The following is a 144179-nucleotide window of genomic DNA, read 5'->3' as shown; positions in this document are numbered from 1 at the left end:
AAATTACATGAACACGAAAGTATAAATGGAATAGATTTCATAAATATAAAATATTATACTTTGGTTGTTTTTTTTCCTAGAAGTATTAATATTTTTTTGTTGTTATAGCTACAAATAATCTATGTACCTTAACCATAAATTAGAGTCAATATTATTTCCTTCGGTGTTTTTATTTTTAACCTATCTATTAACCTAAATCAAAGACATACATAAATGGAAATATATGTATTCTAAATGAAGATTGCAAATAACCGAGGTACTGATTCTATCGATAAAAATGATATAACAAATTACAAGATTTAAATCTATGACTAAATTTGATGTGTTGATCAGATACAAATTCATAGCGAGACATAAGGTTTATTCATTCAATGATTGATGGGATAGTGAGTGAATAATATTGAGTTTCATTGAGATCATGAACTGATTAGTGTTAGACTACCGTTATAAACCTGAAAGAACTAGATGACCGTTTCATCCTAGTATGGGACTCCTCAGCAATATGCATCCAAGATCCTGCACTTGAGACTCTAACCCAGGATTTTTGGTCTCGTGTGAACACTTAACTTCTTAACCAGTGAATTGGCATCCAACGGTGTTAATGTTTAACTTAAACCAATCCACAATATTGCGTGATCACCTTCCGTTGTCTTTGATGTGTAACTGCCTCGTATTCTAAATGCTTCAACTCCACTGGTTACGGCTTCTCACTAGAACCCCGAAATTTATTTATCGAAGCTAGTCATTAGTAGGCACATAATAATTTTTAGTTTGGATTTATGAACATATTTAAATTTTATTGAAATCATGAACCAATCAATATTAGGTCACTACTGAAGAGTTCCATACTAGGTCAAAACGGCCGTCCAGTGCTTACAGGTTTTCAATAGCGGTCTAACATTGATTAGATCATGATTACAATGAAATTCAATAATCTTCATAACCCTAAAATGAAATTATTGTGGAGTTCTTTATAAAGGTGAAGGAACTGTTCACTGTTTCCCGGTTTTCAATAATAACATAGGTGATATCAATCTGAAAAGAAATGACAACTTCAAATTCAACTGATCTCTCGAAAAAACCTTCAAATATGACCAACTCTTTTGTCCAGATAGGATGTCAAGGTTTTACGTTGTATATAAACAGTTCAATAATTACTGATCTATCATACTTCTCTTGTTATACTGTAACTTTATAACAAACAAATAACTACTCAGAAGTGAATTTCTATCGTTTCTTTTGAAAGGAGACATATATTTTAGAAATGATCAAAAATATCTCGTTTTGTTTTGTTATCCTTAGTCCTGATTTCTTTAGACAGAAAATTATTCATTCCTTCTTAATTAATTAATAAGCTGATTTACATCTTATAACCAATAAAAATACTAATAATTAGGTGTTTTTCGTTATTATTGAGATACTAAAGTCTATTGTTTATTTCATTAACTAAATATTAGCAATACTGTTGATTAGGCGTAGAATGGAACTTTCTAGTAGGTAATTGTTAACAGACTAGACAATTTTAAAGTTTGTTCTATTTTATTATTGACTTCGATTAGCCTAATGATGTGGTTTATTTTTTAAATTCCAAAAATCTCATATTAGAATGAGGTATATGTTCGGTTCTCTTTTTAATTTTTAGAAAGTTTTGCTGCTTGCTATCAAAATATACATGTCACCGATCCTCGTGTATAATCATCGACTTAAATCGTGTTGGTGAATAATGGAATTAAATAAGTTAAATACGAAAATGGATTTTTGAATATGTATATTTAGTACAATCGTTGATCGGAAAGCGAAGCAAAACAAAAATGATGCGCAATGGAATGGAGAAGGCGAGTGAGTCAATTCGATTTAGTCAAGCGTGAATCGTTATTTATGGTCAGATAAAAGATAAGTCACAGACAAAATAATGAGTAAGGTAAGTAATTAGCGCATATACGATCAAATAAAAAGCAGTCAGGATTAGTAAGCGGGTAAGTGACAACGTAAAAATGTAGCTTGATAAGAATGAACAGACTGATTAGTCCAGAGGCTAGAATAATCTATGCGGGCTTGACATAGTACCATCCCCTACTGGTTGGATTTATTTGCAATCTTGTTAATAACTAAACAGATATATGAAGACACCAGTTATTGCATAACTGTTTAATTTCAAACTGCATATAAATCTGTAGTGGACTACTTTTATCAAGAGAACGCGATTGGTCTAATGGAAACAATTATTATTATAACCAATTGTACCAGTGATTGTTTTACTGTACTTGTTTGTTTAACTGTACTAAAGACATTCTTTCTTCCGTTGATTGTGACCTTGCACGAATTCGGTTACGCTCAGTAACAACACCTGTAACCTGGCACGATCTCGATATACATTCGATACCACGAGATCGCCAACAAATACATCTCGACTACAGCCATCAACTGCCTTCTGATATTTGGCCTACGGGGGATCTTATCGGTTAACTGGCACGTAGTCTTCCTGTACTGGTGATCAAAGTCAAACCTGACTCGACGCTACACTACAAATCTTTAATGAAACAATAAAATACCTTTTGCGCTTTCAATTTCTGTGATTATTGCTATATTGAATTCAATTAAGCCAGTTGGACAGTATCTTCCTGACTTTTTTGTGGAAATCTGTATGCATTGTTATTGACTCTAAGTAATAAAGGCTCAATTTTTAATAAGTCATTCCAAGACACAACAGTGTGAACCACATCTAATATAATAGATTCAAGAATTACAATAAACATGTTACCTTTAAATAACGGCGGCCTGCTTAAGCATCTGGACTACCTGTTCCTGCCATCCAGATATTTCAACAAGTTATCTATTTTTATTTGTTTTAATATGTCATTATGTTTATTAATCGCACAACCTATTCTGCTGCGTTTCTGAAAAGTGTACAACCTTTCGTTGTCAAAGTTACAAAAAACTCAATTAGAGCCAATGTGGTTGCTGGCAATATACAGCGAAAAGAATGCACATTATTCAGATGTTCATTTAGTGAACTGCTAACATCTAACTGGAGATCACTCAATATTTATCGCCAGGACCGACGAAGAAGAAAGAAACGGAAACTTGTTGAAATACTTTACGCTGAGAATTCTATATTGTACCAAAAATATAATATTGAATAAAGCTGATAATAATAATAATAATAATAATAATAATAATAATACTTACTTGGGATACCTTGGTTCACAGTTTTAGATCTAACCAATTGATATTCAGCTTCCAAGTATCACTCAATTGACAATTTTCCTACGACTATTGGTCACAGAATAGTAACCAATGTCATTTTTATCTATTTCTTATTATTAGTCAAATTTTGTAGACTTAGTTGTAATGTAAACACCAATCTACGTGACTAGATATCGTGTGAAGTATATTTTGATCGATTGGTAGAGGGCAGTAAAAAAAAAACGTGGATCTAGATTTCTTGCTACTTGGTTCATTTCACCAAAGTGTGCCTGGAATCTTATGAGAACGCATGCTTTATATTGTATTCGAAACTACCCTTTGAAGTTACGACTGAGATATTCAGTCCATGATCTAAGACAGAATTAGAAAACTAGTAATGAATGAACGACAGTAACCGTAGTTGCGGTTCGATAATCAACCAGTTTAAGTAAATCTATTCAACCGAAGTTCAATGGTAACGTTCTCGTAACACGATGCAATATGAATTAGAATCTCACTGGGACTATCACTCCAATCATTAGTGGAGATATAGCTTATTGAGAATGCCAACTAGCATGAAACCTTAGTCTAAAGTTTGCTGTTTCAGAATGCCTCTAACAACTTTATAACAACTTTTCTCATTTTATTTTAAACGGAAATTGAATGCTATGGAAAATGACACAATGTTAGATGTTGTTAATTTATTCATTGACTAAATACTTTAATTTTATTATAAAGAATTGACTAACTTAATAACTGACAATGAATATCGAAATTCAGTACACTTTCTATGCTGTCTATATCAGGTCAATTATCGATTTTCTGCAATTTAAAGACAGCAACGTTTGTATTATTATTATTATTATTATTATTATTATTATTATTATTATTATTATTATTATTATAGCCAGTTTACATGTATTCTTCACACTGATAGATTATAAACACAATAGTAATAGTAATGCCAGTAATATTAAGAAGAGAGTACGACCTATTAGAATATGAATGAATGAATAATTAGTACATTACCAGATTATCACAAACTTATACCATTATTTTCTCTATTTCCTTATTCCTCACAACCACACGCACATATACACAAACACTATATCCTTATATAAAGTAAAATAATGTGCTCAGTTTGTTATGTTCTTTTCTAAGAACATGTACGTTGAAGGTCAAATTGAGGACAAGGTTAAAATACAGATTTTTCTCCATCATTTTCTAATGCTAATATTTATTCTTGTATTAATAAAAATGGAGAACTATATCAATGAATGTCTAATATTTTATGTATGTATAAAGAGTTAACTATCTTGCCCTTATTTTACTATAGACGACTATAACTCTAAGTAATAATTTTCAATAACGTTAAGTTAATCTAACTAGAAGAAAGACATATTAATGACTATCAACAAGTAAGAGAGAAAAATTGATTAGTTATCATAAAAATAACTCCAAAATACATATTCAATCATTGGAAGTCATTAATGTTTGCTTTCAGTGGAATAGTAATGGATAAAAGTAAATTATGGAACACTGATAGAGTAAATACAATTTCCCTGAATTCCAATTTTGATAATAATTATGTGCTCACTGATGACTAGCTTCAAGATGGATTTCCTGGAGTTCTAGTAAGAAGCCATGACCAGTGGAGTTCAATCCGTGTCGGGTGGAGACAGTTATCCACTTCAGACAATGGACGAAGGTTTGTGCAAGATCATAGATCGACTGAAGTTAGACATAGACACCGTTGGATCTAGAAGTTAGGCGTTCGCGCTCGAAACCGAAGATCCTTGGTTAGAGTTTCAGGTGCGGGATCGTGGATGCTCATTGCTGAGGAATCCCACACTAGGACGAAACGGCCATCCAGTGCTTCCAGTTATGTATTAGAATTTTGGATATTGTTCTGAGTTAGGGTTTTCCTCATTAACTGACATCAACTACAATACAACAATGCTTTATAACCCTTTTGTTTAAACTTAAATAGTTAGTGTTAACCTTTAGGGTCAGGAGTGAAGTGCGAGATTACTGTCAAGCTATAGAAACACCCTGGTTCTTGCACCGGATCACATCAGGTACTTTGACACAGTCTGCATTAGTGGCAGGTACTTCTTATAATTTAAGTTGAGCACGATATCATACTCACTGTTTGGTTACATAATATATATCTTCATCAATTTTTAGCCTTTTAGAATCTAAATATCGCCAATCTTCACTTAGATGTTAGTAACATACAAAGTATCTTGCACTGTGCTTTCAGTTTTACACCAAAATCCACAGACGCTATTTTAACTGATTAGTGCAGTTAAGGCGGTCAGTATAGCATACTTTTATCATTTCGACTTGTTATTACAAATTCTGGAAGCCTAATACTAGTTCTGGAGATTAAATAGAATCTGATTTTCAGTAACGATTGATATGGAATATATGTATATAAGATTTCAAAAAACCAACTTCCTAATTGATTAACAATAATACACATTTTTTTAAAATTTCAATCATAAACTCTACTTCTGCCTCCTTACTTGTTAGAAAATGTAAATGTTTCGGTCACTGAAAAAAGTTATATCTAACATATACAACATAATCAGGTCATCGGATGACGGAATTTTTTTTATTACAATGACTGGGGAGTACCGTAAAAAGACACAGAAGTTATCCAACTCATATTCATTAGCTCAGTTTAGAGCCCTTCTAGGATTAACGGCGGTCCGAAGCCCTGGCAAAGGACGGTTGGGGTTAGCAAAGATTAGAAAAGAAACCCTGGAAACCGCTCAGTACCGTATAATTTTTTTCAAAGGGCATTGTTTAAACAGTAATGAAGTGTGGAAGTTGATTTCCTCAGAACAAGGATCAGTTCTATCACGGTTAAGGAGAAGCTATCTTGGTTATTAATATGTGCTTCCTATATTGAGCTTAAGAGGATTGAATGATACAATTTACTTCACTGTTATGTTTCACTATGCCTAAAGACAACCTTGAATCAGTAGCTGCTATGAGAGTGAAACTCAATTCAACCTCTATAACAAATAATTGTATTTCTAGTCCCAGGGGAGGTTTGTCGAGAGATTGACGTTGAATTTTATTTCTGCTAGTGCTAACAAAAATCTATCAAGAATATTCAGTATCACTACAGTTTTGGCGTGATAAATACGGTATAAGTAGTAATGTGTCATGTATACGTTGATGTAGTGGATAACTTAAGGCGAATAATTACTTTTGTCCTTCCCCTCAATGCTCGCTGAGCTAAGTGGAATCAAATTAAGTGAACATTAATGCCAGACTTATCATTTGATCTATGCGGTGCGAAAAAGTACTTTTTTATTAATCTAAAGTGTCTCCTAGTTGAAATATTTCCCACCAGGGGCAAAGTCACGTCCAGACAGTGAAAAAAAGACATCATTAAGCCTATCTTTAGCGCCAGTAACTACTGTTTCGTGATATTTAAATGAGGAAACTATTTTACGTGTTTGCTATATAATATCTTGTTTTTGATTGGCTAGCTAGTTAACCAGTCAGAGGTCAATAAGGGTTCGTTTTGTATTTTCATATCTCACCCACTCATTTTACAAAGACACGTCGTATAGCAAAACGATCAAGTGAGAAAATTTGAAGGACATGTTTAAGGGCATAGACTAAGATAGATAGACAACAAACAATAATCCAGACAATAGCCACGCGTGTTCTCTTAACCAGCCCACGTTTCGTTTTGGTGTGTGTGACCTTGTTATGTTCATACCTCACACCCCTCCCATGGCCCGTCTGTGATCCGTGTTTTTAATTGTAGACAGGTATCTGTCAGAAGCGTTTTTTTAAATAATAGGATTTGGGGACGTCTGGTCATTTTGCTTCGAAATGTTTTGGGAGGAAGCATTTGGGTTAATTCCATTTATACTTGTCAGTTCAAACTGTTGAACGTTGCTATATGATATTACATTATTTTTTGGACGTACGTTATGGCGTTCCCTCTTCCCAATAATCCATACTTCTCAACATCACCTCTGGCAGATGTGGCTGAATTCAGACAGAATCTAGTTTCACGAATTTTCGGAAGACCTCAGGACTATGATCTTTCACTCGCACCATCGCAATCACCTGAACTACTTCGTAGATCTGATCTTGTAAATCCCCAAAAAACTCTATGTACACCTAACAATTTATTAAATTCTCCAGGTTGGTTTCAGCATGCTCTTGCATCCAGTCTTCAAATGGGTCTTTTGTCTCTACCACGGTACATGCTCAAGGACATTTACTTACCACCTTTACCTTCCCAACCTCTTAATATGAGGTTGCCCCGAGCTACGAACATACATGCACCTTTTGAACCATCAGTACCCGAAGTAAAACCAAAGATCACTAGTAAATGTACATCTCGACCAGAACATTCTCGTTCCTCTTCATTTAATGATTGTGAGAATTTCTTTGCTTGTCGTCAACCTACAGTTCGGCCTACATTAAAAAGACAATCAGAGAGACCAAAGACAAATTGGGGTTCAAACAGTACATCTAATCCTCTTGCGTCAGTTGAATCCCAAGATACTGGTACTTTAGTTCCCAGTCTGATTGACGGTGAAGTCATAATGGGATTTAATGTTTGGGGCGAAAAACGATTATGTTTACCACATTTATTTCGTTTTGTGCTACACGATGTGGATTTGCAGATCATAGATAAGGCATGTACAAAGCTTCAAATAGCATGCACAACGTGTACTCCAGCTCAATTAAGTCTGTTACATTCACGCCAAATACTTCCTCGTACTGTCGGTAGTTGTGGTCTAATTCGTAAAAGTGACGCAGAAAGGTTGACCAAGTATATTCGTCATCAAAATATGTGTCTGGAGGGATCTAATTGTGAAGAGAGTTCAACATGTAAATCTCCAATTAATCCCTGTATTGGTGAAGATTCTGAAATGAAAACTACTACTGGTATGGGCTTTATTAAGGACCATCGACAACTGAGCCCTGTCTCAACTGACACTTCTAAATCAACTAAATCAGTAGATAATGCACAGTCAGCAGACCGCTTAGATTCTGGTCATGATGAAAACCAGCCTGAGAATAATTGTAAAAATGCTGTGGAATCTAGTGTTATTCCAGTAATACATGAATGTTTTGGACGACAGTTGGGATTAATATATCCGAATATGTATAAGGAACCTTATTCAAAATGTATCAAGTGTGTCACATGTTGTCGATATTTTTCCCCTGAGCAGTTTGTTGGACATACACATACCGTCACTGAAGTTGATAATTTAAACCATTGGGGTTTTGATTCTACCAACTGGCGGTGTTATCTTCGTTTGTACACGGGTCGTCGGTTAAATGTGAATGTTAATTCTATTCTTTCCAATATTAATACTGTGCGTGGTCATGAAGTTGTTGGGAAATCTAATACCAAAGAACCTGTGGTTGCTGTAGACGCTCATCGTCGCCTGGAAGAATTCAAAATTAAGTTTGCACAGGTCAGTTTATTTTTCTGTTCATTTGCCACATCACTGTCTAATTAGTATATCATATTAAACGTCCAATCACGTAAAACATTCTCGATCATTTTTGCATGAATATCTTCTCTAAGTATCCCTTGTTCATTATACCCTCATTTTCTGCATACGAAAATTTTCTTTTCAGCTTACATTGAAAACAAATTCCTTTGTTTTCTGCAATTTCATTTTCTAGGCATTAAGGTTTTCCTTTAATGTATGCCGTCTTTAAAATATTATAAATGGTTATGGCGATTTAGAACGGTATTTTGCTATTATTTTCGAGTTGATTCCTAATTAATGTTTATTTTATCTCCGTATTTCACCCCCCTGTTTCCTTATCCATTACTTCGGATTGATTCACAATTTAGTTTCGCCCATCACATTTCCCACTATTTACTACGGTCTGTGTTACTTTCATATATTTAGTTGAACATTATTTATCATTGCATTGATCCGTTTTTCCATAAATTAATGAAATCAACCTGAATATTTGTGACAATGTTGGTTTAATTCTCTCAATAACAGTCGTTGAATCACTTGTATTATTCTTACTGGGTACCTTATTCGGATATGATTCCAATCAATTTAGAATATGTTAATTAAAATAACCCATAATGTCATTGAATAAAAAAAAGTGAATTCAGCAAAGGGTATTTTCTTTTCGACGAAATTATTTACTTAAGCTGTACATTCGTATATATAGTTGTATGGGAAGCTATTACGTAATTTCATTTGATATTTAGTCTCGAATCAATTTATGATGCAATCTTTTCTATCCTCCTATAGAAATATATTTACCACAAATTTAATGGTCAAAACCGAACACTATGAATGTACAGCTTAAGTAAATGATTTCGTTGAAAAGAAAATTTTCCCCACTGAATTCTCTTTTTCTTAGAATAAGTTCTGTTTTGACCATTAATTTCGTGCAGCATTTTCGATCCTCGAAATTATTAGTTTTCATTGTCACAAAACGTTATATCAAATGGTTGTTCTTTATGGCAATCAGACGAGTTTCAAAGTGTTCAGTTGTGATTTTCACTTTATTTTGTCTTTAAAGTCTCTTCACAATGTACATACATTAAAAGAAAACACTTATCTAACGAAGGAGGATATTTATCCCCCTCCCAGCAAGTACATTATTTTGTGAGACTACATAAATTACTCAACATTTATGATGCATTAGCTATATATTCCAGATGAAACATATATTTCAAAAATTATTTCATAAACGATAAGTACGTCAATTTCAGTTGTCATTTTTTTTTTTGCATTAGTCCCAACCACATCTTTCGCTCGAATAATTCACAGTCTTATTATTATCCTTGACTTAATAATACCATCTAGTTAGAGAACTGACAAAATTGTTTAAGTTTTCAAATTTTATTTTGTATTTTTGTTCTTATATAACTAGTAGGTCTTTATTTATTCTTTCTCGAGTATTGTTAGACTTCAACTTCTTACTTCGTTTATTATTTGAATAAATTTTCAGTGATTGGGTTACGAGCTGAATTAGTAATATCGTGAATTGATTGAAGTCAAACATAAGTATCGTTAAATGCCGACTCAGTAGTCTAGGGATTGTGTTTGCACGCGAGGCCCTGGGTTCGATTCCTGCATGCGGGAAAAAATGTACACCTTTGAGGATTCTCATGCTGGGGCGAAATGACTATCCAGTTCTTTCAGGTTTTCAATGGTGATCTAACTTAGACCAATTCATGATTTCACTGAAATTGTAATTTTATTCAATTCAATCTTGGTTAGTATCATGTTAACATCTCGTTTTTTGCTGTTAACCAGCATAGAAACATGACACAATGTACTTTAAATTAATTTTACAATATCCATTGTGTTGTTATCACGTCATATTACGTGTAATGTAGATCTCTGATTATTATCATAGGAACTACTCAAAAACTGAGTCCATTCTCTCTTTCAGGATGACTAATATTTCCTGATAAATAGTTTAAAGTTTAAGATTACCGATATCTTTTTAAGGTTTCAATATTTGCTTATATATAACAGATGTTAAATATAGGGAAATATCTTTCTCATTGATTGTAGCAATATGGAGTAATTTTGAGATAATTAAATTATTGCCATTAAGTAAATAAAATATACACTTCATGAACTCATAATTGACCATTCGTTTTGAAGTGTGGTAAACTTTTATAAAATGCTAATTTGTAACTTTTGTCATCATTATTTGGGATTTTCAAGTGTTTTCAGTTATAAAATTCTGCTAACTTGTCCGGATTATTTGGATATCATCTACAAGCGCTTTTTTGTTGTTGATTAGTAAGCTAATATGAGTAAATGCTCGGATAGACTCTATGAAATATTCGGTTTATAAAATTCCCATTTCGAATGTTTTAACATGTTTAATTATTAGTTTGGAATGTTTTTTTTATGGTTATTTTTAAAAATATTTACCATTTGGATATGTGAATATTTTAGGCTAGCGAAAAAATCTAACTATGTACACGAATCTACACTAATATAATGATCCACTTTATTTTTCTGTTATTTATGCAACAGCCTATTAAACTACCCCCATCCTTAGGTGCAGCTTTACGAAGTGTGGGATTATGTGCATCTGTGGCTCCATTTCCTGCTGGTACAACTAACTCACAGCATTCTCAAACTTCTGAAGCTGCCATATGTGAACAAATTTCAGCCCTGATACGAAAAACTAGCCAGTCGAAAACTCATCAGTTCCTCCCTCTACGGCCAAATAAAGCACTTGATCAGACAATAATCAGTACTTCAGCTAATTCAGCCCCAAATCAATCCTCCCCTTCCAATATGATGCTGCCCCAGCTAACACTGCGTCGTCTATGGGCACCAAACGATGGTCGAATTAAACTTCCACCCCCACCTAGGTTACTGACAAGCTGGTAAGTTCATAAATCCATCATATAGTGATACATGTTGAATAATTATTTTCCTATTCTCTATTTATAATCGATTCACATGGAAGGCAGATGTTCTAAATTTTTATTTTTCTAAGAGAATCATATAATTCATGTCATTTTTCTATGTTCAGAGATAACTTGTCTGATGATATATGTATATGGGTTTTATATTTCTGTAGATGTGAATTCAGACTCTATATCTTCTTTGTTAGTTTGGACGCTCCTAACTTTGACCTTATTTTTAGGATTGTCTTTGTTAGATGTCACTTTATTTACACCACTGTTACCTTTGCATCAACAAATGAGGACAAGTCCTATCATTTGTTCAACTTAGTTTTAAACTAATTGTTTGTTAGCTGATTTCTATTCCCATTGTCTAGTTGTATGAATGTACTTTTCAATAATTTCCAACGCTTGGTAGTATGACCTTGTAATTTTCTCTACCAATATATATATATATATATATATATATATATATATATATATATATATATATATATATATATATATATAGACCATTTTCCTTCCTGTTTTGCTTTTGCAATAAACTGCCAATATATGATTATGTTGGATGAGAGTTTTTAGAGACGTGGTCTACCAAATGTCGACTTGAAAATGTTAAATGTGATAACTTACATGACACTTACTAGAAGTAGTTTGAATAACATTCTCTGAACGACACTTAAGTTTAAGTTAAATCTGTTCCTTTTAACTTTCTGTTTAAAATAAACATCTTTATGCATCAAATTAGTTTATTTCATGTGTTTATTTAGTGAGCCAAAATATTGAGAAATATAAATGTATGTAATACTGATGTAAATTCATCACATCATCATATTAATACGACAGAAAATGTCTTAACTACGAAGATATCAAGTTCTAAAAATACACTATCCCATCAAAACAACATCAATTGTTGTTTTGATTGCATCGTTTAAATTTTATAAACGAACAGAATTAATAGAGAAATTCTGTGTCGAACTTTTATGAGTCCTAATTTATTAATCGGTAATCAATTTTACTAATAACCTCAGGAAAACAGCTACTTAAAACCATAATTTCAGTTTCTTCCTCTCCTTGTTAGGCACAAATCCCTAAAAAAAAGTATCTCTTTGTTGGAGACTTAGTAACATGATATGGAAAGTACTTATGTTGTATTTTGTCCCCCTGAATGCCCTGGTACGGCCGAGAGTGGGGAGAGTCCGCTCTCCCTCTCAAAATACTCTCACACGGCCACGCGTATACAGCCTCTGCCAGGAAGTCCTACTCATTGCCTTCTCGTGGCGGGGGTGTTGTTTACGAAAATGAGAGGACGAAAAGCGAATGTCCGGCGCTTTAACCGGATTCCAAATCAATGGTGCACATGGGCACCAGTATCCTGTGGGAACAAATGGCGTATGAACCAATTTTCGGTCACCGGCTACCATGGGACTGCATCTCCTTACGATGCTCCACTGCCTTGTGGGTTAGACCTTTAGGTCAAAGGCTCGGGGAGTGGCCCCCTAAGATAACCACCTGCTTCGGTTTGGGCACCCGGGCAGTATCACAGCCCACACACAAATTGATGAACTCTTTATGCCTATGGAAATTACCTTTCTCGCTTTGAAAAACAAACAATTGATTCAGATTATTATCATTACAATTATTGTCATTATTAATACTATTATTATTATTACTACTATTATTGTCATTATTATTATTATTATTATTATTATTATTATTATTATTATTATTATTATTATCCACATTATTCACCCTCTTTTATACTTATACAGCGGCTCGTCTTTGGTGGAAATTCGACTGTATCTAAATGTTCTCGAGTCACTGTCCGGTTGAAAATTGTATGTTACCACCGAATACGAGGACTGAAGCAGTTTTTCTGAAACCACGTGCACCATTCAAACTGGCTGCCTTCAACGTTCGCACATTTATGCAGGTCGGACAACAGATAGGGCTGGCTATGTCTTTGGAAAGTCTTAATATTGATGTTTGTTGTCTATCCGAGACCCGTATTCAAGACTCTGGCGTAGTACTACAAATTCGATCTCCATCTGTCGCTTCGAAAAGCTTGTTTTACGTGCGCTTATCCGGGGACCCTGTGGCATCTTCGTCTGGTCTTGCTGGCGTTGGTGTCGCACTAAGCGCTAGAGCTGAGGCAGCACTAGTCGATTGGATCCCCATTAACAGTCGGTTATGTGCTGTTAGATTAGAAAGTTCCATCAAAGTGAGAAGAAATCGGCGTGAGAAACGATGTCTTTTCGTCATCTCCGCCTATGCCCCGACAGATTGCAGCCCGGATGCAATCAAGGATGAGTTTTACCACCAGTTATCAGTTCTTCTCCAGAAAGTGCGTTCGACAGATATTGTAGTACTAGCCGGAGACTTGAATGCCCAGGTCGGGCGTCTAGGCACAGAAGAGAGTCGTTTAGGTGGCCGATGGGGACTCGTTGGTCGCAGGTCAGATGACGGGGACCGTCTACTGCAACTGTGCACAGACCACAACCTGTTTCTGGCTAGCACTAACTTTCGGCACAGTCATCGCCGATGTGCCACCTGGCGTCCTCCCTCTGCATCTCAAGCCTGGACTCAGATTGATCACATCGCGATCAGCTACCTACCACTCCACCGAAAAGTATAGATGAGCATTGGTTGCAATTGCATGACGCCATGAAAATGGCGGGAACAGTCAGTTGTGGGTTTGCGAAACGTCCCGCTTTTAAGCACTGGGTTTCTCCAGGTTCCTTACAACTCATTGAAGCCCGTCGGTCTACTCCGGGTGACCGTGAGTTTGACCATAAACGAAGGATGTTACGTAAGGAAATTGGGCAAAGCTTGCGTAAGGACCGAGAAGCCTGGTGGTCGATGCGTGCTAATGAGCTGGAAGCAGCAGCTGCATCTGGTAACTACCGGAAGCTCTTCCAGCTCATCCGAGCCACTGGCAGCAAGAAGTCTGGTGTGAGTGAAACAATCTGCGAGGATGATGGGATGCCAATCACTAACATCCATCGACGTCTTGGACGATGGGCAGAATTTTTCGAAGGGGAGTTCAACTGGCCTGCTGCTCCGGCAACATCGGTCAGACTGTCCTGCCCTCCATGGCCGGTGACGACTGATCCACCAAATGAGGAGGAAGTCCGCAAGGAACTCCAACTCTTGAAGCGTTACAAATCACCTGGCCCAGATGACTTACCTCCGGCTCTTTTTAAAGATGGTGGTGACTTTCTGACTAAGGAATTGACGACGTTGTTTACAAAGGTTTGGGAACTAGAGAGTGTACCAACGTCATGGAATGAGTCGATAGTTGTCCCTATCTTTAAAAAGGGTTCACGTCGTTCTTGTAACAACTATCGGGGGATAAGTTTACTTCCGATTGCGTCCAAGCTATTGGCTTAGCAGGCAATCCGCACTTAATCAGTTGGCAATCAGTGTCCATAGGTATGGTATGTGCTTTGCACCTTCGAAGTGTAAAGTACTTTTACAAGACTGGCAGGATTCTAATCCTGTACTCACCCTGGACGGTGAGCAGATAGACGTAGTTGAGAAGTTCGTGTATCTGGGTAGCTGCATAAGTGCTGGTGGGGGTGTGAGTGATGAGATCAATGCACGAATAGTGAAAGCCAGAGCGTCTTATGCCAATCTGGGCCACCTTTGGCGCCTTCGTGATGTTAGTCTGGCTGTAAAAGGCCGGATCTACAACGCGTCGGTGAGAGCAGTCTTGCTCTATGCTTGTGAAACCTGGTCTCTCCGAGTTGAGGATGTTAGACGACTCTCTGTGTTCGATCATCGCTGTCTCCGAAGGATTGCTGACATTCAGTGGCAACACCATGTCAGTAATGCAGAGGTTCGGCATCGTGTGTTCGGGCACAGAGATGATAATTCAATTGGTTGTCACCATCTTGAAACACCGACTTCGGTGGCTTGGACATGTTCTCCGAATGTCGTCCCAGAGAATTCCACGTCGTGCATTATTTGCCGACTCTGGGACTGGTTGGAAGAAGCGGAGAGGTGGTCAGTGCATGACATGGTGTCGTGGCATGAAAGAAAGCTGCAAAGGACTGGCTTCTGTTGGTCCTTCACGACTCCCTGGTTGGGGTCTGAGAGATGGTGCTACACAGTGGCTAGAGACGTTATCAGATATGGCTCAGAATAGAAGCCAGTGGCGATCCTGCTGTAACCTTCTTTTACTTTCTTCATAAAAAGTGGTTGTGTCTCCTTTACCTGAAAGATTTCTTCTGATTGTACCTTTTCGTTCCGTCGTTACTACCACACTACCTTACTCCAATCTCTTCGTCATTGTTCTCTTTTTCTTTTGCGCTCCTTAGTTTTTTTTTCTACTTCTCTTCGAATTCTCATTGTTTTGTGTGGCGCATATATATTGACGCTCTTGTACCAATATTCATGTGTTCAAATAATAATAATAATAATAATAATAATAATAATAATAATAATAGCAATAATAATAATAATTTTGTCCCCCAGCTATCAGTTCTTTAATGATCTGAAAATAAGTCGGCCTGTCGCTTTCCATATTTTAAGTGAATTCATTATATTAACGAAACAAAACTTTTATTTTATAGATTTATATATGTCATCCAACTTCAGGACCCGATATAATAAAATCTTTGTATATTAATGTCCAATTTTTTAGTTATGGCATCATTTAATGAAACTATACTAGTTATGAGGTTAAAGGCAAGTGTTCACGTGATTTACAATTCAAGATAGGAAATATAATATGATCAAATTGTCACCCGATGTTTGTAATCGATTTTAAACATAATGGTCTGACACATACTGTGGTGTGTGTTACTGATGTCGACAGATATAAGTAGTATGTATCATTAATAGAAAGTGAATTGCCTGGTGGCAGAAGGTTAAGAAGGAGAACAGAGAATGATTACTATGGAAGTGAGGAAACAATGAAGTCTGAGACGATTGACATTTTGCAAATGAAGTATTTACTATATGGTTCTCAGATTTTACTAAGACGTTCTATAATTTTTGTGTTCAAATACATTCGATTGTCCCTACTTGTGTTCTTATTCACTACAATACTACTAGTCAAAATGAGTAGTTGACCACTTAGACTAAATAGAGGGTCCATACAAATGGAGGTAGTTTAAGTAAATAACAGTTGTTTCATTTCTTTTGAAGTTGAGCCTATGAGTTGTGCCTCTGCACAAATTTTCCTGACATAATTAGACTTATCAGATTAATTAGATTATAAGTAGTTACATGAACAAACAATTAATAAGTAGGCAAATCCATTATAGCTTACTGATATGCGTTGTGTTTAATTTAAGCTGAAACATGGAGAAATATTCGGCTTGAATTATTTCTAAGAAGGGAAAATTAATTAAATATGGTTTTCTACCCCAAAGTTTATAACTACTTCCTATTGCCTAATCACAAATTTGTCATACAAAGTAATGGTTACTATTTTCATTAGAATGTTTCGATTTGATGTTACGTGATAAATAAATCAAATTACTGTTCTGTTTGTTACGAAATATGGTTTCTACCTGCCGAGTATAAGTTAGAATGAGTATATAATTACCAGCTCATCTAGTTCGATTTTAAAAATATAAGTTTGTTCACTCTAGATTGAATACACATTAGCAGATCTCAGTTAGGTTCTTGTTTTCGGATGAATCATAGTTGGAAATAAAACTTAAAAATTGTTATCCTGTGGTACTGTCACTAAATGGTATGAATTGATTGCCGATATTATTCACTAATCATTTGAAAATGTATTAAATAAATAAAAAAACATTCAGCTTTTAAACAAGAAAATATTGGTTTCTGTACAGTGAACATGATACTCATTATCAAATCCACTGTTTTAATACCAATGTAATTACCGAACTATTATTTTAATGTTGTATCGATTAACACGATAGTTTCTAAAGAAATAAAACTTGTTTCCTCCAAGTTGTGCTATACACTTAGTTTTATTGCTGACAATTTTTACTTTAATGATCTGGCCATTTAGTAGGCATTAATTAAATTAAGTGTTCAGACTAAATTATTTCTTCTTTTAAACCATATGGTATTGTGTTTGTTGCTGACTGTATTTGAAACTGAAATTTCTACTTTTTAGGTAGAATCATGTTAACTGGGTGCATTAAATATGATATAGTACAGAACACTATTCCATTTAAATTCATTTTTGAAATAATCTTAGCATTAGTATTATAAGTAGTGGATATTTCTTAAATTTCACTCATTGACCTTAGCACTACATTTGAATTACTATGACGTTACATGTACTGAGATAGTTTCAAGATTTTGATTTTGTTTACATTTCCAATAGCCTGGTAGTAGTTGAATTGCATAGTTATTTACTTTGTAACTGAGACGTATACTGATTTTTTTTATTACCACATACTATGTTGCGTTTCAAAATATTTAGAGATTGTGTCTGAATCCGTGGTTTACTGATGTATAAAGCTTAGACAGACAACTAGTAATTATTTAGATTTTTCGCTTACATAAATCATTGTTTTATACGAATGTTTTTAAAATATATTCAATAGTTCCTCTATTGTTAGTGAAAAGTCGTACTTATTTATTCTTGTCAGTGTTTCACTAGACAAGAGCCAACTATAAACCAGAAAGTGTGAAGCTTTGGTCACAGTAGTTCAATGATTAAGGGGTTCGAATTTTCATCACTAAGTTCCGGGTCTGAGCCTAGCTCCACCCACTTCAGTTTAGGCAACAAGGTAGTATCGTTAGCCCTCACACGTCAATTGTGGCTCATATATAAGTACCTGGAGAATGAATTAAATCCAAATACTTAAATTTACATAAACTGAACAAATATTGAATCCAGAGTGTAGTGCGAAACTCTTAAGCAGTTTACTCCCATGAAGTCGTTAAAAGTCGAACCCACAAATTTCAGGTTATTTGTTTCAGATCACTGAATTACCATTTAATAGCTTAAATTTTCGGCTTGTTATCTCCAAGTTATAGATTTAGTAAGAAAGTAGATGATAAAAGCTTAAATTGATTGAAAATGATAGGTAACTAGAATCAACATGTACAATATTCTTAGAATTACTTTATTCCTCGTGTAATGGTTTAGCTCCTGGGATTTATAGTATCTTGAGTTATTGATCACTATTCGATGCTGTACGCATTTTCTTTACAAACCACCTTGATGCTGTATTAAACATGCTAATAATTTATTTGGGTTATTTATATTGATATGCTTATTGATTCACAGGGTCCTTTGATTTTCACTGAAGTTATTCATTAATTATCCCCCCTTTATAGAATTGATCATTTAAGTGAAGGGAAATGTTGTGTTATTTATTATTCAAATTAATATGTTTTTACATTTCCTTTACTATCTGAATAAATGATTGTTTACTTCTTTTCTAGTGAGATAAAATCTCTTCCAGAAAAGTTTCGTACTGGACCTCCATTATTATTACATTCTCATCGAGTTGTTACTCAAGATGCTGCACATCATTATGATCGTGATTTTATACCAAATGTTTGTCTGAAACCGTTCAATGGGACTGATAGTAAAAACATTGCTAGATCATCATCAAGTCGGAGACGTCGGCATAGGCGTTCACTACGCAAGCAAAGTGAAGGAGATTCTATTCAGGACTCCAGATCCCGTTCTTGCAGTGAATATAGCTCAGGTTCAAGAAGTAGTCGTACTCGAAGTTCTAGTACTAGCAGTACTAGTAGCAGTCGGTGTAGTTGCAATAAAATTACTGGGAATTTAGATATTCCAGATTTTCGGTGGAATCACAATAAGCCATCTTGCAATTGTAACCATAATTCTACGTCTCCTAAACACAATGCTCACAAAACTACTGATGGGCTAAAGTCATGTGATTCTATGTGTGTCAAGAAGAATCCTTCCAATTCATGTTCACCTAGATTATCTAGGGCACGTTCACTCAGCGGAAGTGTCAACAAATTTAAAAGACTCCGAAGGACATCTTCTTGTCCAGTGTTTTACTCCATCCGACAAACAAGCACGCTAAATAACATTGAGTGTTCCGATGATAAGCATAATAGAAAAAAGTTGACGAACTCAACATCAACTTTTAAAGCATATCAAAAGAAATCCGCCCCACCTCATATGGATAAGAGTGGAATTAAACAACGATGTAAAGCAATGGCTGCCGCACGTGCTGCACAAGGCGCAGCTAGTCGAACTGGCCCAGGTTTATGGGCACGACATTTTAGTAAGTGTATTATTCCGTTTTTACTTGATGCTAGCTGTTCACTGATTGATGATGACTTCTTGAGATCGATTATAATATATGATCTTGTACGTTTTCGAACTACAAGCTACCTGTTTTAAGAACTATATAAGGGTTTATGTGATATATATTTGTTTAGTTAAATGTAATTATATGTAGATGCTTGAAGAAAGCTAGAATTTGTATTACTTTTTTACGGGATTGCTATTGTTAAACTGGACCAGTCGGGTTTAAATTCCAGTTAACTTAATTGGACAAAATGTAATATTCTATGGATTTTAAAGTTATTGTTCTTGGAACTAGTGTTCGACTTCAGTAACATTATATTGCAAACCATTAACTGCTATTAATATTGCTATCTAACAATTAAACCTGAATATAACACGGTCATAATTATTGATCAGTCTTCTGTTTAAAGGACACAACTCATAAACGATTGTTGTCTCACTGGTTTAAAGTTTTATTTTATTTTCGGCATTCTCCGGCAAGTGTTAATTCATCACTAAAATATTTCGGTCTGTAAAGCTGAATAGTAAAGTTAATTGTTATAGAGTAGTTGTAGCCCATAGGCACTTTGATGAACTGATTAGATACTCATATGGATTACTCTAACAGTTATGAATTCGAAAATTGATTTAAACCGTGGAAATAAAGTCACTACAGTCAATAGTGTATACGTTGGTTTTTACTGTACAGTAAAGTTGTAGATACTAATCTTTTTCAAAAACACACTTTAAGTAAATGTTAAATCAATACTTTATGTTTTTTTTTATTAAAAAAAATACTACTTTGTCGTACTTGAGAATATGAATATTGATTTTATTTAAGCACATGGCAATCATTGATAAATAAAATGCTTAAAATAGTCTGCAGTAATTGTGACAACTAGAAAGAGACAAACTGGTCTATCTCGTCTGTCTCCCTGTTTATTTCTCAGCCAGAGAAAAATTATGTTTCTAAAGGATAGTTGTTAGTAATGATGAATTTTAAACTTAATGATTCTTATTGTGTCTTAATTTGTTTCCTGTTATTGTCTTGTGTTCCAATATGGAGTTGTAGTATATTAGTTAAAACGCTTATATTTAACTCTAGATCGTGGGTTCAAATCCTACTAATCATAATTAAATGAAAGATATTTGAAAAGACTAAATTAAAAAAATCGGATATTCACGACTTATGTACAAATGAACTCCTATTGTTTCGTCCCTATAGTGGTACATTTTCTGGCTTTCTCAGCCAGTCTCTGGCTACGGCTTTCCAGTATTTTAATGACTCTGTTTTGCAAATATACAGTTCTGCAATGAATTGAAGCTAAAGTTATAAATTGATTTGATCTATTTAAGGGTTCCTGTTAATTCTCGTCCCAATCAACATCGTTATTGAAAAAAATTCTGACTAGACACAAGTAACATACATCACAACCATCCTAATTCACATAAGTTTATCGACTTGGAATCATTTTGTTCAGGATAAATGTACGCAATGACTCAGTAATATCGTTTATTCATTACCTGTAAGCTCCTCATCTTAATCATTGCTCTTCTGATTTGGTTCGTGATGGGGAAAGTGATGTTGTGGAAGTTATGCTAATACTATTAAAACATAATTACTTTCATGAGATGCTCTTAGAGATTTCCAATAAATTGATATTTCACTAACCTCTTATAATCAGTTCATTGAAATTGCTTAATTATATGCGAAGTCGGTCATAAAAGTAACTTGGGAAAAATAACCAGTACATTTCTTACCTACTGACAACCAAATAAAGTTGAGTAATTGCTGACATGTGTTCGGTAATCTATCACTTCATCAATGATGAGCATTCTAGGAAGATGTGTTCAGTAAACCATACTGCACTAGTCATTTTTCCTGTGTGACTTAAAACTTCTTAGAAAAGGTCTTATACAACGCTAAACCATCATTTTTAAATTAGTTATCTTGATAGCAAAGAATTGTAGAATTTTGTTTCTATAAATACTCTTTGGTATCATATTTTTCAAAAAATCTCTAGATTTCTGTTTGTCGGTTAGTGTCATTTTGTATTATAATAAACGAAGATAACTAAATTTTGAAATATTCATAACGTTTCACAGTTTAACTGTTATTTGTTGTTGTAGTTAATGTACAGAATTCTAATGGAGATTCTATGAAATTACCAAATGCTAGACGATCTGTCCCTCATACAGTCGATACCCATAATCCTTATTCAAATCCAGTGAATAATACTCCAGTATTAGTGACAAATCCAATGAAAAATAGTCTACCTGCTGCGGTTTTAGCTTTAGAAGCGATTTGGGCAGATTTAGTTCGACTTATCAATGAATATACAATTGCAATTGAATCAAGGTCTGGTGTAGACGCAGCACGTCAAAGGCTGTTTGAGCAATTCATATCTATGCAAACTTGTTATGCTACACATATAGCATCATTGATGGATGAAAATCAGAAACTCCATGAGGTAATATTTTGATATTGCTTACTACTGTTTTCTTTTAATCATTACTCTATATCTGCTCATTAGTAACAATGCGTGTATTCAACCCGTTTTACTTTATATCGTATTGAAAAAATAAACAATGTATTCCTGTCAGTAATATCGTGGGAAAGACAAATTTATTGTTTAATACAAAATTACAGTGTGCTCGTAGGATATGAAAATCATACATTAAATACGTCATTTGCACATCTTCCATCAGTTGTCTTTTACAAACTTCGTTCCTTCATTCCTGTTGTTATTTTGACTTCTTTTAGTTTTCTGCTCTCCTCTTCATTTCAATGCTCTCAATCTTCTGCTCGCAGGCATTCAACTTCCGATTGGTGCTATATACTACTTATATCTGTCGACATAAGCAGCATACACCACAATATTAATTTCATCCCTTGTCGGAAATCTGTTATTTTTTGTCCTCATCAGTGTAACAATTCATATATTAACAAACAGACAGTGTTTGTCTTAGTCACCTAGGTTGATGAATTATTATAATTTCATCAACTGCATTGTTGTCTCTTTAGTATTTTATATCTTTTCTCAACACCTGTATTCTTCAGTGCTTTCGCTATATGCTAACAATACAAAAGCACTCTCGATATTAAAATACTGGAGCTTTACAGCTCAGGTGGATACTTTATTGGTGTTGTGTTCTCGGAGTTATAATTAATATGACATTCAGATAAAAAAAATAGTTTGATTACTTTTTTGCTTTGATCTGGTCTTTGATTTTGCAGCCGATTATTATTTTTCTCATTGGTTAGTAGATTGAATTCTGTTGATTGTTATATCTCATTGAGTACATTGCACTGGAAGAATTCATCCTAGTAAAAAATATCAGGCTAAAATATTAGCATAAACTCATTTTTCTACAAGATTACTGTGGGACGTCGCTGGTTTAGAATGATCTAAAATCACATAAATGAAGAGCTACAACACAATGCCATTCAAAGTGATCTATATATATTGTTACTGTGGTTACAAAGTATGTTATATTGTTAGATTCATATGATCATCATGCGAAAGCATACTCTTACTGCGTAAAATTCACATTCAATGCGTTATCATGGGGAAAACTTCTAACCTGTAAAAGTTATAATTTTCCAAGAAAACGTAGATCTGTTTATATTTTGATCTAAATAAATTTGCTTTTTGGCATTTATAATAAGTGACTGCCTTTAAAAAATTAAAAACACTAGTTTAATTTATTATTATAAACGATTGTTGTATCTGAAATCCAGTCCATTAAGACCTGACTAGAAGAAAATTTTCTCTGACCATTATTCAATCTAGACAAGCTTAAAGTAATCAGTCTATCTTGTTGTATGTGTTTAAAATTTCTAACACATGTTATAATTGTACACATAGACACGAAAAATAATGCATTTGTAAACATGTATTCTTATTTCTTTTTTTTGTTGACATTAGAAGCGAGTTAAGTTGTTAGTTCGTTGCAAATTGCTTGTCTTTGTTACTCTGTACCTAATTGATATCTTATCCATGAAAAAAGACACTACCCAAGGGTTTTTCTAATTGTTATATATTCACATTCATTTAGTAATTATATGTTTATTGGTTCATGCTGTATGGATGTAGCTTAGTTGGTTGTTTTATATAATGGGCGGTGGTGCTTTAGGTGGCAGTTTTTTTCCCTACTTACAGCTGTTGTTTGTGGTTGTCTTTTATTCTAGATTTTAGAGATTGATATCTGCAATAACAATAATAAAAACTGTGACATCCTCTTTTTCCTTCCTGTCTTATGTTTTTGTCTTTTCTGTCCATCAATTAGAACTGCATCCATTTCATACATTCTCATTTTATATCTAGGCTTTTGCTGAATGACATACATTTTTTTATAGATTCACACTTATTGGTGAATATATATTCAAGCCAACCATTTTTTCGTTCGAAACTACATTTGAACGATAACAAGCGTGTATATTTTCCTTATTTCTTTCCCAGCTTTGTATAAGTTTCTTTCTTTTAGACTAGCATTGTTCATGTTAAAATACATTGAACGATCGGTTTCTTTGACTTGCATGTTAGAACATCGATCAGTAACTGTGGGCTTGATAACTCTTATCTTGTCAATACTCAAGTTTCCCGTTGTCAGTCGTTATTCTAGACATGCTAACCAAGGGTATTTCAAGCTTGGTTTAACTGAGATATTTGGTGACTAGTTAATATAATGAGGAAGAAGTTGTTTCGTATTTCATTTCCAAGACAAAGAAACTGAATATTCGTGAACTGAGGTGAAACAGTTTTATTAGTACAGTGATTACTAGTTTTCTTATTATCTAGTTCAACCGAATAAGATAGCAGAACGCATGTCAAATGTAGACTGACCTAATAGCGGTTTAAAATTTTTAATATCCAATGATTTAATTATTTGTAGTTTTACACCACAGACTCACCTTAGTTTCACAATTAATGCAAACCAGAAAGTATTTGACAACTGTTCTCTTCTTGTAATAAGACTCAGCAGTCAGTTATCGTTATCGTAAGACCATTATCCATTCATTGATTGGTATTTATCTCATAGTCAATATAATTGGACTTCACTGGTTGTATTATAATTTCAGTGTTTTACGATGATAAAAAAAATATGAATATTAGATTATAAACTAAAATAGGAAAAAAAAGATAGGGGTTGAGAAGAATTTTCCTCTATTGTTTACAATAGGTGATTTATTCTTCCTTTTTTTTAAATATCTATAGTTTTAAAAAATAAACTTTTGAAGTGTTGTTTCAGTTGGTAACATCAATTGCCTTTGAATAATCGCTGTACTAAACGATCTAATGGACTATTTCTTTTCAATTTAATTTACTTAAACATCATATGATTCAGAAGTTGATATATTAAACAGAAAAAGTATTATGAAGTATTTCATGTGAGCGGATTATAATCATAAAACATAAATAATCGTTTTCTCTATCTCTCTACAATATTTTGTTATTTAACCTTTAAAATACATTAGAATGCGCCCAACCGAATATTTTTGTCCAGATAAACATAAATAACTCAGTAAATTACCATATATTTATTATGGCTTTAAGTTCTATTTGTATAGTTCAATTCAAAAGGCTTAATATAAATGATACACATAGATTTTAACAATAAAAGAAAGTCTTTTTAACATACTTGATTGATTAACACTTGAAATGAAATATCATTGTTTTCTTATATTCACTTTGTTATATTATACTTTGTTACTTGTCAATGATTTGTTGTTATAAAGTGTTTCTTGATATAAGATCATATTTTCCAGGGTAATGTTTTAAATAATTGACAGGTTAATATTACTTGTCAATATGTGAAGGGCTTCTATGCAACTTCAAAACGATCTGTACATGGAACTTATTCTTAATTCAATTAAATCAAATAGTTATAATTGTTAATTACAATGCATACAGTCTTGTTGTATAAATTTATATTTAAAGAATTTATTAGGTTGTATTTTAATCTTGTTAAACTCTTTGAAGCAAATGTAGTTGTATTATAAATTTGTAAATATTTTATAAAAAGTAAAGAAATACGATTCAAACTCATTGTCAAATGGAATCCAAACTGATCATAATGTTGCGTATGATTGTATTATGTTCTCTATCAAATTGTTCAAGTCCTATTACACATTTTTCAATGTTTCCTTCCCTGGAATTTGTTGCTTTTCCAACTGGTATCAATATTCTCTTTGGTCAGTGTTTATTCTCTGTGCTTTCAGTAGTTCAAGCTTTCTAAACTGATTAATTACTGGGTAGAATTCTAATTTACACAAATTGATTGGTTGTTGATTCATTATTTTCTGTTGGTTGACTCTTTCTTTTTAATGAATATTTTACAAATTGCTTCGATAACAAAACATTCTTATTTGATCCTTGGAATGTTTAAAGTCTGTTATAATAATAAGAATTTTATTCTTAACAAATACAATTTGAAAGATTTATAAAGTATACAAAAAGTCAAAAATGTTTGCCGTCCGATGTCAACGATCTATGTATTGTATTGAGAGAAATATTAAGTACTGTAAACTTATGATTAATGTACATGAGAAATTAGTTTGTGATTAAGTTAACAAGAAATGACGATAAACTCAATTTTAGCGTATAATTATTTTGTTTCCTGTTTCTTTTATATTGCAGAAGCTTACACAAACTCAAGCTCAACTACTACATTGTCAGCCTCAATTACAAGGCTTTGTTACTACTACTAATAATAATACATCAATGCCACTTATGTCGAATAACGCGCCACTTGCATCATCTCAACCACCACTTCTATCTACGATAACAACTTCATCCACATCCACAACCTCTGCTGGAAATCTGAACCAATTTCACGCTTTTGATACAGAATTAGATAATAAGTCTGGGTCCAACAACCGATCAGATGATATGTTGATTCACTCTGTTATCCAAAATAATAATCATGTCAATAATTATGACGGTAACAACAATAACTTGTCTCGTTTATCACGAAATGATTTTTCACCGTTGATTATTGATCCAACACGAATTATCTCTGTGAGTTTCAATTTTATTTCTTATTCAATGTTTCGGTGGATTTGTATTTACTTAGCAGTTTCTGCTGACAAATGATTGACAGGCTTTTTTAAAGTTGACAGGACAACTACTTATTACTCGGTATGTATTTGAATGCATCGGAAATCATAATATACTGGTCCACTGAAGTATAAGAGAATCTATTGATAATGTCCCCATCACAAAGGCAGAGCACTTTTATTTTGATCACATTAGAGAGCAATTTAGACGGGTAACTTGAAGTCAGAAATTATGCGGAAAGTTTTTCAGTACTTTCTACTGTCAACAGATTCTTCAACTGGCTTTTACTAAGTAAATTATCGGATCATATAAAACAGAAATTTAGTAAGAAACTCATTATCGGACTACATATACATACATGAACGTGTTTCATACTGTTCGGTTTGACATTTAGGTAGATCTAGAAATTTACCATCCTTGTTTTGACTAGAAGTTTGTATATCCGTGTTTATTGTAGGCATTTTATGCCTGTTGTGTTGTGTGCATGCGTGTTTATTATTGGTGTAAAGATATACACACTTAAAAGATTAAATAGTAAATACTCTATAAACATAAAAATGTACAAACATGAGTTAATTTTTTATGCCATGAATGCTTTATTTCTGTCCATAATTTGTTTCAGTTGTACATACTCACCGATAGATAGATAATCTTTTACTAAATTTACCTGTCTTAATTGATGATTGAAATGTGGGCGCAGTTAGTGGTGTATTTGTACTAATGACTTCGATAAGGCTGAACTATACCACCAAGCCAAAGGCGAACATGCAAATCACTAAAAAGTTACGGCGCATTTATCAAACAGCAAGTCGCTAACTAATGATGAAATAAGTGGTCTCACCGTGAGGTTGTTGCTCGTTTACTTTTATTTCTGGCCTCCTGAATTACTAAAATAGGTTAGGATTCAAGGTCATTCAACGGTATAGATCAGCTTCACCATGATTTGTAGATTCTCATCTTAGGTTCGTACTAGCTGAGCTGCACAATTTAATGTAATGTCCTGAGATATCTGACCCAATTTCTTTGTAATCAATTTTTCTTTGATCTTTTTCCGTTCTTATGTCGCTTCATTCCTTAACATGGGATCATTGTGAAGTGATTATGAGATGGTCATACTTGGCATTACGCTGTAGTACCATGAAAATGTGGATTGAATGAATGACATCAAGCCATAAAATTCATGTTGAAATAACTTTTTGTAAATTAACCTAGAATAATTAAAGTTGACATTACTATCACAATATGTTTTCAGTGTTTCATGGCTTTATTTAATCTTTTCACGTGTATCACAACTTCATAAACCTTACATTTTTATATACTTAAAAAATTTTAGTTTCGTAATATACATTTTCTAGAAATTTAATCCAAACAGATTTGGTAGGATATAACTTTAACTGCTGAAATATTTAACGCCGGATATGTAAGCTAAAGGTCACTTGTTGGAGATCACGTGAAACTGTCTTTAGTTATTTGTTACTGAAACAAAATATTAAACTGGTTAACTAAAATGGTCCAATATAGAGGTCATGCGCCTTAATAACATTCATTTGCATCAATTATAAGTCATGTGACTGAATATTACTGTGAAATTTTGTTATTACCGATATGGGTGTGTCTACAATAGTTTTAGTAATGTAGTATCTCGAATAGATCTCTCGGTAAATTTATGTTTCTTACAGAAGTATACGTCGTAGCAGTTAAGAGTAGTAAACATATATGAAAATTATATTCTCGATTATTAATTTAGGCAAAAATCAACTGGATTTTGTGAATAAATTCGCTTCACTGCGATTGTCTTTCATTTATGAAGATGGTGTTTGCCCGTTTCAATAAAGTTATTTAAGACAGTTTTAAGGCTAAAAAGAATTTTATAATTTAGCTTGAGTACAATTTATTTAGATATTGCACAACATGTCTTCACTGGGGTGACTGGTGGAATAATATATTAGATTAATGTAATTCTAAAAGTCTACAGATTTCTTCCCACTTATTTAATAAAGAAAAACAGTGGAATTAGTTTACTCTGTTTACTTCATCATATAAAATAAACAGATTCCCCAATTCGTGGTAAAATAGAACTGATTAGGTATCAGATGAAAGAATTATCAACCAAATCGACTAAATACATATTTAATAATTGAAATGATCATTTGTCTATAGAGATATTCAATTAATATATTATACCAGATACTTGACTAATAATGAGTAGAAATCGATTTCCTTAAGCCACTAAATAACTTTTTTCTTTCCATCATTTCACTTCTCTCGTAAAGTTGCACGAAATATAGTTGACGAGTTAAAGTTGGAAAAGTTTAACGTTCTTTAAGAGAACTGCAGCTCTTCTTTTCTTTCATATATTTCATTCTCTCTCGAGATGATTTATCATCACATAAATCACGTGAAGTATAGAATGATCCCTATAAATTATTTGTTCGTTTTCAGGATGATTATAATTATAATTCATAATTCCTCCATCCCCTCCACCCATGGCCTGATAGTAATTAAAAGAGTTGATTTGTTTTTGAGAGACAGTAGCTGACTGTTTATTTAGTTCTAATAATCAAGTTCCTTATACATATCAGCATGGGGTTGTAGATATTGTTGAGTTTCAATTGAGATCAATGACAGACCACCATAGAAAACCTGGGAGCACTGGACAGCCGTTTCGTCCTAGTATGGGACTTCTCAGCTGTGCGCATTCACGATTCTGCACGCAGAAATCGAACCCAGGAACTTCGGTGTCGCGCAGACTCTTAACCTTTAGATCACTAAGCCGTGATCCAACAGTTTTAATGTCTAATTCCAATCAATCCACGATATCGCGCGACCATCTCCCTCATACATATATTACATAAGGTTAATCATATATCTCAACAACTGTAACTAAGGCAACTAGGCGTAGGTCCAATTTTCTACCTTAACCAAACTTCTAACACTCGATTTTTCAAATGATATTTTTGACATGAGAAGATTTGGAGTCACTAAAATTAAATTCATAATATCATCAGTCATTGATTCTTTGCTAAATTGAGTTTATGACTTAATACTCTGACAATAATGCGAGAATGAGACATAGGATTTAATTAACACATTAGCTCTGTTTCTAATGTATTAGCAAATCATAATTCAGACTCATTGAACTGGTTTTTTTATTGTGGGGATAATACTTGTTGAACACTGAGGGAATCATACGTTAGTTAATTAAATGGCACGAATATGGCCTATCACTCTACTTAGTAAAGTAACCGAATTAGACAATGCTAACACTATAAAATTATGTATATTAGGTTTGTGCCTCAATTCAAATGAGAAAAATATTGAATAGAGATGGAGTTATACTTAGTTGGTTTTTTTCTTTATAAAAGTTAACACCACTTCTGATCCAGGTTAGTTATTATCCTCAGGAAAACAATTCCGGTTGATAATTACGTTTTTAAGGTTTCTTGTCGTTAGTCGAATAACAATTATCTTACTGATTTGTTCAGAATGAAATAGACTGAATAAAATTGAAGGCAGTTTCATGTTTCAGTATTTGCAATTTTTCTTATAATATTACTTTAACTAAAATGACAATTGAATTTTCGGTTAATAGTCTTGAATAATTCAATTCGTACCCAATAAATCACGTACTCAATTCATTACGGTTTGACCAATCAGCTCATACATTTTTAGCTTATTCAACAGGCACTATGCATAACTGGTATCATATTGACGTGAATGTGTTAACTGCTCTGCGTTATATTTATATACTGCCTCTACCTAATATACATCTATGAATAGCTTTCATCATTTGTTTTTTCTCTCTTTAGTCAATCAATAAACTCAAATCAATGAATTCTGGCGATGAGACACATTTGAGAATTGCTTCTGCTATGAATACAACTGCTTCTATTACTTCTAATCCACATCATAAACATCATTTCACTTCTAATAATTCTATGACTGATCCAGGTAATTCATCATCTAGATACTTAACTATGGCATCATCTATGCTATCTTCAAATTTAAAGCGTAAAATTGATTCGTCAAATAATTTGGATTTTGATATTCATCGTTCAATGTCATCATCTTCATTGCCTAGTGTACAGGATCGTTTAGATTCTAACGTTTGTCCTGAAACTCTGCAATCATCCAGTAATCCAAGTCCTTTAGAAGGTGGACGCAGTCACAGTTCATCTACACCAACTGCTTCCGAAACAGATAGTCTCACAAGGGATCCTGTTGATGATCCAAGTGAAGAAATAAATCATTTAGAATTTCAAAATCCAAATCCTCGTATAAATATTGAAGGTGATACAAATGAGTCAAATGTATGGACAAAAACTTTGCCAACGTTAGATAAATCTTCAATGTTATGGGATCAACATCAGAATCCTGTCAGAAATCTTAGCGATTTAACTGCTAATTGTATGAGTAAACATCGTGACACATCGCTAATAGATACAACACCGCCTAATCAAACTATTTATTCACATCAACCAAAAAAGCGGCGTACATTAAATAGTCATATATTTGCCGCCACAAACAGCAATATTATTAGTGGTAATAATAATAAATGTAACAAATAAACTGCTCACGCACACTTTTTTCCTCTATCATTAAAACAACTTTGTATCTTCCTCGTTTATACACGCACATGCACTATTATGTGGCTGAATTTTTGTTATAACACATATGTGCGTAGAATTTCACAAAAGATGACCATTTATCATGACACTAACAAAATACTTTCGACTGAGATATTTCCTGCCACCCCTTCTAATTGATCACACGTACACAGATGCACTCAAATTTATACGTGTTTGACTGAAATTATTTGGTTTCTTTTTGATATCTCCTCATCGTGAAACAAAGCTGCCATATTTATTATTGTGTACGAAAAAAGCTACTCTTGATCCATTCATTTTCTGCTCGTGTGTGTGAGAGGAAGAAATATGAATTCGATGTAAAATTCTTAGAAAAGACTATCTCCATTTTTACTACTTGTTTCCTCCTTTTACACTGTGATTCTACCTTCGTGATGGTTTAAATAATGAAATAAAAGAGCGAGGAATAAGTTCTGACCTCACCTAACATTTTTTCCTCAATAAAAGAATAAATGTAAAGAATAAGTAAGCAGGATAATGAAAATGGTTGTACACATGGTTCTTCAACATTTTAATAATGTAAATTTGTGTGCAAAAATGCAGGCTGATCGCTTCTCAAATTCTTCAATGATATATTACTAACTGGTACCATTAACATTACAACTACTGCTACCAAGAATTAGAACCTTGTTTTCTGTTTGAATATTTTATTTACATACGTTCTGCCAGTGTGCGTATGTGTATAGCTGTTTTATCTTTTATTTCTAATATTCACCTTTGTGTTTTCCCCCTTTCTCGTCATTTCTTGTCCTTTATTATCTCAGATTCACATTCTTAACTATTGTAACTGGTTTATCTTCTGTACACACACACACACGCTTTTTGATTTAAACTTACTTTAGGTGGTTATTAACTCTCCTAGTTATCATTTTTATTGTATTGTCATTATTTTCTCAAGGAAATGTTTTTTGTCCTAAAAGACAAGCTCAGATGGATTATATTGTTATATTAATACTATTGTTATTATTATTATTATGCATTTCGTTGAAGTTTTTGAGTTCCTTTTTTATCCTCTTAGTGTTTGTACCCTTCTACTCTGCGCCACTTCATTACATAAATTTTATTTTAAATTTCTATAGTTTTCTTCAAATTTCCTCACTATCAAATATTCCTGTTTTTTATACTTATTTTAATTGTTATTCAATAAGTAAGTAATTTGATATTATTTCATACTGTTATCATTACTAAATGAACTGTACATCTCAATAGTCACTTATATTTGTGTATATATACATATATGTGTGTTATTTATGTTTGTTAGATTATTATTATTATTATTTCATAACCTTTTCGGGATTACATTATGAGAATCACCTTTTTAGCATGTGTTTTCCTTTAGTCCCACTTCATATCCCTATTTCCGCGTAAACATAACTAGAGTTACTACTACTATTACTACTACTTCGAGTACTACTATTGCAACTACTCAGAATTTCACAACACATGAATCTTTATTACCGCATCAGTTTTATTCTATAGTGGTTCAAATGTAAGTACTTGTTATTATCATCTCTCTCTTTGTATTCATTCCTGCAGTTTGTCTTACTGATTTTTCTGAATTCTACCGTCAACTTATTCTGTTGTTCTCTGGTCTACACACTCCTAGATTCTACTATTAAACAAATGTAACAGATATAATACGCCAATATATAACCATATTTGTTTCCTTTTAGAGGGCTCGGATTTCTCATTGTCTACCCGTTTTATTTATTAAAGATTGTGTGTGCGCCTACAAACAGTCGTTATTTATCATTATCATTAACACCAGTGTAGATGTTATTTTCAAATATTATTACTTATCAATTCAGACTTTTAGTTTGTGTATTCTTTTATTCACTGAGTAATATCAGAGGATTGACTGTTTTGTTTTCCCTTCTTGGTGGTATTAATGTTTGTATCCTGTTTCTTATTTTCATTTGTTTTATTCCTTGAACCAACACTCAACACTGCTGTCCTCTCTCTATTATTATCATTATTATCAGTTATAGACATTTTTCAAATTGAACAAGAGGTGTACATGTATAAATATACATCATGTCCACTATTATCTAATTTTCTCTTTTGTTACTTCGTTGAGCAAATATGAGTTCTCGTTTTTTGTGTGTTGTTCTGTTCCATTCACTCTTGTGTTCTGATTGGTTAACAACTGCTCTGTTACACTTATTTCCTAGTAGTAGTAATATGAATGGTAGTAGAGGTTGGAACCCTCACTACTCCTGTACTCCCACCATTGTGATTATTATTGTTGCCACCCACGAGTTTGTTAGCTATCAATAAGTTTCATTTTCGTTATTATTAACATAATTATTTCCTTGTTGTCATTTTGATATAAAATAACAAAAAGACCATTGGTGAATGGCATATCCTGTTTAGATTTTATTCAATGAATGTTTTAAATTAACTTGTCCTGTAACTATCACATATACACAACCAACTTATATACAATTTTCTGTCTGTTCCCACTTTTAAAAGTAGAATTCCTCCTTGGTTTATTTGTTTGTTTGATTCATTCGATTAATCGATGAGTCAATTGATTTATTGGTTTGTATACTAGACATTCATCATGATGATCTATCTATACAAACACCAGTTTGTAAAATTCTTCTTGTGTGTTACTTGTTTTATTTGTTTTTTTTTGAGGGGTCCCCTCCGTTTTTTTTGTTCTTTTGAGATTTGATTTAGTAAACTTACCTAATATCCTCGTTCTGTAAATGACTTTTTTAATTATATTCGAAGGTTAGATTAAGAGATGTTACTGAATGTTAATTAGTGATATTGGGTGTAAAGTTAAGAACCAACATGGTAATCCACAACCATTCCCTACTGTATGCATATCTCTAATAAGGTTATTTGGACATTTGGTTTACATGTCGTTATATAGCGGTCGAAAATCCAGTTTAAATATAGATTACATACCGTATCAATATTTTTTTTGTACAATTACGCCAAAAAGTTAGCTTACAAAACTTTAATATATTTTAATACTCAGAGAAACATGTAAGCAAAAAATTTTTTCTGAGTAATTTATATACACAAACAACTACAGTCAAGTGTGCCTATCGTCTACAAACTTACATTTTACTTCAATTATCTTGACAGAAAAGTGAATTGGGATTCCTGAATCCGAAAAAGTGAGTTGTGTTGACACTTCTTGATTTGAGACAAAGACTTCCTAAACTGTACCCATAAAACGCCCAAATAAGTCTCAATTTTTATTTCCCTTTCAATATCAATCAATTTGGAGTTTACAAGTAAACACTTTAGGTCCCTGGTAATTTGACAAAACAGCATTTCCGTCGTAGGTTAGAACTCTACCTCCTAATTAATTACTTCGTAACGTTCATTTTCATCTTTAATTATCAAAATATATTGACTGACAGATAACTCGTAGCCATAATTATTTAGTTGAAATACTTATTACATAAACACTACCTTTAATTCCCTGATACTGACATAATTAATCAACCAGCTAGTGGCCCTTTGTCTTATAGTTTGTCTTGTTAAGATTTGAGCATCGGTAGTACAAGATTTCATCCAGTCAGTTAAGTCGTAATAATCATACAATGTTAGGAGAGTGGAGAAGCACTGGCTGTTTACTGGTTTTGTGTACATCATTGATTGTTTGCAGTTTGATAAACGGTTCTTACTTTTGGAAAATCGTGTATATTGTGCTCCCGATCGAAGCTGCTACCTTGACGCGGTGGTCGGGCTTGCCTATCGTGATGACCCAACCGAGCTATATTGGCTGGAACATATGTCCCTGCAGGTTCTACCATGCCAGGCAGGTCGATTGGTGAACGGTAAGACTAAAAGCAGCAACTCAAGGTCTGAGGGCGAAGTCGTACTGCTGACTGTAGAGAGGTGTGACAGCAGTAAGGTGTTTCCCTCGGACAACCAGCATGACAGCGATGCTGCCTTCCCACAAGGAGGGGTGGGGTTAGAAAAGGTCGACCCTAAAAATGTCACACCTCACCTTACCTCACGAATTTCCGTCTCCGGCGGTAAGGCCCTTTGAAGAACGGAGCTAACACGTCAAAAACCTTCCACAAAAAGGCCGTGCGCGACCGGCCTCAAGCAGTTGTCCCTTGGGCACTGCCGTCACGCTCCTAGGTCGTCAAGACCAACACTAATCCAATTTCTTTTTCAGGTTCCTCAAGAAATACCCTTCCACGGTGTGGGCAGCCGGGAAGTGACATCGGCCCTCATACCCGGAACAGCACACGAGACCAAGTTGGTCACATTCAAATCCTTCCTACACCTAGTGCGAGCGCGTATTTGCTTGCGTCTTACTGGACGTAGGAAAGACGCTGCAAGCAAACCTCTTAGGGGCCTACTTAATGATAGTCAAGCTAAAAGTATATTTCAGGAACAACTAGGCAAACAGTTAGGCAGCCATGTATGTGATGCCCACCCCGATGCAGCATGGAATGATATCCGAAAAGCTGTGGAAACAGCAGTGATATCTGATAGTAAGGTAAACCAGAAGGTTAGGGAGCAACACTGGATCTCAACAGCATCTATCTCACTGATAGATGCTCGGAAACTCATTCCACCTGGCTCTGAACATAATGAAGAGCGGAGTCAGCTTAAGCGCAAGCTGACAAGAAGTCTACGCAATGATCGCGAACAGTGGTGGGTAGCGAAAGCAAGAGAGATGGAAAAGGCAGCGGCAATAGGTAATAGCAGACAATTGTTCAGACTCGTTAAGGAAACCGGAATTAGGAACCCGACCATTAGCGAAACAATCTCAGAGAAAGATGGACATATTATACATTCTCAATCCAAGAGATTGGATCGATGGGCAGAACACTTTAGGGATCAGTTCAACTGGCCTTCAGCCACACTTCGGTTTCCCACGATCTCTAGTCAACCTGAATGGCAAGTTAATGTAGGTCCTCCGTCCCTTTACGAAGTTGAAAAAGCCATAGGAAATCTGAAACGAGGGAGAGCAGCAGGCCCTGACAGGTTTACTCCTGAGATTTTTAAGGATGGTGGTCCCGTATTAGCAATGAGATTAACCGAGGTCTTAGGTAGAATTTGGGAACTGAACGTAATCCCATCTGACTGGTCTCAATCACTGATTGTGCCAGTCTATAAGAAAGGACAAAAGTCCTCTTGTGACAGTCACAGAGGAATCAGTTTGACCAATATAGTGTCTAAAATATTAGCTTCAATAATACTTCGACGCCTAATCAAAGCTCGTGAAGAGCAGATTAGAGAAAACCAGGCCGGTTTTCGACCTGGACGTGGTTGTATAGATCAGATATTCACACTACGTCAGGTTCTAGAACACAGACACACATTCAGACGCCTCACAATGGTAGTATTTCTCGACCTTAAGGCGGCATTCGACTCTGTTGATCGTGAGGTTCTATGGCAGTGTTTGTCACTGAAAGGAGTACCAAAGAAGTACATTAACCTTATAAAGGCTCTCTACTCGAACACAACTGGTAGAGTAAGAGCTTATGGCGAACTGTCATCAGAATTGATTACCTCAAGTGGTGTTCGTCAGGGCTGTCCACTCTCCCCATTCTTGTTCAACTTTGTGGTCGACGTACTTTTAGAGATAACACTCTCCTCATCTAAATTTCCAGGGGTTGAACTTGTACCGGGAGGTTCACTTGTTGACTTAGAATATGCAGATGACATAGTTTTATTTGGTGAAGACGCTGACAAAATGCAGAGTCTTCTGACCACTCTAAGCAACAATGCAAGCATGTTCGGGATGCGATTCTCCCCCTCGAAATGCAAAATGTTGCTTCAGGATTGGGTTACACCGACACCCGAACTAGTGATAGGGAGTGAAGTAGTTGAGTGTGTCGACCGCTTCACTTATCTTGGAAGTCTCAACAGCCCTTGTGGTTTAGTGTGTGACGAAATCTCAGCACGGATACAGAAGGCTCGACTAGCTTTTGCCAACTTGCGTCATTTATGGCGTAGGCGAGATACCCGTCTATCAACCAAAGGACGTGTTTACTGCGCAGCAGTTCGTTCCGTCCTACTTTATGGCAGTGAAACATGGCCGGTAAGAGTAGAGGATATCCGTAGGCTACTAGTATTTGATCATAGGTGTCTTCGAAACATTCCTCATATATCCTTGGACCATCGAGTAAGTAACGAAGTTGTTAGGAAACGTGTACTAGGTAAGGATGGCAAATCAATTGATGAAGTAGTGAAACTTCATCAGTTGAGATGGCTGGAACACGTGTTACGTATGCCCAACGACCGACTGCCTCGATGTGCTATGTTCAGTGGTATAGGAGTAGGTTGGAAGAAAGCTAGGGGCGGCCAAACCAAAACATGGCACAAGTCCATGAAGTCACTGACAAGTGAACTGAGTCATGTTGGTAGGTGTAGACTACCTGGTTGGGGACCGCGAGATGATAGCAACCGATGGTTAGAGACCCTGAATGACATGGCTCAATATCGTTTGCAATGGCGCAGGTGCATCCACTCTCTGTGTTCTCCCAAATTCTAATCTTCTGAATTCTTCATGTGCCTTTTTTCCTCTTTCCAAATTTATTTCACTGGATTATACTCCTTGAATAACATCTTCAAACCCTAATGTTTCTGATTACTGCTTATACTCTTATTACCTCTACCACTACGGGATTTGAATCGACAACTGCATCTCTGTGCTAATGTGGTGTGGCAACTCGAACTGATGTACGTACGTACGAAGTTCTACGTTGTTACTGACTGACTGACTGACTGTATATTGTGCCACGATACAAATATGAACATAAAACCGAAGTAAACAAATATCGGCTTATAAATATTACTTCAGTTATTTCTGGGATAATAGGAAAACTTATTAGTGATAAAGTTTCCAACTGTATACTGAAGGGAAAGCTCATCGCCAATTCCCAACTTAAAACTAGATCTTGTTACCTGGCACTTTGACTTCTTTAATTTGGTCTTTACTCAACGCAGCTGAGGACAACTAGTTTCAATTCTGTACTTTGACATTTTTCTAAGCTATCGACATGGTTAACCACCAGCTTCATATAAGCAAACATCTTACGGGATAAGAAACCCTTGCTTGCTTGGTTTAATTCTTTACTCAGTGATCGACACCAAACAGTCAGAATAAACTTCTTAAACTAAATTTAATCTTTCTCAAGATACTTAGTAAACTGTCTTTTATATTCACGAATGGAATTAAATATTCAGAAACGTCTAGTTATAACATCCATAACGCCTTATCTTTAGTAGAGAGATCTTATCCTAAATCTCTATATTAGTTACTTGATCAGTAAATTTTCGAGATCGGGATGACTTGCCGTAATCTGTCTGCGAAATAAAATCACTCGCATTCTTTGTAGTATCTATGTTTACTTCACTGAGAATCCCTTAAATGTACTTACACCTTTTAGTATATCGTATTCCACAATATTTAATTATTATTACTGAGTATATCTGTTGAACTTTCTTTCCTGCAGATATTTTACACATACACTGTCCCTGGTAAGCTTAACTAATTTAAATAATGTCTGACCCGAACAATATATTATAAAACAAATTGAGACATATGATAATGGTAAACCCATCATACTACATGATGCTATTGCTGTTCTATGCTTTCTACTTCCGATTTATCTTTTCTTGTTGTGGATGGTTGTAATTATTCTAATAAGGCACTGGAAATAACCTTATATACAATTTTCATACATCGAAAGGACATCCACTACTAAGGAATTGATGTTTCTCGACTAATGCTCCACATGTTATAATTCATATGAAAAATGCGTTACCCAAACAATTTTTTAACTGTGGCACCTCAAACAATATGAAACCATATATCAGTCCTTTACATTTTACGTTGATATATTTATCAAATTGATCATGCATGTAGTCAGTCAATCAGCTAAAACGTAGGACCAGACACATATATGCATCGGTCCAAGTTGCCATACCTCATTAGCACAAGATGAACACCGAATTCATAGTAGTTAATTCAATGGTGGTAATGTATAGAAGAAAGATTGTATATAAGAATATAGTATATGAGGAAAGAATTAGTTGGTAGAAATAAAGATATAAAGCAGTTTTAATCTCATACTTTAATGGAAGACTGATCATGCCTGTAAACCAGTATGAATTCTGTAATTAATTCCAGAATATATATATAGTCATGCTATCTGCATTGAATACTTTTTACATAAATGATATGGTTAATTAGTTGACGACAAATAGTGTATTCTGATAGATACTTAATTTAGATTCTTTCCAATCACGTACTCATTACCAATGTCCTCACTTTTTAATTGTAACTTCACAATGAGCTTTTTGAAACATACGATAGATTACCGTAAAAAGTTAAGAAATCTCAGTTCTAATTTGAATAAATTTTGAGATTAATGGCATGTATGAATGTTTACCAGTAATATTAAACTGTAGGGGCTTAGCTTCGTTTATCAATTCAGAAGGCGATAAGAAGCGGAGACTAAAGTTTACTAGCGGATAGCATAGACAACAACGTTACAAGCATATAGAGAAAATTGGAACAGAGATACGAAAGTGTATGGGTGAACGATTATACAGTTAAATTTATAGTCAAATCGAATCAAGGTGCAGAGAGGCAAGGCAAAAGCTATTAATAGGATTCGAGCAAACATGTATATATGGGCAAGAGAAAAATTCATCGAGTGATATTTAAAGTATTAACATATTTAAGATAGAGTGAGTAATATATGCGTAGGCTGTCACACGTGATCAAGTACACATGTTTATACAGACATGATAGTGATCATAATAATATAAAAGAGGTAGACAAATTTGTTACTGTTCGAATAACACTGTCTGTTAGATAAGTTAATAATAGGACTCGACAAAATTAATCATAAACGAATTTAATCGTAGGAGTGTTGCTATAACATAAACAAATATCTCTATCAGAAGTACATCATGATACTACAATCAATTCGGTCATAAAATCACTTCACATAAAGTAAACATTAAATATGTGAATTCGGTTAAATACAATTGCTATCTACCGTTCAATGATATATGTTACTACTTTTATTTTGCTAAACATGAAAGAGGTATATATATAAACATATATGGTTTTTCTAGATGATTTTGTGTATATCTGAAGAAATGAATTGGTAATAGCATTTTATGTAAGTAGAAACTCTGTTACCTTATCAAACAGTTTCAAGATTTTTTGACTTTGGAATAAGTCTATAAAGTGTATTCATCATTTCCTAAAGAATATGCTAACTAAGAGTGAATTTGAAGAAGTAGAATTTGAACTAATGACCTGATCGTTAAAAAAAGAATTCTAAACCACCACAGTGCCTTGGGATTGATATATATGTACCCTACAGGAATGTAATATATTTTTTCTTAGCTTTGAAGGGGAGCTAGACATTGTTAAAACTTTTTACAAATTGCATCTTGTATAACCTACTGAAAAGAATCTCTAGGATATGCATGATAACTGTTTCATCTTGGTATGGAACTTCACAAAGTGTACACCATAGTTCGTAGCAGTGATTAACCTCAAGAATTTCACATTTCGAGGCTAGTGCTTTATCATTAGATCAAAATGTTAGCGGCCAACGTCAACAGCTTTGATCAATTAATCAAATAAAGTATTCCTAATACAATTGGTGACTACTATTTCACTCCCAACATGTTTTAGATCCCCCAGTCACAATTTATTATCAAAACTCCATGAACACACCCTGTGGTAAACCATTAGTGAGTACAAAAACATAGTTTTGTTTAAAATTTCATGTAGAGATTAACTTGATTTTTAGTCACTACTTTAAATGAGTTGATATCAGTAACAGTACCATTGAGTTACAATTTATTTATCGATTTGACATACTTTTTAACTGCAAATATAATTCCCGACTATTTGTAAAGACCGATGAAAAGCTGATACGTCAATAAATCAAACTTTAATTTTAAACTTACTGAACACCGATAAAGTAAACAGTTAACTCATTGAATGCATATAATATTAGCAAAATCAAAACTATTATTTTATACACAATAAGGTTTGGCATTAAACATGATTTCAAAATATATATTATTAAAAAAACACAACTAGTAACTGAACATCCTAATAATTATAGTAACTTCAAAGATCAATGTATTTGAGAATTAAATTTATGAAGTGAGTGTGTGAGTATTGTATTAGATCACTGGATGAAATGAAAGAATAATTCAATAACTGTGATAAGTTTTGCACAGTTTATCTAGTTATATATTATCAAGAAATCTCGGTCTATAACAGAATAATGACTTCAATATTCATCTTACTAAAAACATTGAACCATGCTCTTCATAACTTGCTTGATCTTTGACATTTTAACAAATAATAAAACATTTACACTAGAGTGTACACAGACTAATCACTGAGTGGCAAACAATTCAATTTTGTCTAGCTCTTCGTGCTGATTGATCATGAAGCACTGTCATCATTGATCTAAGTGAATCAACACTACGTGCACTAAGTTCTTATGTTAGCTGATTGAAGGTGATCGACAGAAATCATTAATATAGTGAAAATTCCCATTTTGACATTTGGTAAATAAAGAAGGAACGAATCGAGCCAAGAAATGTCTTTTCAATTAGTTTTTTATCATGGCTCTACACTAATATATATATATATATATATAGGATTTACGATGATGAAATAATACGTAATAATTACATAATGAGATATCGATTATAAATTAACATTGAGTAATTAAAAGAAAGAGGATTAATAATAACCAAAGTAATTATTCGAAAATCAAGAAGTTGCTACATTGCATAATATATGAAAAAGAGAAGGAACGGAATATCTAAATGAATGGTCAGTGGAATAGTAGTTATGTAAGAATCAAGAGACCAATGTTGAGAATATGTAAAATACAAAGTTCAAAAAACAAAAACAAAATGGAAGAAGTACGAAAATAGATTATCAACGTTCTGCTACGAACGCCCCTATACCGATGACCAAGGTAGCGAAAGTGGTTGTACAAACTTCTTTCGGATGCAAAGGTTTTGTTTGTGAACATGGATTGCAATGGCTTCAGCAGTGTGTAAAAGACGCACTCGTAAACCATTTGGCAAATTTGATGGAATATGGTAGATAACCTTAAAAGCTTTATTCAATTCAACTTGATGACCTGCTTCAACAAAGTGAGCGAGAATATAACTCTTAATCACTCTTACCTGTCCTTTGCTCAACCACGACGGATGGTGTTCTGTTATACGATAACGAACTTGCTGAATTGTACGCTCTATATAATTGGTTCCACAGAAGCAGTTGAATCGGTAAATACACATGGATTTGGCGAATTAAGGCAATCTGTCTTTATTGGCCGTTCTTATAGTGGAGTGGTTGTAGAAGATAGCACTTAGTCTGGCTGCATTAAATGTTTTCGCACCGCTCTTCTTGGTCTCTGAGTTAAAATTCCTTCAGTAGTGTCATTTAGGAATTTTAATTTTAGGAACAATACGTTCTTAGGAACAGTAGGTATCTTTATCCTTCTTTTCATCTCCTTCATGTGTTTGTCGATGAATTTCATTGGGTACTCATTCTTGCTAAGTTACGAATATTAACCAATTCATCTACAATAGTGTCATACGATGAGTCAGGATCTTTATCAAGTTACTTTTGTATCTGATTGGTACTGCACTATAGAAATGAATGTATTGTCCTGCTGCAGACTTTCTGTGTAAACCTCTTTTTAAAGTTCCATTTGCTAGCCTAGTTAGTTGGACATCTAGAAACGATATGCTATTGTTCTGTTCTTCCTCTAGTGTAAAATTAATTGATGGATGAACGTTATTAAATATATTAAGTAAATTGTCCTTTTCATGTTCTTTTTCTAACACTATGAAAGTATCATCTGTGTAGCTATAATAAGATGTTAAATGGTTAATTGTATTTTTATTTGGTCCATTTTCCAATTTTGCAAGGAAAATGTCCGCCAGTAGAGGGCCAAACGGTGACCCCATGGCTACCCCATTTAGTTGTCTATAGTATTCGTTGTTAAATCGGAACTGAACATTCATCGTGCATCTGAGAATTAACTGTTTTATTGCGGATGCGAGAATCGCGATTTCTATGCGCCTCTCTGCAAGTTCATTGCAAATAAAATCCATTGTTTTATGTAGTGGAATGTTAGTGAATAGGGACGATACATCTAATGATATCATGAAGTTATTCTTGACCGATAGATTTTTTATATTCTCAACAAATTCAAAGGAATCCTTGACACTATGCTTAACAAGTTCTTTGTGTAATGTTTTGAGAATTCGCACCAACCATTTTGCAATAGTATGATAGGCTAAGTTATTCATATCTAAAACGGGTCGAAGGGACAAGTCACTTTTATGTATTTTTGGCAGGCCATATCCTTGGTGTAATCGTTCCTGTAGGTTTCAACATTTCGAACAATTTTTCTGAAATAAAACCTTGTTGTTTAATTTGTTCCAATGAATTTATAAGTTGCTTTTCAATCTTGTCTGCCACGTCATTCTTCACAACCAGTTTCTGAAATTTACTTTTATCATTAAACCTAGGTTTCATTACTATTGGTAATCTTTACCAAGATGTGCTTAAAATTTTGATCGCTTTGGTATATCTTTTGGGATTTAAATCCACTTTATCCATTTAATTTTATATACACTTTGTTGACTAGTATCAATTAGTATGGAACCTGTGTCCACGGTATTTTACCAACCCCCCACCAACCAACCAACACATCGAGATGTGTATGTGCATAAATATACAGAATATATAACATCAAGACTAATTATTTAGTTGTTATCGAGTTACTCTATTTCTTTTCTCATCAAATAAAATTCTTATTTTCAATTAAACCTATTTAGCCATTTACTATTGCACTTCATCTACTCTCTTTTACCGTGCACTCTTTAACGCATACAAAATAATTTAATCTTTAGATGATTAAAAAAAATGAAAAGAGATTCTTAAGACTATTCTAGCAATAAATAAGGGATGGAAAATATGCCTTCAGACTTACATACATGCATACATTCATTCATTCATTCATACAATCGACATCGTCAACGTAAATGTAAATGGTAATATAGAGGAACGATGAAAAAAAGTACTACAAATCATCTTGAAGAATTCAACAAAAGATTAATTATTACCATTCTCTTGGGAGTAAATCATTTTTGTTTGTTGTTACTAGATGTGTAAGGATCTACGTGGTGGTATATGCATACAGACATATAAAGCAAAAAACATTTTGCTGTTGCTTAAGCGCATAAATCTTGAACTTCTGTTTAATTTCGTCTTTATATGTTCTTTTTCAACTTATGTTTATTATCATAATGTTCCTGTTTCGGTTATATTTTTAAAAGGAGTTCAGAAAAACAACAATAGCAAATAATACGTATACATACATACATATTATTATTATTACTGTTAGCGACTATGACTACCCCTACTAACATGAAATTCGCATTTTAAGACAATGCAGTACGACAAGTTGTGTAATTTTTACACGCATAAAATACATAATGGAAATTATAAATAACAGAAAACAAAGAGAAAGGACTGTCGCTTTTTCAATATTCTATTAACAATCTTAATGTCAGTTATTACCTGTTTATGTTTTTTTAACATAGGGGATTTGTAGAGATTGTGGAATTTTCAGTTTAAATCATAAACTGATCTCAAGTAAATCAAAATTGAAAACCTAGAACCATTGAAAAACCGTTTCTTTGTAGTACAAATCTCCTCAACAGTGCACATTCATGACCACTCATTCGGGAATGGGACACAAGACCTTATGTCTGGCTCACAAACGCTTAATCTCTTAATCTGAATATAATAGATAGAATGGAATTTGTAAAATGCTTTAATTTTAAGAAACGGTGATTTTTGATCAATTTATTGAGGCGAAACTAATTTATGGACAAGCCAATCAAATTTACGTTAACAGGTATTGAATTTTGGCGCGAAATTGATTCGTTCATTTGGCTAAATAGAGTTTTGGCATTATAGCTGATGTCAGTTCGTGATGAAAGTATTAAATCTAATTCCTAACACTAACTATCAACTGTAAATATTAATCTCAATTCCTCACACTGGTTTAAAACCCTCACTTAGCCGTTGTTTGTAGACGGACATTCTCAAGGTCTTTTTAGAATCCCTCAAAGATCATCCATAAATTTTAGTCTCGCCAAATATGATAACGTAAGGTACATAATCAATGATTGAACTGGATAATAGTAGCTTAATATTAATAATAGATTTATCGTAGGAAGAATAATAATATCTATTAGATATTAGTTAGATTTATTCAAAGTAATTAAGTGACTATACAAGTTAAGAATCCGGATCTGGGTCATGAATCACTACTTAGAAGTGATAAAAACAAGGATTTCACTTTTGTTGATTAAAATTATCTTTGAAATGAATATTCTTTTAAACTAGCGCACATGGTAATTAGATGAAAAAAGCCTGTATCTTACAAAGAATTTTTCTCACTAAATTTAACTGGGATTATGTCAATTAAACTTGGTATATATGTATATTATTTTTTGATTAAACGGTTATGATTGAGGGTTACCTTTATAATCTAACCATTTTTTACTAGAATTACTAAACTGGATAGAGCTTCCAAACTCAATTGAATATATTTCAAAACACAAAATGTCTTCTCACTAAGTGAATATATATTAAGGAATTATAGTTATTCTTTATATTACTACATTACATAATAAATAATAATTAATATCAGATGGGTTTTGTGGAGATTGTAGTAATTTCAATGGTTAAAATCATGAGTCCGTTGAAGCTAGACCACCATGGAAAACCTGGAAGCACTGGATGGCCGTTTCGTCCTATTGTGGGACTCCTCAGTAGTGCGCATCCACGACCTCGCCTCCTGCGAGATTCGAACCCAGGACTTACTGGTTTCGCGCGCGAGCACTTAACCACTAGACCATTGAGCCGGCATCCAACGGTGTTAATGTCTAATTTCTACTAATACACGAAATTGAGCGACACATTCACCATTGTCTTCAGTGAGTTGATATCTCACAACAGACCTGGTTGAACTCCACTGGTCACTACTTCTCACTAGAACTCCAGGATATACCTCGTGAAGCCAGTCACTAGTGAGCATATGTTGATTAATATCAGATGGGTTTTGTGATAATACTTCTAATACTTTCTTTTATAAATAATAATATTGCTACGATTGAAATAAGTTGTACGGCCATAATGTTAACATTAATCAATTTCACATCATTTTTACGTTATATAGAGCAAATACATTTGGAAGCTACTCGAAACTCTACTATATGTCTTCAATTACAAACAATAACATAAATTTTATTTTGTAAATCTTAAGACAATTATTACAATTTATAAACAAATAAACATTTACTGTAACTGGAAGAATACATTAAAAAAAGACTGGTGAATTATATGCACTTTTATATCAAATTGAGCAGTAGAATAGTAACAGAAATCCTCACAGATTATTACATAGTTTATTGTTTAATACAAAAATATGTATGGATGATGGATGAATGAAACTAAATTTCTATTCTGTTCATCTTCTATTACTAGTGTTAGACTAAAAAGAATGATTGTGATTCATTAAGACTTGTCTGGTTTGAAAGTTCAATATTGTATACAAACATCTTGTAGAAACAGACAAACTTTTGTAAGAAAATAATTGCTAGCTGTATACTATGATTATCACTTTCTTTTACATAGAAAAAATTCTAAACTTAATAAAAAAAATTATCATGTCTAAACAAATAACTATAGACTATATTATTTTCCGCAAACATTCTTCTTGTATAGATACTAAGCTGATTAGGTACTGTGTACTGTTCATTTGATGGTCAATTTTGTTTCATTATTAGTTTTTGGGTTGTCTGAAATGAATTCAATTTATACTAAAAATCATATTTAGTGATCATTATAAAAGTAAGCGGATACACCAAAAATTGTCTGAAAAAATTGTAGTAGCCCTTGTCTTAAAAATAACGCTAGGTGGAATCACCGCCTAAATTTTCCCCTTTTAGCATAGTATATCAAGTTGAATTGGTAAAAAGTTTTGCTGGATGCCAGCTTATTGGTCTAGAGGTTAAACGTTAGCGTGTGTGACCGAAAGTCACAAGTTCGATTCCCGCTTGCATGGTAGTGGACTTTCGCTGCTAAGGAGTCTTGCATAAGGATGAAACGGCTGTCAAATGCTTCTAGATTTTCAATAGTGGTTTAACTTAGATCCACAAAACATTGGCCAGAAGAACACATAATATGTTTGGGCATAAATATCGATGAATGACTGAATTCCTTAATTTTAAATAGCTATTAAAAAGGTTACCTACTTACAAAACAGATCTAAAATATATATACCAATGAATTATGGCAAATTACTAAGAAAATTAATGCAACCAAGAAATAAAATCTAAAATATAATTAAGAAAACTTGATCACAGAGTGTGAATAATCTTCTGTTAGTTAACACAATTCGTACTTGGGACCCCGATTATCTGTTTTCACGAAGAGTGAGTGATCAAGCTTATTTTTACCTTTACACTACGACAGAAGTCCATTCATACAAAAATAAAGTGAACTAGCCTCTGGAGCGTAAACGTATGTGTAAATATAAATATATCCACATGGGTTTATGGATATAAACAGAACATTGTCAAATAAATGTAACTAATAGCATTTTCTCCGTTTTCTGGTAAATCAAAATCGATCCAAATACTCAATCATTAGCTCCGTTTGTCTTAATTCAACAATCAATCAAGTGGATATTGAAATTTACAAACAAATTATGATACTAAAGTAGTAATGACTACAAACATGCCAAGTGATCGAAATCTTTCTCTTTTTATACACCCATCCCACCATGTAAATCACTAAAATTTGTTTATTATAATGCATTATTAGCATTAGGCTTTACTTATGACATCATCACGATTAGCAACTTCCGTTCATATGAGTCGTCTCGAGTCCTTCTACAATTGTTTTTTTCTGGAATTAACTAAGTTTTTAAGAATAAATAAGCTGTATTGAATTCAAATGTATCCTTCATAATTCTTACTAATCACTACTTCCAATCTCATGAAAACAGAGCAGTAAGCAGTACTGGCTAATATACTGAAAAGTCTACTTGTTAATTAATGCATGGTGCCATTCAAGATCCGAAAGGTTTTCAGCTAATAAATTTTCTTAAAACATTTTAACTAAAATGGTCAGTGAAAGTGTTGTTAGGATTAAATAGAAGATGAGCAATATTAGTAAATCTCCATTTGGTGTATCCATGCCTGTTAGATTAGAAAGTTCCATTTTCACTAGATACCATCCGATAAGATAAGCTCTTCTATTTATCTCTTTCTGTATGTGCACATACGTATTACGGATCAGATACTTACAGAGATAAAAGTTTATCCATAAATAAGTGTCCTCAATGTGTTCAACATATATTGTGGTGCCTGATGAATACTTTTAAGAGCGTTGATTCATAGAAAAGAGCTATATAGATGGCCATCAGGGACATATAAAACTTTGAACCGTTACAGAGACAACCTGAGGAGGTTTTATTTGTGCCGAAATCCTTTGACAGTTAACATAAGCTTATTCAGTCATAGAAGGTGCAAATTTTTTCCATTAATACTCTGCCGTTAAATCTTGAACTAATATTACATGTTTGTCATTTAGATATCAGTAGGGCGTGTATGTGCAAAACTATCTCTATTTCTTGAGTATTTGTAATATTCTCAACCATGGTTTGATGGATAATATTCTTGACAGATGTTGATGCATTGACAAATTGGACATCTAAAACGGACTGCTATCAATATATATCTCAACCAGATCCAATTTTTGGTATTAATTCGTGAAGATGCCAGCTTGGTGGTCTAGAGGTTAAGCGTTCGTGCGCGAGACTGAAACTCCTGGACTCGAGTCCCAAATGCGGGATCGTGGATGTGCACTGCTGAGAAGTCTCATACTAGGACGAAATGGCCATCCAGTGCTTCCAGGTTTTCAATGATGGTCTGGCTTAGATCGACTCATGTATTTTACCACTAAAAAAATAATTCAGAGACTAATTTTTATTCTACTTTACAATTCGTAACGAAGTCTATCAATGATAACCGATATGATTCTATTTACTTAATACTTAATTTTTTTTCGTTTTTTTTTCAGACTTTAGACCTAATAATATCATGTAACATTTAGTATATTCGTGTGTATGGAAGAAAACGTGTGGTGGTACCCGAGTTATGTTTATTATTGTTTTGATGCATGCGCATTTGTTTAGGTATGGTGGCTAGTTTTATATGAACATTTTTTGGCTCAGTTATACTATATTATCATTTAATAATAGTAATGATATTTATAGTATTGTCTGGCAAAATTACCAGACATAAACAATACACATTCAAATGTAGTGACGTATTTACTATGTTATTCTCCTATGTGTTCGCTTAGTTAAATTTTATGTGGTTAAAATATTTAGAAAGTATTAAAGTAACAATATTTCATTTGTAATTCACATAATTACAACTAATAATAATTTAGCAGAATATACTACTGGGTCGTCTCTTTTAAGTAGTTTGAAGTCAGTCACAAACTGGCCAACAATTTCCGATAAATAAATAGGCTAATTACTTAACATCTTATGATACATTTGGTCTTTTAGTTACATGGATTGCGTATCAGATTCAACTTAATATATACTTACTAAAATACTACAGTCATTGGATTTTGAAAATCGACTAGCTTTAAAAAAAAAATCTACATCTTGGTATGAAAGTGTCGTGATTACTAAGAAACCTGAAAATTTTAGGATTAAGTCTGTCATATTTCAAATGAAGGTTTAAGATCAGTCTTAAATTATGAAAGTAAATTTATTCAATACTCCCTAGTTTCTAGGTAAAATAAGTTAATATCAGAAGGGCTTTTTGTGGATATTATAGTAATTTTTAATGGTTAAGATCATGAGTCGATTCATATTACTATAATATCCACAAAACTCCTTCTGATATTATTCAGCATATGCTCACTGGTGACTGGCTTCAAGAGGTATTTCCTAGAGTTCTAATGAGAAGTAGTGACCAATGGAGTTCAACCGGATCTGTTGTGAGAGATTGTAAGTCACTGAAGACGATTTTGGATGTGTCGCTCAATTTCGTGTATTAGTTGAAGTTAGACATTAACACCGTCGGATACCTGTCGGCTCAGTAGTCTATTGGTTAGACGTTCGCTTGCGTAACCGATAGGTCCTGGGTCTGAATCTCTCGAGGCGGGATCGTGGATGCGCCCACAATAAGACGAAACGGCTGTGTAGTGCTTCCAGGTTTTCCATAGTGGTCTAGCTTCAATGAACTCATGATCTCAATCATTAAAAATACTGATAACTAACCGATTTAAATCATTTCAAAAACAATACTGATTTTCTCTTCGAAAAAAAATAACCAAACGATTTGAGTACTATCCTAACCCTAAACCAAACATATGACCATGATATGAATTGTAAATTTATACAGAAATTGGCAAGAAAATTTATTCATTCTTTTAAAAAAATACTGTCTATTTGTTTGTCTTTTCTGTTCTATTTTCTTTTTAATGTCTATTTAGTGACCTTAACTCATGATTTGAAATGACTGATGTATTTTCTTATTTCTTTCATTATTTTTTTATCATTACAATGCACTTTCATTCTATGCTTTTTCATTTGATTTAGCGTTTTGTTGCATTTACTGCTATTTCAGTTTACCTAAACATGCACAATTGTATTACTATTCTATTGTTAGCGTTATCTGTTGTGAGCTAGAATGAATATCTCTTGATTTTTTTTCAAGGTGTATAGATGACGATTTGTTTGCACTGTTCCATGAATGCAGGATTACTCTAGTGTGACAAAAGTCAGTATATTATCAAACATATTTCGCTGATTCTCTGAATAAATTCTTTAATGTTCAATGTCTCAAACAGTAAAACTATTAATCCCAAGAGAATCTAAAATTCTCATACTCTAAGTGTGTCATAAAACAGAATTCCAAACAGTTTTATTTTCGAAGTTTCTTTTTGAGTTCGATACATTGCTATAATTAGCATGATAAGTAAAATTTAGGAAATAAAATCATATACTACTAAAAATAAGTAGGTATGTAGTGGCTCGACTTTGAGATAATTCCTTATGCTTCGTTTATTAATCACCTTGATAATTGTTATCATATAAATCCCAACGGTGTTTGAATTCAGAAGGCGATAAGAAGCGGAGACTAAAGTTTACTAGCGGATAGCATAGACAACAACGTTACAAGCATATAGAGAAAATTGGAACAGAGATACGAAAGTGTATGGGTGAACGATTATACAGTTAAATTTATAGTCAAATCGAATCAAGGTGCAGAGAGGCAAGGCAAAAGCTATTAATAGGATTCGAGCAAACATGTATATATGGGCAAGAGAAAAATTCATCGAGTGATATTTAAAGTATTAACATATTTAAGATAGAGTGAGTAATATATGCGTAGGCTGTCACACGTGATCAAGTACACATGTTTATACAGACATGATAGTGATCATAATAATATAAAAGAGGTAGACAAATTTGTTACTGTTCGAATAACATTGTCTGTTACATAAGTTAATAATAAGACTCGACAAAATTAACCGTGATCAATATGAATTGTAGGTGAGTTACCATAAATATAGTAGTTCAAGTTATGTTGATATAAGTACTCAACTTATATCAACCCCATATTAAGAAAATATTATTACCATTGAAATTTAAAATAAACATATCTTTTTTTCAATAGTTGAAATCATGAATCAATTGAAGCTAGAACACCATGGAAAACCTGAAGGCACTTGACGGCCGTTTCGTCCTAGTATGGAACTCATCAGCAGTGCGCGTCCATGATCCCGCCCCCGCGAGATTTGAACCCAGGACCTATCAGTCTCGCGCACGAGCGCTTAACCATCTTTTTTATTAATTTACCTAAATTAAAAGTTGTAACTATTTAAAGAATAAATTATGTCATTAATTTTCAGTGCTTTACCAAGTTCAATCCAATATAGAAAACTATTTTAGTAACAATTATTAATGCTTCTCTTTAATGCTGTCTAAAAGTTTTTCATTCACAATGTAAATCTTTGAACGTTTTATATCAAAATTAACTTTACCTTGAAAATTTTACAACATGGTTAATGTATATCAATTAGGTCAGTTAAATTTATTGAACAAGATTAAGTTTGATTTAAATCACTTATTAATCAATATTCAATTATTTCTTTAAAACATCTTTCCAGTTATTATCAAAAGGGGGTTTTGAGGAGATTTTATTAATTTTAATAGTTGAATTTATGAGTCAATTAAAGCTAGATCACTATGGAAAACTTGAAAGTACTGGACGACCGTTTCGTCCTATTGTGGGACTCCTCAGCAGTGCGCATTCACGATCCCGCCCCCGCGAGAATCGAACCCAGGAACTTCGGTCACGCATGCGAACGCTTAACATGTAGACCACGGAGCCAGCATTCAGTAGTGTAAATGCCTAACTTCAACCAATCTGCGATATTACACCACGGTCCACTATTGTCTTCAGTTAATAACTGTCTCACAACAGACACGGTGGAACCTCGTGAAGTCAGTCACTTCCAGGTTTTCCATGGTGATCTAGATTTAATTGACTTGTAAATTTAATTAATAAAAACTAAATTTCCCTAAAACTCCTTTCTGATAATAATTATCATGTGCTCACTAGTGAATGGCTTCAAGAGGTATTTCCTGGAGTTCTAATGAGAAGCAATGACTAGTGGAGTTCAACCGGGTCTCTTGTGAGATAGTAAGTCACTGAAGACAATGTTGGATGTGTCGTTCAATTTCGTGTATTAGTTGAAGTTAGACATTAACACCGTCGGATACCTGTTGGCTCAGTGGTTTATTGGTTAGGCGTTCGCTTGCGTGACCGATAGGACCTGAGTTCGAATCCCGAGAGTAGGATCTTTCCAGTTAGCTTAATCAAGGCAAAACCAATGGAAATGTTAGTTCACTTCTCTTAAGAATATTAAGCATTGATAAAGATTTTTGCATAAATATCATTTATTAACCTTCTTGAATCTAATAAATTTATGAAAATAATTGTCTAAGTATATCTGAGAGATAAGAAATGGAATTAATCTTGGTAATATGAATCATTTAATCATTATCTTAATAAAGCTGTCATTTACAAACTAGATCAAACATAAGTGTTAGTGCCGATAGTAAGTACTTATTACTTTTAAATGATACTTTTACATGTGAATTTAAAGTTGAAATTTATCACTGACCGACATCAGTTGGAAAATAGTTGAATTTTCATGAATACATATTTTACTGGTATTGTACTCCTTAGAAAATGTAAATGTCTCGGGGTAGAGAACTCTATTTGTTGCCGTAAAAATATACACTTTATGAGATTTTGATAATAAGACAAAATATTTATCCAGTGCTTCTAGTTTTTTTTTTAAAACATGTCTTCAGTTGATGTTTTTCTAGGATGAAAGTTGACTTTTTAAATTGAGCCAATCTTAAAAAAGTAGTCTATAATAAAAGTGTCATAACACCATTTTAAACAAAGAAATTTAATGGTAAGAAACTGGAAAGGAAACAAAAATCTAAAAATTTGATAGCCATATTTTATTTAGTTAGCTTGTGTATTTTGTCCCAGGGTGAACGTCAACTGTGGGATGCAGGTACATCCAGCTGACGAGTCTCAAATTAGACGAAACGCGTGTTCTGAATTACACTGCTTTCCATCATCATATCTTTGCTTAGTAAATTACTGTTTAGAATATTTTGATATAGGTAATTTCATTATAAGAAAACTATGATTTTCAGCTTAAATGGAATATTGAATCCATCTTTTTATTAATAATATGAAGAATGGTTTAATCTAACGACAGATTTATTGAAATTATTTAAATAGGTATTTCGTCCAGTTGATATATAATTTACATATATAAAGAATTCTTCACATAAAAGTATGTTGGAGAATCTAAATCAGTTCTTGATAATTTATATGCTTCAAGATAGTTTTCTCGAAAACGTTTTAGGCTCAAAAAAGGAACATTAGTTAATTCTGTTACAGAAGTTAAATGGGTTGACATTCAGTCTAGGAAACAAAGTGTTAAAGTTAATCCTGCCTCATGTCAAGGGTGAATAGCACCTAAAAGGATCTAACAAAAAGGAGATAGTTATTAAGTGTCGTCTATTATCTGTTACTCATTGGATGTCATTTCTGTGGAAAGGTGTATACTATTGGACAGTTCAACGTTTACTTTAACATTTGGGTTAATTGTTTTTTTAATAAATCTTCAATTCAAAAAAATTAATATCATGAATTTGAAAAGACATCCAAGAACATCAGTAAAGTTACTTTAATAAAGTATTATGTTATAATGATGTAGAATCAATAACAGATTGAGAATGAAATAATAAGAAATCCATGTTCAGACAGAGGTCAATCACATTGGTGGTAGTCACAACGTATGTCTGCAATATTACTTCCTGAAATATGTGCTCTAATAAACATTATTCAAATCACAATGAAATTTCTATACAATCAGCACAAATACGTAAGTAATCAGTAAGTTCACAGTTTACGTCTTGTGAAAATATCGTACAAACTATGATATTTTGTCGATGACATATATACTATTGGTATATAAACTTTAAGTCATATATTTTGTAAATCGTTTAACAAGAAATCCTTTTTCTTTTCCATATTTACCGTCATCCTTATTTTTCATAACGATTGATTTCAATTCGGTATTACTTAAAACTTCGCCTTTTTAAAAGTCTTCCCCGCTTATTGGTGATCATTAAAATCTCATAACAGCTGAACAGTTGTTTCGTCCTAGTACGGGACTACTCGACAGAGGTACATTTAAACAAACAGAAACGTTACCACCCAAACATGTAGTCAAAATCTAATAGTTCACATTTTTAAAATTCATTCCATCGTTCAAATAAGGCTGTCATCAATTAGTTACTGATCACTGTTCATTATCTCTTTCTATTTGTTGAGAGGATATTCCTTCAAAGTAGGTATTCTTTCATAATAGACTTTTAATCAGTGTCAAACTGTCAGCGTTGAATACTTAATATCAACAAATCAACTCATAGAATCCCTCTAGACGAATATCAAACTAAAGCTAATTAAATCCAAACAAGTCGAATTATTGATTAGATTGATAATCAATAATAGAATAATTAATCTATTTTATAGTTTTTAGCTATGCTTAAGATAATTCAGTAAAATACCCTTATTCTTGTGTATTATTTAATTAGTGAAATATCATGTCATTTAATCAAACTTATTGTAAATCATCAATCTTATATGTAAATATAAATATGAAAAGACATTGACATTATATCAGACAAAGTCTGTTCTTTAACTAGCTTATTGTATTCTATTTTCTGGGTCATTTATATAGTCAAATAAAGATAAATAATTATTGTGAAAAACGAACATACATATACACATGTATATACTGAAGTTTATGGCTTAACTATCATCTAAATTAAATTAATTGTATTCGAGATTGAATTATATGTTCATCAAATCAATAGCGATGATGAAATAGATAGTGAACAATTTTTTTTAACATAAAGTTACGTAAAATGATAGAAGGTATATAATGCTAAGGGATTACTTATACCTTGTAAATAGACCATTATAAAACTTAACGGTAATGCTCGAACTTCATTTATTGAATGTTTTGATTTCGAATGTGAGAGTAAATTTCTCCGAAGATCGAGGGAGGAAGGAAGTTATCCTGAAGATTAGTTTTATTGTAGAAAATGTTAACCAGTACTTACTTACTTACTTACTTACACCTGCTACACCATGTGGAGGAGCGTAGGCTGCTTACCACGATTCTCCATCGAACTCTGTACTGGGAAATCCTTTCTAGTTATTTTCAGTTGCCATTCATTCTTTTGATGTCTGCTTCCAACTAACCAATTGTTTATCCATAATTTAGAAGTGGTTTAAGTCACTTACTGATATTGGTTAGAAAGCTGTTGAAAATCGGAAGATAATGGATAACTATTTCTTTCTGGTATGAGATTTTTAAACAGTGTATATTGGTGACCCCATACAGAATCAAACTCAGTACCGTTGGACTCTGTGATAAATACTATTCAATGAGTCGGATTTCAAAAGTCTATGTTTCCAATGTTCATTGTTATTCGTTGATCTTTTAGTTGATTTTAGTTGATTTTAAAAAAGTACGTTCAATTTAGCCTAACCACAAAATATTCACTTAGTTTCATAGTTTGTAGTTACTTGTGTTCGACTTTGTCGGAAGTTTGTCTCAATTAAGTAATCACTTGGGAAAAGCATCTAGCCAGTTGATGGTCATGAAGAAGAATGAAATAAACAATTATTTAACTGTTATATTTATCGTTTTCTGTAGTAATAAATTTTCTACTTGTAGCCCTTCCCAAATTCTCTATATGCTTTACTAAAATGAGTGTATTATTTAACACCTCAATTTATCGTCGTCATATTTTGAGGTGCTCTTAATTCCACATTGAAATAGTTATTTCTATTTATGATTCTAACAATTCCGCAAAATTATTACAACCTTCAGTGTATTAGTTATAGCTAACAAAATATATAAGTCGGCGCTTTTTGTGGGTAATGTATGGTAATGTCAAATCACTTAATTTGATCCGTTTACTCAGTAAACACAGCATTCTACTTATAATTATTATTAGCTATTATTATTATCTAGAATTATCTTGTAATCCTTTGCATAAGAGAGATATGTTTTAAGCTGTTAGATACCAAAGTATATTTTGCTTACTGAAGTTCAAAAGCTAACCTCCTAAAATTATTTATCCTTAATACAAGATTGACTCTTTCATCAACGACATATTAAATCCGTTGACCTTTTTTGTCAAAAGGAACTACATAACTAGTTGAATAAGCCAAACCAGGTTTTTAAAAAAAACAATAGAAATATTTTGTAGTTCAAATAAAATATCTCAAAATGCACAACACCGGTCAATCTTTGTGCTATTTCGAAAGTTCACCAATAGTCTTTCTCATAATTGTTTAGAATAAATTGAGAACTAATAGTTATATTTAAAATTTTGTATTGCATAACAAACCAAAGTGTAAAATTCAACAGTAAGTACACATCCCCTGTTTATTAAGCATATGATGAACCTAACTTACATACGCCTGTTACCCCTTGTGGTGCAGTATAGGCTGCCCACTAGAATAAGTCTTGATGAAAGGTAAATATTATTTAAATTAAAAATGATTTTTGACTTTAATTGTCTCATAGACTTTTCAACTAAGAAAGTAAAAAAAAGATTTTATTTGTTCACTATCCATCATCATTTATTTATTTGAACATATAAATATTGGTACAAGAGGGCACCACATACATATACGCCACATAATAACAATGAGGCTGTGAAGAGATAGAGAATGTAAAGTGCGTATAAGAAAAAGAAGAACAACAACAAACAGAAATTAGTGTATGATAGTGAAATAATGATAATGGGAGAGGCAGTTCAGTTAGCAAAAATACGACCAAAAAGAATTCTTTCAGTTGAAGAATTTGCGTTTATTTTTTATGAAGAATGTAAAAGAAAGTTACAGCAGGATCACCACTGGCTTCTATTCTGATCTGTCTGGCAAAGTCTCAAGCCACTGCGTTGCACTATCTCTAGGACTCTGACAAGGGAGTCGTGAAGGACCAAACAAGCCAGTCCCGTACAGTTTATTTTCATACCACAATAATATGTTGTTCACTGGACACCCGTCAGCTCTTTCCAACAAATCCCAGAGTCGGCAACTAATGGACGATGAGGAATTCGCTGGTACGACATTTGTAGGACATCCACCAAAGTCGGTGTTTCAAGATGGTGACACCAGCTGAATTATCATCTCTGTGCCTGAACATGCGCTACCGAACCTTCGCATTACTAACATGGTGTTGCCACTGGATGTTAGCAATCCTCAAAAGACAACGATGATCAAATATAGAGAGTTGTCAAGCATCCTTAACTCGGAGAGGCCAGGTTTCACAAACATAGAGCAAAACTGCTCTCACCGACGTGTTGTAGATCCGACCTTTTACAGCCAAACTGACATCATGAAGGCGCCAAAGATGGCCCAGATTGGCATAAGCCGCTCTGGCTTTCACTATACGTGCATTGATCTCATCACTCACGCCACCAACAGCACTTATGCAGCTACCTAGATACACGAACTTCTCGACTACGTCTATCTGCTCACCATCCAGGGTGAGAAAGGGGTTAGAATCCTGACAGTCTTGTAGAAGTACTTTGTATTTCGAAGGTGCAAAGCACATACCGTACCTACGGACATTGATTGCCAGCTGATTAAGTGCGGATTGCATGCCTTAGACATTATCGCACAGTAAGACAATATCATCCGCATACTCAAGGTCGAGAAGTCCTTCTACAGGCAACAGATCCGCACCGCCATTACTTACATCCATCAAAGCTGTTTCCAGAATGTCGTCGATGGCAAAGTTGAAGAGGAATGGTGAGATTGGGCAACCCTGCCTAACCCCACTGCTGGAATGGAACAATGGAGAAAGTTGGTTGTATGCCCTCACTCTACCTGAGGTGTTTGTATATAAAGCTTTTAGGATGTTAATAAACTTCTCAGGCACACCCTTCTTGAATAGACAATCCCAGAGAACAGTCCTGTCCGACGAATCGAAGGCAGCCCTGATGTCAAGAAACACTACGATTGTTGGCCTTTGATAAGTATGGCGGTGTTCTAACATTTGTCGGAGGGTGAAGATATGATCAATACATCCTCGACCAAAACGAAAACCAGCCTGCTCCTTACGAGTCAATCTTTTTCGGGTTTTGAACAATCTACGAAGTGTGACAATAGCCAACAGCTTGCACACGGTCGGAGGTAGACTTATACCTCAATAGTTCTTGCGAAGGTGACGTGAACCATTTTTAAAGATAGGAATAACTATCGACTTATTCCATGATGATGGGACACTCTCTTATTGTCAGACCTCTCTAACCAACCCAGTCAGTTCCTTAACCAGAAAGTTACCACTATCTTTAAAAGGGGTCGGAGGTAAGTCATCTGAGCCCAGTGATTTGTGGGGCTCCGAAATTTTGAGCTCCTTGAGGACCTGCGTCTCGTTAGGTGGATTAGTTGTCACCAGCCGTGGATTGCAGGACAGTCTGACCGATGTCGTCGGAGCAGCAGGCCATTTGAAATGCCTCTCAAGAGACTCTGTCCATCGTCCAAGGCGTCGTTAGATGATAGTGATTGGTAACCCATAAGCTTTATATATTGCTTCAATCACATCAGACGTCTTGCTCCTAGTGACTCGGATGTGTTGGAAAAGCTTCCGGCCGTTACCGGAAGCAGCCGATGTTCATAACACGTCACTATGCTCTGACCATCAGGCTTCTCGGTCGTTATGCAAGCTCTACACAATTTCGTCACGTAACAATCTTCGTTTATGGTCAAACTCACAGTCAATCGAACTAGATCGATGTGCTTTAATGAGTTGTAAGGAGCCTGCCGATGCAAAGTTCGGGACGGTTCGCGAAGCCGCAAGCGACTTTACTCGCCATTTTCGTGGTGTCATGCATTTGTAGCCAATGCTCATCTATACTTTTCGGTGGGATGGTAACTAGCCCTGAACCTAGCTCGGTTTGTTATTTGGTTGCAATGGAAGCTGCAACCAATTCACTGACATCGATCCGTTAAGGACGATGAATTTGTCGGCCACTGAAACGTATGGTAAGATCAGCGTAAACAAGGGCATGATCGGAGTCCAGATGGGTACTTTAAAAGAAGCGGGCAGTCTTGTACGCAACCACGCCAGAGATATCTGATCTTAATGTGACCAATATGAGTTCTGGTCTGAGATGCGGAGGGAGGACGCTAAGTAGCACATCAATGACGACTGTACCGAAAGTAAGTGTGAACCAGATCCAGGTTGTAGTCTGAGTCTAGTTGCAGTAGATGGTAAACGTTATCTGACTTGTGACCAACAAGTCCCTATCGGCCACCTTAACGACTCTCCTCTGTGCACAGACGCACGACCTGAGCATTTAAGTCCGCGGCTAGTACCACAATATCTTTCGAAAGCACTTTCTGCAGAAGAACAGTTAACTACTGGTGAAACTCATCCATTATTGCATCTGGGCTACGATCTGTCGGAGCATAGACGGAGAAAACGAAAAGACATTGTTTCTCACACTGATTTCTTTGCACTTTGATGGAACTTTCTAAGCTAACAGCACATAACCGGCTATTAGTGAGGACCCAGTTGATTAGTGCTGCCTCAACTCTAGCGCTTAGTTTGGCACCAACGCCAGCATATCCAGATGAAGATACCACAAGGTCCCCAGATAAACTCACGTGAAACAAACTTTTTTAAGCGACAGAGCGAATTTGTAGCGCCTCACCAAAGTCTTGAATTAGGGTCTCGGATAAACAACAGACATTGATGTTGAGACGTTTTAGGACATAACCAACTTTTTCTGTTGTCCTATCTGTATTAGTGTGTAGACATTGAAGGAGGCCAGTTTGAATGGTATACGTGGTTTCAAAATCCGTAGTTGGTGGTAGCATTGAACTTTTAGCCGGTGGGTGACTTGAGATCGTTTAGATAGAACAGGGTTTCCACTACAAGAGAGCTATTATACAAGTCGAAAAATAAAAGAATACACAAAATAAGAATGAAAGGGATGAGACAGGTGACGCATTATGAAATAAAACGAGTATTACCAAATAATTGTGAATTCAATTTGTTGGAATGTGAACTGAGGCGAGAGCAATTTTCTCCAGTTGTGATCAACACTCAATTTTTGTGTGGGCTGGGATACTGCCCAGGCGGCTAAACTGAATCAGGTACTGTACTAAAATTGATACACAACAAAGAATCCATAACTATTCTGTAAAAATGAAATAATTGCAACATAAAAATAAAAAAGACTTCATTTAATGACCCGAAATGATAGCTTTTTCAGAATCTACATGTTCGTCAAATGTTAATATGTACTCGAGAAAGTTTATTTGAAATCTAGAAAAGATCATTGGAATTGTATTCGGTTAACTGATTCAAAATCAACACAACCGTTTTTCAGAAAGATAATAAAATCGCAACTAATGTATCCTACAAATGTACTCAGATTTTGTATCTACCTTTCTCTTGTTCTGTTTCTAATAATAACTACTCGTATTAATCTCTACACACCAAACAGACAAATGGTATTAGATTTATTGGTTAGTAGAACAAAAGAAGAACAAGATTGTGAGTTACACTTTATTTAACAGTCATGACACAAAAGGAGAATATTATCTGACAAATAAATAGAATGCGAATACATTCAGCATAAATATTTCAAAATAGTTTGGATAAAGTTTTAAAATATGACTAAATAATCTGTTTACTAATGAATTGTTAACTGACTTATTCCTAAATATTTGAATGTTATTGTCACGTGACAGGAAGCCGAATCGTACCAAGAATTAGGTTAGCGGCTTCTGAATAGCTAGTTTCTATTGTTTGATTATCCGATTAGTAAAAACAAAGGAATTTCACAGTTAGTCATCCAATAAAATTGGAATCGTATTCATGGAATGCTCAACGATCGAAATGAAATCACCACAATGGTCCTATCGACGGTCTCGTTTGGTTCATATGTAGAAAATAATACATATTATTGGTATCTAACTACTGAAATCGATTTATTCTAATCAACCGGTGTGTCACTTGTGTGTGAATGTGAGATTCACATCTGTTGACAATTATTCACACAACATGTACCATTGGATAGATATGTGTCAGAATGTGTAGTTTATCACAACCATTATGAACACCGGTAACGTGCGAGTAATTCAAACATCCAGAGGACCATCACAACATCCACGTGAGAATCTGATTTGTTGGAAAACTGATATATTTTGTACTGAAATTGACTGTTTACCTTCTGTTAAGTCTTTCGAATTCATGTAATTATCTTGAAAGTTTCTAAAGTAGACTTATTGGACTAAGTATTTTTTTAACATTGTACGAGTTTCTGAAATTTTTTGTAAGAAATTGTTAAGGGCTCTTAATAAAATGTCCAGTTTATTTTTACACTTATTCGTCATATTAGTGATTAACTCAATTGATTTTCAATTAATATATTTCAGAATTAAACCTCACTCTACCGATTTCAATCCAGGCAGTCAGGTATATATCACTAGCTTACACATTAATCATTATTTGATTACTGCATCGCATTTTAAGTTGTATATAAATATTTGCATGTTTCAGTAAAAGATATCATATATAGTTTAACTGTGAATAACTATAAACTTTATAAGCAGATATGGATAGTGGTTAACAGTGGAACCGAGGATGCACAGTTCATCCTATTCGGGACTAGTCAGATTGATGTACCTGCATCTCAGAGTTGATGCTCACTCCCGAACTTGAATACAGTACCGTTCGCTTCAAACACCATCACGTTATCCATTTAGCTACTGAGTCCTGATAGCCACTTGCTTGTGTGATGGGGTGAAGTTTAATTTCACTTGTTGTTTGTTTGTTTATATCTCCCCATCGTTGTTTAGGACTTCAATTGATCAGTCTCTTATTGGCATATGTGCATCCTATGCGGATTGCTTCGATATTGCTTTAAGTCAAAAGCTTTATAAGCAAAGATGAATAAGTACAAGTACATTCAACTGACGAATCCCAAATAGGACGAAATTTGCATTTTAGATTCCACTGTTAACCATTATCCATCTTTGTTTATAATGCTTGTAACTTAAGGCAATATCGATGCAATCTGCATAGAATACACATATGCCAACAAGAGACTAATTAAATACAATTCTAAATAACGATGAAAATATACAAGCAAACAACATCAAATGAATATAAACTTTATAGTTTGAAAGGAAACCTATAAATGTGAAAAAAAAGTTAATGTATACTGTTCGGCTAACATTGACATACTTTTTTTTACTGTCATTATTAATATTGTACAAATATATAAGCAATAACAACTATTTCCATTTGAGTTATCTCAAATTAAATTTATTTATACACTTTTATATGATTGTTTTTTTTCAATGAAAACAAAAAAAAAACTTTTTTTTTTAGAATAACGGTGTAACTCATATTCATAATTTATACTCTTTTTATTTCCTACCCATCTACTCTTTAAATTCTTCTCTTATTCTATCAGACATATTGTGTTCTTGTTAACGGAAAGAAACTGATCACCAATATATACAATTATATAAAGTTAGTTATATGATACACACTTACATATTGTTGAAAGAAAACAGCCTACTCTTCTTATCATTTGCCTTTTGTCCAATATCCCAGTTATAGACATTGAACAAATGTTAATTTTGTTGTTATTGTCCGCATATACTAAATGGGCTCTAATTTTGTCTTTACGTTTATAATAAGAAAGAAACAGTAAATAAATAAGTAGGTAAGTAAGTAAATAAGTAAGTAATTTAAACCATACAGAACAATGTTATGCCTTGTTGTTGTTGTGTGTTTTTTCTCAAACAAAAAGAAATAGAAAATTAGTGATAATTGTATCGATAATTACAATGTCACTAAGTCAACTTTAAAAAGAATAAGCACTATTTAATAATTACTGTAGTCATGTTTATTTGACATTTTATGTAAACACACTTTTATCTACAATTTTTATATAATAAATTTATCTAATTAGTGATAAATATGAAATTAAGTTCTTCATTTTACTGTCAATTTTGTTTAAACATATTACAATAAAAAAAAACATGATATTCATTTGCACTATTTGTTTAAATCTTCCCATTAATGAGTAGTAGGACTACAACTGATAATTGTGTTTTGATAAACATGCATCCTGTACGGATTGGTTCAATACTGTCATAGGTAATGTTCGATATTGGCTAAGAATGGAACTTCCAATGCACATTTAGTCCTGTTTAAGACTTGTGAAATGGATGTGCCTATGTCCTAGAGTTGATATTCACTCTGAGACCCCAGGACTCCACTGCTAGCAACCATCTATCTATGCTTAAAAATATTGTATCTTTAATGCCAATAGGTTATTTAAGCTTATTCGCTATATTACAGAGTGAATGAATTAGATTCAAATAAAATCCAGAATTTGAACGGAATGATAATACACGTAGGCTATTATTACAATCAACTCAATTTCTTCTAGCTTACAAATTTAAATGATGCTCAACAACAGGAACTAACATTTACTACTACTACTATTACTACTACCAGGACTATTACGACTACTAGTAATGATGATAATAGTAATAATAATAATGCTAACAATACAACTATCAATTAATTTAACACTTCCGAAGAACAATTAAACTTGTCCAAAATACTACGAAAAATTAAGTTCAGCATGTGAAGAAATTCCAAAGAGACCGATTATTAAAAAATGTTTCAATATTTTTAAACCATATCAGTAGCAAATGTTAAGCGTTTCCCGGTAGAAAAAGAGGGAATCTATAGTGTTGAACGTCAACCTAGAATTTTATGAACTGAAAGTAAAATTCTAAGTAAAATTATAATGATGTCCATCAGGTCATAAAGTGAACTATTGATTAACCTGTAGATATCACAATTCAACACATATTACTATCTTTAGTAAATTAATGGTGGTTGGTTAAATTCGAATAACAAGAAGCTGTAGAGTTAGATTTCTTCTTAAGTGTACTCATAATCTTGAGGGAACGGCTAATTAACATGGAATTCAGACCTTAGTCACAGTCGGAGATATTATTAGTGAATTAATCATCTAGACTGTCACTGACCTTATATAAGACTAAGATATTTACATCGACTGATTATTGAGTAGTGAGAAATGATTTTAGTTTAGATCTTAGTGTTGACTGAATTCCGCTAAATACATATTAATGTAATCGCTAGTCGGAAAGATCGGAAATTCCATGTTCCACCTTTTGATTTTAAGGAGCCTGAGAAAATTAACGGATAACCTTGCACATAGGCTTTCTTTTATCTGTCATTCGTTAATAAAACTTACCTGAAATAATGTAGAAACTAATTCTGTTGGTGGGATTATTTTATTTTCCATTCTTTTAACTTTAATTAAAATCGGCACTAGTCAAATGTTTTGGACCACTAAATATGATATCGTAGGTGTGCATTGTTAAGACAACTTGAACAAAAATAACATTTTTGTTCTATAATCCACAGTTTTCAAAGGTTCTATAGCTAAACATAACTCATTGATGATAAAAAAAATTCATCTTCAAATAAAATTTAATGCTTATGTGAAATTGTGAATACATTTTGTTTAAATGATCGTAAATTGCTATTAAAGAAAATACAGTACAGTGAACTATCAATTTTTCAACTATGTGTAGATGATTCTCTGATGTGAAATAGCACTTTTTATTTTAAAAATTCCATAACAAGTAAGAACTTGCATTGAAAAAAAACAAAGTTTCTTAGGAAACTTAGATTAACCTAATAAATAATATGATTTATTTTGAAAAATACCTTGGATTCCACTTTTAGCTACAATCCATTTATTCTAAATAACTCTTGACAAAATAGTTACATCTAGGCGAACGCCTAACCAATAGACCACTGAGCCAACAGGCATCCAATGGTGTTAATGTCTAATTTCAACTAATACACGAAATTAAGCTACACATCCAACATTGTCTTCAGTGAGTTACTATCTCACAAGAGACACGGTTGAACTCCACTAGTCATTGCTTCTCATTAGAACTCCAGGAAATACCTCTTGAAGCCAATCATCAGTAAGCATATGTTGATTAATTTCAGAACGGGTTCTTGTGGATATTATAGTAATTTTAATCGTTGAGAAATCCCACAATAGGACGAAACGGCCTTCCAATGCTTTCAGGTTTCCCATGGTGATCTAGCTTCAATTGACTCATGGTCTCAACCATTAAAAATTACTATATTATCCACAAAACCCATTCTGATATTAATCATATTATTTGTCATTAAAAGTAAATTGCTTTTAACATAATACCATTTCTACTATTTGGAGTTATTCCATAGAATCGCTATGTTTATGGATTTTTAGTCAAATAATGTGATTATCAATTTACCTTATTTTAAGACCTTTTTCCTCAGTAATGAATGAGTGGATGAATTAACGAATTTTGAATCAGAAAGGTGCATAATTATAGAAAAAACATTGTTTAAAAACTCCAAGTATATTAAAATATAAAATGCTACTTTATAAAGCATTTAATATTACCAGTTAGAAGAATGAATGCCAAGGTTAATTGGAAATCCATCAGCAAAGGTTTAATTAACAGTTATATACCACTCTAATTGATCACTAATAAGATGTTAGTAGTATAGTAAGATGTTATTTAAAATATGACATAAATAGTTCCAAGGTGAATTTCTCTGTCCCAATTATAAATCATTGATTGTGGAGTCAGTCAAGCTAAAAATGAGATGAAAACTCACTAAAATATCTGGATACATAAAGGACTATGTCTGTCTATCGCAAAATAATTGAAGTTAAACGTTAAGTATCATCGTATTCAAAGATATTGTACTACTCCAATGACCTGAAAAGTGTTGAGCAAGAACAGTGTATTCTGTTTTTCCATGGTTCTTAAAATTCTGACGACTTATGTAAAAAGTCACCCGCTAATTGGGCAAATTTCTACATATCAACTAACCACTAAATTATCGCAATAGTTTTCGGTCAGTGAGACTCAAATTTTCCGAAAGATTAGCAACAGTCAAAAAGAAATAGGAAACCAAGCAATATTACACTGCTACGTTTAATGAATTTCTTTTTAATCAGTGGTTAGAATGATAAAATATTGATAATGCTTGATAGATTAGTAATAAATGGATGTAGTGATATTTAATGTCTTAGAAGTTATTAACACAGCTTCTTGAATCATTTATACAATGGACTATAGTGCAAGATCGTGCATGGAGGATAGCTGACAGATGCATTCCAAGTAAGGACCGGAGTCAGACAAGGCTGTCTACTCTCTCTCGCAGATGACCTAGCCCTACTATCCCATACACACGGACAAATGCAGATGAAGACAACAAGTGTAGCAGTAGTCTCTGCATCAGTTGACCACAACATACACAAGGGGAAAACCAAGGTCCTCAAATACAACATGAAGAACACCAATCCAATCACACTTGATGGAGAAGCTGTGGAAGATGTGGAATCCTTCACATACCTGGGAAGCATCATCGATGAACAAGGAGGATCAGATGCAGACGTAAATGAAAGGATTGGCAAAGCAAGGGCCACTTCACTACAATCGAAGAACATATGGAACTCGAAACAACTTTCAACCAATATCAAAGTCACAATCTTCAATACGAAAATCAAAACAGTTCTACTGTACGGAGCTGAAACTTGGAGAACTACTACAACCAACATCAGCAACGTACAAATATTTACGAACTATTGTCTGCGCAAGGTACTCACTATCGATCGGACGGATACCATGAGCAACAGCCTTCTGTGGGAGAGAACAAACCAGCTTCCAGTTGAAGAGGAAATTAAGAAAAGACGTTGGGAGTGGATAGGACATACATTACGCAAATCATTAAACTGCACCACGAGGCAATCCGTAACTTGAAATCCTGAGGGGAAACGGAAAAGAGGACGGCCAAAGTACACATTACGTCGGGAAACGGAAGCAGATCTGAAAAGGATGAATAACAACCAGAAAAAACTGTAAAGGATTGCTCAGAAGAGTTGGATGGTGAGTACTGGTGGGAGGCTTTTACTCCTCCATGAGGAGTAACAAGCGCATCTACATAAGTAAACAAGTAATTAAGTTCAATCATTTATCTATTTATTCCTCTCACTATTCAAGCAATAATAAAATTTCTGAAATTATCATATAATTCTTTCAAAAGAAAATATTAGTTAACCTTCATTTATGTGTATTTTATAAGTCAAGTTAAAAATGGACTATAAAGTAATTAATTTTTCAATATCTTCTCCATTATGAAGCTGAAAAATATTAATCTTTATATTATAGTAATAATCATTTTTTTATTCTCTACCTGTAAGTATTATATTTCTATTTACTGAATAAATTAACTCAGGATATATATATATATATATATATATATATATATATATATATGAATATTTTTTTCGACTAGTTGTTATGATGTAGTTTATCTTTATTTATTGTGAACTGATTTTTTTGTTTTTACATCTACCTGATAAAAAATTATTGATTTTTGTCTTTGTAACTATAGTAAATTTCGATAATGATATTAGAAGACGAAGATTATCAGAACTATGTGATATATTAGCGCAATACATTTCGAACAATCTGGTCACATATATACTTGTTAAGAGCATTTATATATATTGACTTATTATCCAGAGTGATTAGGTTTCAAATTGTGTTCACATTATTATTATTATTACTCTTATCATTATCCTTACTCCTCTTACCCCGTTTCCTGTCTAGTTGACCTTTTATTTTTATATATAAATGCTCTTAACAAGTATATGTGTGATCAGATTGTTCGAAATGTATTGCGCTAATATATCATATAGTAAATTGTCGAGTAACAAACGTGGTTATTCATTGTTTCTTTTTTTTTATAAAAAATATCTTTTATCTAATCAATAAACTGGTTTATAGTAATAAGCATGTAAATTATACATGGAGAAAACCCCTCCCCCTCCGATTAAAACAATATGGGCATTGTTTTTTTTCAATACTATTTAGTAAACATAAAAATCAATTGTTTTTTAAAATTTCCATTGTAAACCAATGTAAATTATGTAAATAATTCATTTTTATATAAAAACTGCTTCAAATGGTATTAATGTTTTTACCGAACTATAAATTGACAATAGTTCAATAGAGATGTAAGACATACAATGTTTACCTATAGAAAGGAGATTTGTTTTATATCAACTTAAACTAGAAATGAATATGAAACAGTTGAGTGATATATGTGAAACAATCTTATCAAATAAGAATTGAGTAAAATGATTGATTTCTTATTCTTTTCTATCAAATCCTGTAAATAATTGTGCTAATGTATTAATAATAATAAAGAACAGTTTTTTTGTTGGTAATATTCTTCGTTGCACACAGATATAAGTATATAAGTAGCATAGGTAAAAGTATCTCAAAATACTTTTATGAACATAAAACAGTGAAAATGAGGGAGCGCAATATGACTTTTTCTAGAATTTTGTTTTCATAGTTTGGATCACGTATCGGTCTTGAACAAACCGGCATCTAAATTTTGTAAGCACCGAACGTCCGTTCCGTCCTAGTTTTGGACTCCTTAGAAGTGCACATCCAAGACCTTCGGTCTCTCGCGCAAACGCTTATGTCGAGTGTGAGATACTTATTCATCAGAGGGAATGGATGGAGGTTGTGCAATATCACGAATTGATTGAAGTTGAGCATTTACACCGTTGGATGCCGACTCAAAAGTTTAGAAGTTAAGTGTTCGCGCTCAAGACCGAAGATTCTGGGTTCAATTCCATATGTGCGGGTCATGGACGTGCACTGCTGAAGAGTTTCATATCAGGAAGAAAAGTCTGTCTAGTTCTTTCACGTTTCCGATGCTGGTCTATCTTAGATCAGTTTGTGATTTAAGCTATCAACACTTTACAATCTTTACAAATCCTCCTATGCTAATTTATTATTTTGTCCAATTATTGTTAAACTTGTGGAGATATTTTAGAATGTGGAATGGTTTCCCACAACATATACCTACACCAGATAATTACTGCGTAATACAAATGAACTAATTAAGATTGATAATGTGGACTATTGAATTCCGATTCGGGAGTATTAAAATTTTATACACTTACTGTGAGAAACGGAGGTTCTAAGTTTGAGCCAACGTATATTCATAGGCAAACATTGTTTATGAATTCCAAATAAGAAAAAAAAAGGGCTTAATGTTTTATGATTTCCAATACTTTTCCAGTACATGTAAGTTCTCAATGAAAATTGACTTCAAACTGAACAATATTCAGAAACTACTGTACCTTAAATATTTAAGTTCATTAAAATCATTTGACTTTTTAGGGTTTTTGCGGTTGTATTTAAATATTTACTACTTAAGTTCATGCAAAATTATCTTTCTATAAATCAATAAAACATTTATCAAATTTTTTTTCTTAAAGCCACATTTAAGGTGTATACTGTAATAGTACTTAATACCACTTATTTTTCTACAAATCTATTATTTCTCTTTTCTGTTATGTCACTATGTTGTCATCAGTAATTTTCTACAAACACTTCGAAATCATGAAGAGTTCATAGAAAGTTATTTCTCCTAAGCTGTGTATCATTCAATACATTTATCAATAAGTTTTACATTGTAGTACCCTTTGATGCATATAATTTAAATAAATTAATTTATATATGTGAACTCATAGTAAGAGAACGGTGAATTCCATAACTTACACTATAAAATCAACAAAAACTTACCAGATAGAGACAGTAGTATCTTAATAGTGGAGAAAATTTATAGCTCGAGTGGATGATTTTGGTGTTTTTTTCACTGAGCTGGATGGTTCAGTAGACCAAAAGTAGTATCTCAATACCTCCTACTCGACCACATTTAAAGATATGTATGATCATGGTCTGCATCATGAATTTAATTCAGCAATACAAAGACTGAAAGCCAGGAAGCACTAAACAGCTATTTTACTTCTAACAATTCTTACTCACGACCTAGACAATGTACAAATCTTCAACCTCCTAATCATTTAGTGAGCACCTAACCTTCAATTCACTGAAATGGCTTCCAATGATTTGCATTTCTAACAGTTTCCAAAAACTATTTATGTAAGTACATAACAATGTATATTTTTGGTTTTACAACTAACTCACGTATATCGATTAATTCAGTACTGAAATTAGGACACGCATGTCCTAATATTTGACGTAAACAAAATAGAACTATAAAGTGACGATTATTTAAACAGACAATGTATTTTCTCTATGAAACAAAAAGAAAACAACAACAACACAACTTCATTCTAATTTATTTATTTGAGCCAATAAATTTTATTGACACAATTAAATATAATTCAATTTTTTTTAATATTTATAAATCTATATGAAAATCATTCATTGTTGTCAATGTAGTGTCAGTTAGCAACAATATAATTAAGAGTTTCATTGACTGGTAAATTTTTCAAACATCGTAACAAATATCCATCATTACTACATAAATAGATTAATAATTAGTAAAAAGAATTATTCCCTATCACTTATTCAATTGTCATTTAATTGGGTTTCAATAGAGTATACCTTGAATCCGGGTGCATTATTCCTTACATAGTTATCGAGTTCGTCAATTAGTTGTCATTCATTTGAGACATGACCTGAGTTTAATATTAACAAATATACAAAAATGAAAAATGAAGAGGAGAATAGAGCAACTAGTCTCATACCATACACAGTACTATACAATTATTTAACCAAGTATAACAGTTGATATTTAAGGATAACACATCAAATTTGATTTAAGGTTTAATGTCTTTTCATTTTTTGTTGTTGATTATTTCACATCTCTCATGATCTCTTACTAGAATTTCTAGAAACAATATTGTAAATGTAGCTGAATACGTAAGTGTGGATTTTATTTTACACGAAAAGTAGTGAGTATCCAAGGCAAAACAACAAATAATAAATACATCATAATTGAAAAAAAAGCACCCCCACATATCATAAGACGTCAGTTACTAGGGAAAGATTAAAAAAGTTCTTTAAAAACATTTTTTTCTCTAACAAAAAGAATGACTATCATCTAAGTTGGTTTTAATACAAACATTAAATTGAAATCATAATCTTTACTATAATCGTATTTGTTTTGTCAATCTTTAACTGTCAACTTAAAATAATGATTTTAAGATTGAATTTCATCATTATCATTATCTTCAAGTGTGTAATATATATGATTTAGTCTCTATGTAATATGTATGTGTAGTTTTAATAAAATATTTTCATGTATATATGTATGTATAGAGTAGTGTATGATACCATGTTAGTTTATTTGTGTACCCTAAAGAAATTAAAACAACACTGATGTAGCTTTTTTTTTTATAAAAAAAGCCACGCTTTTTCATTTCTTTATTTATGTATTTATTTGTCCAAAAGTTGTTTAACTTAGATCTAAATAAGGGACTGATTGTTTGATTTTCTGTCTCAGTTATATTTTCTAAATACCTCCTTTCTTTCTTTCTTTCTTACTTACTTATCCCTATCCTTATAACAACGAACATGAATAACCTCAATAGTTAGTTATGTCTGATCACATTCTTTGTGGAATATACAGACTTGTTAATCTCTGGTATTAATAATAATAATTTTTATTATTATTTCTGTTCTTTTCTAGTTTTTCTCTCCAAAACTATGTATATTTTTTTCTCACCTGTATATAATTGTCTGTAATTGGAATTATTTGACAAAATGAATGCCAAAAGAAGAAAAAAACTAAACACCGTGCTTCTTTACACATACTTACATACATATAGATATATGAACTCATTTTAACAATGAAATGAGGATTATGATCACTTGACTAAATATGTGTATGTATTGTGTTTTAATGTTGACTAATTGTAAGTTGTTACTGAACAACAATTTTTAGAAGAATTTCTTAATATATTAGGAAAGGTGTTAATTCCTTTTAACTAAGCTTATTAAAATAAAAACATTTTGACACTTGTTTCAAAGACGATTATGCAATAAGTTTGTTTGATTTTATGAGGATAATGGAAATGCCACAGAAAAAAGATAATAGGATGAACATTTATTTTGAATATATTTGATTTTTAAACTTGGCAATAAGGCATAAAACAGTTAGTAGTTACTTGGATTATAAAGGGTCATATATATATTTGCATTCTTGCTAACACTAATTTGAGAGTCATGAAAAAACTGCAGTAATTAGTTAGGCATTAAATCATCAAGGTAAATAATCTAGATTCTGTTTTATAAAACTCTTTATTATACAAAGTTTAATTATCTTTTTGTAAATTAATTTTTCTAGTGTTTCCTACGATTAGAAGGTAATAAAATTGATTATCTCACTGAAGAAAATTGTGAATAAAACAAAAATGTGTTTGAGCTGATTGTCGACAGAAAATAATATTGATTTAAGTTCCATTAGGTATCAGGGACACTAAACATCTGTTTCACTCTAGTATGAAACATGTTATGAATGTTCGCCGACTATCCTAGCAAAGAGTAAACTAATGAACGTCAGTCTTGGAAACGAGCCGAAACTATACAGTGGCAAACATATATACAGCTTTTTAAATGGCAACTTATGACATTTCAGCTAACAATATCAATCACAACAAATGCCCTCAAAATGGTATCTTATTGTATCGTTGATACATATTAAGCTTCCTACTTTTAATCACGCACATTTGTATTTTTGAACCATCTTGGATATAACAAATATATCAACTGCTGAGTACGCCTATAGTTTCTGGAATAACTTATTATTATCATTATTATAACCATTATAAATTAGTATCTACATTTTTGGTTAAACAACATCACAAATATATGTGAAAATTATATTCGAAATAAGCTGAGATTGAAATTTAAATGATTCCAAAGTATCATCTACCAAACTTGTTTGAACTTCCCCAAACAAGTCTTCTGGATGAGACTTTGAAATTCCGTAAATTTAAATCTCTGAAGTTATTTCAAATACAATTTAAGGTATAATGTCTTCTCTATACTCGGAGCCCAATATCTATCAAACTTCATAAATAATTACCACATAAAGAAACTCCTGTTGAGTAGATTTCTGGCTCGCTTTATTTAAATATTGAATCTGTTAAACCATTAGGGTTGATTGTTTTGAATTGTAAATATGATTTAATTTGATCATACCTTTAAATTTCTCATTGTTTATCTTAAGGACTATGTTGATTAATCAGTGTTCGGATACACTGGTAGAACTGAATGAATTATTTGGATTCTCACGTAATTGATAGTTGGAGTAAATTATTGTCAATTGTTTTAAAAATCTAAGAAAACAATCTATATGTATTCACTGTAAAAACAATCCTAAATCAATGAGAATCGGCGAGTTATTATCTCACATTAGAGTAAATCAAACTAATTAAGAGAAGGTTCTTCCTACTGGAAGTACATCACCAAACAAATCACTAGTGAGTTTTGTGTAAGAAATCGTTTAGTTTTAAAATAGGCAATACTGGATCAGATTTATTTGTTCTAATTACCAACCATTCTTTAATTATATACACTAAGTTCCTTTTATCCTCTTGAATATAGTAAGAATAAAGAGTTGATTAGAATAAGATGAATTCATTTTATTTCATTAGGTTCTCTTGTGGTTAAATCTGATACTTCAGAATCTTGTTTCATATATTATACTAATTTACTATACTCATTATATTTCTTGAATGCCATTATACTTAATTGCATTGCTACCCTGCCATGATAAATCATATCCAGTTTTACTGTTATAGGTAAGTAAAGTTTATGATATCCCAGACTTCAAAATATTATGGGTTATAAGGTATACCGAGTGGGTGGGAGAATACCATTGCTTTCCTAATTAGCGTTGAAACAGATGGAATTAAGAGCATTTTAAACAGATATAAGAGCCTATTTCCGGGCCAGAAATACCATAAAATCAGTTTTGGTTGATGCTAAGAATAGGTTACTAGAGGATTTGTTTATGAAATAAAATGTCATGAATACAGCACAGTTTATGTTATAGAAAAATCCAGATGACTGAATATAACATAAAAGCAATAAAAAGTGTTTAAAACATGTTCTCGAATTCTCGACTAACCTTAAGGAACTTGAGAATAGATCGGTAATGATGCCTTATTTGTTAGAATCAAGAAACAAGATCAGATTTGAAGGGACCAAAATAATTCATAAAAAGTTCGGAACACATAAAGGAAGATTGACAACAGAAGCTCTGTTTATTAGTGTTCATCAAAGACAGCCTAATCAGAAAACAAAAACAAAAATACAATTAGCTCTCCTATCTCTAACCAATCTGTTTAAATTATACATAGGTATATTCCGACAAATACCTAATTTGAATCTTTGAACATTACATATACATAAACATTATACATTTAGTTTTTCTAATTTTATATAGATTTCTACATTTGTAAAATATTTTTCAATTTGTACTATTATTTTTGTTATTACTTTTGATAAACAAACTAATTAACATGTCACTCAATCATAGACAGTGACTTTAATTATTCATTACGTTTTATTAGCATAAAGTTACATATATACAAATATTTATTCTTTTTCACATTGTAAACATTTCACATTATTCACATTTTTATATTTTCTTATTTTAAAAGTTGAGATCACGAGTCAATTGAAACTAGACCACTATGAAAAAGCTGGAAGCACTACACGGCCGTTTCGTCCTATTGTGGGAATCCTCAGCAGTGCGCATCCACAATCTCGCCCCACCGCGAGATTCGAACCCATAACCTATCAGTCTCGCGCGCGAGCGCTTAACCTCCATACCACTGAGCCGACAGGCATCCAATGGTGTTAATGTTTAACTTCAACTAATCCACGAAATTGAGCAACACACCCAACGTTGTCTTCAGTGATTTAATATCTCACAAGAGAATCGGTTGAACTCCACTAGTCACTGCTTCTCACTAGAACTCCTATTTTGTTTTCCTATTTAACAAAACTAACATCTAAATATGATTAGGTAAATTTTTAAAGTAGATTTGTTTTATTAAGTTAATATCTTTAGTTGGATAATTATGATTTTAATGGTTATTCTGAAGAAGTTCAGACAAAATTAACGGACGAAATGTTGGAATTGGTCGAATTTTCAATGATGGAATTATTTCAAATATAGTGTTTTTTTTAAATACAGTTTTTTTCACTCTCCCCCTCTTCATATGCTAATAGACAACTGTCGTAATATTTCAAATTTTGTTATTTTTTTTCTTTGGAAATGCAAATAGTTTCTTTTTATTATTCTAGTAGGTAACCTTAAAATTTACTATGAATTCCTAAGTGAAGAGAAAAAAGAGTAAATAAACGTTAACTGATAGCTAAATCTTTTAAGAAAATTTTTTTTTAACTGATTGACAGTAATCCTCCCTTTACTGTATGAAAACAAAATGTATTATGTAATTTTTGCTTTGTTTCTTTTTTGTTTGTTTGTTTTCAACTGTATGTATGTACATGTATATGGTCTAGCTTCAACTGACTTATGATCTCAACTATTGAGAACAGTAAAATCTTTACTAAAACCCCTTCTGATACATGTATATGTATCTGTGATGATATTTTCAAGTATATTGTTTTGTTGTATTTATATGTATGAATTATTTGTATTTTTTTTATAAATTACATTTTTGTAAAAGATGGATAAATTTACATTTATTTTATAAACATTTTAATTGTAATCATTCCAATCTAATTAAATCAATTGAGTGAGATAGTAACTCATTGATGACAGTGGTGGATGTGTCACTCAATGTTGTGTATTAGTTGAAATTAGGCATTAACACCATTGGATGTTGGTCGGCTTAGTGGTCTAATGGTTAAGCGTTCGCGAGCGAGACTGATAGGTTATGGGTTCGAATCTCGCGGTGGGGCGAGATTGTGGATGCGCCCTGCTAAGGATTCCCACAATAGGACGAAATGGCCGTCCAGTGCTCCCGGATTTTCCATGTTGTTCTAGTCTCAACTGACTCTTGATCTCAACCATTGAAATTAATGTTAATTAAGACGAAGTTTATCAGAGCTATGTGATATATAATAGCGCAATACATTTCGAACAATATACTTGGTAAGAACATTTATATATAAAAATAAAAGGTCAATTGTACTAGAAATGGAGGGTAAAAGAAGTCAAGGATAATAAACAGGTAATGTGAAAACAATATGAAACCTCATCACTCTGGATAATAAGCTAATATTATCAGGGTAAGTCTAGTTGACCTGTTACTTTTATTTATAAATATTCTTAACAAATATATTATGTATGATTAGATTGGTCGAAATGTATTACGTTAATCTATCACATAGTTCTAATAATCTTTGTCTTCTTGTTACATTATCAAAATTTATCAAAGGGACTAATTGCTTTAATGTTAAAGAGTTTTGTCTCAATTTTATATTTAACCCAGTGTTTACCCTTAATAAAACGAAGAAATTAGATTTAGAACATTAAAATTACTTACAAAAATATTTCAATAATTGATACGTTTTAATGCGTATGTAGTCAAATAAGATGATTACAGTTATATATCATTTACACAATATAATGAAATGATCCAACTTAAAAATCTACCAAAAATTGATACATAAAAACTATTAAATGAAATTTTCAATGAAGTTGGTCAAGAGTCAATTAATGATCATCATGTCTTTTAGTGGATACAAAATATTCAATAACAGAGTTAAAATCTAATGATCCACAATCTTTACACTTCATTTAGGTTTCATATTGGCAGGAGATGGTTAGTTAATGCCTTTAGATTTTCATTGATAACTGATAGTTGATAAAAAAAGGAACCTTTTCAAAATAGTACTGATTATTACTTAACATTTAATCCACGATCTCCTATGATTTGGCAGAATAAAAAAAATTAAAAATACCTAGTACATTTCATTTTGTTATACTTAATAATAGGATTATTAGACATAGTGGCTAATATCAGTAGTTTATCAGATATGAAAATAATACTAATGTATTTCTACAGAATATTTGATGTTGAGTCAATTATGTCAGCGTGATACACACACACACACAAACGCACACAGATTCGTAATGACAAAATGACAACAATTTTTACTTAGTTAGACCGTCTGATTAATCATAGTGGTAATAATAATATTGACTGTATAATTTTATCAGATCTTCTCGAGTACACATTGGTTTACAGATAGTAAACCTTACAGATTGAAATATATGGAGCAAAAAATGTAAATGACCAATTTCGTTTGGGATACAAGTTTCAATATTCTATAAGTTTACAATTTGATTAGGTTTAGATTTAGTTTGTTGTTATCTTGGCTGAATTTTGACCAATCGTAGTTGAAATTAGTGTATGGTAAGTGTACTGCCTAACTCCGTCTGAAGACCCTCCGGGAGCTACTGCTGGTCCCAAGCCCGGATAAAGGAGGAGGGTTGGGCATGGGGTTAGCGTCCCCATCCCGCAGAAAACTAACTCGCTAAAAAAACGCTAACCAGAAAATTATTCAAGTGTATTGCCTCGATATAACCATTATGTCATAAGTTAATAAAGAATATATGCAGATGATGAGTCTCAAACAGAACGAAAAGTGAGTCCTAGACCGCACTACCAGCCACTCTCCATTTATTTTATATGAATATAATGTTTCTTATATATATATAAATATAGATGTTTCTTATAGTCTTTACAATTATTTGCCTGTCGTACAAATATTTTCATGTATTACTTTAAGACGGTGATTTTACTAACTTGTTAGTACGATTGACTCTGATGAACAACTACAGAGAATGAAACTAACTAACATCCCATCCGTCTGTCGGTCTATAAATCAATTGTAATTTTTTTCTGTTTATATCAATTCTGAAATCAATATCATCGATAAAAAGGTAAAAAATCAGTTCATGATTGGCTTTAATTAATTTTATCCACTTCAAAAATTTCAGTGAATAATTTAATAGTAAGTTTTATACTTTCATTTCAATTCACTCTACAATTTTTTAGAAAGTCAGGTCAACAACTGACTGAATGTCATAAAAATACACAATTGTGAATGGACAGAGATATTTTTTAAAAAAAACACAACAGTGATGACGACAACGACAGTGGTAACACCATCACCACCAAAAACAACAAAAATCATAATAGCACAGACGATAATGACAATCAGAATACAATGACACAAATTGACAGAAGTGACAAACGGAATAAATGATTTGTCTTCATTTTTCAGCCCGTTAACAAAGTTTAGCTGTAAGTGAACAGACAAAATGAAAAATAGTCAGGACATTACTTTTCCTTGCAAAAGAATGATCGTCATATAGTTTATCCTATGTGTTTCACATATAGTTGCTACCTTTATCTAATTTTTTTGCTACTTTCATGATGTAATTTATAGTATTCTTATAGCAGCGTGTAATGTTACATGGATATTCATTATGTAGTATACAGTCAAAACTATATGTATGAACATTGTAACTATGATCAATGTTTTTTTCTTTTAAAATGAAGTATTTCTTGTAGGAAATCATGTTTCTTTTGGTTTACAACAATATTTTCCACATACGCACACAACCATTAACTCTCCCTCTCTCAAGGGAAATACATTAAATGTAGCAAAAAAAAAAACTAAAGTAACAAAGAACAGTAGAGTGTTTCAAGGAATAATATTGTGTTTTATGCATTCCATTCCATTTCTCGAGCTGTTCATTTCTTTTTTTATTCTTTACATCACTTTCTTTATATAAACCCCTCTCTTTCTCACACACACATACCCTAATATACAATTATTATATACATTCTCGTTTTAGTGGGATACAAACAAAATGATTGTAACACATATTATTAATTTTGTAGTTATGTAACCTGATTGATAGACAAGTTGTGTCATGTGAAAAATGTTTACGCTTGTATTCATTTTCATTTATTATTTATTATTAAGTTGCATTAGTAAACATGAAAAAAAATGTCGATATGTAACCAGAACTGGATAAACATCTGTATACTTTCAGTGAACTTTAATATAAAATATTTAGAGAATATAAAAATTAGAATTGGTTTATAAACCGTTAATCATCATTTGAACCATTCAGTGTGTTATATGATGAAATAGTTTAATTTCTCAGTTGTTTTCTAACTAAGATCAGCTTGTGTTATGGACTATACAATTTAGTAATCTCTGAAATCTATTACACTAATTTTAATCATTTTCCTATTAGTGAGTGATTAAGAGAGATGATACTCAGAGCTCTAATAAGAAGTTATGATGAATAGAGTTCAGTTATGTAGAGTGTGACGCAGTCACTCATCAACAGCGATGAAAGGTGATTGCGTAATTTCTCCAGGCAATTAGGGTCGAACTTATAAACAGTTGGATCCAAAATTTAAAGCTTAAATGTTTATCGTAAGACACAAGGATTCTTGATTCCATCTTCTTTGAATTCTTAGGTGCCTACTGTTGAGAATTCCTATACCAGAACGAAACAGCTGTCAAAGTGGTTCAAGGTTTTTAATAGTTGTCTAACTGAATTCATTTCGTGATGTAAATTATCTTTACAAACTCACATACTAATAATTTGACTTAAATCCTGGTGAAAATAAAAGATTTAGAAAAATTGTTTGCCTCGAAGTTAGTTTATACCATAGATTAATTTTACTTAGATATTGTGAAAACAATGAAACAGCTGATGATTATATCATCCTTGTTTAGAATTCCTTAGTTGTATCCACCTTGAATTGCAATAACTGTTTTGTTGAAGTTAATTTGTGATACGTTCATATTGATTCTAGTTTTATTATTATTATTATTATTAAGTTCAGCTGGTCATTCGTGTCAGTCTAAACTAAATGGAATAGTGTGTATTGACATATGACGTAACTCTGAGCATTACTTATTATAATGTATATTGTCATTAACAGTATTCTTAACTAAAAAAAAAACATCAAGGATATGTATTTTTTTATTTGGTACTCATTGGATGGTTAGTTATGAAGTTAGACTCTGGATCTAACATTTAATAAGATGGAAGATTATCCAGTTGATTAGTTTAAGATATAATGAAACATCCTATTATGACTCTGTTCTAGGTAATCCGTGTTACTTCTAATGACGGTAATTAGTGGAGCTATGAAATATGAAAAAAAGGTGATCACAATTCGAGAAATCTTAATTTTAGTTTAAAACATCAACTGATGATATCTTTCATTTGTAAACAATCTTTCAATGATCCAGTGTTTTGTCATAACTACTGTCTATTTTAATAATATCAAAACTTGTAACTTAAATATATGATTATTTAATGACAAATTCGTTATATTTCATAAATGATCAGTTCACGATTTCAATTAAAAACTCAACAATCTTTACAACCCTATACAGATAATTATCATATGCTCACTAGTGATTAGCTTCAAGATAGGTTTCCTGGAGTTCTACTGAGAAGTTGTGAGCATTAGAGTTCAACCGTGTCTGTTGTGAGACAGTTACCCACTGAAGACAATGGAAAACGGTCACGTAATATCGTGGATTATTTGAAATTAGACATTAACACTCTTGGATGCCGGTTCAGTAGTCTAAAGGTTAAGCTTTCGCGCCCCGCATACGGGATTGTGAATATGCACTTCTGAGGAGTCTCATATTAGGATGAAACGGCCGTCCAATGCCCCAAGGTTTTCAATGGTGGTTAAAAACTCAACAATTTTGACAATCCTATACTGAATGCTAGCTAGTTATGACCTTTAAAAATGATATCTCTACCAAATGTTAATTGAATCAATTAAATTATTAGTTAGAAAGCACATTCCAATATAAAATGTTAAATGTTTAAGAGTTTAGCATAGCTGAAGAAATGTGCACATAATCATCATTGATTACTAGTGCAATTCACTTAAGTTTAATGATTAATGTGATTGATCAATGAATTATTATTTGATCAGTAACTTGGAAGTTATAAAAGTTGAAATGTTTATAGTTTCCATTGAATTTTGTAGTTTTACATTTTGACAAAATTTTTATGAAACAGCCTGTCACAATATGCTTAAATAAAAGACGATCGGATTATATTTTGTAATGTTTCCAATAATGCAAAGGGCATGTAGAGATTGCTAAATTTTATAGATTACGTCATAAACTGGTCTTAGTTAAACAACCATTGGAAATCAAGAAGCAACGGACAACTGTTTTTTCTTAATATCAAATTTCTCAGGAGTTGATATCCATGATGAAATAGCTACCTGGTGGTTACTAGTTTTCTGACTTAAGTCAGTTTTTGGTGTAAACTATAAAATGAATTTTTGTAGAGTTTAGTTGAAAATAATTGTCATTATGAATTGGTGTTTTCTGAAAAATCACTGAAAACCATGGAGGATTTGACAGTTATTTAATCCTAAAATGGGACTACTAAGGAGTGCTCAGGGGATCTGTTCAAGCAAAAGTTTATCAGTTGATATCAATCAATTATATAAATTAGCCTTGAGTTAATATTTATTCTTTGTTTATCCAGAACAATTAAATAGACTACAAAAGATTCTGCAAACACTTTAGTTTTCATGGTTTGTAATATTAATGTTAAGAAAGTTTAGCTTACATTTATTTGTATGTAAAGTCATTAAATGTGTATAATAATCCATACTATAGTTTTATTTGTCTTATGTTGGACATTAATTTTGATGGAGAGATTTCCATAAAAAACTAGATTATTATACAAACTTGAATGTTCACAGATAAGGATCCATGTATTAGGAAGAATACTATTGTATTTCTCCTGGATTTGAAACAGTATACTAACTGAGGTCAGTCCTCGACAAATACCACCTACATGTTAAACATTCATTCTTAGATACTTGAAGTTATAATTATTGAATCAGGAATACTGAAATGCTTATCGGTGTTACTTTAGATTAAAGCTTTTTTTCAGAACTTATTTCAAATATTTATTATTGATAGTTCAGCAGTACTTTATAGAAAGAGAGAAAACGAAGTTATCTGATTCGCGTGGGATCATAATGTGAAGATGGGAACGAAAAATAATCTTATCAATTAGTTCAAATGATATCATTTTGTTTTAGTTTAATAAAGTTCATACGTGAAAGGAATAATTTCCCAATATTAATTATTTTCCGCTTTCACAAGAACACTTAAAATAACTTAATATAAAATCCATAGAAACCATTATTTGTTAGGTTTCTTTAAAAAAAGCTAGTTTGTGTGTATTGTGTAGTTGTTACAGTTCATACAACCGAGATATTTAAATAGTCTTGTAATCCAACAATCTCACATATTGACTGAAATAAATCATTGGAAGACAACTCAGTGGTTTTAAGATTAAGCGCTTTCTGAAAAGTCTGAAGATTGCGGGTTTTTCAACTTCGGTTGATTCATATTTAAAGTTTATTTTAGTTAGTAGGTTTTAAAATCTACTTGATCTTTGCTGATTTTTAATGGTTCTCTTTAGTCGATATCAATTCTTAATTCTTAAACAAAATCTATGCATGTCAATTTGATCGCCATAGATTAAGTTTTGTTATTTGAAATATCTCAATGATCTTTTATAAAATATTTTGCACATATTCGGAATATACATTTTTAATTTAAGCAGGTCAAATTATTAACTAAATACTATAATATGATATTTAACATGGGCCAGATGAGACCAGTTCACATATAATGAATATCGAAAGACTAAGCATGATCTATGTACATTATGTACTCACATTATATGAAAACCATTATGCTTATTTTCTTACAAAGTAATTGTATTTTCATTTATTTAGTTTTTAGTTAGTCGAAATCTCTATTGTAGATGAAGTTAATATGTTGAAAATTTTGCCTAAATTAATATAATACCACAATTATATTTACATAAATGCAAAAAACAGTTGTTTAAATTCATTATTTGAACTATGCTCCATGACCTTGAAGTAGGTTGTACATTTATTATTAACTCACCCCTCTGTCAGTCAGTCAGCTACAATGTAGGACAAGGCACATATATGCATCGGTCTAAGTTGCCATACCTCATTAACACAACAAGATGAACACCGGATTCATAAAAGTAGTTAATTCAGAGGTGGTAATATACAAAAGAAAGATTGCATATAAGGACATAGTACAGGAAGAAAGAATTAGTTCATAGAAAAAAAGAGATGAAGCGATTTTAATCTCTTAGTTTAAGAGAAGACAGAGAGTGTATACACCGACGCCATTGTGATCTATTCTGAGCCATGTCACCCAGAGTCTCCAACCATTGGTTACGATATTCACGTGGACCCCAACCAAGTAGTCTGCATCTACCAACATGGCTAAGACTAGAAGTTAGTGACTTCAAGCACTGATGCCACTCACCTCTATAGTTCAGCTTTACCAAAAGACAGAGTATAGGTTGTAAATAACTTTTACAAAAATCCTTATTTTGTAAGTTATTTGTATAAAAACATTGTTACTTATGTAAATGGAAAAAAAGAAACATGATTTAAACAAGTTAATGACGACGATGATGAAGACAACGGCAGCAACACCAACAACTATTACTATTATCAGTATAGGGTATAGCATCAAAATTGGACAAATCAAACAAATACAGATAAACTTTTGAATAGAAGATTAAAACATACCCCTCTCAAATTCTCTATCTCTCTCTGAAACTCTCTATAATGAGATTTTCGCTTGATCATGCCGTAATATTACATAAATAGAAGAGATAAAAAGATAATGTAACGTTACTTATTCTGGTTGTTGTTGGTTAAATAAATATAACAATAATAGTAATTGTCACATTTATTCTCAGGTGTTTTTTTCAACAGTGTAGTAAGCAAGAGAATATACAATAGAATATCTGTTTTATCCAGTAGTGAAGTTATACCTTTTACTTTCCGGTTGTTGCTTTCGTTTTCCAAAATTGAATTCTTCATTCACAGTTGGTAAATAGACACTTTAGGTTGTCATGGTAACGATAATAATCAATAAAATGCAAATAAATTTGGTCGATGAGTTTCAAATTAGACGAGACTCACTTTAATGACATTCTACCGTAAATTTGTGCTAAATTATTATTATTACTTAAGCAATTGTTAAGTTTTTATAATGTGATGTAGAATTTTACTAACTAATATGATCAAAAATGTGTTTTAGTCTAAGATGGTTGCTAATATATCTAAGTTGAAAAGCATTTTTTTGAGAAAATTTTAGTTTTGGTACGAAATCCATGAAGACGTGTATAAAAATTAGTTTAGTTTATAAATGATTTTCTATCATGAATTGACATCAGCTCAGTTGTTATTAAGAACCAGGTATTTCTTTATAGCTATGACCTCGCTATAATTGAAACAGAAGACTGGCTCCAGGTTTACCAATTAGCAATTAAAATTTATACCACTGCGTTGCAATTTCCTAATGTATGTGATGATCCAATCTTATCAATGATGACTGTGTCACATTTTACATGGTTGAACTCCAAAGCTCACAAATCTCTGCTCAACTCAATAACAGAAGTATATGCTTCAGATTCACTGATAAACATCATATATTAAAACAACTTTTCACTAATATTCAACATCACCTAATGACGTGTCAAAAACAAGCAACTTCTCTTAAGGTTAATTTAATCCATGAACGAACGATGTAATAATAAGCTAATTAGGACACGATATCTAAAAGTGAAGATGTCACTATCATTATATATATCATGTGAATATGATAAAAATAGAAATGATTAGTAATGAAATAATTAAACTGTACAACCATTGAACTACTTATTCGACACACTCGTTTTAGACAAATATATCACTGTCATATTTTCAAATTTCACTTATTTTTGTATGTAAAAAGCCTGAAACCTGATGAAGCAATAAAAAAGACCAAATTAAGTAGTCAGTCTAAGAATGTACACCTATATCATTTGAAGTTAAACAAAAATACCGACTGATGTAAGTCTGTTAGTTTAATGTTACTGAACTGAACTACTATTTACAACAGTATAGCATTGGTTATGTTAAGTTCGCTACTTGATTAACTCAGAATATGGTATACAACTACGGCACTCAAAGGTATAGAACATCCACCGTTGAAAATCAGAAGACAGACGTCTGAAAAAGTGCTTGTTGGGTAAGAATCAAAATATACAGATAATGATGGGTATTTATAAATATTTGCGTCTGTTATATCAATATTATAATTCAACCAATCTGCAAAGAAGCATGTTATTGCTACTGTCCAACAGTAGCATAGCGTCTTTCTGGTTGGCGTTTTTTTAGCGAGTTAGTTTTTTACGGGGTGGGGTAAATAACCCCATACCCAACTCTTCTTCTTTATCCGGGCTTGAGACCGGCAGTAACTCTGTAAGAGCTAAAGGCAGATTTCCAATAGTAGCATTCCACGTTGATATTCTAGAACGTTCCACCACGTTCTGATTGGATGGAAACCCTTCGGCTCCTTTAGCGCCTCTGGAGTTCTTGGAAGCCATCCCAATAGATTATTTATTTGACTTGGAATCAAACTGAAATTTATTCAATCAAATCTAGAAATTGGTATATTACTCATTGAGCCATTCGGATATGTATGTCACGGCTAGGAATCCATCTTTAATTTCAAACAAATTGTAGTTAATAGTTGTTGTTTTTTGTTGTTGTTGTGGTTGTTGAGACTCTTGGTAATTCAAGCTGAAGTTATAAGTAATATTCAATAGGTGAGTTAGACCTAGCTCATATATCCATTCAAATTGTTTCTCAAATATTTCATTAAATTTGGATTTATATCTTATCCCTTTTTTGAAATTACACTTCCATATATTATTGTTGATAATTTACATTAAAAGTAATTTACTTTTGATAAAGTTTTCAATTTTACCGTATTTATATCTTATGTATGTCTACATGGTTTTGTCTTTTATAAGGTTGAACAATATTGATTAATTCATATTCATTGTATTGAACATTGATATTCAAGTGTACACATGCACATACCTATATCTATTTCAATTACTTGTTATTACTATCTTGTTTTAAATCATAGATGATGTTCAGTATTTTTAATTCTATTTGTCTAATCAATAATTTTCAACATAATGTGCACATAAATTAAACTAGAAAAACTCTATTATCATTTTCTTTTTCAAAAGATATTGTTTTGTAATATTTCTTACATTTTTGAAATGTTATAAGGTCTTGTTGTTCACTACTCTAAGTTTCTATTACTTACTTACGCCTGTTACTCCTCGTGAAGGAGCCTAGGCCGCTCACCAGTATTCTCCATCCAACCCTGTCCTGGGCAATCCTTTCCAGCTCATTCCAGTTGTCATTCGTCCTTTTCATATCTGCTTCCATTTCCCGACATAATGTGTTCTCTGGCCTTCCTCTTTTAGGCTTCCCCTCAGGATTCCAAGTTAGCACTGGTCTCGTGATGTAGTTTGATGATTTGCGTAATGTATGTCCTATCCACCTCTAATGTCTTTTCTTAATGTCTTCTTCCACAGAAGGCTGTTGCTCATGGTATCCGTCTAATGGATGTGGAATATATTGTGTAGACAACTGTTTATAAATACTTGCACCTTCCTGATGATGGTTGTAGTAGTTCTCCAAGTTTCAGCTCCGTACAGTAGAACTGCCTTGACGTTCATATTGAAGATTGTGACTTTGATATTGGTTGAAAGTTGTTTCGAGTTCCATATGTTCTTCGATTGTAGTGAAGTGGCCCTTGCTTTGCCAATCCTTTCATTCACGTCTGCATCTGATCCTCCTTGTTCATCGATGATGCTTCTCAGGTATGTGAAGGATTCTACATCTTCCAGAGTTTCGCCATCAAGTGTGATTTGCTCGGCGTTCTCCATGTTGTATTTGAGGACCTTGGTTTTCCCCTTGTGTATGTTGTGGTCAACTGATGCAGAGACTGCTGCTACACTTGTTGTCTTCATCTGCATCTGTTCGTGTGTATGGGATAGGAGGGCTAGGTCATCTGTGAAGTCCAAATCGTCTAATTGGTTTTGAGCTGTCCATTGTATTCCGTGTTTTCCTTCAGATGTCGAGGTCTTCATAATCCAGTCGACCACTCGAAGAGAGAGGAAGGAAGAGAGTAGACAGCCCTGTCTGACTTCGGTCCTTACATGGAATGCATCTATCATCTGTCGTCCGTGAGCGACTTTGCACTTTAGTCTGTCGTATGAGTTCCGGATAATATTGACAATCTTCTCAGGAACTCCATAGTGTCGAAGAAGTTTCCATAACATTCTCCTATCTACACTGTCAAACGCCTTTTCATAATCAATGAAGTTGATGTGCAGTGACGAGTTCGACGATGATCTGTAATGTCGCAATTTGGTCTGTGCACGACCGGTCCTTACGGAATCCAGCCTTTTGATCACGAAGTTGAACGTCTACTGAGTTTTTCATCCGGTTCAGCAACACTCTGTTAAAGACTTTCCCTGGTATTGACAGTAGTGTAATGCCTCTGTAGTTTTCACATTTGCTCAGGTCTCGTTTCTTTGGAATCTTGATGTGTCCTTCTTTCCAGTCCATCGGCACTTTTTCTCCTCCCAAATCTTTTTGAATAGAAGGTGAAGCATGTTTGTAGTTACTTCGATGTCTGACTTACCAGAGACATTATATAGCGAATGAGATTTTTCTCTCACACCACTTACATAAATATACAATCTGTTATCTTAACACTTTTCGTTTCACATCACAAGTCTCGTACACACTAAAGCAAATACCTACTCTAAACATTCTTAACATTGATTAGACGACCTATTCAGTATACAATGAACCAGGGAACTATCTATCTATTTATATTCGATAATTTTGATGTTTGATTATATTTCCTTAAAAAAGCTTGGACCAAATTGTCAGACGAAATGTTGGATTTACATTAAATTTATTCGTTGAGGTTTTACAAATACATTCTTCCTCTTTAGTGTCTCACATGAACTAAGCGCCCAAATACTGTGAAACTATTTTATCAAATTAAAACGAAAGTTCTTATATAGTTTACTGAAAAGATTTTATCCATGAAACAAGTGTTGGCTACTTTGCTTACGATTTACTCTAATCTGTTTTAATACACTTCTTGTGCACTGATTTGCGTAATTCTTGGTAAAGTTGTATGAAGTGGTTATTTAGATCTACAGATGCTTACATTTATTGTATTAAATGTCAGATCATAGAGGAAAAGAGTGGTAACATTATAGAAGTGTAGTTATTAATACAACAGATGATCACCATCGGTTGTCTATTCTAACTTCAACTAACTTATCAGATGATATGGTGTTTTATTTTGGTTTATTATCTTCTTCTTTTATGTGAGTCTCCTTTGGGTTGACACAGTGTGAAATATTACTCAGCTAGATGAGTTTATTGAATAATGTTATGACTTATAATTAAAAATTTTGTTGTTCATTTTCTACATCATATTCTTACTTTCCTAACATTTCATTCAGCCATCTTCATATATCACTCAACTTTGTAATCTAATTGTATAAAACGTATTGACGTTTAATAGGTCGTTAATTGATATCCTATGAAAACTATCTCTCACCCTTTGCATAACGATTACCAGTGTTGGCTATGGTTTCAATCTGATTTAATAACAAGGCGTGCTTATTAACTGCTGCGTAACTATCATTACAGCTAAACAAACGCAATTATTAAAAATATATTAATAGTATTTCTGTAATTAACATTAGTTGGAAATATTTAACGTAGATCAAATCATTAAGTACATGATGAGTAATGGAAATTCATCAAAATGAAATGATGATTTTGTTATGATCTACCAGTTCAGTTCAATCACCAATACACATACCTTAACGTTTAATCTAACCACCTACGCAAGTGAGGTTGAAATTGTGTAGGAAGCATTATGCTATATTTGGAAGGAATCAGAACATAAATCATGCTACTGTATACAAAATACTTGAATGATCCAGACAAATATATATGTGGATTGTGACTTGTTAGGTGAATAATTCTCTTACCGATGATATCCACACGTACATCTATCATCCGACGTATAGTCTAGTGACCTGTGATCTGTCTAACATCTCAACAACATGTGATATGTCTGAAATAATCTGACTCACTAATCATTTACTGAACTATATGCGAAATTGAATTTCAGTCTATATGACTAAATAATTAAGTCAGAAGGGGTTTTGTGAAGATTTTAAAAATTTTCACTGGTTGAAATCATGAGTCACTTGAAGCTAGACCACCATGGAAAACCTGGAAGCACTGGACGACCGTTTCGTTCTAGTATGGGACTCCTCAGCAGTGCGCATCCATGATCCCGCACCCCGCGAGATTCGAACCCAGGACATATCAGCCTCGCGCCAGACGCCTAACCAACTAGACCACTGAGCTGGCATCCAACGGTGTTAATGTCTAACATCAACCAATCCGCGAGACTGATAGGTTATGGGTTCGAATCTCACGGGGCGCGGGATCGTGGATGCGCACTGCTGAGGAGTCCCATACTAGAACGAAACGGTCGTCCAGTGCTTCCAGGTTTTCCATGGTGGTCTAGCTTCAATTGACTCATGATTTCAATCAGTGTAAATAAATAAGTGTTTTTATTAGTAATATATATCTAGTGTTCATAATTTATTGCATAATTTGAAAGTGATAGCATAAAAATGGTACCTTTAAACAAAATAATAAGTTTCATTATTCAATTATAAATTTATCCGAACTAATCAAGATTCATTTGAAACCAAGGGATTATTAATTGATGGGCTATTATTTCACAATTTTCAAACTGTCTGAAAATGTTAGAAAATTCAATTCATTTTAATAACGATGAGTTTATTACAAGAAAAAATGTATAAAGGTTTATTGAATGAAAAAGTTGAGATTTAGTACGTTTTAAAAAAAATGCCAAACAACGACGAATCACCTATGTAGTCTATTGAAATCAGCGAAGTTTGTATGCTGAACGTTACGTCTTGGCGGGTAATTTAAATGAGCAACCTTGAAATTACTGGAGAGTTAATATGAAAAACTATAGCGGTAGAATCATAACTTTCTTAGTAACGGTTCTGTGATTATATTATACCACACTATTAGAGTGAACTGCTTCAATTTTAACTAAAAAAAAACATGTTTTGTCTTCTTTACCCATGACGATTACAAGCCTTCATATAATTTAGAAGATCTCTTCACTTAGTCTGACAATTTATGCAGCAGTGGAGCTTCTGTCGAACTGAATCCAATCTGGTAAGTTATAGATAATTTTTCCGAAATTAAATGTATTACATACCTATCCTTGTGTATCTTACTTTCTATTTTAGGTGTCATTTAACCGAGCAAAAATGACTTTTTTCACTACACGTCAAAATATGCACAGCTGTTTGTGGATTTCTCCTCTCTAATATTTTCCCTAAAGTGTTGTTCACTATTGAAGTTTACTTGAGATGGTGAAGATTTGTACTTCAGGAGAATAATTTTGTTGAAATTGCAATCTTTAGGCTGTGCTTTTATTGTCTTTCTGGATAATTTCATTATAAAAACTTCGGGTAGAAGAGAAATATGTGGAGAAATTCTCCTAGCTCACTTCTATCTGAAATTATTCATCATGAGATTACCTTAAAAGAATAAGAGATTATTACGCCCAGTTCAAACAACATAATTTCAATGAAATTTTCTTATGTGTATCACGTGCATTACGTTTAAAGTCAATAATGGATGGATGACTGTACAATTAACTACATCAAGGTTGCTAGTTGCTGCGGTAAACATGACAGCATAAAAACACGATCATATTTTCTATGATATGCTATTAAGTCCAGCTACTTTGAAGGCTTTTTAATTCGCTCAACTGAAATTAATACGGTACTTATTCTTCACAAGTGTTTTTCGGTAAGCAAACTTACCCGGATAGAAATATTTTGGAAAGATGACTTTGTAGAGGTGAGTAATTCATCTTACTCACTACCGCTTGCCCAGGTATACATTTTTCTTATAATCTAAACTTGACAATTCATTTAACTTGTCTAGTTTTATTCAATGAATTAAAAGTGAAACTATTATCATGAAGGGATAGCAACTTAAATTGAAAATATAATGTTTGAGTAAGTGACTTATTGTTGACCTGTTTAAACTATAAGATTAGTGAGGTTGAATTGTAGCTCAAGTGATTTATAATTTTATCTTGATAACTTTTGGTTATCAGAAAGGAAATAATATTTTTTTCCATAGAGTATCTTTAAATGTTATAGTTTAGTTTGTTATCCACTAATTATATCTTAATTAGATTTTGGTAAGTTATACAGTGGTATCACTTATTATCATTTCAACATATTTAATCAGACAAATATAATAAATTCTAATATCTTTCTAAGGATATTTCTTTGTTCAGAATGCCATAAAGTAAATGCCATAAAAGTACATAAATTCATTGTATAGAATAGATAATCTATGGTAGAAGAATTACTATATTCACTTATTTGTTCTAGATGATACCTAAACCATGAAACGGACCAATCGATTGTATAAACAATATCTAATATCTAAAGTTTGACTACATACGTACAACATACTACTATGTAGTACGTACGTACGAGTTAGAAAACTAGGATATTACTATCGTTCAATAAGCGGTGACCTTTGAAGTTCAATAAATTCCTAGTGATATAACACTAGATGAGTCACGTAAAAAAATATGTGGTCATATTTCTCATTGTTGAACTTTGGCGGGAAAAATCTCAATTTCTATTGGATATTGAATAATTCTTCCTTAACTGTCTAAAAATTATACACATTTAAAAAAAAACCATTTAAGTGAATAATATGGAACGAATAAGAACAAACTCAGATAAAGAAAAATCGACACAGGATACCATTTACTTAATCATCAATTCATTTATGTTTTCCATTCATTGATATGTCAAAATATGACTGACATTTCTTTTCTTTTTTCCATTCGAAGGACTGTCAATTGAATTAGTACGATAAATTCAGTGTGTTCGTTCTCTCTTTCTCTCTTTCCCTCTCTGCCTATATATATACACCTTTAGTCAACACACAATTTCTTTCAATTATTTAATTAAATCAAATCTGAATTTACTTTAATCTACACACCAAATAGCTGTCAACTATGAAAATTACATTAAAATGAATAATTGAGCATATATTATTTGAGTAAATAATTAACTACATTTTTATGTCTCTTTTAGAATTGAGTATATATGAATGTTTGTACTTGTGTGTGTGTATGTGTCTATGGGCACCAATATGTAGCATTTCAATGGAACAAAGATATTTATTTCATTGAAAAGAGGTTTATGTTTCTTTATGGTTTTATCTTTTTGCATACTGATGTTTCGGTAATGACAATAATCGACATTATATACATCATTATAATCATTAATACTCTTATTATTATTGTTATTATTATTACTATTGAAGTGTGTGTGTTCTAAATAGCTGCCAAATATGACAAATTGAAATCGAATTACATACAGTACCTTATTTATTAGAAAAAAAGGACCAAACTCATACTCATTTCAAAGGAAAATGATAATAAATATACAAGAATACAATTATTCTTTTAAAATAAATAATTGGTAATATTGTTTAGTAGGTATGTAACATTTGAAGTGATCAGTAATCGAACTAGAAGTTGTAGACAAGTGAAAAACTTACTGAAGTTAATTAAATAATGATATGAACGCTTTACAGAAATTAAGATTAATTAGTAATTTTATAGCTGAACTCGTGAGTCAATTAAAACTAGACCACTATGGAAAACCTGGAGGCACTGGATGGCTGTATTGTTCTAGTATGGGACTCCTCAATAGTGCACATCCACGATCCTGCTTGCTGGGTCCGAACCCAAGACCCAGGATTGATTAGATCAAAAAGAACTAATATGAGAGAAATGTAAGCTGTAATAAAAATTAAGATTCGTCGACTGTAACTGAATTTTTATAAAAAAAAGGTTTGAAATGATTGGAGTTAAGCAAAACGCTCACAAAATTATGGTTAAATTCAGCGAATTAAGTAACATTAGGCTGAAATATGAATTGTAAATTTTATTGTTAGTTCTCCATGAATATTATCATCAGCAAACAGTCACTGAGTCGTATTGATGCATTCATTCAAGTAACTCATATTATAAACGAACGTCGATTGATTTATTCTTTTAAAAGACAAAATAGATAAATTCTGAATTTAAAAGAATAAATCTTCTTTTGATTTGCTACTGTTTATCAATGTATATTCGGTACATAGTCAAGAGCAAAACCAAGAATACTTCTTTGTTTCAAATAGGGAGTCTAATGTCTATCATGAAAAATGAATATTACTCTGTCAGGCCAATGTTGAACTTCATCAAAGGTCAATACTTTTTCAAATTAGATTTTAATGGGAATTTTTAATATGTGAGTTAGAGTAAATACTTCCAGACAATAATGTAGGTCAATTAGGAGGCATTATAAATTGATTGGTTATTGAAAAGTAGAATCCGATACATTTCACGCACTGATTAAACGGACTGGTTATGCCAGTAAAGTTAATCGCATCTTACCATCCCCAATAAGTTTTGTACAAGTATTAAATCTTTAACTGGGTTCCATTAGTCATGTAAGTGCTATCAGTAAATTCAGAAAACTGCTATCAATTAGTCATTGGTTAGTAGCACAATTCTCATGTAATGGAATCGATTAAGTTGCTATTGACACAATAAATCAGATGATTTTTAACTAAAGGTTACACTGTGTCATGCAGACAGTGAAAATATTAACTGTTGAACCTCCATTTATTCGCTTCAAAACAAATTGGACTTGTTAAATCTAATTATTTTGGGTTGCACTTCGTAAAAAAGTTGGGCATATGTACTAAGTAGGAACTTTGGTCGAATTCAAATGGAAACCAACTGTAATCAATAAATAGATCTTTCCATTGTTCAGATCTTACGTATTATCTAGATTATTTTGACAAACTATAAAAGCCTATGAGACGAATACAGTATGCTCTATGTAGAGCTTCATAAGCTATTTGTTTGGCATCTTTCGTTTATCTGAGTTGATCAAATATCATCAACGTACTGAATTGAATAGACGCATAGATTAAAACTAAAAGTTTACAACTTAAATACAGAAGGGTGTAAGCAATACTTATGAAAATTGGAGATATCAACAGATTTCTCTAACACGGACCCGTAGCATCTTGGCTAAAAGGAGAACCCATTAGGTCTACTGATGTTGAATTCACCTACTGTTCATTGTAAAATATTCACAAGTTTCTATGTTTCTTTTTATTCTGCGCGGACCTATAATATATTTTAACAGATATTAAGTAAATGAGATGTTTGCTGATTAGACTGGATAATGTTATAAATTATTTAAATCTTTTATATTATAAATGTAAAATAATTATATGATGATTGTATGAAACGTACCTAGCTGATATATATTTCAATTGCGTGATGTTTACGAAATTATGAAATAACCAAAGCTTATATATGTGCCGGCATTATTGGAAATGAAGTACTACTTCTGAATTAGCAATAACATTATTCATACTCGTATATCACGAACTCATTTTATTATCTACTTTCACTCCATTCAGTTATTATACTAGATTGGTTTTAGATTTTCAAACTAGTGACTAGGTTAGTGAGTCATAAAGTAAGTACATGGTTGTGAAAAAATTATAAGCTCATTTATGAGATTAGTAAGTAATATGTAGGTAAATAGGTCAGAAATTGGATTTTCGTGTATTATGTATTATACTATTGAAGGACACGTTTTGTCCAGATTTCGGATAAAAAATAAATCAGCATCGAATTTCACCAGCTAAGTCATAATGATCTAAATACTAGATAACCATTTTGTCTACTTATAGCCTATTTTATCAGCTAAACAATGAGTGAATAAGTTTGATTTATACAACTGACCACCCGCTAACTAGTGTGAGTGATATTGCATTACTCACTCAGTTTAGTAAAATATTTTCAATAAGATTATATTTTCTGACTTCTTATGAAATAAATAGCATCAATCAGTACCAGTGAGGTGTTTTTTTAGGAGAACCATTTAGGTCAAATAATTCAGCTACAAGAAATATCATGACCACATTAAAAAAAACTTGTTAACGGAGAAAATTATCACGTCTATCTTAAATAATTACCGACCTCTTTTAGTTTCAAACTTCATCGATTGTGGTGTAGTCAAAATATTGGTTGATTTTGTGGATATTATAGTAATTTTTAATGGTTGACATCATGAGTCAATTGAAGCTAGATCACCATAGAAAACCCGGAAGCACTGGAAGGCCGTTTCGTCTTATTGTGGGATTTCTCAACTATTAAAATTACTATAATATCCACAAAAACCCGTTTTGATATTAATCAACATATACTCACTAGTGACTGGCTTCAAGAGGTGTTTCCTGGAGTTCTAATGAGAGGCAATGACTAGTGAAGTTCAACCGGGTCTCTTGTGAGATAGTAACTCACCGAAGACAATGTTGAATGTGTCGCCCAATTTCGTGTATTAGTTGAAATTAGACATTAACACCATTGGATGCCGGTCGGTTTAGTGGTCTAATGGTTAAGCGATCGCGTGCGAGACTGATAGGTTATGGGTTCGAATCTCTCGAGGCGAGATGAGGATCCCAATAATAGGACGAAACGGCTGTGTAGTGCTTCCAGGTTTTCCATAGTGGTCTAGCTTCAATGAACTCATGATCTCAATCATTAAAAATACTGATAACTAACCGATTTAAATCATTTCAAAAACAATACTGATTTTCTCTTCGAAAAAAAATAACCAAACGATTTGAGTACTATCCTAACCCTAAACCAAACATATGACCATGATATGAATTGTAAATTTATACAGAAATTGGCAAGAAAATTTATTCATTCTTTTAAAAAAATACTGTCTATTTGTTTGTCTTTTCTGTTCTATTTTCTTTTTAATGTCTATTTAGTGACCTTAACTCATGATTTGAAATGACTGATATATTTTCTTATCTCTTTTATATTTTTTCTTATCATTACATTGCACTTCAGGTTAAATTTATGATTCAATGGATTAATTATTCAAGAGAAAACAATAAATTGATTCAACTGTGTACTTTACATTTAATCTCCTTATTTAAATCTGGATTAAGTGAATGTAGTCAAGAATTTGAATTTGGTATATCGTTAAAATGTTGTTCTATGCTTTGTGTATGCGTTGATAGATGTTATATATATATATATATATATATATATATATATATATATATATATATATATATATATGCGTCTTTGCATATTTGCCTCAAGAATGTTAGAACAATTTGCGAATATACTGTGTTCTATTTAATGGATTAATGGTTGTCAACCTACTTGAAATCTATTATTATTATTATTAGACTATCCTCCTATAACCTTAGTTAACAGACTTATCGAAAAACAGATATATAGTCGGATTTCAGTAGTAGATTAAAACTAGATTAGTAAGTTTCTCAGACTTATTGATGAATTGTTGATTCACAAATCAACTTAATAAATTCTGTAATTAATTATATAATAGATTCATGTTATTTAACTACCTGTAATACAAAATATATTATGAATGAAATATATTCATTTATCTTTGTAACCACAGTATATTAATAGATAGATTCGAATATATATATATATATATATATATATATATTTGAAGTTATAAACTCAAATTTTTATTCAGCTTAGCTATCACTAACACATATGTTTATGTAATAGTATAGTAGTTTGGGACAACAGTAGTATATAGGTGTTAGAGATATATATGAGGTCGAGTATATGAACTTAACTAATGACACTTATGATAAGACTACATACTATCACAAGTCATAACATCTTAGTAGAATTCCTGTTATATGAAACAGAAATTTCGGAAAAGCGACTAATATTCATTTACTTGTATCATATTATTGTTATCAGTATTACTAGTTGATAGATATTTCATATTACTCGTGTTTTTTTTAAACTTCTAAAGTTTTCACTTAATTAAGTTTGCTAGGTCTGTTTCAGCGAAAGGTGGTTTAATTACTGTTATAGTGAGGATGAAAATAGACAAAAGAACGTAGTATATGACTTAATCATTTGACAGTTTCTTAACTGTTTCAATAATAACATAAACTATTCTATAGACTGACTGATAAAATCTATAAGTAGATCCAATTCAGTTTTATGGTACTTGCTAAATTATGATATAAAATATTTTTGTAAGTAATTGCATTATCATTCTTCTTCTTTGTTTGTCAATTGCTCTTTCGTTCTTTATCAAATCAATGGTATCATATGATCAAATACAATGTAACAAACGAGTTAACTTTAATTCTTTGCTAAATATAATTTATGTTTATATACAAATATAAATACATTAGTAAAAATAATAATTGTGCATTAAGTACTTTTTACAGAATAATCAGTTGTAAGACGTTACATTATTTAACTTATTAAAGATATGCTTACTTTATATAGAGTGTATCTCTGCTTCTCTCTCTCGCTCTCTCTCTACCTCCCTCCCTACCTCATTCACTCACTCTTACAATTTTCTATTTATAATTCACCAATCTCACATTAACCCAACTTTTAACCAAGGCATTAAATGTGTTCAGGTAAGAAGAGTATGATTTATGACAGGAATGATAGATAATATAGTAAGATGTAAAAGAAAGGTCAATACTATTCACTTTGTATAATTCGTCGAGTACACATATGATTTCATACATGTGCTTTAGTGTATTATTTTTCGTTTACAAAAAAGTATAAAGAGTAAATAAATTAGAGATAAATAATGGAAAAAAATGTGGAAAAAATATTTGACTTTTGCTTGTGATTTATTGCGATTTCTATGATTACAATATTTTATGTTATCTTCTTCCATTTTAATTGTAAATTATTACGATGTATACAATTGCATAATAAATTTTTGAAGTTATTTCAATACCTGGGTTTGAAATATATTTTACTTTTAGCATGTGTCTACTTAAACACAACAAAGTAGGTAAGTAAGTTTAACTCAATTTTGTGAGTAAATTTGTATGAAACTGTAAATCTTTTAAACTAGATTCAATATAACAAACAGTTAACAACAAATATATTATCTGGAGTTTGAATTTTTAGAAGAATAAGTGAGTTTTATTAGGAATATAGCAGTGAAGCTTAATAAAAAGACTATTTGTGTAAGATATTTTTAGATCCCATGTTGGCATAAATATCAGGCAAATTTAATAATAACTGATTTACAGACATGGTCAAGTTGATATAAAAGGAGAGGTAACATTAAACGTAATGATGGATTATATAGATACGTATTGTTAATTTGAAGTAACCAACGTTAGATTTGCAAAGAATGTGGCATAAATGTAACATATGTGTTGACGAATGACAACTATTATGCGATTGCAAGAAATATATATTAAATAATCTGACCACTTAAGTGATCAGTTTTTCACTCTACATCATTTCTGTGTATAGCATTTGTAATTTATCCGGTTTGATTAGTAATTGATTGAGTTAATTAAAGAATAGACAACAAGTAACACTAATCTTGTTAAAGTATGTATGCGTATAACAGTGTAGGCTTAGCAGTATGACTCACTTTTATCGTCTAAGTATTCTATGAACGATATAGTTTTCTATACAAACAAGGAAGTAACCACTAAACGATATTCATATAAGTATGAATCGGGTAAACTCTGGCCGGCTGACCAGAATAAAGCTACACACAAGATTTGTGATATTTATAACAAGAGTTCGGTTAATATGTTAACTATTGTTACGATTAGATTAAGGAAACACTTTTCACATAACTGTTAAGTATGTGTTTATCAGCTTCATTTCTGATATCTTTGGGAATATCATTCTGCTTACGCTTGAATATCTTTTTCAAATCAGTTATATCCTAGTTACCAAGTCATTTTTTAAACGAAACATCGGATGGTAAGATAATCAATTAACGACTTAAAATGTCTATTACAATCCATTCATGATGTTAGATAACTTTTAAAGATTATTTTCTCTTAAAAAGCATAGCATGTGTTAAATCTACCGAAGCGTCCAAATCACTCAATCGAGATACACGCAAAATCGAAGTCCATAAAACAATGATTTGTCTAAAATAGTGGTTCTTTTTTGAATAATATACATAAGTTAGTTATAAACCTCAACTTGTGAAGTGTATGTGGCGTTTATCACGTCCTTTATCTAAAAAAGGGGCTTCGATAGTGCAAATGACAGCCATTAACTGTGTCTAAACTTGATAACGGTTTATCAACAAACAAAAGTTGGAATAAGAGCAAGCCATATGGAAACTGTTGAGTTTAAACAAGGATTAAATGATAGCAAAAAATTGCGAATAACTGCTACAAGGATTGAAAGAAAGTAATTGTAATAATAAATACAACAAATGTTGTGAGTGCATGTAAATATTTTACAATATTGCACGATAAACTTGTACATCATACGGGTAGAAGCTGTTAAGAAAAAAACTTTACTCAATATTAATAAGTAGTATAAAACAACATATAAAAGAGTCGAAGGAAAGTGAATGAAGACAGAGAATGTAAAACAGAATTGACAGTATGTTCTAATTTTCAATCAGAACTTCACATTACTATTATCTTATAGGTGGATAAAATAGCTCGAATTTAATTGTGATTTACAGTTGCTAAATTGTAACAGTTAATTTGGTTGGTCACTCCACCTAAACGGAAATTTCATGAACGTTACATTTTCTTTTTATCGTTTTTGTAATTAATTTAATAGTAATTATTTGTTATTTTCAACTTGAAGAATAAATAACATTGTGTATTGATAATTCCTAAGTATCAAAGCACATTGTTATATCCCGATGAGAATTATGAATGGTAACTCTTGAGAACTATTTATGGACCAATACAATATATATTTTCTTATTGTATAATTGTTAAGTAGCTTAACTATGCATATTCATGTTCCTTTTATCATAAGCTTTATTTTGACTCATAAACTATTATTGTATAATTTATCGTTCTTGAGTTCTGCCCAGTCTATTAATTTCAGTCTCCCGCATTCGCAGCCACTTCAGCTAGATCTTGTGCAAATGTTATTTTCCATTTTATGGTACAATGTGATCCGTTTGGTTTGCATATAATCCGAGTATGTTTAAAATACATGATTCGTATCGCAAAGGCTGAGATCGGTGTTCTGGACTTAACAGGCAGAGCTAGATAGGAAGCAGACCCGATAAGGAATCTAGACTACTCGTACGGGTTTACGTGTCATTGGTCGGTCAATAAGACACTGTTCCCTAATTGGCGGTATCATCACGTTATATGTATTGATAGGGGCAGCAGGGTCACAAGTTATAACACATATAATTTACATAAAAAGCTGTATAATTTGGTCCAAATTATCATTTCAGTAGATTTTGTGCACTATAAACGTGTAGCTTCTCGATTTGAATTGATAGTTTAAACAGTTAATTAATGCTTAATCCGTAAGAACAATGAATTGAACTCGTGATGTCATTACCTATAGATTAATGAATTATGAATTGAACGTGTACGAAATTGAAAATTTTGTCATTTAGAGAAGATAATGGTGACAGCTTCTAAATGACTGGACATATTTTATTAACAACTGGAAAGATACAATTTGATACTCGGTCACTAAAGTACCGTCTGTAAAATCACCCACCGACGTACATAAAGTTCTAAATATCTTACTTAGTTAAAGATGTTAGAAATTTAATCAAGCGCATTTATGGTTTGTCATGTCGACAATGGCCATTTGCAACATAGAAAAAAATATTTGGTGAATACTGAAGCTTTTATTCATGCTTCTACCTTGAAGCTCTGGGAATTAGCTATAGGAATGAAAATTAAGATTATGCAAGAGATATGTTTATCTACATTTTAAAGTGTAGTTTTTTATGAACGCCACGCCGTATCTAATTGTTTTCTTGAGTATTACATAAAACCGACTCTTTAATGCCCCCTTTTTACTACACTAACTATATTCCATATTTCTTTGAAAAGCCATCAAAATAATCAAAGTTTTATTGAAATTCGAAGGTTATCATTATATTTCTTTTCCAAACAGAAATAGGTGTTATAAGATTCGAAGCGTTAAATCACTTGTTGAAAGTCAAATAATTTACTTATTAAGTCTGATAGACCTGGTGATAGATCAAGTGTGAGAAGGATATTGTTAATAGGTAAATTACTTACCTAACAAAAGTCACTTCCCAAATTTATTTGTTTGGATCACCCAATTATTTTGTACACAGCATGATTTATGTGCCGATTCATTTAACACATAGAATAAAGCTTCTTACACAATTCAAATCTCACTTATGTAGGTGGTTGTGTTAAACGTTAAGGTATGTGTATTTGTGATTGAACTGAACTGGTAGATCATAGCGAAATCATCATTTCATTTTGATGAACCTTCATTAAGCATGATGTGTTCAATTATGTATTAGACGTTTCCAACCAAATCAAAGAAATGTTAATTATAGAAACTATTTTAAAAATAGTATTCTTAAGTTTTTATGATCCCAACCTTTTGGTTTTTAAAACGAACCTGATCAGTAAGCCACGTAATACCGATCAGTACTTCAGACCTAGCTAAAACCTTTCTCTTTCGTTTCTGTAGAATATTTGTGCTTTGTGTGACACTCTGCAGGGGTTTAACTGACAACGTTCTTTTTAATATATCTTTTTCATTTCTAAGATATCATGGGTTAGAATCAAACTTGAAAGTTGAATTTTAATTTCATTGACCAACTGGTAATCAACAAAACTTGTCTCATATGTTACACATAACTTTGAATTCTATAGGTTGTGGTCAACAGTGCAACTCAGAGAGCACATTTTGTCACATTTGGGACTCATCTCCTAAATGTATTTATAACCTAGGGTTTCAACAAATCAGCTATATTGACTCTATCTGTCGATAATGCATCTGTGCCAAAAAATTCAAACATGAAAACCAAGAATGAGAAAATTCAAACTTTTAAAACTTTTAGTTATGTTTGTTTTTGCATGAATGTTTATGTATTGCAAAATAATTGATGCTTTGTCAGCCAGTTGTATTTTTAGCACCAGTTTAATTGTAAGGCTTGAACCAACAATTCAGAGTTTTGACCATTTGGCAGTTGATTTCACTGTATTGTGGAATGTCATCTATGAATCAGCTTAATATGCATAACTTTACCAATGAAGATGTCATATATGTGTTCATAAAAATTCTATAGTCATCCTTCATGGCTTATTTTTAAACAATCATGAAAATTATTCATTTTTTTAAAACTAATTTCTAGGTTGGTTATCGAGATGCTGGAGAAGATTTGTAGCTCAGGTGGATGATTTGGGTGGAGTTTTGTTCTCTAAGCTGGATGGTTTGGTCGTGGAGCTTTCATCGTTCTTCTGAACGAAATCATCTGTCTGAAGTTTGTGCTGATGATGTCGTTCAGAAGAACGATGAAAGCTCCACGACCAAACCATCCAGCTCAGAGAACAAAACTCCACCAAAATAGGTTGGTTATCGCCAGTCATTTAAACACTTCTGGTAAAACTAAGTAACTATGAGAAATTAAATGATGTTAGAAATATTAACGATTGAATATAAACTCACTGAATTAAACATATTTTCCTCTTGCTTTATCTAGTGGATTCAATCAGTTGATGGATGATCGGTGTACACTATTATGAAGTTTTGTACTAAAATCGAAAAAAATTATCCAGTGATATTCAATGTTTATTGGTTATCTAGTTAATTTTCATTCGTGATGCAGTTTAACTTGAGAAAAAATTATTCGTTTCGGATTTTTGAATTGTACCCTTAGTCCAACTAGTCTTCAGACATCTGGTGACTATTTTATGTGTAAGTTATCAAGTGATAAATAATTATGTCGGTTACTGAGAGAGGTTATAGATAGATATAACCAACATAACTACTAGAAATGTAGTGACGTAAAGAAATTTGTTTGTATGATGTACAATGTAAAATTAATTTATAAGCTGTTGATAATGTTGCCTGAATTAAAAGTTTTACTTTGAATGTTTTCTTTCTATTTACCATAACTCTTACTAGGGAATATGTACAGTTGATGAGAATAGCCTAGTATATTTTCACATTTTGGTAATAAGTTGATTACATTAATATCTTCCGATAAATACGATACAGCTAGTTAAACTATCTAGTTTTCACGATAGTGAATATATAGAACATAGAAATATCTATAAAACACTTTTGCATAATAATACTATATTAGCTCATTGACCGTTGAGAACCGACAAGTATCAAGTTATTTTTCAAAATGGACTTAAATTTCCTGGCTAACATTTTATCACTGATTGAAATATATTCTTGTTTATTGTTATGCTTTTGACCAAACTCCGGAAAATTTGACGAGACGTTATAGTCACCGAGGTCAAAACAACTGAGAGAACAGATTGGTTTTTATAACAATAGTGAATGATCACTATTTTGTATTTTAAAATAACTGAGGATAAAATATGGTGAGCATCCGGTCCAGAATAAGTTTAATTAGAAGCCTAACGGTTTTAACAGGCTTGTGTGGTTTATATTTATATTTACTGACCACTTAACAACAACTGATCATATGCTATTCACTTCCTAGTAATTGTTTTAATACTATCATCAATACATTTGTAATGTAATCACTACACGAATTGACTCAACAATATCCTGCAATATATATTAGTCGTTTAGTAGTTGGGTATAAACAGTGGAAGCTCCAACTCTAGGTTTCGTGTTAGTTGACATTTTTCAATAAATCTTTTTGAAATCTTCCACCAAACGATAATCATACTGAGCTTCAAAAGAAAGTAGCATTCACCTTAAAACTTACTAACCACTGAGCTAGAAATGTAAATGGATCTAGTTCATATTATAATCACTTAAAGTGACTACCTAGATAGCATGATTGTAATTAAAGCAAAGATGTGTAAGAATTTGTTCTTGTGAAAAATCATGGTCCAGAACTATTATCATCATTAATTCATTATAATTATTCACTTTGATTTCCATATACCTTCTTTGACTTATGAGTTTAATAACTTCTGCGAATACATAAATGATTAAAATTCATCCTCTCACTATAAATATTTCGATAATGGAAATGATCTATGTAACGATGGGTTGAATAAAAAGAGCTGGTGATAAGTATAGACTTGATAATTAAAATGAAATCGAATTTCCAAGAGTTGTTATTCAAGTTTATTGGAACAGTTAATAAATCCGTCAATAACGTAGAAAATATTAACGTTTATTAGATAGGGATTTTTTTTCAGTTTCTTTTTTCTAGTTATCAGATATTGTAATTTCTATGTGAAGAGCAGCCAAATCGGAAATTTCCTAAGACTTCAGGTCACAAGATAGTATGATTTTGCAACGGAGTATTACTGGATGTAAGTTGGTCATATATACTACTTTCTATGAAATTAAATTAAATATCTATGGTACACCCGAATGAATATTTTCCAGTGTGTTGATACAAGTATAACGAAACTGATTTTTCAGTACAGAGGATTTTATCTTATTCACTTGATAATGAAAATTATCTACTGTTACCCGATTTATTATTTGATTAATCTTACGAACTTTACGCGTTCAGTAAATGATACTGGAAGAAAATATTATCTTTAGTAGTAGTAGTACGACTATCGATCTTCACGTTAATTGTAAGTGATCTAGTGACGGACGAAAATAGATATCGGCCAAATGTTAATTCCACTACAGTCATCCACTGTCGTGCCCAGATTTGCAAGATGAAAATTGACAAGAAGTATTATCATGTGTGTAATTAAGTAGTATAATTTTCCCTTAAACTCATTATTCCTGTATCCAAAACAGTTGTCAGGTTGAAATAATGATAGTCATATCGTCATATTTCTTCATCATTTTGTTTTCTATCTCAACTTTAATAATGAGATGTTTTATTATTTTTTTAACATAATTATAAAATATTAATTTACTCTTTTACAAATTCTAACATCGAAAACCAATTTCATGTGTACGGACTTAAACGATTTTTCTGATTTCATAAAGTTCATTTTTCAGATTGTTATTAAATCTGTAAAGGAAAATAAAGTAAAAGAATATTCTAATAAAGTTTTCCGGATTCAATTGTACATATATTGCTACTGATTCACACATTTATGAAACAAGATATTCTGTATGATACCTTTTAGACTATAGCCTAACAAAGTATACTTTTCAACACTAAAGACAAGATAAAATTCGATTTTATTGAGGCTACTTTTTGAACTACTTACAAGTAGGTGTACTTAAAATGTGATATTATTTATCTATACCCTTGTTATTAGTATAGGCTTTGTGGAGATTTTTGAGTCTCTTAGTTCTCATCACAGATTAGCCTTAGTCGGACAATCGACCAAATTCAGTAAGAAGTAGATAGATATTTAGTCCTGAAATTTAATAGTGAGCATCCACAACCTCTGTAAGGGCGGCCTGCTTGAGCATCTGGGCTACCTGCTCCTGCCATCCAGATATTTCAACAAGTTATAGATTTTTGTTTGTTTTAATATATCATTATGTTTATTAATCGCATAACCTATCCTGCTGCGTTTCTGAAAAGTGTACAACCTTTCGTTGACAAAGTTACAAAAAAACTCAATAAGAGACAATGTGGTTGCTGGCAATATACAACGAAAAGAATGCACATTATTCAGATGTTCATTCACTGAAGTGCTAACATCTAACTGGCGATTACTCAATATTTATCGCCAGGACCGACCAAGAAGAAAGAAACGGAAACTTGTTGAAATACTTTACGCTGAGAATTCTATATTGTACCAAAAATATAATATTGAATAAAGCTAATAATAATAATAATAATAATAATAACCTCACCAGGGATTGAACCCAGGACCTTCGGTCTTGCTGCACACACTAAACTTTCAGACTTTGCAGTAGGTATTCAACGGCTTACATGTCTAATAATAGAGAGAAATATTCATTCAATCCTCCTTGATTTCCAGTTTCAGTTTAAATAAAGTCAGTCCATGATGTAAACTAAGAAATTACTTCATGATGTCAATTTTGACATCACGAATGTCAGTACTTAACCAACATAACTGATTAGTAAAGTCATATCAATTATCACAAATAATTAGCTTTTCATCAAAATTCATTGTGCCAATAATCTAAGTGGTTTACAACTAAACGATTTCATAAAATCAATGAAATCACTTCCTCATCATAATCGGATTCAAGGTGAAATAACAGCCTGTGAAATGTACATGAAAATTTTTTTCAGACGATAAATGCCTATGTGTTTTTTGTAAAAACAGAGCTAATTTACAAACTGTTAATATAAAATCATAATATACAATTTGAAGCGTTTATAAAACGTGATCGTGTGAATATAGGTTTTTGACCATACATATATAGTGTAATTTGATAATAATTAAGTTTCATTATCTAATTAACTGTTACATACTTGTTATTTGAAACTTGTTTTAAATTTTCTAAAATGTAAATGTAGAGAAATATGCCTGATGTATAACATGAAAGCTACGTTATAGGCACATTTAAGTTTTATATATGATAAATATTAGTTTTAGGTATACTCATTCCAAACAATGTACAGATTGTGTATCTTCAGAAAGGTACAGAATTCCTAATTCAAATATCAAAATAATGAAAAAAAAATGAAAATTCCACAGATGTGATAAAATAACTAAGTAGGCTAACTAATAATATATTGACATGAGATAATGCATTTTAGGCATGTTTAGGCCTTATCGCTCCAATCTAGACTGTTTCACCTACTAACCTGTTTTATTTAATGGATAAGAGATAAATTATATAGACATATAGAGTTAAACGATTCACCAAATTTCTTAATACTTGCGTGGTTGGCTTAAAGGATTGAGCTTTTCTGTTCAGCCTGTAAAAAACAAAGTCTAGTTTTCCTGAAAACTAACATAAAATTACCCTTATTACAGGATATATTTATACTTGTGAATAAAGTAATCGATCCTATCAATGGTCATATGCTTGCTTCAGACAATAAACCACATGTGTAGAAGTACACACATTGAAATAGTGAAAGAAGATCAACTTGTAACTTTTATTCTTTTTTTCCTAATTTCAAAACATTTACTGTAGTATTTTTGACTTATGGAATAAAATTTAAAAAATGATTTGTGTTTAACAAAATTAAACAGGTGAATTCATTAGAAAAATAAATCCATGACATAAATAAAACTACATTATCACTATGGATTTAAATAGTAATTGCGAGGATAACAATAAAATCATAATAATATTATGTTCATGTCAACATGATTAGGGTTTGTAGTGAAAGTAAACTACAGAGCCAAACCGATAAAATCTGTCAGATCAAATCTTAGATTGTTCATTGATATTCAAAAGTCATTGACGAATAACTTGGAAATTATCATGAGCTATGTAAGAAATCGGTGGCTACTTTGATGATAAGGAAAATAATGGTCATAACAAGAACAAGTAACAGAAAAAAAGTTGACCAACTGTAAAAATGACGAAATATTTATTAGTATTCCAGAGAAAAAATAGATTTAAAGTTCAGATGGTATATCAGTAGGGGTTTATGGATTTTTCGGAGTAACTTGAAAGTCTTCGAAATTTAAATGCAGACAACTATTTGCATAAGTACTGAATAATATAAATCCACAAAATTCTGTTGCTCTAGTCCTAACGTCAAGACTTGATTCTTTTTTATAAGGAATAACTGTCATATCAGACAGAATTTGTGGGAGGTTGAGTTGTCAGAACTATCCTACGGGAAATTAATGCCTGTTTTATTATATAATTATTACATTCTGAGATCGTATATTAATATTTTCCTGTTTCTAGACTGTTTAAACGATATTTAACAATTCGATCGCACAGGCTCTAATAAAACGCAAGCACTCGTTTATTTTACGTTTATATCAATAATTCAACGTGTAAAGAATCATTAATCACGTTCATACTGTTTATTCGTTCTAATTTTATTATAAATTGTTCTATAACTAAACTCTGGTTTTTGATCAGCTGATAAGTCGCTCAAGGTCGCCTGTATAGTTTACTTCTACCTATTTATTTAGTAACACGGTATTTGTCAGGTAACAAAAATCAGAAAAATACTTGAACATATTCTGAATATGGTATAGCAAATAAGTAATGAGTATAGTAAAACGAACATCAATTTTCAAGATTTTTCAGTATGATAAGGAATGTAATATTAGTTCGTTTCCTATGTTATTTATACTGCTAAACCACTGTCAAGGGGATAACATAAATGAGAAAGATTTGGCTCTTACTCTTTGTTATACTAGCACGAAATTGTTTTCTTAGTCACACAAGAACAATAAACGAAATACATCACAAAAAATTAGCCAAAATATTTTTAAACTTAGTTGCTTTATGAAATTTTTCTATTACACAATTATTTTAGTCACTGAATCATAAAAATAACTAACGTAACTCAACCCAACTTGGCATTCATTATTATATTTCACATCAAACATCATTTGGGATTGACTGTTAATTTGGTTAAGTATTTTATCACCAAGACAGAAATTAGCCTACGTGAAATTATTTACCAGTGATCAGTAGTCATTTGTTGATAATGTATTTTGATCCAGTTAAAGCATAAAATGGAATCTTAATATAATTGTTTATTATGACTTAGCGTATATATTCATTGAATTCTGAAATTATGAGGAAGAATACTTTTTTATCACTTTGTATGTTGATCTTTGTAGTAGAATAGTGAATTGTAAGTCGATATATCAAGTAAAATGTTAAGCCTAAATGTGATCTGGTAGCACAATTTCGTGTTTAATTATAATTATGACTATGAAATAAAAAACCATGCAGTGATGACACTGTATTTAACTTATCCTAGTTTCAATGCTTACTGATTTAAATCTCACTATATTTATTTCATTTCGAACAATAATTTAATATTACCACGTTGCCTGATAAATGTATGGTTCAAATCCGGCCGCACAAATTTGTACTTAGTTACAGATTTACATAATAATTAAATAATAAACTAAGGACTGTTAAAGTGATTGTTTAACTAATTGCTATTTAAATCTTCCAGTGTCTCACATTTCTTTCTTCACAGATATACTCAAAAATCAATCTTCGAATCTCGCAGGGGGCGAGGTCGTGGATGCGCACTGCTGAAGAGTCCCACAATAGGACGAAACAGCCGTCCAGTGCTTCCAGGTTTTCCATGGTGATCTAGCTTCAACTGACTCATGATCTTAACCCTTGAAATTACTATAATATCCACAAAACCTCTTCTGAGAATAAATATGTAATGAGAAAGTATATTTTGAAAAAAGAAAGAGAATCATTTGTTTTCATCAGTATTTTATAGATTTATCTATAATTGATACAGGGTAGTAATCATTTATTAATTGGACATTAAATATAAAAAACAAATTGTTCATAGGGTATTTTCTTTTATATATGAGCAAATCAAATAATGAATAGAAAAATTTCATAGAAATGTATAAGAAAATTGATAAATAGTAATTAAAATAATCAAACAATATGTAAAATAAACTCGATTGTTTCTATGAACTAATAAGATGCTTCTATATTATGGTTTTCTTTTATTATATGTTATCTGGAAATGAAAATATATCAATATTAACGATTATTATATATCGAAAGAACATTCGAGAAAATAACTTTGTCTTCAAACACTATAGTTACAAATTCATAATCATAATGATAAAATGAACAATATAAGATATATGTATATAATCTATGATTGTGTTAGTTAGCTTTATATATTAGAAATACGAAATATTAAGTCAATTACGTTTTGAACACATAAAATAAACCATTAATGAAGTTGAAAGATTAGATAAAAATTGAGAAACAATGTGTGATCCAAATTGGTGTGTTATGGTTAAATCACGTGAATCCGATTTACTAAAGAGTAAATCAGAACACATACAAACAAAGAATATTATGTTTAATTAGATCTACTCTATATTAGGGTAAGGCCTAAGTGAGCAAAATAAAATATCACAGTAACTGTGACAATCGTAATGACAAAACAATATGGATTACGAAAAAATAAATGTAGTCAGCATTCCTACTCTCTCTCTCCATATATATATAAGATATATTAGTTCAGTTTATGAAATACACTAATTAATAGAGAAGAACTGTAATGAAATCGAATTGTTTATTTCTAAAAGAAGTGTCATTCTTATTTATTTCAATACTGGGTTTAAGCAAACAAATAAACTTATGTTTCAGATTTGGTAAAAACCAAATAGGTTGATTCGAATAATCCATAAGTTGTGTTGATTAAGAAATTTAAATTTTCTTAATTCAGTCTAAATATAAGTCAAAATCTAATTGAAGAATAAGAATTTAGATTTAATATTCGTTTTATGATGATATGAATTCTGTTTAAAGTGTAATATTTATCACTCTTATAAGAAACTGATAGAATTACCATGTATGGATGCATTCTTCCAAGTGAAAACAAGTGGTTATTGTCAGATACTCAGAAAAGAAATCATACTTACTTTTTTCTTTTTCTCTCCTTACTGTGCCAGTATCCATAACCGAAGTAGATTGTGAAACCTAGTTATCAAAGTAAAGAAGAATATACGTCTGTAATTAACTCTAGAAAAATGGTGAAATATTTGTGCTAAAAGATGTGAATGTACGTCATATGTTATCTTGTTGTGATAAATCTTTTTATTTCGAAAACGTTTTGTACAATTTGATAGCTTAAATTAGTGAGTTTATGTTATTTGATGATTTAAGCGTTTTAACAGTAAAACATCATAGTAAAAATATGGATGAATCATGGAGAATGTACTATGAAATCACGATAAGTGCCCTTTTTTACATTTTTGCAATCCTATATTTTTAATACACCCAATTTATCCAGTTTTCGGTTCTTTAGGACATTATGCATTCAATGATTAACATCATGATCACACGGATTATGTGATCTAAGCAGTTTTCTACGAGAAAATTGGTAAGACATCTCAAATATAAAAAACTTAACACACATTATTATATTGCATCCGTAAACTCATGTAATCTAGTGTGTCGCTGACGCTAAAATTTGATTTCGATGAAACATTCATTTAGGTTTGATAACAATTAGCTGTATTTCAGTACTAGAAAATGTGAAACCTGGTAGGAGGTATGTAATTTCATTTTATATCGATATAAACAGATGCAGAGAATTGACAAGATAAAAAGCAAAGGAAGATGAATAACACTATTAACCGTAGTGGAAGACTAAATATAAGAAAGATAATGCAAAGGTAAGTAAATTATATTAAACGCAAAGTAAGGAATGATGGTAAAAACAAAATTTAGGAGATAAGTAGTGAATGTATCTGTGGCACTGAAAATCAATTAAAATCAACCACCATAAATTACGATGATATGGTATGAGAGAAAATAAGCATCTCTCAAACACAGTTCAAGTTAACTATTTGATTTGTACAGTACTAATTAAGTGTAAAACCTCCTTAGTTTAAATTAGTTTCAGATAATCATTAGACCATTAAAAGAACAGACATAATAAAATCTATTTTGACCAGTCTGATCCTATCGTGGTTATCGTAAAATGATTTTGGTCCTTTCCTATAAACTACGATTATCAGTTATTGCAAACAGTCCCACGGCCAGCTCCTGAACTTAAGTTGATACCTTAGTGTTGAACTATAATTACTATAAACCTACGGGTCTGTCAATTATGTACTTAGTTAGCATCGTCCTTTTTAAATCAACTAAGAGTTGGAAACGGGATACCAACCTTTCATTCGTATCTATCATCTTAAAGAAACTGATACTTATTGTGGGATTTGGACCCCATTCACTTTACGTCAAGATTTTCAAAACGCTTCAACAAAAATAATAAACTGATTACTTCCGACTAACTGAATATAAGACTAGTGGCTACTAGTTTCTACTAGAAGCAATAAATGACATGCCATGATTCTAACTTATTTCAATGGCCAAATGTTAATTCTTACTGTCGATTGGACTGATTTCACACTTTCCAGAACTTATTTAAAATCTTGAGTTGTTTCATACAAAAAATATTATTTGTGTGAATGTCCTTATAAGAATCGATAATTTCCCCAAGTTTAACAAGACAATTATCGATCGAAGTTAGACATTAACACCGTCGAATTTCGGCTCAGTGTTCTAGAGGTTAAGCGTTCGTTCGCGAGACTGAAGATCTTGGGTTCAAGTCCCGCATACGAGATCGTGGATGTACACTGCAGAAGGGTTCCATACTAGAAAAAGACGGTCGTTCAATGCTTCGAGGTTTTCAGTAGTGGTTTTGCTTAGATCGACTCATGAATTCAACGATTAAAAGTCATAATTTTGTTTGTAAGAAGGGAACGTATTCTGATATTCAAAATAAAAGTTTATCTCAAAATCATATGTATTCACTGAATCTATAAGCATAATGTATGTAAACAATGAAGTAAATAAAGTATGCTTACTCCTCTCAAATCTAAAGAATTTTCCCTCCCTCCGTAATCTCTTCATACTCGTGTGAATGAAAATATCAATACATTAGTAACCAGATGTTTGCTATCTTAAGAATATGATAATAGAAAAACATTCTAAATATATATCTTTACAATATATCAGTAGGTTCAAGTGTTCAAAGACAGGTAAATTTATTAATCATTTATCAAATGATATGAGGCGTATATACCATTATATCTATTTCGTTTGTGAATACACTTTCTTAGCCAAGACAAGCATTCTTCAGATAACAGTGAAATCAAGGTAGCTATAAGTAGTCGACATTTTTGTCCCAGCTTAAAGGTTTACTTTAGTAAACATACATCGTTTACACTCATTTCTAATGAAACATTTTCACATTATGCAACAAATGGAATAATATTAACGATAAATGAGCTAACTCGTTCGAATGTATTATCTGGTTGTTTTTGAGCTCAAATAGCTATTGATATTGGTGTATAGCTATTATTGATTAATTTCCTATTCTATTTGTCTAGATTTTAACTGAAAACTAACCAAATCCATAAAGATTGGTTAAGCAGGCTAACTAAAGTGGTAAGGAAAGCAAGAAACTGATTTAGAAACAACTCAAAACAAAGGAATCTTTGAATAATTTGGTAGTTAGAAGTTAAGTCAACACAAATATTAAAAGTAGAAATTCATCAATTAGGGATTTGATTATAACCAACAGCTCATTTTCTATATAAAAGTGTGTAAACCAGTTTCTTATTTTCTGAACAACGTGCATGGAACAGTTTTTGATGTTACACCAACTCATGGTTATTTAACTTTTTACTGAAGTATTTGCTTTAGGTAGGATTACTAAAAAATTAACCAGACTTTTGATAGATTCTGAATAATTTATTGAAAAACTCCAGTCATCAATGCGATGTGTAACCAATCAGTCTTTCAAATATTACATGTTCGTCTCCCATGAAGAAGTGTTCTTTAGCCAGCAAAATCTGAATAAACACATCTATTGTCATTACTCTTATGAATTATTTAAGGAGATATTTACATTAGAAAGAAAATTAGTTGACATGTAGTCCTGAAAAAAAGTACTTACATGTCTCATCACGTATTACTGTCAAGTCTATCTATATTTTGAGATGTTTGGTCACAGATACTTGCTATTTAAGGTTTTGTGAAAGTTATTTGTGGCTTCCAGTATACAAAGAAAAAATAAGCATGATCCCGAATGACAAATATAGACATAAATGTGGTAAAATAAGAATTCTGACATTTTTTAAGGTTTTAACCATATTAAAAGGAAATATTTGTTTGTTATTTATTAGTTTTTGGTTCGTCGGTGAAAATAAACATCTTATCACTTGAATAAAAGGGTTAAATATTGTGATATATCATGAACTTTTTCATATGGACATGATCGTAAGCTATTAGATCAAATAATTTCCTTATTTAAACAAATCGACAAATATTCTTACCAATAATCATCCAGACTAAGAATCTAATCCATGTAGCCCCTGACAATTTAACCATTAAATATACATTGATAAATATACTAATAGCTGGAATCCATGGAACCCCAGGGACCTGTAAAAAAAGAATGTTGTTTGAAGTAATAGCCTCAGTAAACCATTATTATTGGGGAACGTTTTTGTTTTATGGGTGTTCCTAACTTTTTACAGCACTTGTCTCAAGTATTCTTATTAGACTCACACATTATTCTTACTCAGATTCATCACAAATATGTTGCAACAAGTTATTTCTGCAGTAAGATTTTACTAATCAAACAGCTGATTTTAATTTAACAGTGACGTCAATGAATAACGGTGTTATCATCAGTACTAAATAAATATAATATGAAGATCAGGCAAATCACCTTAGAGTGTCTCATAGTCTGTAAATATCCCCATATAATATGGAGCATTGCGTTTATATATACTTGTATGGATGAGGTATAAAGGCTATAACGTTAGAAGTATAGTAAGAATGAACATCTAATTGTCAAAACTAGTTTTTCGATTGAGATGAAAGAAAATATTTGCATAATACCTGCATATATTAGTAACGAAATATCTAAATAAAAATAATTAAAATACATTGCCCAGTTGTTCCTTAAACTTTGAAAGTAGGTACAAGAAGCAACAAGTTTTCTAACTAGCTGTTCTCAACAAACATATTCTAAAGCACTTGTACTAAATAAAACTTAACAATAAAGAAAACTTTATACATGAGAATATAATACGTACTTTGAATGCCACAGGTGTTTTATTTTCTGGTTGTCTGGCTAATGCTGAACAAATGATAATACTGATCAGGATCATTAATCCAACAAACGTCCATATTGAGATTGTGACTATCATATTTTTTGTCACTTCTTCAGGTAGTTTATCTAACAGTAATATACCCAGATTGCCGAGAAAAATGAAGCAAACTAGAAAGTATGCGTTGAATACGTCGAAACAAATCAAAATAATAGATTTACATTAGAAAGTGATGTGGTTCATGATTGTTTTTAAAGATTAGGTAAATTTTTGTTAATGATGGTGGTGTAGCCAAAATTGTACACTATGCCAAATCAGCTAGTAAGTTTGATTTCCAAATAGATTGTACAATTATTTCAGAAAATGACTTAGGATTCCCTAGCATTGAATTATCATTGGCCTGATGGACTAGCACTTTTAAGAACCACTACATATTTTAGAAGCTATGAAAACTAATTAATTATACTCTAAATTTTAAATATCTTATATTTTAGGTTTACTGTTTGTAAAAAGTATATTTTCACACTAATTTAGAAAGAAGTAAGAACTGACGTCAAATAAAATATTAGCTGGGCTCTTTGAAAACAGAGTAAAAAAGTATGAATGGACGAAGTTATTTTTTAATTTATTATCTCTTTGAGTTAACTAAATTTACATTAAGAATAATTCTGAAATTAGATTCCGGAGGATTCATGTAGTCAGAGTTCAAGAACTGAGTTGCTAGTTTATACACAATTTATTTTCATGAGACCGATAATGCATTGTTCAGATATATGTTTGAAAGTAGCGCGCAATGTACGGTCATTATAACTTACTCCCAACAGCAAGCAAACTGTAAGATACACAATTATAAAAATGAATGTAAAACTTGAATTAATGATTTCATCGGGGATAAAATTTTTTTTCTCTGAATCCTCTTTGCGTTTAATCAAAAGTATCAGTTCATCTTTAACGCATCTAGGTTCCGTATCGAGATAACTCAATGTCCCACAAAAATACCATTTCTCACGAACCTTCTTCAGTATCGCTGCTTTAAACTCATTATTCATGAGCAAATTTTTATTTGGCACCTTAAGGAACCTCTCGGTTTACTTAATTGGTTTTACGTTTCTCTCATTTAACCAAAGATGACAAATATTTATGATTGATATCTGCTGGAGCTTACTCAAAACATTGATGATAATGTCTTCAATATGTACTCAACTGATGGTTGAGAAATGTTTGGTTCGTTTGTGGAACTTTTTATCAAAATATAAGTTAAATTACAAAAGGGTAACACAAGACTAATTTCCTTGGATAAATTTTCGGAACACAGATGTCACATAAGAAGTTAACTTTCAATGTAAGTGAAACTTTTTTAAATGTTGGTACAACATTGAATGATATTATTTAAATTTCGAATACACTGATAGTGGTTGTTAGATTAACAAATCAAAAATACTGAAACTATTGATTTAATTCATATGTATATACAATCGTCCTTACGTGCAAACTGAACATTAAGTAAAACAAAACGTACGCTTTGAATTTCACTATTAATATTTACTAAATACACTTTTATTATATATGGCTAATTAAGTAAAACGCTGCATAGCATATTAGCTAAGGTGAAAAACCAAACATTTACACATAATTTCAGTTATAATAAGAGCCTTTAGATATACGTCGTTAAAATAAGCGGTGTAAACTTTCTAGTATTGTTAGTAACTTGTAAAGATTATAATATTGTATTTTATAAGATCTACACCAACTGTTCGAACCCAATATTTGTTTCTTTTAATTGATAAAAACCATGATATGAAATGAGCATCCCTTTACCTTTCTATTAGTTAAAGAAATTATCACTCACGTAGTAAGTAACTATTTATTTTATAAATTAATTCGGTAGTTTGAGATGGTTTATCCTGACCAAGTTCACGCTTGAAACATCTTCGAAAATAAGTTGAAATGTCGAGATGAATATTATCAGGAAGTGGTGAATTGTTTGTTTGTTTTAAAGCCGTTGATAAACTAGAAAGATATGAGAGAAAAAGTGTTCATAGACTGAAAAAATAACCACTTCATAAAGTCCTCTAAAGAAGTAATAACAATCACAAAACCTTAAACAAAATATACCTTGACCACGAATTCTAGGATGAGTGGTTATGAATTAAGAAGTAAATACAAGTCAAGTGAAGAGATTTCAGTCAGTTTCTCTACATGGCTCTACCCTAATATTCAGTCTTTACAATTTTATTTACAATCATTTCCAATCTTTAAGCGCGTTATATACTTATTCGTAGCCCATAAAATGATTAGCACCGAACTTTTACTTCAGCAAGCACGGAGTGATGAGGTATTTTTTTGCTTGTTATATGTAACATATTTCTATGGATTCTTATTGAACACTATTTAGTAAATATTAAATTTCAACTTCGTAGATTGGTAAACGATCCATAAAACCTGTATGACATAATCACTTATGGCTTTTAATCATTTTTACTTTCCCGTTTAACATCCCTATAAAATTTTTTGTTGGTCAGTCTGTCGGTCATTTGTCCTTTGATACGGCTTCATTTGTGGATAAAAGATGCATAAATTGATTTATGTAAGCAATCATCAGCCCATCATAATCTTACCAACTGATCAAACACCCACATATCTATACAAAATTGCTTCCTTATAGCAACTAGTGAGGCAACACTTTCTAAGTATATAATTACAGTTTACTTAGTAACAGAAATGGAAAACATTATTGAGTGAATTCAGAAAACTTAAAAAAACCACTACAATAATGATAAATTCCTAAATGAAGTTTAACAAACACTGTATTATTATTTCTTTCCATTACGAACAATTACCCTAAAAAAACTACAGTTTATTAAGTGTTCAAAAAGAGACATTGTTTCATTTTCCAAGATTTAAACAAATATATCTCATTAAGTTCATATTTGATAAGGGATAGAATCAACACGTAGTTCGTAAATAATTATTTAGTGCATAAAATGCTCGTTTTTGCGTAGTCGATCGTTAGTACATAGCTATAAGCTTCACGACTAGTAAGTTGATGTCTTTCAAAGGTTACCAGATTGTTATTAAAATGCGGAGTCTCGTTGGTCAATTACCTAATATTAAATATTTCAGAGAGAGGGAAACTAATTTTTACTTTTAGTTACTGTGATATGCAATATAATGTTTTAAACATTGTGAACTATTATAAACTAAATGTGATTGAAACTACTAAAAAAGAATTTAAATTCAGGGGTTAAAATGTTTTACATGTTAACCGATCAATCATTCTACCATCAGTAGTGAAGAATTCAATAAATGCATCTGATCATAGCTTATGATTAACGAGTATAATGATTGTGCATATAGGATTGTAATAAAAGTCCAATTAATCTTAGAACTAAAGATTTGATTGAGAATTAAATATGAAATTTGAAAATAATCACTTACCTTGAACTATCAACGTTATTTGAGGAAATAGAGGGTTTATTATGATCGGAATATTCATCAGGACCATTCGATGGTTCTTTATCATTACTAAGTGTATTGTCAGCTACTTCATTCAAAAACTTGAGTGGATATGATTTTTCACTAGTAATAAATTAAAATATATATAAAGATGAAAAAGCTTTGTTTTATAATTTTAGTAAGATGTTCCGAAAACACAAACAAGTAAACTTAAGCACTAATGTTACCTTTGGCTTAATGGTATACGGTGACTGTGATATTGAAAGGAATGTGTTTAAAGGAACTAAATAACTCAAATCCAAAATTTGCATCTTTACATAATTGATCTTAATTTTAAGGAACAAACTATAATATCTGTGATTCTAAACACAGCTGCCACTTTTATGTTTAACGAGTATATACTAGCAAATAAATGTTTTATGCGCATTAAAATTCGTCCAGGATGTTTGTAAAAATTAATGTACTTTGTAAGAGTAAATAACTCCGATACGCTTTAGGTCTAAAATGGGATGGATTTCATGAGTTTTTTAAATGATGATGATAATAAGTAAGAAATTCATAAGTGAATATGTACATATAAATGGTTGAAAGAATACGAATAAAAACGTAAATTTCCATAGGTTTTGCAAGAGATTCCTAAAAAGAGACTTTTTTGATATAATGGGGAAAATTTGTGAAATATTATTACAGAATTAGTCTGTCAAAACTAAAGTCAAAATGACTAGAGAAAACGTTTCATAGATGAAATCTATAATACATATAGAATTTACTTAGAATTATGTTCAATACGCGTCGGACAATCGACATGTTTGAATAAAGCCGAGTTAAAATTTATCAGTGAGGAAACCTGTATAAAATAAACTCAATTTTAATCATGTAATATTTTTCCCAGTTTGATTGGCTCCATGAGCATACTCACACAAGGTAAAAATTATAAAAAAAATATTTCTCATGATGTTCAGTAGATTAATCAACTACTACTAAATAAGTTAAATATAACAGCAATATAAACAATTAGTTTCTATGATAAGCAAGATGTAAGCCGTACAATCAGGTCTTAATTTGTTAAAGATTGAGCGACCTTCAAAGTTGATTTTCTATAATCGTTTATGACGTCTAATCGTATTTCTTTTTTCGTCATTATTCTGTAAACAGGCGTGTTATTTTGTTCATTAAATAACATATTCTTCGGTCTGGTAATCTTGCTACTCATTAGTTCATTTGGGCGTTTAAATCGTTAATCCGGTCTTGTGAGCAACCAGCTTCCAGCCACACGGAAACATACGCCGTCAAACCGATATTTAAAGTATCCGATCAAAAATTAATACAAAGTTTACAGACGTTTATCGAATTTACTGAAGATTTGAGGAAATCAATCATATAAGACAGAATATGATTAAACCTATAGTACAGGTTTGACTTCTCACTAAATATTTTTAAAACTGTAAATATTAGTACATAGGTGATCTTATATTTTATTTACTTATATTATCGTCTTTAATCAATTTCCAGTTTACTAATTAGTGTACAAATGTCTTAATTAAAATTAATTAACAGTTTCTAGCCATCACATTACATCTACATTTTTGCTTATTTATAAAATGTATTGTGATAGTTATACATTAAATATTCAGTGGGATTTTAAATAATTCTTAACATTCTAGAGACTTACTCAGATAAGGGTAATTTATCAGCTGGCCAACTTTCATCGTCCATCAATACTTCTGTATAATCTTTCGTGTCCCCGATGCAATATCCAATGGACATTTGTTGTCCTCTAAAATGTGAATTTTGGTGGAAAGGAAAACAGAATAGTTATAAGTAAATTTAAACAGTCATTAGTTTATACGAATATTCGTCAAGATTAGAACGAATAGTTTGACAGTAATTTAGTTTACTTTATGTTTATTAAACATTTATGTTAAGAATGGATTTTTTTACAATTTTCGCTGAATGGGGAATTACTCCAAACGGAAGTGTACTGGTAAGCGTTTTTTTAGCGAGTTAGTTTTCTACGGGATGGGGACGCTAACCCCATGCCCAACCCTCCTCCTTTACCCGGGCTTGGGACCGGCAGTAACTCTAGAGCTGAATACACAGAAGCAAACAAGCAAGTGAAGAGGAGCATTAGAGCCGACAGGAAGAAATACGTGGAAGAATTAGCAACGACGGCAGAAAAAGCTGCTAGAGAAGGAAATATGAAACAGCTCTACGATACAACGAAGAAACTATCAGGGAAATACAGTAAACCAGAGAGGCCGGTCAAAGACAAAGAAGGCAAGCCAATCACTGAAATTCAACAACAGCGAAACAGATGGGTAGAATACTTCGAGGAACTCCTGAATAGGCCGGCTCCAATGAATCCACCGAACATCGAAGTAGCACACACAGATCTTCCTATAGATGTCAACCCACCAACGACGGAAGAAATTAGAATGGCCGTCAGACAAATCAAGAACGGGAAAGCAGCAGGACCCGACAACATACCAGCTGAAGCACTGAAATCAGACGTCGAAGTAACCACAAGCATGCTTTACCCTCTATTCAAAAAGATTTGGGAGGAGGAACAAGTGCCAATGGACTGGAAAGAAGGACACTTCATCAAGATTCCAAAGAAAGGAGATCTGAGCAAATGTGAAAACTACAGAGGCATTACACTACTGTCAATACCAGGGAAAGTCTTCAACAGAGTGTTGCTGAACCGGATGAAGGATGCAGTAGATGCCCAACTTCGAGATCAACAAGCTGGATTCCGAAAGGATCGGTCGTGCACAGACCAAATTGCAACACTACGGATCATCGTCGAACAATCAGTTGAGTGGAACTCGTCACTATACATCAACTTCATTGATTATGAAAAGGCATTCGACAGTGTAGATAGGAGGACATTATGGAAACTTCTTCGACACTACGGAGTTCCTGAGAAGATTGTCAATATTATCCGGAACTCATGTGACGGACTACAGTGCAAAGTAGTGCATGGAGGACAGCTGACAGATGCATTCCAAGTAAGGACCGGAGTCAGACAAGGCTGTTTACTCTCTCCCTTCCTCTTTCTTCTGGTGGTCGACTGGATTATGAAGACCTCGACATCTGAAGGAAAACACGGAATACAATGGATAGCTCAGAACCAATTAGACGATCTGGACTTCGCAGATGACCTAGCCCTCCTATCACGTACACGTGAACAGATTCAGATAAAGACAGCCAATGTAGCAGCAGTCTCTGCATCAGTAGGCCTCAGTATACACAAAGGGAAAACCAAGGTCCTCAAATTCAAAGCGGAGAACAGCAATCCAATCACCCTTGATGGCGAAACTCTGGAAGATGTAGAATCCTTCACATATCTGGGAAGCATCGTCGATAGACATGGAGGTTCAGATGCAGACGTAAAGGCGAGGATTGGCAAAGCAAGGGCCGCATTCCTACAATTGAAGAACATATGGAACTCAAAACAACTTTCAACCAATATCAAAGTGCGAATCTTCAATACGAACGTCAAGGCAATTCTACTGTATGGAGCTGAAACTTGGAGAACTACAACAACCACAATCAAGAAAGTACAAGTATTTATAAATGGCTGTCTACGCAAGATACTCAACATCCATTGGCCGGATACCATCAGCAATAGCCTTCTGTGGGAGAGAACAAACCAACTTCCAGCTGAAGAGGAAATTAGGAAAAGACGATGGAAATGGATAGGACATACATTACGCAAATCGTCAAACTGCATCACGAGGCAAGCTCTAACTTGGAATCCTGAAGGGAAGCGGAAAAGAGGAAGGCCAAAGAACACGTTACGTCGGATAATAGAAGCAGATATGAAAAGGATGAATTACAACTGGAAGGAGCTGGAAAGGATTGCCCAGGACAGGGTTGGATGGAGAATGCTGGTGAGCGACCTATGCTCCTTCACGAGGAGTAACAGGTGTAAGTAAAAGTAAGTAAGAAGTGTACTGGATCAATGATTTTTTCCTTTTTAAGACTCTTAAATTATATACCTAACGGGACCCATGGTCCTTAGACATCACGATGAAGAAGGAATATGTAAAACGCTAAATTAGACTATACTAGTTGTTATTTTTAACTTAAGTAATTTCTTCCCTAAAGTAAAACCCCAATCCTCTGATAACATTATTATCTAAGTAAATAAAAATTTCAGAAGTAGATACAAACCAGATGAGTGTAAGACCTGAAAGTATGAAATATATCTAAAATTAGATTGCATTGTACATACTTCAAAGTTTACTCTACAGATACCTGAATATGATGGGACAGATATGAAAATTTTATTTCAAAAAAGAGTATCATTCGTTTTTGTTATTACTCATTTGTCTATTGTAGATAACAGTAATTTTAAGTTACAAACATTGTTTTATGTGTTACACAGCAGCAATGCTAGCAGTAAATATACGATATTAAATAACTAATTAAAGTAAACAGTAAGACGTCACATGTTATCGCGTGATACACACGCCAGTTGATTAGCCTTCCGTGAGAAAACTCATTTGTTTAAAAAAAAAGCATAGTATTATGAGTAAGCTAAATCCTGTGTGTTCTGCATAAGTATGTTTGAGAAGTGATTTTATTTTATTTGATATAACGTGTCTCTTTCTCAACCTTAAAAAAATGAAATAATTGAAACCTTCAGATTTATCTCTCACTCTAATAATAATAAACATTTTTGAGATATAAAATCCAACCTTGGCATTAAGACCCAGAATCTCTTTTGATAGCTGCGATAGATATTTTGGTAAAATGCCATTATCTTTGTCTTTACTATCATAATACTTTATGGGATCTGTAAGATGTTTAAAAATGGCTGCTGAAGATAATGGATTGTATTAGTCGAACATATGTTGTTTGCATTCCGAATATATTTTTCAGGCACTTTCCCTCTATTAATATTGATAATGCATAGAGGCCTTGACTACGTCTTGGGAATTTTATTTTACAAGGTTCTTGAGACCAGTGAATATCTTTCATAAGAATTTCAATAGAGTTTTATACTAACTAAAAAGATTTTTTAATATATGAGTATAAAAATAGAGGTAATAATTCGGACGCTTATACAGATAAATGTTTTGAACGATAAAGCATCAAATATTTCAAATCACCAAGTATACAACCAAAATTTAGTCAGTTTATACAGGAATTATTTCATATAAAGTATAAGTTACCTCAAAAGAAGCACAGAAACAGATACTAGAGTATAAGCAAGAAGTGTTCCGATAGACATCATATCGACTAGATCTTGTAAACTGAATACTGCGGTCATTATGCCTGAAATTATCACATATATAAGTGGGTAGATTAGCATGATTTGTTAATAAGCCATTTATTAATAAGTTATTACTAAGAAAAGTTGAATAATAAGTAAAATTATAATTCTAAATGTCAAACATGTGATAAATCTATATCAAAATAAGTCTTCAAATTATAGGACTACTTATTGTTGTATAGAACTAAAGATGAGAAATTCAACTTATTGGTTATGATTTAAGCAATACTTAAACTACAAAAAAATATGATCAGAGTTTACAACCGTCATTCATGACAGAAAGTATATCTATAATATTACGTAACAAGATATTCAGTCATGTAAATTGGTTTTGTAGGGTTCCACCGATTTCCAAGATATACCATTTAAGCCTATTGATTAAAGCTGTGATATATATGTGTATGCATAAACATGGATATTCAAAAATACTTACATCCAATAACACCTGATACGATAGTACCTAAAAGTGGAGTTTTAACTTTTGAATTTATTCGATTTAAAAAACCAAATAACAGCCCATCAGTTGCCATAGCATACAAAATGCGGGGCAATGGGAACATTGAACCTAAAAGGCTAAAAATATGTATAATTTACTAAATTAATTGAAATGTAAATGAAATAAAAAAGAATTATGTTAGTGCATAAACGATTTACATAAGTTTGACTAATTTTTTCATGATACTAGCAAATTCATAACAGTTAGAATCCAAGGTACTAGATGTTAAAAAGCAGTGAATTTCACATTTGTTAATGATCATCAAATTAATACTTTTGAAACCTGATAAAGTCAATGTTATGTTTTTGGCTTATACAATTATCGCGAAATACGATTACCAATTTAGATACGCTAACTTATACGATCAAACTAATGACGCATACACTAGTATGGGCAGCCTAGAGTTCCGGTTATTCCCTTTGCCGCCTGACCCTACCTGTTAAGTCCACAACGCTAATCTCAGCCTCCGCGATACGAATCGTATATTTCATACATAATAGGTTTATATACAAGTAAAATCAAACCACATCACACCATAAAATAGAAAATAACATTTGTACAAGAACAAGCCCAAAGTGGCTGTGATTGTGCGGAACTTTGACTAATAGATTGAGAATATTAAGTCATATAACAGTAACCAATAAGTCAAATAAAAGTCTATAACGAAAGGAATATGAATATATATAAGACAGTTACTTAATGGTCATACAATAGAAATATTCGTAAAATATTAGTCCATGGACTTTTTATCGTCCGGATATAATAGTTAAAATTCATTAAGTATTTTGTTATATCGGTTGATTTCAACCAACATAAGCATATTAGTTTACGAAGATGGCTAAAATGTTGAATGAATGTATTTTAATAACTGGTAAATAAATGACTTCATTTAAATAAGGTTATTGTAAATGTATAATTTTCCCTAATTGCTACATTGAGAAAAGTTGTGAATTGGCTACTTTATGTTGATTTGCTAGTCCAATTTATTATAATCTAGTAGGAATAGAAAAATACACAAATTAGTCTTGGGTTATTTGAGTAGATTATTGAATAAAGCGTTAATTCCAACAGAGAAAATATGCAGAGGATTTCAAGTTTTATTTACATAGGTAAATAAGTATTGTTTGGAAAAAAACTTCTTGCTTCGAAGTAATAATAAAGGATCATAAAAGAAAATATCATGATGCGATTGTTAAGAACTTTCATTCAACCTATAACTAGTAAAAATCATTTGACCGATTTACTAAGTAACGTGAAAAAATGAGTGCTGATGATCCCAATTATCATACAACAGACAATGACAATGATCACATTATTCTATTCAAAATTATTATGGAAGTGAACAGTATGACAATTATTAAGTAGTTAAATTTATTTTTTCACATTTTTTTTTGTTTTATAAAACCCTAAATAATAGATTTGTAGAGCAATAAAATGATACGTTTACGTACAAAAATAAATATGATTAAGTGCCATGAACATCATATTTGTAGGATATTTACTGTCCAATTCCCTAAGACTTTCCAGTTATAGAAGTAAAAGGAACATTCATTTCAAAATGGAGAGAAGAAAATACAAAATTCAGAACAAACTTAATTCACGGTAAATAAGTTTGAAAGACTATGTACGTTCGTAGTATAATTTCCAAGTTGTTAAAACTATGCTAACTTTAGGTCTACCGCTTTATGCAATAAAGACAAACCAGTTAATAAGATGATGAACTACTACTAATAAACTTTGGTAAAATATGCGTCACATTTGAGTTGTTAATAACTGTTTAGTATATCATTTTTAATTACTTTATTGATAAACATTTGCAGTTTGTAAGTAGAATATACCATACTAGTTTAATAACTTATTTAATTGAAGTGAAATTTTAATAGCGTAAGCTTTATTGTCGAACTAGTAGCTTTGACAGTTAAATGACCGAAAAAAAGATGTATTCACTTTTTATTTTGTTTTAAAAAATTAACGTCAAGATATCCTAGTGTTTTCCACATTTCATTGTATATCTTTTTCTAATATCTCTTATTGTATTGACAGGGAGAAATGGTAGTCTTATTCAACAACTTAATTAAATAGATGTTTCATTATCTATTCATTAACTAGAATATCGAATTGTTGATGGAGTCAGGTAGTAGGGAAATATATGGTATTCATTTTATTTCATTTAGGTATTATCTCATATACAAGTTAATGTGATTAGATAGGCTAGCAATAACCATCTGTCTCTTCTACAGTTTGACTATCACGCAATATAATACTGATTTAGGATAATCTCTTCTGTATCGTTGAGACAAAACATTCTAGGATATTGTAAAGATAAGCAGTTACCAGTATACATCGTATAAGAAGCTTCTAAACGAAATTAATTACTTTGTTCAACTGAAAACAACCAAATTACTTTGACGAGTAAATCAGTTTATACCATTTATTGTATTTTTAATAAATATTCATGGACAATATACGGTTGAAAGGATAAGTTTATTTGAAAAGAGTAACTAACAAAGCTAAATATGGTGTTTATCGACTAAAACAGAACACTCAATTCAACAATAATAATATAAAAATTATAAATAAATTTCATAAGCATTGCACTTACCAAAATGTAAACATTATAATGATATTTAATTAAAGTGCATGTTTGATAATAAAGTCATAAAAATGCTGATATTTTCACAGCCACCAAACAACGTTTTCATATATTAATTATTCTGGTAAAGCTATTTTTAACTCAGTTTAGTTTTCAGTCTACAGGTTGATGGATATTTAAGCTGTAACAACCAAACGAAAATAGCAATGATTGTAGTCAAAGATTTTCAATGGCCTGTGAAATACTGGTTGGAAAAGCTATGTAACTAGAGACAACCTTAAGTGTATGCTATAAACGAAAGCTAAATTAAGCGCCTAATTCATGTCCAGAACTTCTTAATCAGTAACTAAAAGCTTTTACCAATTACAAACAAGTATATCGATTAACTGAATGTAAATAATGATACGGAAAATAATCTGTGATTTATATTCCGTATTCTCATGATAAAACAGTTTTGTTGTAAAATATATCAGCGTTTAACAAATTTATGGATTTATTCAGTCATTTTAGATAGATCTTCAGTCATGAGACAATATAGATTCAGTATCTTTTGTGAATCATAGGGATAATAAGTAACTGCAATTTCTCAGTCTGGGACATTTTTGGGAACCCATGAATTTCAAAGGCAATGATCGTTTAGTTATAACCTGATAATTCATCGATAAAATAAGAAATGACACCCCTGTTTCCTCTGACTTGAGTTTGATATAAATAGGATGACAGAACTAAGATTAGATGGTCTGCTGTTAATTTATTTCAAATACTTTCTCAGCAAATATCAACCCATAGCTGCAACATATTGTGGTCAAATCGATTCTTATTATTTCTGAAGTGTTATTACGTTAAAGCATTGTTAACAAACCTAGTAGTTAGAGCACACAAAGCCCCAGTGGAAATAATGTATTTTGCCCATTGTAAGCCATGACGACTAAATGCAAGTGGTAGAGCAGCAACAGAAGAGATAGAATAATATGGTACCATTAACGTAAGTGTAGCAGATATAAGACCATATGCCAAGAAACATATTAGCAGGCATCCGATAATACTTATAGGAATCGCTGTTTGTGGATTACGCACTTCCTCACCTTAGAAATAATAAAATAGGAAATTGAAAAAAGTAAACAAAACTTTATGTACAGTGTGTGATTAAAAGAAGCTAGAATAAATAACTTGTTACTGTTTACCTAAATAAATTTAGAGCAGCATGCTCATAACTTAATATGTTACTATATTTCTTAAACGACTTATTTCTGGAGTTCCATTTTTCGCCGTTGACAAAATATTGTTCAAGTATCAAAAATGATAACATTTGGATGATTGCATAGGAAACAATATGTGAGAACAAAAAGGGTTCAATATTTAAAAAAAACTAAGTCATATTGATACCTAAAAATCACCTCAATAAGATGGCAGTTTTTTATCAACAGTCTAATCAGAAAGACTTAAGCATTTAAAATGTCAGACGTTAGGTCCGAGTCTCAGTCGAATTATCGCCAATTAATGAAATATATATTAAGCTTACCGATCAAAAACAAATAAAACAAAACAATGAATCTTGAATTCACCAAGTAATCACCAGTAAATACTGCAAAACTGAACAGATAATACAATTTGATCACGTGATATAAAGTTATTCATTTTCAAAAAGTTAAAATTAGCAGATGATGAACTGGTAACTGTAGAGCTTGTTATCTTAATTAGTCTGGTATCATCAAAACTTTTTGTTTCTATTAGACTTATTTTTGTCAGTAATTATGTATATCGTGAAGGTGCTGATTTTTTTCAATTGTGACTTAATGATTACCTAAATATGATTGATAATTGTAATTGATTTCGGATAACTTATTTTGGTAGATCAAGTTTTTTTTAAAAATTTACTTTTTATCATTAGATTTTGATCTATTAAACTTACTAAAACTTATAACTATCAAGTTCTTTTATTCTGACAACAACTAAAAGTGTTTGTAATTTTTATCCAAATATTTTAAGATCAATGTCACCTGTGAATTGAAATTTATCATGCACGATTATAGTAGTAAGATGAACATTCGAGCAAACAAAATTCATATTTTTTTCTTTTGATCAATCCTCATATTTAGATATATGCTTAACAGTATTTCTCTTGTAGGTTCATAAAAGGTCTAATTTATACAATTAACGATACAGACTATTCTATATTCACTTTTCAAGGAATTAGAACTTCACGTAGTATGTAAAATAACACTACAAAGTGAACTTACAACTTGAGCGTTGTTAAGAAATTCATAAATTAACCCTTAAAATCTTTCATTTTATATAAATACTAGCCCAAGACATAAATAATAATTAAAGTAACTACCTGTTGTAGCAATAATATCGAATCCCACAAATGCAAAAAAACATGTTCCAGCTCCGGAAAGTACGCCGTTGAAACCAAAAGGAAAAAACCCGCCATTTCCTAAATCCGTACGTTTTACAGTATTATTGATAAGAACCTGACAATCCAAAAAGCGTTTGAATAATTTGAACAATAACTTCAGAAATATGATTATCAATTTTTTAAATAAAAATACTGTATTATTCTTTTTAGCTTTTACATTTAATAGATGCTCATGAATCCAAACGCAGTTAGGATTTATAATTGGCCATCACTTAAGGACTCTAGAAAGTATATTAATGGTGTGATAGACAAGTGAGTAACTTTAAGATTGATTGAATTTCGGACTACATTAATATCAATGTTTACTTTGAGAATGAAATTCTGGGCTAATAATACAGCCTGAATGTCAAATTAATTATCTCTCAACATTTAAACTAAATTTATATATCCCCTATGGTTATTGAACTTTAGTTTTGGACATTTACGACTTACTGCAAACATTTTTTCATCAATTTTCTTTTTCAAAGGAACTTTTTCAGTGTCGAATCGTAGATTTCATTTAAAATAAATATAATGAATGTCACTTATAATTTTCTGGTCTTCAAACTGTCGTTTTTTCAATACTGTTAAAATTCAGAGTAACTAGAAGTCTCTAATGAGATATTAAGCCATGGTTTACTCTATTTAGTTTATTTAAGACAAATTGATCACAAATTAATTGTTAATATATTAATGAAATGGTTTACAGTATCATATCTTTTTTAAAATGATACATTGTTTACTAAAATAGTGTTTATTTCAGCTTTCTGCATCAGTATAAAAAGATTCTTTTACGTATAAAAACCATTGTTAATAGATAACAAAACGTGGTTAGTAACTAGTTGTTACTTAACTGGTATTCAAACACATCAAACATCTGTCTTCAATCAATAGTCTTACTAAGGATATTATTGTTAAACAATCTGAAGATTTCGAATAGATTTTCAGAATTAGCCAACTATCGGGACATTAAATGACCCCAGAGGTTTTCCCTTTCATCTTCAGCTTAGGGATACAATTCCGTCAGTTGTACAATAAAACGAATATTCACACTGCTGACATCTTTTGATTAACATGAAATAATGATATTAATGAAAGTGAAATATAACGAAAAGCAGTACTGAGTTACTTCCCGTTTTTCACGCAATATTTATTTCAAATAGTTAAAAAACCCTAGAATATGAATAGATTTAACGAAGGAAATATAATTTTCAGCCAATTCAAAGAAACACACTTACATTTTCTGGAATAACTTTCCAGTTATCAATATTTGCATAAATCAACCCAGTTACAACTACAAATATGATGACACACAAGTTGACTATTGTGAACACATTGTTAATCATTGCGGATTCTCGTACACCGATGCTTAAAAGAACTGAAATAGATATATTAAATGAAAAGTGGTGGATAGAAGACAGTTCTTCGTTGGGGGAAATAAAATAGTAGAAAAATCGGCGAGACTATAATCTGTGGACGAACCAATCAGATTTATGACAACAAGTTTTGGATTTTGGAACGAAATTCGTCCATCCATTTGGCTGAATAGCATTTTGGCATTTTGTGTGATGTCATCTCGTGATGAAAATCCTAACTCTAAATCCTAATTCTAACCATCAACTATAAATCATAATCGTTATTATTCACACATGTTTATAATAATCTTCAGTGCGTCGACAACTTTACTTATTTCGGAAGTCTGATCAGCCCTAATGGGTTGGTGTCTGATGAAATCTCTGCACGGATTCAAAAAGCTCGCTAGCTTTTGCCAACTTACGTCACCTCTGGTGAAAGAGAGATATACGTCTCTCAATTAAAGGATGCGTGCACTCCTCGGCAGTTCGTTCTGTTCTACTTTACGGCTGCGGAACGTGGCCAATAAGAGTAGAAGATACTCGTAAGCTACTAGCATTTGAGGACAGATGTCTTAGAAATATTGCTCACATCTGCTGAGATCATCGGGTAGGTAATAGGGAGGTTAGACGCAGAGTATGAGGAAATGATGGTAAATCAGTCGATGAAGTTGTAAATTTTCATCAACTGATATGGTTGGGCCACATGTTACGTATGCCTGAACACCGATTACCACGACGCGCAATGCTGACAAATGGTGGGGCCGGTTGGAAGAAAGTTAGGGGCAGCCAAACCAAAACACGAGATCAGTCTTTGAAGTCACTAACTTCTGATTTGAGCCATGTTGATAGATACAGACTACTTGGTTGGCGTATACAGTCTTTGTCATCCCTTAAACCGTAATATTAAAATTGCTGTATATCTTTCTTTCTATGAACTAGTTCTTTCTTCCCGTACTGCATTCTTATATACAATCTGGTTCTATGAATTCGGTGTTCATCTTGTTGTGTTAATGAAGTGTAGCAACTTGGACCGATGCATATATGTGCCTGGTTCTACGTTGTAGCTGACTAACTAGCTGATACACATTTACAAACTTCATTTAGCCCTAGTAAGTAGGTGGACATTCTCAAGGTCACTTTGGCGTTGCTCAAAGGTCGTCCATAAATTCTAATCTCACCAAAAAATCTTCTGAGATATTTTCTCAGTTACAAAAACATTATCTCAGAGTAGTAATCTAGATATCAGTTGAGAGCAGAAATCTAAAAGTTGTTCCAAAATTCGTAGAACAGTCCCAGGTTACCCAACAAGATACTAGGCTCACTGTTTGCGGCAAAACCCCCACAAATAGTTTCCTGTCAGATATGAATGACTGGTCAAGTAATTAACTATCAGTTTTGAGATCCTATGGGATCTTGAAAACGTAAGACTTGTAAAATACATGACTGGAAATAGGATTATTATTCCAATACTTGGATTGCAGTCCTATATATCAGTGGTAAGATACAATCAATTAAACTTCACCCTATTGCATAAACCAGTAGCCGAATGGACTCAGTGGCCAAGTGGATAACGAGATGGTGTCTGGAAAGAATGGTGATGGGTTCGAGTCTTGGGTAGAACATCAACTCTGGGATGTAGGTAGGTCCAGCTAACGAGTCTCGAATAAAACAAAACGCTCTTCCTGGATTTCACTGCTAGCTACCATCTACCTCTGCTTATAATGCTTGCAACTTAATGACAATACCGAACCAATCTCCACAGGATGCACATGTCTCTAAAGAGACTGATTAATTGAAGTCTTCAACATTGATGGGAAGATTCAAGCAACCAATACAAATGAATTAGGATTGTATGAACTTTGATTTTCAAAGACAATCGTTTTGAAAAATGATAACTTGATTCGTTTAGATTAATAAGAAAGAATTTCCATTTATTGGTAGTGTAGAACAGTTTCAACTGAAACTTTTAATTTATTAGGTGAAAGTCAGTGCGATAGTTAACCTTGCTTCGCTCAAACGACCAGTGAAGTCTACTAAATAGAAGAACCAAATTCACCGTTGACAGTAATCAGATGTCATATTTTAATATTATTTCTCATAAGTGTAACTGAACAATCAAAATTATGACAATCGTAGAGCAAATGTTCTTACTTGTCATTAAAATAATTAAGCCAACAGCAAGTGGATCTACATATTCAGCTAAACCAGGAAGATTTAATGTCAAATGCTTTTTAAAAAATTCTTCTATCTGGCCGTTGAGTATACCATCGAAATTAGAGCTCCAAGCTCGTGCAACACTTGCGATACCTAAGGTAAGAAAATTATTATTTCAAATTTAGATGAGTTTATATATGTTTAGTTATCAATACACGTTTTTGGTGTAGTGACTGATCATCATAACAGCTTCATAATAACTAATTTTATTGCAGATAAAAAAATTTTAAACTATCAGTTTTCCCTCATATTTCTGACAACACTTCTGAATAACATGGGGTCACGGAAATAACTTTGCGTTTGTGGACGAAAGTTATGGTTAGTCGTTTAATCGTTTGACTCTCAGTACCCTTATAATTTGCTTAATCTTGCTTGAAATAATAGCCTGATGTAAATTATAGTGAAAGTGTTATGAAAAATATGAAAGGAAGAAAACAGTTCAAATAAGTTAAACCAAGTTATGGTTTCCGTTTTATTAGAGTTTTGTCTCATTATTCATATGAAAGATAAAAGATAACATCGGGACCGCCAGGGACAATGACTCATAACCTTAAAGAAATAATAAGTATTCTTAACTGAGTTGGCTGAGATTTAGCAAACGCAAAACACAAATGCGCATGACCAGGAGTTGTTAACCAGATACTTTATAGCCAAATTAATATAGTGATGATCCTAATGAAGGGTATATTTGGCATGTGCCGTTGTATGTTTTGTTAGAAAAAATGTTTTATGTACAATAGCATCATTGTCGTTCATACAACTATTCTAATCAGCGAAACTCTGGTTGCTTCCGGAAATTCACACCTACGTTCAAATACAGATATAACAATTTTTAGTCCAAAGCGATGTTAGATAGAAGGAAAAGTAGTCGTAACAGAAATAAATACATCAGTTTTGTTCATGATAATTGTTATGTTATTCCGACACAGAGTAGGATTACCACATGTGCTGAGTTCACTCATTTCACTGTAGGTGCTAACCAGGGGTTTCGAGTTATTCTCCGTGCCTATTCTTATTACGAGTATTACGCAATCAGTTAAGGAGAGTTTATTTAACCTTGATTTAGTAAAATGTTGGACAGAATCTCTTGCAACTAATATGCATACCATTCTATGTATCTTTAACAGGAATGTTATCGTGATTCTCTATCTATAGTTTGTTATATCCTAAAATCCAGAGAGTAAAACGTAGCATCGTGCTCATGTTCCATTTTACTCAACTTAAGTATATATTACTGTTCAGATTTCTAGGAGACAACTGTTTTCACATATCTTCGTTCGGTTGAAGTATGGTACCATTAACATCCGATTTATGCAAAACAAATATTTATGTGATGCTTCGTGTCACGAGAGCTTGTATCGTAAAACGGATGTTATCATACCAAGAAACGTAGTCATTATAGAACACTGACTTGAATAACTTAGGCGTAACTCATATGCTCTAATTTCTCGGGCGTTAAGTGAACCATTATTAATGAAATTTTGCAATAAACTCCGGGTAATCTGGTAACTACACATAACCGTAATTGATAGAATGCTACTCACGTTAAGTACTTGTTGATACGTCCTGACTACCCACGTGATGATCAGACGAAGTAGATATTAGGACTCACAACCGTTGGGAATAATGTACCTGACATAAAATATTTGCATTTTCGATATAATTTACTACAAACCTATCATACACAGTTACAATTTTTTAAGTATATGACTAGTATTGATTTTAAATTTTTGTTACAACTTCTATTATTCTTCACCTCTCCTATCTATTTAGATTACTGTTTCGTTATGATACTACTGTACATGTAATTCCTATTTTTGGAGCAAAAAAATAAATATTTGAAAAGTATCCACGGCGATTTCACAAGTTACTATATGAACATACCGATTACATATTCTAGTATCAGATTCCAACCAATTGTAAACGCCATTATTTCTCCAACAGTAATGTAGCTATATACATAAGCTGATCCACTTTGTGGCACACGGGCTCCAAACTCGGCATAACATAGTCCTTAGCAAGAGGGGAAGAATATTCGATTAGTTTTTCGTCAAACTTAAGCTACTTTACTCAGGAAAGTTGAAAACTTTGGCGCATAAAAGGATCTTTCCTCATTAAAATTTTGTTTGAATGTTACTTCAACAAGGTATATTCTGCCTGAAACGGTATTTTCAGGAATCTGTTTAGCTTCCATTTCAGTAGTAAAAAAATCTAAATGAATTTTTCAATATAAACATTTATGTCCATTATCCTGTTTATATAATAACACAATACTTCATATGATAAACATATGACGTAAATTGAATTTTCAGAGAATTAAAAAAGAGTGAAAATATTATATGATACGGCACAAACCTTGCGTGAAATGATTAGTAAGTAACTAATCAGACACTGCATTTCACGATTCCACTGGTATTTTAATGGTTGTGCAGCACAGTCCGATTACTAAGTTTTGTGTACTACACTCTGCAGTCGTCTTATATTGTACATTTTCTACCAGTCAACAGTGATATTATACACACCAGATGGCTGACGAGAATGTCGGAGTCAGTGGTTCTGTTTTTAGTATCAGAAAGGGTCTTATGGAGATTGTAGTAATTTCAATGGTTGAGATCATGAGTCAATTGAAACCAAACTACCATGGAAAACCAGGAAGCACTGGACGGCCGTTTCGTCCTATTGTGGGATTCCTCATCAGTGCGCATCCACAACCCCGCCTTGCGGGGTTCTGTTTTTGACTATTACGCTGGAAAACTCGAGTTTGAAATTTAGCCGGAGTTCAACTTTTTTTAATCTCGACACTAAAGAATTTACATTGATAATCAACTGAACCTCATGAACTCTGTTTAAATGCTTTTTTATTTATGCTACCAAACTACACAAACATTTGAAAACTAGATGTCCTCAACGATTATATCATGATGATACAAATACCTTAAAAATTAAGGTTTATCGGCAGCACAACTGATTGATATTCTGTGGATTGTATTTTTATAATTATAATGGTTTTGCATGAGTCAACTATGTCATATTTTTACTCTGTTTGTTTAATACACCTAAATGTTTCGCAAGGACAGAGGAAGGTTGCTCTCACGCCTGAGTTTAAAGCCCTACATTTTAAAGACAGGCTAATTTCACAACGGTGGCAAAGACAGACAGGATGTACATAAAGCTATCTGGTCTCCACTGTATATAGATCACTTTTAAAGGACACGCCACCACTAGCACCCGCAAAATCATTTGTATGCATAATCTTTCTTACTACTTCTAGCGAGTCACCACAAAGAGCACCGGCACAGGAATCTTCCAATATTTTAAAAGTAATTCGCATTTAAAAGGTGAAAAGTACATATTATAACGAAGGACAATGGTTGTCAACAGGTTAAGCGCGGACTGTGCAGCCTGAGTACCGTGACACAGTAAGACAGTCGACCACAAATGTTTTCAATCCTCTTGCAAAATGCAAACTTTTTTCATTTAGCGATCTCCCTTTATCATCAAACCCATCGGGTTAAACGATTTTGTCCGACATAAAAACAACGGCAAGCGTTTTCCACTTTGCTGGTCCAGATTGTGAACTATACAAATCCTTATCGTTGGTGCTAGTTCTCTACAGTTGCAAACTTTTGTACATCTGCTGAATCAATTTTCCATAGTTTTAGTTTTTTGCTTCGAAAGTTTGATTATACGAAAGCCAGTTTCTATTTATTTAGAAATCGTGGGACGGTTTATACGCTTTAAGCAACGCAACTTAACTGAGTTTATGAAGATTACCTGAGTTGTCGGTCTATTGCGGTTTTAAGTATGATTCGCAAGATTAAGGTGTAGTTTTATCAGATCCAAATAACAATCGTGAAAAGATGATAATCTATGTTCATTTTGATGGCATTTCATAGTATCTAGGTACTGAATACAAGCTAAAGTATTCACTGACGAGGAAAAAACTGAAATCCAACACCTTGGCACTTATTATTCTAAGACAGCTACAAAGTTTTACTGGCAAAATTTTGGTAAGTTCAATACCAGATATAAAAGTAGGACAAACATGCTTACAGATTTTATCGAAACTCATTATTAAATGTTATTCAACTTTGATTCATACAAAGAACGTTCACATTAGTAGGCGTTTACACAAAGATTATTAATTATATAGAAGTCTCAAACAACAGTCATAGAAGATATTCAGTGGATTTATTCCAAAGAGAACCTCTGACTAGCACTTTTGCCAACAGTGTTTATTTTCATTTCTAGACAAAACAGTTCTAAAGTTGGCTTTCTTTCTACATACAATCGTTTGCTTTAAAATACTTGTAAATTCATGTTATCACTAACAGTCTGCTTACCTAATGAAAATAATAACTTGTGTTTATCTAGACAACAACCACTTTACTATATTTTAAGATATGCTGTAGGCAATTACCCGGTGGTTTTCAGAACTCAGGAAAGTTGTTAAGTTTTCGGCAGTCATACCGTGAATAGTGGGCATCACATTTAGTATTTTAACTAACTTTTCATGGTTTGGTAACACACAATATGCTTTTCAAATCTGATTTTACAAAATATAACTGATTCTTGTCGGAAATGTTTGTTTATAGCGAACGATATAAAGGACAATTTAAACTGTACTTCTCGTGGAACTTGGTTATATTTAATATCTCAAAAGGTTGATCTAAAGTAACTCTTTTCCATCAAGTGATCATACTGAATGACAAAAAGGCAAACATGTTGCTATTAATAGAGCTGTTACCCTCTCCTGTATTATATTTGATAGCGCAGAAAGAACACTGTGAAGTAGTTAGTCTTATGATGATCCACCAGTTACATGCAGCATGATATAAAGTACTTTGCTCCTAGGAGCTTACTATGAAATAAATCGATTTAAGGCAAATACCGAGATTATGCCCGATATTTGCCGATATTACAAGTAAACTGAACACACACAAAGAAAAAAGGCGTTTGTCCTTTGATAAGATACAAAATATCTGCTAGGTAAATGCCCATATTAGTTAGGAATCTACTCATAAAATGTTGCCATACCTAGCACATGCTTTAGAAATTATCATATACAAAGTAACAACTGTGCTTTAATCACATTTGAAGAGCGGGAAGTACAGAAAACACCATGTGCGGAACAAAAGCCTAGAAAATTTGGTTTAAACTTGAAACAAGTGTACTAAGTAATATTACTAAGCTGACCAAGTCATATCAGCTTGTAATATAGTTCTACCGAATTCTTATAGTTCTCACCAGTATAAAGTAAAACGTCATGAAACCGTGTGGGTATAACGTGTGTTTTCTATGAAATCTAAGCATGTTTACAAGCCTCGCGTTTATATCATCATCGTACTACCAGCTCTTAAATAAAGCGGATAGCATATCTCCACACGCTGTTTGCCATTTCGATGACCTACTTTAAGTGAAGAAGAGCTCAGCGGTTTCGCTCACAACAACAGTGCCAATAAAAAATTCAAATTAGTGATTGTACGGTAAATAAGGCAGCCTTGAATACCATGATCTTTTGCAGTAATTCCTTAAGATTAGGCATATTTTAGCTGGCAGGTTACTTTATCGGTTAGTTTCAAAAGATAACCATAACCCTATTTAAAACGTCCTCATTCCAGTTATACATTATTAAATCAATGTGACTATAGTCTAGTACATGCTGAATTATTGTTTTGTTAGTTAGGTGACAGGAACACATAATCACTACCGACAAATGTCAGACTTTTTGTTCACCAATCTATGTGAAGTCAAAGTTTTAACAGCATAGTTTTATTTGACAAAGCCATCATAGGTTTAACTACAATACTACAGTAAAAGCGGTCTATGAGTAATGATAGCCGATGTTTCGTTTGCGTTCACAACAAATCCTGTATTGTACTGTTGGTTAAACATCAGATGAGCAGCAAATAACTACTTAAACTTATAAACTTATTATGAAGTTAATTTAGAAAGACCAATTTCTCTTACCTGATATACGACAAATGCCTTAAGCAACTGCCTATGAAGGTTTAAATCCTAAAAAAATATAAAACATCTAAAACTTTCGACAGATAGTGATTTTACCACTTACAAAGTATATGTATTACTCAGTGAACACCAGATTTTCCGTTTCAAAGATACTATATAATATAAAGTGAAAATGTCATTTCACATAATTCAAAGTATCACTGACAATTCTTTGATTAAGGCACTTAAAAAGATACATACTTGAGTAGGGTTGATTTAAGACAAACCTCCGAATTCTGGAGAAAGTAATTATTGGTTTCGGCAGCTTACATGCTCAATTCATTGAATAATGACTGTATTATTTATCGGTAGTGGACAGACTTTTTTGAAACGATGATATAAAGTTAAGTAAATTTCAACAAATCGCCTTCATAATGACTGAGAAAATAAATAACCTAGAGGTGTTTATTCGAATATCTCAAAAATTTAAACCTATCTCAAAATAATTTGCTATGAAGTCTAAAAATCAGACATGATGCGACACTAAAAGTAAAAATCCATTTAATGATTTTTAAAAGTGAAAGACGAAAGTTAAACATGAACATTCTAGTGCATATTTTAAAGAACGCGAAAGAATAATATGATCATAGGTGTTCATCAATTACGTGGGGAAATTACCTGATAGAACAGAAGCCACCGCTGCGATCAAAAAAGATAATATAACACCAGGACCAGCTGTGAACTTGGCAACGTCGCCAACAAGAATATACACTCCAGCACCTAAAGTTGTGCCAACTCCTATGATGAAAGTATGTTTCAGAAATTGTACATAATACCTAAGGCAGTTAGATCAAAGATAGTTAGACATCTTCGTAACTCGACCTTTGGAGACTCCCTTTTGTCAATCACCTTTTTTCTGTTTAGGCTTATAAAAAAGTCTTTTGTTGTTCGAGCACATGAACTCATTACAGCAAATTAAAAATGCGCCGTATCCGTAGCCTAAATTAACTGTGAGGGAGAATTATTTCAATGCTCAATTCTAATCGAAAAGATTCAAGAAACTAATAACCATTTTCTTCAATGCGGAATGTTTAGATGATGTCTTATTTAATTAAAAAAGGTACAAATTGATGACTTAGACCCCAAAACAGGGAGGAAAAAGGAATGTAAATTGTCTTGGGAGAGAAGAAAACTAGACACTTAAAGGCGATATGACGAGTATTCAATTCAATGATATCACTGTATTTTTGTAGGTACATCGGTCGGGTTCATCGAAACAGCAACTTCTAAGTGATTCACTTATTTCAGTGGTAAGTACGATGACTGATTTCCTAACACAAAGGCTATATCTATACATATATAATATTTATTTACGCCCGTTGCCACTCGTGCAATAGCATGGGCCTCCCACTAGCATTCTCCACCGAACTCTGTCATGAATAATCTTTCCCGGTTCGTTCCGGTTGTCATTGATTCTTTTAATGAATTCTTCCGATTCCATACGTATAGTGTTCTTCAGCCTTCCTATTTTTCCTTTCCCTTCAGGATTCCAGGTAGGTGCTTGCAGTTTAGTGATCTCCGCAATGTATATCCTATTCACTTCCAATATCAGATGTAAGCTGGTTTATTCTCTCCCAAGGTGAGTTGTTGCTGGTGGTTTCCGGCCAAAGGATATTGAATATCATGCGTAGTTCTCCAAATTTCAGCTCAATACAGTAGAAGAGTTTCGCTTTGATACTGGTTGACAGTTATTCCGAGTTTCATATACTCTTCAATAGTAGGAATGCAGCTCTTTACTTTGCCAATTCTCGTCTCTACGTTTGGATCCGATCATCCTTGTTCATCGATGATGTTTCCCAGGCACATGAAAAATTCCAACTCTTCCAGAGTTTCGCCATCAAGTGTGATTGGGTTGGTGTTCCCCGTGTTGTATTTCAGGATCTTACTTTTCCCTTGTGTATGTTGAGGCCTACTGATGCAGAGGCTACACTAGTTGCCTTCACCTGTATTTTTCTGTATGCACAGAATAGTAGGGTAAGGTAATCCTCAGTCACTGAAACCATACTGTCCAATTTCACGAAACTCATACATTTATGTGACTACTTTCAAAATACGAATTTGAAAAATGATTCAGTTTATCTCTCTCCGGATCTTTTTCTCACTTACAGTTTTTGATAATTTTTGCGGGCAGTTGTTCGTCTCATATTAGTTTTATTTATGATTTCCATTGAATATACTGTCAAAGTCTTGTGATAAAGAGTCTGGTAATAGACATAACCAAAGCCGATAACATTCAGTAAGATTGCTCCGAATCTTTATTTATAGATCTTCTTAGTATTGCTGATGCCTTATTACTCGAGACTGGTGGTTTTATTTTATCTGACACTAGCTCATTTTTCCAGCCAAGTCAAATGCGTAAATTTAGATGAGTCCGCATGTAAATCACTCCCACGTCCAAGTTCCTTTCTTGTTTCTTTTGCCTTATTCTTTTACATTGTAATCTTCATATTACAATTAAACAGAGACTTACCCAGCAATCAGTAATAAATATAACAGGTACCGTTTGTTAGGTAGTTCTGACAGAAGCAAAAAATCACATTTGGATTTGTATATCTATTGAATAATGCTAAAATATGTATGATGTCCTGGCAACGACCCATAATAGAAGGACAGAATGATGTTTACGATCGAGTGAAGTGGGCATACGATAATTGGACTTACCTCAAACTAATGCAAAGATACCACAACTTCTTTACGCGTGGCACCTTTATAGTCGAAGTATACCAACCTAGTCAAATCAGAAACCAGAAACGAAGTGATTCGAAGATATATTTAGAAGGCTATTCATATGTCGAAAGGTGTATGGTCCAATTTGGCTAGCGTTTGCGGGGAATGTGTAGAACGGAATACTCACTCATGATCTGGTTCGGACGCGTGACCAAGAGCCTTCAGCTAAATGTATCCAGTAAAACTAACGAGGTTAGCATCAACGTTGGGGACTTACAGAACTGCGTAATTCGGGGATTTATTTATCGCCACAAATGTTGGTCCATTTATAAAATATTACTACGAATCAGTTTACAAAATATGTTGTATAATATTTTCATCTCTGTTATTAGTGCACTAATATTAGTTCACAATTAAGACAAGCCAGGATTCTGTGATGACCAACAAGCAAGTGCCCAAACTAACTACAATAAATTGCTCTAAATCTTTCAATGATAAAAGGGCAATTATAGTAAAGACTGTAATAAATTATAAGTTCAATGAACCTTTTTTATTTTGTGACAAAAGTGAGTAACTTTCATTTCGGTTGCATGATGATTTGAATTTTAACTGCAAGTCACATATTTTCGCGCCTAAATTCTTACCAGAATAATGTTGATGAACCTTTACCGTAAGTCGAAGGCCAAACTCAGCATAACAACTTACATTTTTATCTGTGTGGTGATGTGAAGATTGTTAATATTTTGATTGAGATCATGAATCAATGAATGTTAGACCACCATTGGAAACCTGGAAGCACTGCTTTCCCTACTAGGACGAAACGGCCATCCAGGGCTTACAGGTTTCCAATGGCAGTCTAACATTCATCGATTCATGATCTCCTTCAAAAACCTACTTTTTCCTGAAAATCCATTGGTTCCAGCACAGCAAAAAGAACTTGACAGTTAAACAAACAATAATGTTGCTCAGTACTTCATAGTAATGAAACCTAAATTAAGTGGTTATTGGACTGTAACAAGTATCAAAGTTGTCTAGCTCTGATAATCATTGAATTCTATCCATCTGGTTTCAGTGTGGCTACGAGTATAAGTGAATCAGTGTCGCACAATACATACTACAACTTTATGTGACTGAAGGTAATCAACATAAAGCTCAGAATCTCTGTTCGTCGGTAGATTAAATTCTTCAACTTGGTGTATTTGCAATTTTAAGGGAGTTGGTTCATCACCTACGATTCTAATTCTTGTCACCTAGCTTCACAGTGCTAAGCGAAATCTACACACTTAAAGTGATATATCATCGGCACATCTAACAAATAAACTGTTCCAACTTTCAAATCACTATGACTGTTCACAAGAGCAAATATATTCAACCAATCTAAAATACCATAAATGATATTAATAAAGCACTACAGATAGTGAAGTGTTTTTGGTTCAGTAGCCGCGAAATAGTTATATCTGATGTACGAGTATACAGTAAAATCTCAGAAGGGGTTTTGTGGAGATTATAATAATTTAAATAAACGAGATCATGAGCCAAGTGAATTTAAACCACCATGGAAAACCTGGAAGCACTGTACGGCCGTTTCGTTCTTTTGTGGGACTCCTCAGCCGTCCAGTGCTTCCAGGTTTTCCATGGTGGTCCAGCTTCAATCTACTCATGATCTCAACTATTGAAAATTAAGTAAAGTCATTTAAACTGAAAATCCATTGAATTAAAACAGTTTAA

General features: G+C 32.4%; 2 protein-coding genes across 8 annotated transcripts; one reads left to right on the top strand and one right to left on the bottom strand.

Moving 5' to 3' along the window:
* Window positions 1-6654: 6654 nt before the first annotated feature.
* Window positions 6655-31428, top strand: MS3_00006460 (uncharacterized protein; the record flags this gene model as incomplete). Its single annotated transcript, XM_012938187.3, has 6 exons — window positions 6655-8651; window positions 11211-11569; window positions 18971-19794; window positions 21930-22270; window positions 26441-26821; window positions 30670-31428. Exons 1-6 carry the CDS (start codon window positions 7146-7148, stop codon window positions 31426-31428), a joined length of 4170 nt encoding a protein of 1389 aa, XP_012793641.1. The 5' UTR covers window positions 6655-7145.
* A 26262-nt stretch (window positions 31429-57690) lies between these two features.
* Window positions 57691-140734, bottom strand: SLC7A1_1 (High affinity cationic amino acid transporter 1). Of its 7 annotated transcripts, XM_051214616.1 has the most exons (19): window positions 140561-140712; window positions 140403-140522; window positions 135841-135986; window positions 135660-135788; window positions 133713-133868; window positions 131445-131584; window positions 130147-130282; window positions 127818-128893; window positions 125153-125292; window positions 124619-124721; window positions 121111-121215; window positions 119421-119561; window positions 117832-117992; window positions 115968-116152; window positions 115200-115308; window positions 111774-111831; window positions 106197-106294; window positions 103831-103916; window positions 57691-61403 (listed from the first exon to the last, which is right to left on the bottom strand). In XM_051214616.1, exons 8-17 carry the CDS (start codon window positions 127829-127831, stop codon window positions 106243-106245), a joined length of 1068 nt encoding a protein of 355 aa, XP_051067801.1. In that variant the 5' UTR covers window positions 127832-128893; window positions 130147-130282; window positions 131445-131584; window positions 133713-133868; window positions 135660-135788; window positions 135841-135986; window positions 140403-140522; window positions 140561-140712; the 3' UTR covers window positions 57691-61403; window positions 103831-103916; window positions 106197-106242. The 7 variants fall into 7 exon arrangements, with proteins under 7 accessions (XP_051067801.1, XP_051067800.1, XP_051067802.1 ...); XM_051214615.1 differs by lacking the exons at window positions 57691-61403; window positions 103831-103916; window positions 106197-106294 and adding exons at window positions 110579-110854; window positions 113727-113821 and having other exon boundaries at window positions 128671-128893; XM_051214619.1 differs by lacking the exons at window positions 57691-61403; window positions 103831-103916; window positions 106197-106294 and adding exons at window positions 110579-110854; window positions 113727-113817 and having other exon boundaries at window positions 128671-128893; window positions 140561-140705.
* Between the last annotated feature and the right edge of the window lie 3445 nt (window positions 140735-144179).

Source organism: Schistosoma haematobium, chromosome 2 (genome assembly GCF_000699445.3).
Source record: "Schistosoma haematobium chromosome 2, whole genome shotgun sequence".
In the NCBI taxonomy this organism is placed as follows: domain Eukaryota; kingdom Metazoa; phylum Platyhelminthes; class Trematoda; order Strigeidida; family Schistosomatidae; genus Schistosoma; species Schistosoma haematobium.
The sequence above is the reverse complement of the archived record's forward strand: the minus strand, read 5'-3'. Positions and strand labels throughout refer to the sequence as shown.

Coding starts and splice junctions, on each gene's coding strand:
- SLC7A1_1 (XM_051214614.1), bottom strand. CDS start 140,690: ATGAGTTCATGTGCTCGAACAACAAAAGACTTTTTTATAAGCCTAAAC. Junction 124,722..125,152: donor CGTATCAGGTGTTATTGGAT/GTAAGTATTTTT, acceptor TGATAATTTCAG/GCATAATGACCGCAGTATTC. Junction 116,153..117,831: donor AATAAATAGTTACTTACTAC/GTGAGTGATAAT, acceptor CATACTTTCTAG/TTTGCTTCATTTTTCTCGGC.